Source organism: Onychomys torridus, chromosome 2 (genome assembly GCF_903995425.1).
Source record: "Onychomys torridus chromosome 2, mOncTor1.1, whole genome shotgun sequence".
Classification (NCBI taxonomy): domain Eukaryota; kingdom Metazoa; phylum Chordata; class Mammalia; order Rodentia; family Cricetidae; genus Onychomys; species Onychomys torridus.
The window spans coordinates 116398563-116528817 of NC_050444.1; the positions used below are offsets into that span (position 1 = coordinate 116398563).

Sequence of the window (130255 nt, forward strand, 5' to 3'; positions counted from 1 at the left end):
AGTGTTGGAATCTGTGTTATAAAGATGTGACAATCTATGACTATCCCTCCCCTTTATCCTTACAGTGCAAACAGACTGTAATGCAAACGCCACAGAATCACACATCTAAGCTAATACTTCAAGTAATCTGGAAGGGGTCACGTTCTGCCCGATAGTAAAGGTCTTTGCTTTAAATTCATTGGAGTCTGAATTTAGTCAAAACCAACTGAATATTTAAATATCTGTCCTGGATTCATTACAGTGTTTTCTAAATTCATGAAATCTTAAAATGTTCACAATAATTTTCTCTTGAGCAGAGACAATGGTCCTCAGAGTGGAACGGCACACACCGGAGACACCAGTTCCACCATATACTACCAAATTTCCAGTGAACACAAAGTAACCTATAAATTAAAAACTGGCTGGGACTGTCCATGGGAAAGCTGGTTACTGGTTTGCCTGGCGTATTGTGAGTTTCAGTAAAGTATGTTACTCTACAAAGGTAGAGTCATAACTCTATCCACAAGTGTTAAACATGGGCAGGAACATAGTTGACGCACAGCAGAAGTCAGGACTCTCCTGTACTGCAAGGCTTAAAAGGTCAAGAAGAAATGTATTATTTACATTGAGATTATCCAGTGGTGTGTGTAGAAAGTTTAAATTAGCTGCAAGAAATTTTATCTAGACTTGCACCTGCCTAGTGCTACAAGTTGGTATTTACTGGGCAGATTAATTACACACATTTCTTCTGTGCCTTTAAATATGATCAGGCAGATGCAGACACTGTTCACAGTGAGTGAATTTCTTCCAAGTGCCTTTGGGGTATAGAAGATGGTTATTACATCATCATGAATTAGTTTCCAAATTAACATATATCTTTCTCATGCATCACTTAAGAAATTATTTAAATGCTATTTGCCATGTATTTGGTACCTACTTTAGATACTGATAAGATCCCATTTGCTTATTTTTGAGTCTTCTGAGTAAGATTCACCCTCACAAATTAGTTAGCCATTCTGACAGCACTCTTTATTTTTGTGTAAAGAAATATGAGAAATACTTTTGAGAGACTTTTGATACTCCAACAGACCCACTGAAAACACAATTTAGATGCCTTTGTCTGCAGGGCTTAAGGGACTCCAGCAGGTGCTTTTCTTCAACAGCTGCCTGTGTGGTGTCGGGACAGATTCCTACCCAGTGTGTCCCACTGGGGACTCCTAGTGGTGACGGAGGATCTCACTTAGACTTAAGAGCACTGCATCAGGGAAGATACTGGCAACTGATGAAACAATCCTTCCTGTAGGCACGACGTGGCTCTTCCCCTCCTCGTGTTCACCAGCAGTTAGAAGTCATGAACGATGGTGGGCTTGGGGGACAGCTCAGTGAGAGAACCTGCATTTGGATCACTAGAACCCAGATAAACCAGAGGCAGCAGCATGTATCTGTACTCCCATCACGCACTGGGTGCTCACAGGCCAGCTAACTGGTGTATACACTGGTGAACAAGAGACCCCGTCTTAAGGTGGAAGATGGGCTGACATGTGAGGACCTGTACCATGGTAAATATACATCTGCCCGCCCCCCAACATACACACACAGGCATACACACAGATTTCTGCATAAAAAGGCAGTGCACAGTGGACTCGTTTATTATCCCTATTTAGAAAAATCCACAAGTACTCCATTTCCTGTCTTAGAAGAAGGGTTGTAAACAACAGTCTCCGTTCACTGACTCTTCATTTCGGTCTGGTCTGCATTCTTACGGGTGACTAGTACCCATGTAGATCGACACAGTTGTCAGATGTGAAGGTGACACTAGAATGGAGAGAAAAGCTCTTATTAAAATGTTACCATAGAGGAGACGCTAGTTAGGCTAATTGACTCTCACCAAGGAGGATCACAAGCGCCATTTACAGTTCAGGCTGAGGGGAACCTAGGACACGAATAGGGTTGTAGGTAGGTAGTAGAGTTGGCATTAAACATCTTTGGATTTTAAAACATCATTTTTTTGTAAATATCAGACACTGCAAAAAAAAAAAAATTTCATCAGCTGACCCTGATTGTTGGGAGAACTACTGAAAAAGATTTTGAAGTCAAATCCAGGACCAAGCAGAATACTTACTAAGAGTTACGTTATGGTATAACAGATAGTGGCAGTGTTCCTCCTTCATGGCAACCCTATTTTCTAAGGCACACTTCAGATACTTGCTGCTGGGCCATCTCTGACTGTGTGAGGCTGGTGACCGTCGGTGTTGCCCTGAGCCTTTCCTTAGTCTCACTTTCTGATATTTTGTGCTTACACAGGCATGTTTACAGAACCCATCAAACTCACCCAGGTGTATTTAGTACATGTCTGTCATTCCAGCTCTTAGGAAGATGAAGGAGGAGGAGTATAGTCAGGCCTGGCTAGATGAATGGAATCCTGACTTAAAGGAGAAACAGACAGCAGGTTTTCTCAGTTCTTCTAGCTATTAAAGTACAGGGCACCTATTAATAGGATGTAATGGCTCCTGGACAGAGATAATGTAGAGCAAAATTAGGATGGTACCTCCCACCTAAGACACGCTTGCTGGGAAGCCCAGATGTACTACAGCTCATCCTCTCACGAGCTGGGATCACGGCTGTGTGCACCACGCTGCTAGAGCTGCTGTAAGGGCCCCAGTCTCTAACTAATTCCTTGTCACGCCTTCCTGAGCCGATCTATGTCTGTCGTGAACTTTCCAACACTGCTGTTTCTTCACTGGCACTCACAGCAGAAAGCAATGTTTATATCTGTTATCAACTATTTCTTGCTCTACACCTCATGAAAGGCAGAATCCAGAACACTGACTGGCCTACATTTTACTGATATTATAGGTCATTAATTTTACACACCATTCTTTCTCATGTGTGGTTTCACTATCACTGCCTATCTCAAGTTCACGGGCCTTTGTGCTTCCTAGCTGCACGTGGTCAGGAGAATACCTTGTCCTCACATGGCCAGTTGCAATTATGAACACAAGACAGGTCTGTGGTCTTCACAGACTTACCAACCAAGCTTTTCCCTCAGGTTTGGGGCTGTGTACCGAGTTCAAGTTTAGTTTGGTATGAATTATAAGGGATTACACTTCTGCTTTAAGGCCTGGTCTATGTTAATTACTAACTTTTTTGTTCCAGAGGGCTTGCCCTATGGGACATCTATTTCTCCAAGCTGATACTTTGATCCTCATTAGAGTCACACTTTTTGTACAATGGGCCAGAACCCTAGAACGAGAGTCTGAACGTGTATTACTTAGTATAGCTCAAAATTCCATCTCCACATCTAAAATACTGCTACATCATATCACTTCTGAATTGCTTTAAGTTTTTAAGCTGGGCTGAGTGCTATAAACTCTAGAAAGGTAGAAGAATAATTTTGATGGAGAAGTGATGAAATAAATATACTTGAGATGGCGTAGCAGCTGAGGCTGGTTCACTCTTGGGATGGAAGCCCTCTTCACTAGGGTGAGGACCAGTCAGAGGTGTGGATGAAATGAAGAAAATGTCCAAAGCAAGCAAGGCATATTCCATCTAGTGAACTACTTAACATATCACATCATGACATACTGATCGTTTATATGTTACAGTTAGCGACTAGAAAAAGATTCTCTTTACAAAATAGTAGTAATGGCTCTAGAAGAACATGAACAAAACAGTGAAATTGAACAAGGTTAGCCGAATTAGAAAAGCAAGATATTACCTCAGTTCAAAATGGCTTTAAAGAATTCAAAGCTGTCAAGATGATGTTCTACATGAAAAAGAGATGAAAAGAGCTCAGAATAACTTGCCACACTATATGATACAAAGTAAATACTGAATCAAGTGAAATTAAAATAAACGAAAGTTGGGGGCTGGGAGCTGGCTCAGCAGTTAAGAGCGCTCACTGCTCCTGCAGAAGACCCAGTGTCAGAGGGCATTCACACAGCAGCTTACAACCATCTGCAACTCCAGTTCTTTGGGATCTGATGCCTCTTCAGTACCCTCTGTGGCTACTGCATGCATATATATGGTGCATTTACGTACATGCAGGAAAACATCTATACACAAAATAAAAATAGATAAATCTTAAAAAAAACCCTCAACTTTTATTTTACATAATAAACAAGTTTAGGCTTTATAATTTTTATTTCAACATCTCAGAGGTTACTCTGGTTCTACTTCAGCTTATATATTTTAAATTTATAATAGCCAAGATATTTGCTGTATGCCTTATACATTATTACAAAGAGTATCAACATGTAATGCTATTGCTATTATACTTTCATGCTTCATTATGGTTACTTGCTCTTTTGCTGGACTCTACTTCTGAGGGCAGGACAATGTCTTGTTTTGTTGGTATCTCTAAGGTCAGAAGACTAGTTCATAACAGGCATTTTGTAAACATTTAATTAATGAAGTACATGAACAGAGCAATCATAAGTATTTGAACCTTTAATCCCAATACTTGGGAGGCAGAAGCAGGTGGATCTCTGGATTTGAGGCCAGCCCGATCTACATGGCAAGTTCTGGGCTGCCTAGGACTACACAATGAGACCCGTCCAAAATAAATCAACCAACTAACTCAATACAGCCAAAAAAAACCATTAAGTATTTGAAAATGCTTAGCTAATTCTTGGAGTCAGACAACAATATTGTTGAGTGTATCTGATAATATTTTAAAATTCTTAGGCTAGACATTTACCCATCCACTGGCCTACATAAAGGCCCTTTGATCTGGGCTCTGTGTAGGTACTCTGCTGTAGCTACACGCAGCCCTCTCTTCAGATTCTGACCTAGGCTCTGCGGCCGCAATACAGAATAGTCCACAGAAAGGCCAGCAATCTGAGAGTGATGACCAGTTACACAGACACACTGACCAGTAACACAGACACACTGACCAGTAACTGACAAATGCTGACAACTACCATGGGAGCCTACAACATGTAGCAACTGTGCTTCACCTGGGAGAATGGGAGCATCCCCAAGGACGGCGGGCCATCATGACCCACTGAGCAGTTGGATAAGCAGGAGAGGAGACCGCAATCTGCTGGAAGGAAAGGGGCAGAGGGCCCAGACATTCCAGTGGGCTGAAACTAAGTGTGAATACAAATGACCTCCCTTCTCCTTGGAGTCTGGGATGGACAGGAAACCACCTAACCTACTTAGCTATAGAACAATGTAAATATACTTTGTTATATACGTGTCTGAAATATGTATGCCACTTAGCAATTTGATGTGAGTCTTGGGGGTGGGGTGAGTTTTTCTGCTTTTCAGGGTTAAAATGGAAACTGTTCACCTGTCAGGTGACAAAAAACCAATTTCTATAAATGTGCCAGGATAATTCTTCTCCTCCTCAAGAACAGCCGGTCCTCAGTCTATTCATTACTGTCTTTTTATAGTATTTTTATTTAATAAAACCTATTAAGGCTACCATACAAATCTCTTCACTTATGCTTTTATCTTTTAACTGATCAATTTTTATATTGCTGACATCCCTTCTTCACCATTTGTTCATTTAAAAATTCATAGTATGTGAGCAATGTCTCCAGGGAAGTGTCCATAAAATTTGTTACAGCTGGCAAATGTGTATGAGTCAGTGATAGCACATGACTAAATGCTTCACAGAAAATAAAATTTGTTTCTGTAGTAAGCAGAACTGTTTAAATGTTATTTATTTTTATGTTTCAAAGAAAATATATTGTGAAGTGCTGCATTGATTTAAAAGGCAACAATGTCTGTGTACACGCTGGAGAAGGGAAATTTATGAAACCTTTGTACAACTCCTTTAATTGAATTTTCCAAATCTCTCACCACACACAAATAATCAATAGCTTCTGCAGAGCAAACCAGTCAGAATTATTACAGTCTTTCTTTTCAATTTTGTTGTCATCAGCACATAAGAACACCTGGATATTTGTCCTGTCTGCTTGCAAGTTATTTACACCTTTTAAACACGTAATTGCTAGTAAGTGAGTCCAAATGTATAATTTTCACATGTGCTACAGATTTTCTTCAAAAGAAAATTATTCTTTAAGTAAAGCATAAAAATTTAAATCATGGAAGAAAATTATGTAAAAGACTTTGAAAAGTAATAAACCTGTTTGGTTTTCCTTAGATCCAGGGCGGATCTTAAGCAAGCATTCCCAGCAGCTGGTAGTCCCCCGGCAGTGATGACCGCAGAAGAGAAGCACATTACTATCATTCACAGTAGAGGCCTGACCCACGCCGCATGCACAACAGCAAGTCCATAGTAAGGGCTGAGGGCTACAATGTACATTAATGTGAATTTGGGGTACCAAATTAACAGCTATCTCCAAATAAATCTAGGAAAGCACATGGGGGAATGTTTAAGAGAATCTTCAAACTCAAAGGATTGCTTTTAAAAGTGAAGTATCTGACCAAAAAAAGAGATATTTATAAGAAGAAAAGCCAAAAGGATGGTAGTCCTCAGGAAGTAAAATGATTTAGCCAATTTGATGAATACTTTTTCAGGACTGAGTTGAGAGAAGCAAAACATATTTTTGTTAAAAATACCTCAGTGGTGTCCAGAACGAAAAGGCAGTGCCACATCAAACTATTTTATAGTGTCAGTACAAAAGGGCCTTCAACTTGTCATAGAGCCTAAAGACTTTGACAACTTCAGAGTCCTAGAACCAAGATGAATTTTACAATAGAAGTTAACTAAAGAAAACAGTCTGTGCTTCTTTCAAAAGACCAGAGCTAGAAGTTCTGAAATAGTTTCTGTTACAAATAGCTGAAACAATCAACTTTTTTGAACACTGTAAAGTTCAGATGGTTATACTGCATTTGAAATATGCATTCTGCAACCTACACAGTTATTCTCAAAACATAAAATATGTTTTGGACTGAAACTAAGTGTCTTGATTTCTTATCTTGGCAACTGCTCTACAATTTGCTTACATTCTTTTCAAAAACATTTTGTTTACTGGAATTCCTAGACATAGACAAACAATGAGGGCATTTTTTAATATCTCTAGAAAAAAATGAAAATGCCAAGTGCTACAGAATGCCATCTATTGACTAAGGGATATCTGTGCGAGGTTGTTTTTAGTAGAGGTTGATTGTGTAAAGCAAATACATTTCATGCCTTACCATGTGATAACAGTGTGACATTCCATCCGTCTCAGCCCACTGAATAGTCAGATGTCTTAAATCTTATGCGTAACAAATTTAAAATAATTATGAAAATCCACATCCAAATCTAACAGAAAAAAACCCTTTCACTTCATCATTTTCCTAATAGTCATAAAGCCAATATTATTAAGGAAAGTGAAGTTAGTCTTATATCCTAAGTAAGCAAAAGAAGCCGTCTTTGTTCAAGACCCTGGTTTTAGCAGAGGAGTGCCTGCTACTCAGACAGTCTAAGAAGGCATTCTGATTCATAAGGTCGAGTTCTTCTGAAAAGTTCAGTGACCTCTTCAAGTTACCAGGGATGTTTTACATTTCTTAGTTACCTGAAGCCTTCACAGTATGTGTGTGTCAGGTGCCTGTTCACTTAATCCTGGAGTGTATTCTTGCTGCAGCAGCAGCTGCTAGTGGTGCTGAGGGAAGGGAGCTGGCGCCAGGGTGAAAGACCAATCCGAATGGGCAACGGCAGCGGGAATGCTGCAACTCTCCTGCAATTGCTTATTCTAATTATTCTAGGAAAACTTCAGAAGAATCTGAAGGATAAGAAGAATTACCATCATCATCCTAAATGGCCACCGTAGGGCTGTGCCATTGACCGTGAAACAAGTGACTGACTAGTCCCACTTTTATGACTACAGACATGGCACAAATTCAATTTATAGTATAAGGGCTAATTAAAAAAAAAACTACTTCTGATGTCATGAACATTCACAAGATGTTTTAAAATTTAAACAAATCTGGATAATAATAGAAAAAAGTAAAGTAGAAAACATTATTAAGAATCAAAGCCCAATCTCCAAGGGAGCACACAAAGCAGACTAGTCTCAGATGTTACAAAAATTAGCAAGTGCTTCTTAAAATCAATGTGGTAAGAAGAGATGAGAGTTGTTAATTTAGCAAAGAAAAATCTGTGTGTGCAACAACAAAAAACCCAAATTGAAAATACGCAGTAGAGAGAGCATCCAGGGAAATGCAGAAGCTCAACTTCAAATTACACAGAAAGCAAGGTTTCTTAAGTTGAAAAGTGAAGAACTTTCAGTATCCTAGAAGATAGAAAGAGCTAATATAGCTTGTGCCATATAGAAATGTCTGATTATCAACACAAACACATGATCCAGACAGTACACAAGAACAGCACACGGATTATCAACACAAACACATGATCCAGACAGTACATAAGAACAGCACACGGATTATCAACACAAACACATGATCCAGACAGTACATAAGAACAGCACATACTGGTAAATAACATGAAAACAGGTTTTTAAATTAAGTTTTATGTATTCTACAACAAGTAACTAGTGCCTATTGGAAATTTCAAAACATGATTTAGTGATACAATTTCTTCTATGAATGAAAGAAACCTAGCCTGGTAAGAGCCTGGTAATGGACAAGTCAGTCTGCACATCTACAGATAACAGAATAGCTCCAAGGCTGGTCTTGCATAAATGAACAAAGAATTGAGGTACAGAGGATAATGGAGAGGAATGGCATGTTATCCAAAAGCCCTTAAAAGATTTTAGTGACATATTAATATGTGTGGAAAATGTTCTTTAGAATTATCTGAGGACTAGTAAGATGGCTCAGTGGGGGAAGATGCTTGCTGCCAAAGCCTGATAACCTGAGTTTGATCCCTAAGAGTCACATGATAGAGGGAGAAAATGGATTCCTGTAATTTACCAGCTGACCCCTACAAGTGTCCATGTCATCCCCCAATAAAAGAATTAAATGTAATAATTTTGTTAACTAATTACCTGAGAATTTTTCCTGCATTTCCCCAAATCTGGTAAATTATTAACCATTCTAGGAAAGTATGGATTTAAAAATTATACCATCAACATAGAAGATATAGCAGATTTCTTCCAATTGGGAAATAAACATATAAATGTCACATAATCTAAATCTTGTTAGGTTAGGAAGTGAAAGTGACACACTGCAGTCAAGCTCTGGAGAGCTAAAGTAGGAGAGGAGACCCCAATCTCCTCCTAGGTCACAGTACAAGTGAGTGGTGCAGGAGTCTACTCTGCCCTCTCTACAACAGCTTTGGAGGCATCTTGCCATGGCTGTTACCTTGGGTAATGCAGCCGGCCTCTGTATCTGACTGGAATCTAGTATCACCACTGGAGGTTACTGTTCAAGTCCTAAGCCCAGTCAGACATATTAGACTGGTTGACCCTGTGTCAGTTATATTAATGTATAATCTAAAAGATGGGGTGCCCAGATGACTTCACTTGTTTTGGGAAGAACCATGAAATCATGGAAAGAAAGGCCAGACTTTCTGAGTCATGCTGACCTTTAGCTGGTGTCCCTGCTCTGTAACTTAAGTGGCAGTGTCTGGTGAAATTTCTTAGTGAATTTTGTGTATTTGTTTATTGTCCATGATGACAATGAAAATAACTATCTTGTAATATTGCTGTACAGATCTGCTGAGCCTGGTACTGGAAACACAGTACTTAATAAGTAGTAGTTGCTTGTCCTTAAGGATTGTAGACTAACAATCAACTATCCAACGCCCAACTCCACTTGCAGAGATTGCTGAGTGGCATTCATGTCAGAATATTGAAATTCTCATTCTTCTACACACAACAAAGTATTATTCAGTCATAAAGAACAAGGAGGTTTCTGCTGGGCATCTGAACAGAGCAGCACTCAACAGGAGCAGCCCAAGATTGGCATTTTAAAAAAGACCCCTGCCGGGCTAGGGGCTTGGCAATGCCAGGCCTTCCATCAGCCACGCACAGAGAACTCACAGCAAGTATCCTGGGACGACATAGAAACCTCACCAGCAATACACTGCAAAACATGAGGGTTGAGGGTCTAACTGCTAAGCTAGACATGGAGTCTAGCAGAGAACAGCACCAGAACCTTACTACAACCCAGTCACTTTCCTATTGCAATTACTTCAAATGAAAGGACAGGGGTGATTTAGAAGGAAAATAATCAAAGATTTACCAGATGTGCAAAACTGTGTGGGGAGGAACTGAATGTGAGCCATTCAATGTTGGGCAAGGTGGAAGTCGGGTTAGGGCCAGAGGCTGAAGAGTAACAGACACAAGTCTCCAGTAAACTTTGTGTTCCTGGTGAGTACTGCCCGACTGCTATGTTCTAAGCCTCCTGCAGCTCATCCTTTGGGGTCCCCATTCCACCATGTGAGGTGCTAGAGATTAGGAGCCTGGAGAACACTAGAAGAGAACTTAGATTCTGGAATTGGTTTGCTGTCACTGATACTTCCGGTGTGGGTTCAACAAGTTCACCAGAGAGAACAATACTGCCCTTGCCCCCAATTTCTCAGGAGATGGTGGTGACTCTTTCACGGACATCTATATCATCCTTGAGGTCACAGTATCCCCCCAAATAGAGAGTATTGCTAACTGGAGGTCCAGCCTCCAATCAGCACCAGGGTATTAAAAAAAAAAATGCATGAATGTGGCAAGGGCTAGACTTCTATCTGCGGGGTAAACAAGGAAACACACATACTTTCTGATGACAACTTTCTCTTTTACTTCAACCTAAAAAATCTTCTCTCTGACAATCTGGTTCCACACAGCTATATTCTTTACATACTGCTATATCTATCTCTTTACATATCTCTCTCCTACACAGCCTTATATTTCTGTATACAGTTACATTCCTTTTCACAGGGACATCTTTCTTCTCTCTACCCTGTTACAGTCCTTCACACTCTACTACATCATCCACTCACTCTTTACTCATTCACTCTCCTGTACATACACATCTCTGTCTCCACACAGTTACAAATCTTCATACATTCTCCACACATTCTCTCTACACACTCAGCTACATCTCCCTTTCAGCATACACACAATTCAACAGCCAAACTCTGCACAATTGTCTGATACATTTTCAGGGTCTGACCCATTCTCATAACACATGATAAGTCACACAGTTTCTCTCAGGCTAGGGAGGTGGTGCTGACTGGCCAGTGAGTAAGGCTTGCCTGTGCACATAGCTCTAAGTGGTCAGGGTTCCCAGACAGAAAGTGGCATTGAAATTCAGGACTTAAATGATAAACAGTTGGCTGAACCTTGAAGTAGGGAGTACATGCAGAAAGCCAACTGCCAAGAGGACCTGTACAGGAAGTCATGTCTCAGTGTATCAGCCTGACTTTGGTTCAACAGACACTTGGGAATTTGTCCTTGGGAAAATCGTCTCCATGGGCAACTCAGTCTATTTTAAATTTGCTCTGAGGTCTTAGCAAAATGAGTAAAAGGCTGTCTTGTAGCTCAGAACATTGCCATCTTCCTATGTCAGTATGAGTAATGAAAATACCCTAGTATTACTCCTATTCATTAGAGTGATACAGCTTAAGCAGAAATCATCTTCCTGGCCATCCACAGCTATAAGCATGCCCAACAGATGAAATACATACATGAGATAAACATACAAGCAGTGGGAAAACACCCATGGCAGTTCTTAGGGAAGAAATATAGTGGCAAATGAGAGAAATTACAGACAGGAGCAACAGGTCATTTACAGTCAGTGACCCCATGGTCCTTGCCAGGTGGGGCTCCCCATCAGAGAGTTATTCGCCTGGTGGTTCAACCTGTTGAATACTAGTTGTCACCTGGTGTGTACTCCCACAGTCTCTGGTAAAAACCATTGCTACCAGCAGTTCTCAGCAAGAGAGGACTCTGAGATTACGCCTAGACCCCAGATCCAAGATTGAGGTGGCACCCCGGGTTAGGAAAGGCACAGAAGGCTAGCCATAATGGTGACAGAGCTGCAGGCGCAGAGGACCCAGTGCTCTCCTATGCTCACCGGGGCTGGACTGGGCACCCCAGGTCTAGTGCTCAGGCTTTGGCACACTGAGGCCCTCGGGCTAGGGCTTCTTTCTTCCCTTTTAGGAAAAACAATAGTATCTTCTGCTGTCTCCTTTTTTTTCCAACTCTAGACTTTCTTTTCCTGTCTTTGTGGACAGGCTTTCCCCAAGAACACAATAACTTGGTTTGTATGTGCAGTTTTGTTACTGCTGCCTCCTACAGGATGGGGCTGTGCTTGACTGCCTTTTGGATTTCTTTACCTCTCCTCACTGGTCCCTCTATTACTCCCCCCCTCTCCCCTGTCCTCCATCAAGCCAGTACTTACCACTAGTCTCACCCTGCGTCCCCCCACTTACACACAATAACTAACCTCTCAGTGCCCACAGCACCATCCTTTCCTTTCCTTCCTAAAATGACCAGCATTTGGCTGTGATTGTTTTTATTTGACCATTACTGTATTTTCACAGTGGGCTGGCCTATCTTTGATAAGCAAACAGAGTTCTACCTTCAGGGGTGTATTAGGGATTAATCCTGGTGCCTGAACATATGGGTTGAGGGTCTAACTACAAAGCTAGACGTGGAGTCTAGCAGAAAACAACATCATAACCTTACTACAACCTGGTCACTTTCCTACATTGCAATCACTTCAAATGAAAGAACAGGGGTTATTTAGAACAACAACAACAACCAAAACCAAAGATTTACCAGATCTGTAAGTCTCAATGTGAAAACACAAGAAACATGAAATTTCAGGGCAAAAAAATCATTTACCCCACAGGAATGTCCTTTAATGAGAGTAAGCTGTATGAAATCCCAAATAATTAATTCAAAAGAATGGTAAGTTATTAAGAAATATCAAAGAGGACATAAATTCCTGGGGGAGTTCTGTGAGAACAAAAATAGCTAAAAGAAATAAAGGAGTCTGGGGTTAGGTAGATGACTCAGTCAGTCTAACTCTCAGCAACCACATAAAACCCAGGCATGGTGGTGTATGTCTGTGTCCCCTGTACTGGAAGGGCAGAGACAGGTGGATCCTGAGAGCTGGCTGGCCAGCCAGTCTGGGCAATCCATGCAATTCCAGGTTCAGTAAAAACCTTATCTCAAAAAATACGATGGAGGGGCTGGAGAGATGGCACAGCAGTTAAGAGTTCTTGTTGCTCTTGTAGAGGACTGTGTTCAATTTCTAGCACCTAGACAGAGGCTCAAAACCACCTGTAACTCCAGTTCCAGGAGATCCAATCCCTTCTTCTGGCTTCCACAGTCATGGCATGCATGTGGTGCACAGACATACATGTAGGCCAAATACCCACACACATAAAATAACAAGAAACAAGTCAACACAGGGTAGGAAAGTGGAATAAGAAAAACAAAAAACAAGTGAAATACACAAAATTCCAAATTCACTACATCAAATAGGAAGCTCTATAGAATAAGTAGAATGCAGCTGGGGGGAACAGAATAGTGGGGTGGAAACAAGATAGATGGATGGAGTATGAAGACAATGACAAAGATGAATTAATAAGAAAGGGTAAACATAATGTATGGGACTCTATGAAAGACCAAATCTACAAATCATGAGCATGGAGAAGGAGAAGAATTTCATGTGAAAGGCACAGAAAACATTTTCAACTAAATGTATGCAGAATATTTCTCATATCTAAGAAAAGAGATGTGCAGTCAGGCACAGGAGGAAGTTAGAAAAAAAGAGAGAGACAAGAATAAAACTTTCCTATATCATATTGTGAATAAAACATTAAAGATACGGAACAAAGTATGTTGTAAATTATAAGAAACATAAAGTCACATAAAAGGCAGGCCCATCAGAATAATAACAAATTCCTCAAGAGAATCTTTAAAAGATAGGAAGGATCACTAACCCAGAATCCTATACACAGAAAAACTATTTGACATAATTAAAGAAAAAACACTTTCCATGATACAAACAGGATATAGGGATTTGTGACACACAGCTGGGCACCCTTCCAGCCCATGGGGTTTGACGGTGTGAGACGGAACTTTTGTACTCCCAGCTTATTGGCATTAGGCCAGACATGAGGGCCAGTGCTTGACACTAAATACTTGAAGGAATCCTTCAGAATAAAGAAAAAGACAAACTCATCCATGTTATAGGAAATAATAAACCACAATAGAATAATAGTTTAGCAAGTAAAGACTATGATAATCACACACACCAACAAAATGACAGAAATACAAGTTTTTAATAGTACCCACATAAATGCCAGGAGCGTATGGTGGCTCACCTGTAATACCTGTAGGGTGAAAAGGACCAAGGGCCTTGACCCTAAAGACCAGGGCTTGAAATCTCACCAATCCCTGAGCTTGCCCCAGAGTCAGGCTGCAGAATCCCACCAATCTCTGAGCACAGAATTCCCCCAATCTCTGAGGTCCCCGAGCACAGAATCCTACTAATCCCTAAGCTTGACCACAAAAATCCACTAATTCCAAGCCATCCTGGAAAGTTCTGCTCCCCATCTCCTAAGAAATGCTATATAAGTTCTGTACCCTGTTCAATTTGCTGCTCCTCACCCTAGAGGCAGCCACCCTCCTAGATTCTTCCTTCCCAATAAATCTCAAGTGAGTTTTGTTGTGTGGTGACACTTCCACTGGAGTGAGCCCAGCTGTAACAACTATCAACAGAGTCGAAGCATGGCAGAGCAATGCTGTGGAATAATCCTTTTGTACATGGTGTAAATTACACTGTGACTGGTCTAATAAAGAAGCTGCCTGGCCAATAGCTGGACAGGAAAACCAGATGAAGGACCCTGGGAAGAAGAAGGGTGGAGTCAGGGGAGTCACCAGCCAGACAGAGAGAGGAAACAGAGGGTACAAGATGAAAGAGAGGTAATGCCACATGGCAGAATGTAGATGAATAGAAATGGGTTAATTTAAATTATAAGAGCTAGTTAGTAATAAGCATGAGCTATGGCTAAGCATTTTTACTTACTATTGAGTCTCCATGTCAGTCATTTGGGAACTGGCAGATGGGCAAGAAAAGTCTGCCTACAGCAGAGCATGAGCCAAAGCAGAGCAGAGCAGAGCAGAGCAGAACTGTAAAATTTTCACTGGGGAAACTTGCCCCTAGCTGAGCATACCTATAACACTTCTCTGGAGCAGAGAAGAGCAGAGTAGAACTGTAACTATTTTGCAGGGGGGTTGAAACCCTCCATTGTGGGAGCAGAGCTACTACACTTGCATTGGGGAAATCTTACCCTGCAGCAGGGCTGTAAGCTTTATGCTTACAGTGACTTTGTAGTATTCTTTGACTCCTGACTGCCAGGATACTTTTCCATCTGAGCTCAACTGCCAGAATACCTTTCCTTCTGAACTGCAATGCTTACAATACCTTTCAGTAATAATTCTGAATATTAATGGTTTCAACATCCTAGTCAAAAGACAGACTAGCAGGTTGAATTACAAAACAAGATCCATCTGTTTGTTGCCTCTAAAAACATACTTCACTACCAAATATTTGGGCTTAACAGGTAAAGCACTTGCTGTGCAAACACAAGGACCAGAGTTTGGATCCCCAGTACTCATGTAAATTCCAGGAGGGGTATGGCGGCTCACCTGTAATGCCTGTACACAGACGACAGAAATAAGAGATCTCGAGGCAAATTTGCCAGCTAGGTTAGGCAAATGGGCAAGCTCTGGGTTCAAGTGAGACCCCGCCTCAATATAGTAGGTGGAAAGCAATCAAGAAGACACCCAACATCAAACTTGTGTGTGCACGTGTTTGTGTGAACATGAACACACATATGTACGAGCACCACACATGAACAAAACAAAACAAGACAAAAACGAAAGAAAAGGGCCAGATGCTACCTTGGGATGAAGGAATGGAAAAACTTATTCTAAGAAAATGAAACTAGGAACAAGCAGGTACCATTGTTCTAACACCTGACAGATGACTTTAAACCAAAATTAGAAGAGATAAAGATTACATTATACTGATTAAAGCAACTCCATGAGGAGGACACTGCCATTTTAAACACATACGCACTGAACATGGGTGGACCTAAGTTCACAAATCAAATACTACTACATGTAGAAACTAAGATGAATCCCACAACATTAATTAATAATAAGCAATAATAATATTAATAATAGTAACATCTTAATCAATGTTCTGTTTTTGCAAAGAGACACTATGACTATGGCAACTCTTATAAAGGAAAACATTTAATTTGGGCTGGCTTACAGTTTCAAAGGTTTAATCTGTTATCATCATGGTAGGAGGCATGGTGGCATGTAGGCAGACATGGTGCTGGAGAGGTAGCTGAGAGTTCTCTATTAGGATTGGCAGGCAGCAAGAAGAGAGAGAGCCATTGGGCCTGGCTTGGGCTTCTGAAACCTCAAAGCCCATCCCCCACCCCCACAAATGACACACTTCCTGCACAAGGCCATGCCTACTCCAACAAGGCCACTCCCTGTCAGGCAGTGATGTAGTGGGTAGCCATCCCAGCCTTGGCCTGGAAGTTCCAACCCCCAGTGAGACTTCGGTAATGGTCACGCCCACAAGACGGGGCTGAGGGAGGACTCTGAAGACCCAGTATATCAAGAGGAGAGGTCTTGCTTGGTTCCGAGACCCTGGACGCTGGAGGTAGACCAAGCAGAGTTCTCCAGAGAACACTGCCGGACTGCGCCATACCTTTCCCAGACCCTGCAACCTATCCCTTCATTTGTAAGTTACCCCACAAAATAAACCTCCCTTTTAACTACGTGGAGTGGCCTCAGTCATTTCACCAATATCAGTGCCACTCCCTAAGGACCATGCATTCAAATATATGAGCCTATGGGGGCCATTTCTATTCAAACTGCCACAGCAGGTAACATGAAGAGCCCACTTTGATCAACATACAAGTCACCCTGACAAAAAATAAACAAGAAAACATCTGATTTTACTGACATCCTAGATCAGATGGATCTAACAGATGGACCTTACAGATGTCCAACCATACACTGAGTAATACACATTCTAAACAGCACAACATAGAACTTTCTCTAAAGTAGATTATTTAATACAATACAAAGCAAATTATAACAGCAACAAGAAAGCTGAAATAATTTCTTATATGTTATCTGATCAAAATGGGATAAAACAAAAATCAACAATGTGAAAACTATAGAACCTATACAAATGTATACAGATTGAGCAACACACTACTGAATGATGAATGGCTCACTATAGACTCCAGAAGGAAATTTAAAAATTCCTAGAACTGGATGAAAGTAAAAATACAACATACCTAAAAAACCTATGAAAATAGTACTATTAAGAAACTACTCTAAAAAACTAGATTTCTAACATGATGATGTGCATTAGGGCCTTGAGAAAACAAGAACATGGCAACCCAAAAGCAGGTAAAGAAATAATTAAGGTCAGGGCAGAAATTAATGAAGTGAAAATGAAAAATAAAAACACAAACAACAACAATGCAAAGACTTAATAAAACAAAGAGTTGATTCTTTGAAAAGATAAAGCCTTGACAAATCCTTAGTGAAACTAACCAAAAACAAAAACAACAAAAAAAGACAACACTCAAATTAATGAAATGAGAGATGAAAAGGGAACCATTACAATAAATACCGATAGAATTCAGAATGTCAAAAGGACATATCTTAAATACTTGTATTTCACTAAATTGAAAAAATCTAAAGTTGGATAAGCTCTGGACATGTATGACCTACCAAAATTAAACTGAGAAAAGAGAAATTTAAATCATTTAAATAGATTATAGCAAACAATGATATTAAAATAGTAAAAATACCCCAACTAAAAAAAGTCCAGACACAGATGGATTCCCTGATGAATTCTAACAGACCATTGAAGAAAAACTAACACTAGGACTTCTCTAACTATTCCATCAGCTCAAAAGAGAAAAGATGCAACCAAACTTTATACAAAGTTGGTATCAGGCTAATGCCAAAGCCAGAAAAGGACATGCACAAAAAATGAAATTCTAGACCAATCTCCCTGATAAGATAAAAAAGTTCTCAAGAAAATATCTGCAAACAATTCAAGAACACATCAAAACAAGCATTCACCATGTTAGGAACATAGCTTTAACACCATTTTGTGTCATTCAGAAACCATTTGATATGATTTGAAATAACATGATACCTGAACTCACCACCAGATAGCTCTGATAAGAGCTAGGCCTCAGAAACAAGCCCCTGGGCAGTTCAGAGACAGGACCTAAGGTAGGATTGTGCTAGTGAACCGGCACCAAGCTGTGAGCCCTGAGAGTGCAAAACTACTGTTGGAGACCTCTCCAGCTCCCCCCCGCCCCCCGCAAGCCCTGTTAGTCCAATAACCCACTTATAAAATAAACACACAGACATTTATATTATTTAAACTGCTTGGCCATTAGCTCAGGCCTACTACTGTCTAGCTCTTACTTTTATATTTAGCCCATTTCTATTAATCTATACTTTGTCACATGGCTTGTAGCTTACCAGTACCTTACATCTTTCTTGTCATGGCAGCGGCTGGCGGTGTCTCTCCACCCAGCCTTCCACTTCCCACAGTTCTCCTCCTCCTTGTCCCACTGGCTACTGGCCAATCAGCACTTTATTTATTTTAACCAATCAGAGCAACACATTTGACATACAAACATCCCATAGCACTAGATTAATAGAAATGGGCTAAATATAAAAGTAAGAGCTGGACAATGGTAGGCCTGAGCTAATGGCCAAGCAGTTTAAATAATATAAATGTCTGTGTGTTTATTTTATAAGTGGGTTATTGGACTAACAGGGCTTGGTGGGGGCTGGAGAGAAGGTCTCCAACTACAACTTCCCAATGAAATGATACAATTGAAACTTTGGGAATGGTCTCTAGGATCACACCTGTGCTTCCTAGCCAAGGCTTCTCTAGCCTCTGTGTTGATACCCATCAACAAGAGGACTTGACACTTCGTGTGGCCCTGACCTCAGTGAGTGTTGGAACTTCCAGCACTGTGGCTGGGGCCACACAGCCCCACCTGTTGGCACTAGTCATTGACCTATATGCTCAAGGACATCCTGGACCTCCACCTGTCATTCTCCTGCCTGCTACAATTGAAGGACTTTCACATCTGCAAGTTTGCAAAGCATCCCACCAGAGAAGGTTTCCCAGTGGAACGCTGCGGCAGCATTCCTGCCCAACCACCATTCCTCACTTGGAGAGATGTCTGCTGAATTTTCCTATTAGTATGATATTATAAGGAATGTTTGTGTGAATAAACTGACCATATTCGAAAAGCAAATCTCATGTGGGCATCCCAAGTACTGAAGGCCTTATAGGCTCTCTGCACACCATGACCAAGTTGGCTTGGTCCAGCGATGCATGAAAGGTTCTGCATATGGAAATCAATAAATACATCATATAAATAGACTCAAGGTCAGAAATCACCTGATCATCTCAACAGATGTGGAAAAAAAGGGAGATTTTAACAAAAGTCCATGATAAAATCCCAGAAGAAATTAGCAATAGAGGGAATATATCACAATATAATAGGATTGCACATTACAAACCTGTTGCCAACATTAAAATAAATGGAGAAAAACTCAAAAGCATTTCCACTAGTATGAGGAACAAGACAATTTCTCCATTCGTCTTCAATATACTACTTAAAGACTTAGCTGAAGCAATAAGGCAAGAAAAGGAAGTACAAGAATGCAGATACAAAAGGAAGGAGATCAAGAAGCCCCATTTCCAAATGGTGATTTTGTACATGAGATGCTATAGACAACCAGGAAACTCTTAGATCTGTTAAGGGAAGTGGCAGGATTCAGAATTAACATACGAAACCCAGCAGCCTTCCAATATTCCAATAACAAATAAACCAAAGGGAAAAAAAATCAAGAACAATCCTATTCATAATTGTCTAAAAAAAAAAAAAAAAAAGAAAAGTACCTTGGCATAAACCTAATCAAGGAAAGTAAAAGATTTCTACAATTAAAACTTTAAGCACCCAAGAAAGAAACTGACAACAATATAGAAGTGAGAAAGATCTCCCATATTAATGGATTAGAATAATTAATATTGTGGAAATGGCTACTTTACCAAAAGTAATCTACAAATTCAATGCAACCCTCCTGAAATTCTAATGGTATTCTTCACAGAAATAGAAAAAAAACCCACAATAAAACCCCCTTAAGATTCGTATGGAAGCACAAAAGACCCCAGAGAGCAAAGGCAATTCTGAGCAAAAACAGTAATGCTGGTATTACCACTCACTTCGTTTTAAGCCACTCTACTGAGCTGCAGCAACAAAAGAAGCACGAAAACAGATAAATAAATCAGTGGAATAAAACAGTAGACTCAGTTCGAGGCCAGCCTGGTCTATAGAGCGAGTTCCAGGACAGGCTCCAAAGCTACACAGGAAACCCTGTCTCAAAACCAAAAAACAAACAAACAACAAACCCAAAACAAAAACAAACAAACAAAAAACAGTAGACTCAGACATAAATCCACACAATTACAGCTATCTCAATTTTGACAAAGATGCCAGGCATGCACACTGGAGAAAAACAGCATCTTCAACAAATACAGTGAGAAAACTGATTTGTACAAGGACAAAAATTAGATCCCTATCTCCCACCCTCTACAAAGGCAACTTCCCCAACACCCCAAACAAACAAATCAACACCACATGCATCAAAGCTCTTAAGACCTGAAACTCTGAAACTGTCATGGAAAAATGAGAGAAAGCACTTTGATGATTTAGGCAGGCAATTACTTCTTGACTAAGGCAGCCAGGAAATAGTATCAACAATCAACAAATGGAAGGAACCTCATGAAACTAAAAAGCACAGCCAGACACGCAGTTAACAGAATGAAGAGACAGGATATAAAATGGGAGAAAAATCTTTGCTAGCTATACATCTGATATAGGACTAATATCTAGAATACAGAGAGAATTCAAAAAATGAAACAAAACATCATATAACCTAATCAAACAGTAGGCTGAAATGAAAAGAAAGTTCTCAAAAGATGAAATACAAATGGCCAATAAACATGTAAGAAAACCTTCAATGTTATTAGATATCAGATAAATGCAAATTAAGACTATAATATTCCATTTCACCCCAGTCACAACAGGAGTTATAAGAACCAAATAGAAGCAAATAATAGCAAGTACAGGTGAGTATGTGGAGCGACAGGAACCCTTATCAACTGCTAGACAGGCTGTACACTAGTCCAGTCACTTGGGAAGTCACTAAAGAGGTTTCTCAGAAAGCTAAAAGTGGACACACACACACACACACACACACACACACACACACACACACACGGACAGCAGAAAAATTTCAGCCATGAACAAGAATGCAGTTATGTTGTTTGCAGGAAGATGGAAGCAACTGGAGATGACTATCAATGCAGTCTTCGAATGCTAAACATTGCATGGTTTTGCTTAATTGTGTGTGAGTGCCAGGTTTTAGATAGACATATAACATTATGCACACATATGTGACATGAAGTAGAAATGAAAACATTTAGGAAAGATAATGGAAAGAACGGGAGAGAAAGGTATGATGGATGGTTAGCTCAACATATAATATAATATATACTTGAATCCAGATGTACTTTTAATCCAGGATCCTAAACAGACACAGTGAAAATCTAAAATAGAATGTGTATACACAATATATTGTGATTCAAACATATATATTTATGTGCACATATAAGCATGTATGGATCTATCTTAGTTAGGGTTTCTATTGCTACAATGAAACTTCATGACCAAAAAGCAAGTTTTGTAGGAAAGGGTGTATTTGGCTTACACTTCCATAGTTCATCACTGCAGGAAGTCAGAACAGGAACTCAAGCAGGGCTGGAACCTGGATGCAGGAGCTGATGCAGAGACCATGGAGGGGTGCCGCTTATTGGCTTGCTCCCCATGGCTTGTTCAGCCTGCTTCCTTATAGAACCCGGGACTACCAGCCCAGGGACAGCACCATGCACCATGGGCTGGGCTCTTCCCCACTGATCACTAATTGAGATCAATCTCATGGAGGCATTTCCTCAGCTGAGGCTCTTCCTCTCTGATGACTCTAGCTGGTGTCAAGTTGACATAAAACCAGCCAGTACAGGACCATACACATTCTTTATAGTTTGGGTACATAAGTGAAATCATATTGCATATGGCCATTAAAATCTTCTAAAGGAAGACTTTGAATGGCTGTAGCAAATTGTTTTCTATGAATACATCATAATTTACTTAGCTTAATGCTGCACTTGAAGATGTTGCATAAAATTTCCTTCATTAGAATTTCATAAGAGTGCTTATATCTACAATAAGAAATGTGTAGGAATCTCAGAGCACTCTAATAGTTTGCAGGGGAGGAAAAAAAGAACAAAATCAGGTTATCTGCAAGAAAGTGGATGAAACTAGAGATCTCTTGTTAAGTGGAATAAATCTGACCTAGAAAGATAACTATCACCATGTGTTCTCTCATATGCAGAATCTGAGGAAAAAATAATGAGGGTGACAAAGCAGAAGGGAAGCTTCTAGGGACATCCAGTGTCCTCTTCTGCAGCCAGCAGGGGACACAGGCACACACCTGCACATACACAGACAGAGGAAGGGGTTTGGGAGTAAGAGAGGGTAACATACGTGGTGAGTAAAATAAGATGTTTTATATATGAATGGAATTGTCAAAATGAAACCCAGCATTTTGTACAATTTATAAATGCTAAAAAATTTAAAAGTAAAAAGGCAATCCTCCCCGCCCCCTTAAAATGCTGATGTTCAAATTGGTCTAAAAAGGTTGTAGTGCTTACTTATGTATAGTGTGTAGCATCTGTGGAAACAGAAAACCTGCTTAGTTTTCCACAGTATTAAACGATCAAAAATATAAGTCCTTTGTAGATCAACTGTCAAAGGATCACTAATGATTTGAAAGTTTCCAGGATACTAATTACCTTTAATGCTTTAAAAAATATTCTCCCACTAAAAATTAAAGATTATTAACATTCTGAAAAGAAATTACAATAAAAAGGCAAAACTATTTCAAAAGGCATTTTAAAATTCAGTCATCAGGAAAGTAGATTTCACCAGACGTGTTCTTGTTAATCCATTAATCCATTACAAACAGTTTTAAAAGAAACGAATGGATTTAAAAAATAATATGAGCCCTCTTCTGGCCTCTGTGTGTGTGTGTGTGTGTGTGTGTGTGTGTGTGTGTGTGTGTGTGTATACACACTTAGGTCTTTGTTTATAAAATGATATGAAGACATTTCTCTTTTTAAAAAAAGATTTATTTTATCTTATGAGTGTGAGTGTTTTGCCTACATGTAATCTGAGCACCGTATGTGTGCCTGTGCCCACAGAGGTCAGAGGAAGGCACTGGAGCCCTAGGAACTGGAGTTATGGAAGGTTGTGCACCACCACACGGGCTGTCAGGAACCAAAACCAGGTCCTCTGCAGGAGTGATCAGTGCTTTGCACTGACGAGCCACCTCCCCAGCCCCGTCTCTTTATGGGATGAACTAAAAGACATCCTACCTCTGGGAGGGATTCGTGAGCTCTTCTTCTCAAACAGTTTTTGCTTTGTGACTTTTGTCACTGTAAGAGAAAAAACAAAACAAAACCACCCTCACATTAGGAAGGAACAGAAGGGCTGCAGAGATGGCTTGATGGTGAAGACAGCTTGCTGAGCAATTATAAGAATTAGAATTTGGGTCTCTGCACCCATCCAACAGGCTGGGAATCTTGTGCATGACTATAATCCCAGCCAAGTAGGGTGGGACAGGAAGATGCCTAAGAGTTGCTGGCTTCCAGCCTAGAGAAACCCTGATTCACAGGAATGGACAGTGATAGGACATTCCATGCTTGCACACAGCTGTGCACAGCACCTGCACGCATACTTAAATATACACTCTTTAATACAAACACAAAAGCACACACAATCTTTTTTTTTTTTTTTAAAGAACTGACATAAAATATTTGGATGTGGTTAGCACACACCTATAATCCCAGCATTCAAGAGGCTGGAAAAAAAAAAAAAAAAGGATTACTGTGACTTCAAGAACAGCCTGGGCTACATAGTGAATCCAAGGACAGCCTAGGCTATGAACAAACAAACATGGAATATGAACGAATCATTGTTTGGAAGAAGCAACTCTTTAGGAAAAAATAATTCAAAGTGATACACACTATAGGTATCAAGCACAACACAGTGCCCTCTTACTATCTTCCTCTGAAAACGAGCTCAGTATAAAGGAAGCCTGCTAAGCAGTCTCCAATGAGCAATCTTTTCTTCCACATTCAAGAGGAAGGCATAAAACAACAAATCCTGACAAAGCACACATGCCTCCTTTTCTAATAAGGTAACAGTACTTCTGTCTGGATAGCTCTGAATATGTGTCATCTATCAGATTGAAACTTGAGAAGCATTAGGAGGTTTATCGCTAAAATTACTAACATTAAAAATACAGGGGCTGGAGAGATGGCCCAGTGGTTAAGAAGAGCACTGGCTGCTCTTCCAGAGGTCCTGAGGTCATTTCCCAGCAACCACATGGTGGCTCCCAACCACCTGTAATGGAATCCAATGCCCTCTTCAGGTGTGCAGACAGACATGCAGACAGAACACCCATTTACATGAAATACATAAATCTTAAAAATCTTTAAAATATATTAATCTTTCTTACTTAGTTCTCTGGTTTTCTCCACTTCTCTTTTTAAGTAACATGGTACTAGGGAAATGCCAATGAGATCTTCAAGTTGTCTGTTGTGCTCCAAAGCCTAAAAGAAAACTATCTTTAGTGAGTTAAGCAAGTTGTCTATGACTAAGAGATTATTTACAAAGGGAATACAATACATTGTATTCTTCATTAAAAAAAAAACAAAACTTAAATTAGGAAATTTGAGTTTTCCTGGTAAATCAAGTATAACAAGCCCTATCATGACTCAATACTAATTATTTTTTTGGGGGTGGTGGTAGAACTTTAAGACAGGATTTCTCTATGTAGTCTTGGCTGTCCTGGAACTCAATATGTAGACCAGGCTGGCCTCAAACTCAGGAGAGAAATCTGCCAGCCTCTGCCTCCTGAGAGTGGGGATTAAGGGAGTACATCACCATGCTCAGTTAAGAGCAGTTTTTAAAAATTATTATTTTTAAAAGACTTAAACATCCTGGTGTGGTGGTACATGCCTTTAATTCTAGCACTTTTGAGGCAGAAATAGGTGGATCTTTGAGGCCAGCCTGGTCTACACAGTTGAGTTCTAGGAGCCAGAGCTACATAGTGAGACCCTATCTCAAACAAACAAAACAAAAACAACAAAAAACCCTTAAACATAATCTAAAAAATTATTTTTAAAAGAGAAAAAAATCAGCTATTACTAAAATATTACAGATAACTATTATGTATCATAACCAAGGAGAGTCCTGTGGGAAGTGAATTAAATATATACTCTGCAAACTCTTGACTAGACTGGATTTTCAAATACAAGGCTTCTTTTTTTATCTTTTTCAAAACAGATAGTGCAGGTCTGAAAATTATATGAGAAAAGTGCAAACCTGTATACTACTTAATTTTTTCATGATCTCCATGGTTTTTTCTGATGATCTCTCAATTTTAGATAGCAACACCATGAATCTAGGAATGAACAGACAAGCATAGTTACTAAGAATAAGCACATAAATGTGTCAGGTCACAGGGCTGTAATTCTATTCCAAGAGACAGATTCTGGTCTCTAGCCCTTTCTTTACATGTCAAAGAGGTAATATATGTAAATGTTCCCCCTTCATTTTGACATTCCTTTATAAGCACAACACACATTATTAACATCTTCTCAGAGGCTACTCACTCCTGCTTCCGTCCCACCCATCACTGAGAGGGGAGACAAAGCTGCCTCTCTCCTTTCCGGACATCCTTCTTGAGGTAACATCACACTGTTCACTTACTATGGTCTGAGACTGCAGGGCCATGCTTCCAAGGAACTTAGTTCAGTGAGAAAAAGATAAAAAAGCAATCTATTAAATTTGAAATAAAGGGGGGAAAAACTACTTACAATCTACCTTGTGATCTCATTACTACTCAGTAGGTTGAAAATTTTTTCCTTAGGATTTAAACTTTATTTTTTTTAAGTGTAAATCAGTGGTTCTCAACCTGTGGGTTGTGATCCCTTTGGGAGTCTCAGATCAGATATCTTTCATATCAGATATTTACATTACCATTCTTAACAGTAGCAAAATTACAGTCATGAAGTAGCAACAATGTAATTTTATGGTTGGGGGTCACCACAACATGAGGAACTGTATTAAAGGGTCACAGCACTAGGAAGGTTGAGAACCACGGGTTTTAAATCATGTTTTCTTTACTTAATATAAACTTTTTGGGGAGAGGGGAGTGTTTTTTTTTTTTTTTAATTTGTTTTGTTTTGTTTTGTTTTGCTTTTGTGAAAGGGTGCTAAAATGTAACTCTGGTTGGCTTGGAGAGGGCTACGTAACCCAGGCTGGCCTCAAATATGTAGCAATTCTCTTGCTTCTGCTTCTAGAGTACTGGAATCATGGCATGGACCACTACACCTGTTTAACTTTTGAGGGAGTGCATACACCATAAATGTACAAAATTTTAAGGGCTGAATATATACTACTGAATAAACAAGCCAAAGATGACTTAATCATTTCCTCATTGTTGCAATTTCAGGTTAATTTTGAGATCTCCTCACCATCTAATAATACATATCAAGTATAACAGCAATGTAAGGTAGGTCACAACTATACTCTTCTAGTAGCTTTATTAAAAGGAATAAAGAGAAATAGTTAAAATTTAATAACATTATTTAGCTCAAAATATTCAAAGTATTATTACTTAAACATGTAATTAATATAAAATTTTCTGAGATATATTTGTATTTTTCAAGTCTGGTGTGTATTTACACTGAACCATCTCATTCAGACTAGCCACATTTCAAATGCATTTTAGCTCCATGACTGTTTCGGACAGCACAAATCTATAGCACTGACTTTATAAGGACCCAGAGAATTTACTTCAAAGCTTTTCAAGATTAAGCCAGTGTTGACACATTAAAATTTCTGCTATTAAAGACGAATCATAGGTTAGTGTCCATACACAGCACACAGGAGTCTAGAGTAAGTAGGACACATGTTATAATAGCAGGAAGGTCTGTGGACACGACAGCATGCTCCAAAAGATGAAGATTATTAGAGGACAGAGGAGCTAGGGATGATCTTTTCTTTAAAATTTTTATTGTGTTAATATGAATTTCAATTAGAACTCATCTATCTTGTGGCCTATTTGCTTAATACTGAAACCTCAGTTTGAGATGGTAGCCGAAATACAGAAATGGGAACTTTCAGGTGTGTGTGGACATGTAGCCAAAGTCTGAGTATGGCCAATACAAAATCATAAACTGACATCAAACATGCGTTGTCTTTTTGACTTTTTCTGCAATTTTTATTGTATAATAATTGTACAGTTCTCAAATGTGAACTTTGTAGACACAATGTTATGTCATAATACCAAAAGGATAAACATGTCTAAGTGCCCCTAGAATGCAAAGTACAGACAGGTACACTACTTTAGTAAAGGGACATTTGTGGTCTTATTTCTTGTTGCTTTTTTCATGGGAAAATACTGCCCTGCCACACCTCAAAGAAGTGATGCTCCTTCTTGTTGACCTTCAGGGAGTGGTGTGGGTAGGGTTGAGCCCTGAGGTCTGCCATCTTAAAAACTATAAGGGTCTCCTCACAAGAGTCAGATGTGCATGAGGCTTCCAGGAACTACACAATGTAATATCCCCAAAAGGACCTAGTACCTTTCCCAAATTAAGCTAGCAACTGAGATCTGGGTTCAATGAGCAAGGCTACTCTGCCCCTACCCCAATATCTATATAGTGGAGAGCAACCAAGAAAGATGCCCAATGCCAATCTTTGGCCTCTGCATGCATGCAAGTATAAACATGTATGCATGCAAGCATACTTGTACATACAACATACATATAAAAATTGAAGTTGCTGACAGCTTAGAAATAATATCTGTAAACGGCTTATCAGTGGGAACTCTTGTTTGTAGCTGTAACCCCCACCCCCCACCCCTGCCCCATGAACTTGCGATGGTTGTTCTTGCTTGTCAACTTGACTACATCTGGAATTAATTAAAACTCAAATGGCTGGGCACATTCTTTTCTTAATTAAGTAATATGAAGTGGAAAGACCCACTTCTAATCCAGATCTTTGAGGTGGGAGGAGGTACTTTTGGTCTGTGCCACACCTTCTGCCTATGTATGGACTGGAAAAAGGAAGCTGGCTCTCTTTTCCGGCTTCTTCTAGTCCTCCCTGGCAAGCCCATTCCTTCACTGACATTAAAGCCTACTTGTTTAGGATCCAGTGTGTACTGAGGACCACCTGAGACATCCAGCCTTGTAGACTGTGTAACTACAAATTCTTGGACCTTATGTTGGTAGACAGCTGGACCACAACCTAAGCCATTCTAACAACCCATAGACAGACAGATATATACATATACAGACAGTATGTATATAACTCCAGAGAATGGAGTTATATAAGAATATGGCAGTTCTTCAATAAAGGAATGATTATGAAATTATTAAAAAGATCCTTTTACAAAATGAAGTTTCAGGTCAATGAGATGGCTCAGCAGTTAAAGGTGCTTGCTGCCCAGCTTAATAACCTGAATTTGATCCTTAAACCCTCATGTCAGAAGGAGAGATGGACCTTTGCAAGTTGTCCTGTGACCTCAGTGTGGATGGCCACACACACACACACACACACACACACACACACACACACACACACACCACATCACACAGTATAATACAAATATTAAGCTGGAGAGATGGCTCAGAGGTTAAGAGCACTGACTGCTCTTCCAGAGGTCCTGAGTTCGATTCCCAGCAACCACATGGTGGCTCCCAACCATCTGTAATGAGATCTGGTGCCCTCTTCTGTATACATAATAGATAAATAAAATCTTTTAAAAAAATATTAAGACAAAAAAGCTTCAAAATAGTCTGGCTTATCATCCATCTTTTCAGTTGGTACTTTGACATCTCAAGGTCATAAAAGTTGTTCTTTTTTTTTTTTTTTTTTTTTAAAGATTTACTTATTTATTATGTATAAGGGTTCTGTCTGCATGTTTGCCTGCACGCCAGAAGAGGGCATCATCTCATTAGAGATGGCTGTGAGCCACCCCGCTCAGGACCTCTGGAAGAGCAGTCAATGCTCTTAATTTCAAGGCCATCTCTCCAGCCCAAGATATTTACTCTCTTAGCTTCCACACTCAGGCCTTGAATCCATTTGGAGTTGATTTTGTCTTTAGTGTGAGGTAAGGTTCAGATCCAATTTCCCCATGTTACCAGCCCTGTCTTTGTAGAGAAATATCAGTCATTTAGACAGAATACCTCTACTGTGAAGAAAAACAGCCAACTCAGCTCAACACAAACATTCCATAAAACATCTTTATCCTTTAATTCTAATGCTTAGATTACTGAACATCTTTTTTTAAACACATTCTTTCTATCTGAGCAGATTAACTTTGAGGTATTCTAGGAAATTACTGATTAAAATTCTCATAATAAAATGGCATTCTGGGCTTCTTAGATGGCTCAGTAGGCAAAGATGCCTGCTACCAAGCCCGGCAACTTGAGTTCAGTCCTCAGGAGCCACATGGTAGGACACAATGGATTCCATCAAATTGTCTTCTGACCTGCCCATATACTTACTCCCTTCCCCTCACGAATAAATGAAATGTAATCAAATTTAAAAGAAAATGGCATTCTTATTCTATATCAGTTACTCTTGAAATTGACTGCCACCTTTGACTTACCATCACATAGTGTAGCTAGAGTTTTTCTGGTCCCGACTAACCCACGGTCAGGACAAATCTCTCTCACCTGCCAGTCCTGCAGCTGCTCAGACCCAACTTATATTGCTTGCAAACTGTATGGCCACGGCAGGCTTCTTGTTATCTAGTTCTTCTATCTTAAATTAACCCATATCTATTAGTCTATAAGCTGCCACGTGGCTCGTGGCTTACTCGTACCTTATATCTCACTTTTCATGGCTGGCAGCGTCTCTCTGACTGACAGCCTTCCACTTCCCAGAATTCTTCTCCTTGTCCTGCCTATACTTCCTGCCTGGCTACTGGCCAATCAGTGTTTTATTTAAACAGAGCAATATCCACAGCAACATAGTGAATTTTAATACACAATTTTAATACAATAGTGCTGGAGAGATGGCTTAGGAGTTAAGAGCACTTGCTGCTCTTACAGAGGACCTGGGTTCAGTTCCCAGCACTCACATGGTGGCTCACAACTGCATGTGACTCCAGTTCTAGGGAATGTGACACCCTCTCCTGACCTCCTCGGGCACATGTGGTACATATATATACATGCAGGCAAAACACTCATACACATAAAATAAAATAAAAAAAAATCTTTAAAAAAATCTTAAAATGTGTATAGTATAGGTTTAACAGTGAATCTACAATGATTCCAAAGTACCAAAGCCCTGTCTTGAAAAACCAAAACAAAAAAAACAAACAAAAAACAAAACAAAACAAAAAACCCAATAGTGGTTTTCCAAAACAGGAAGAGAAATCTTAAAAAAAAAATTAAAAATGGGTCTCAGATAAGAATAAAAAATTTTAAAGTGGAAAAAAAATTTTAAAATGAATTATTTTTATGTATTTCAAAGTATATCCACTTAAATTCAATAATTTTAACACTAAATTGTGTGGTTTGCAGAAACAAATGTTGACAGAAATTAATGAAATGAATTAATGAAATTCTGGCTTCCACTCTCACAGTGAACTTCCACACCTAAAGACAAAACATTTATCATACACATAAACTAAAAATCGATTAATCTTTAAAAAATACTGACAAAAAAGTAAAGAGCAAAACACTTTGCTGGGTTGGTGACATGGCTCAGGGGATAAAGGGGTCTGCTGACAAGCCTAATGGCTTAAGTTCAATCCCCATGGACACATGATGGAAGGAGAACACTGAGTCCTGGAGGCTATCCCATGACTTTGACAGCACACTGTGGCAATGCTTTCCCTTAACACACACACACACACACACACACACACACACACACACACACACACACACAAAATAAATAAATAAATAAATAAATAAATAAATAAATAAATAAATGTAATGAATTTTAAAGAGCAACGCTTTATAAATACAGTATTTGTGGGGTAGGGAAGCAAAGAACATGAAGACATTTAATGGCAGGGAAAATGTGGCCAGGGAAGAGAACCCATAAAGCAAGTAAATAGGTGCTGTCGGAGATGCCAAGCAAGGCTTCCCAGAGGACTTCTTCATCACTACAGTGCTTTAAACAGCACTCAGTAACCAGTACTGGTCACTTATGAAACAAATGACATCTGATCTGATGTAAAGTGAAGTTTGGACCCACTTAGAGCTCATGGTCTTATGTTGTAAGTTAATATATCCTCCTCAACTTAGAAATGAGTCATGTTGAAAACTGCAGATTCTAACACTATTAGAATGGAAAATGTGAGTTCTATTGTAGGATATTTTGATTGCACCATGACATTCCCAAGACTGCCAATAAAGTTCACCTTGACTCAGAGAGCAGTACTAGCTACTGGCTGACCACATTAGCCATAGAGGTTTGAGGACCCAGGACATATAGAGAGGCACAGGAAATAAATAGTAGGAAGGAGCTTAGAGAGATATTTGGCCCTTTTGGATGGAGGAAGGAGAGAAAAGGAGGTCAATGGTCACTTCTCCACCACTTCCCTGATCAATTAGGTTCTTACCCAGATATCTGACTCCTGAATTTTTATTAATAAAGAACAATTAGATAAATGATTTAGAGTTCCATATAAATGATAGACAACATTTCAACATAACTCATTTCTAAGTTGAGGAGGATATATTAACTTACAACATAACACCATGAGCTCTAAGTGGGTCGAAACTTTACCTTATACCCTATGGTATAGTGGACAGAAATCACTTCATAAATGAGATGAACATATATAAGCCACTTTGAAAATTCAACTCCCCTGACTAAGTCAATCATTCCAGGGTGGCATATATAAATATTATTTCTAGGATACACAGGATTTCTGCAAAATATACTTTCATCAAAGGCACTGGCGGCAGGCCAATGTGAATATGGTTGGGAGTTGGCTTGTAACCTGGGCTGCTTAGAGGCCTCCTTACAACCCTCCACCATGCTTGCTGTATTCTGCTCCCTTTCTAGCCATGTGACTGTTAAATGGAGGTGCTGTGGGATGTCTTTCTGTATGCAGTGAATATGTGTTGCTCCCACCGGCTAATAAATGAGGCTGCATTCATTGGCCTATGGCAGGGCAGGATGGAGCCTGGCGGGAAAATCCCAGAGAGACAGTGAAAGGAGAAAGGAGAGGAAGGGGAGATGCTAAACCGCTGTCTAAGGAGCAACATGTAATGGGACACAAGAAAAGCCATGGAACATGTGGTGATACATAGATTAATAGTTACGGGTTGAGTTAAGATATAAGAGCTAGCTAGTAAGAAGCCTGAGCCATAGGCCCATAATTTGCAACTAGTATTAAGCCTCTGAGTGATTATTTTGTAAGTGGCTGCAGGACCGCAGGGTGGGGCGGGAGCAGAGAAACATGGGACAGCAAGGTTGGGTGGGGCCAGAGAAACTTATGGCTACATGGAGGTATTCTTAGTTTGACCCCAAATTGGTCTACAGCTCAGACCTAGGCTCGATTAATATTAAAATTAAAGCATTATACACTCTCACAATATAAGCACTGTAAGACACCACAAATACTTTCCTTAACAATGAAGAGTTAAAAACAGAAAATCATATAAAATAAATAAATGTATAGATAGAATAATCCAGCCCAGTTATAAACTACTAATTTACAAAAATAAATGATTTTTCTTAAATTGTCACTTTAAAGAAAGTCAAGCTTTTCCTGAATAATATTCAGTGACTGTAACTTCAACACCAAACTTACTCATCACTGTCTTTTGCTGTGGACTCCTTGCTTGTAGGTGAGCTGAGGTTATTCAGTTTTTCCTTTCCTATAAGAGTGTAACAAAGAAAAGGACACAACGTTAAAGAGACAATTGGCCCAGTTTTAACTGACTGAATTGCCAAATTTTAGCCACCTGTAATTCAGCACTTGAAAGACAGAACTGGGAGGACACAAGCTAGGCTGGCATGCATCGCCTGATACAGCTTCAAAAGGAAGCACAGGGGCAGGTGAGGGATGGGGGCATTTAGCCCTGGGTTCTGTCCTCAGCTCTGGAAAAAAAAAGCATACAACAAAGATGAATTTAGATTGCTGATGTTAGATAGGAAGTAGAGGGAAAAGACAAAGACAAAAGGGAAGTAAGAAAGAAAGCATCCTGTTTTGTTTTTTCATTTTCTTTCTTTAAAAAAAAAATTCTTGCCAGGCGGTGGTGGCGCACACCTTTAATCCCAGCACTTGGGAGGCAGAGGCAGGCGGATCCTTGTGAGTTCGAGGCCAGCCTGGTCTATAGAGCGAGATTCAGGAAAGGAGCAAAGCTACACAGAGAAACCCTGTCTCGAAAAACAAACAAAACAAAACAAAAATCTTGACCAAAAGTTAGTTTCCTGAATTTTGTACTACGCAGCATATACTCAGTAAAGCTCCAAAATAAAATATTAAAATTGCTTCCTTAACTTGTAATTCATTTTCACATTTTAGCCATAGAAGCCAGTGGCAGCCTAGATTTTTTTTTTTAATTTTTTTTTTTAATTTTTTTTTTTGGCCTGAGCTGAGGACCAAATCCAGGGCCTTGTGCTTGCTAGGCAAGCACTCTACCACTGAGCTAAATCCCTGACCCCTACAGCCTAGATTATTTTACTAGAATTTTTAGCAGATGTCCAATGCCTTTCTAAATATTTTAATTACTGCATAATAATTAACCATATATTAGCCAACATGTGGATCAACAAAAATATTGGTTTTCTTGGATCTTTAGATACTTTTCAATTGCTAAATAGGACTTTAAATATCTCTCAAAGTAACTTTTTTCAGTTGACAGTTCTCTCTTCATTTCATTCTACTTAAAAAGTAAACACAATATATGTCTGGCTTGGTGGTCCATACCTTTAATCCCAGAACTTGGGAGGCAGAGGCAAGTGGATGGATAAATTCAAGGCTAGCCTGGGCTACAGAGCGAGTTCCAGGCAACCAGGGATATACAGAGAAACCCTGTCTAGAAAAATCTAAAAAACAAAAACAAAAACAAAAACAAAAAAACTAACCAAAAAGGAACACAGTATATATTAAAGGAATATGGGATCATACTGGCATTTTTCTTTCTAGGTTACACACACATTTTAACAATTGTGTTCTTGACTTTTTGTAAGGACAGCTTTACAAAACACTGATTATAAGTGTATTATCACCGAATCTGTACTACATTCAGAACCATATTTGAAGTTTCTGGTGGATCCAGGAACTAATAAAACTAGCTTCCAGTGGATAAGACTTGAAAGCACAGTAATGGTGATGATGACAATGGTTAACATAGGGTACTTATCAGGGCCAGCCACTGTTTTAAACAAGGTACACAAAATAATTAACCCAAGCTGGGCATGGTGGTGCATGCCTGTAAGCCCAGTATTTCTGAGGTGGAGGCAGGAGGACCAAAAACTTCAAAGTCAGCAAGGGCTCAGCATGAGTAAGACAAGAGCTGCTAAAACATGGGAAGAAAAATGGCTAGGTACTTGATGGATGAATGGGCTTTTAAAATCCCAATAAGGGTTTCCAGGGTCAGGAAGAGGGTTCAGTGGGCAAAAGTGCTTGTCACACAACCCTGATGATCTGAGTTCAATCCCAGGAGTCCACGCAAAAAGTAGGTGTGGTGGTGCACATCTGTAACCCCAGTACCTCCATAGGAGACAGGAGGCAGAGAGAGGAGACTCACTCTGAAGCTCACATGCCAGCTAGCTCGGAGAACACAGCCTAGCAGCAGAAACCAGTGCAACAAGCTGAAAGGCGAGAATTTATGCTCAAAAGTTGCCCTCTGACCTCCACATTTCAACTGTGAGACTTGAACACGAAAAATCTAAGTATAAGGGTTTGGGGTTTATTATCCAGTATAATGAGAAGCAAGTAGAAATAAAATGTTATTTAAATTTCTCATTAGAGTTTGAACAATATTTTAAAAAGGGGAAATAGTAAAGGAGGTCATGACTTCACCTGAATTTTAAATTACTTTATAAGTTATATTTTCTAACTTGGAACTTATGATATCTGATAATGATTAGGCTTTCTTATTTATAAAGCATGCAGCAGATTTATTAGGATTGGGAGTATATTACAAATGATGTGATCTAATTCAGGACTTGAAAGTTTTATATGTGATATGTGTGTATAAATATATGTATATACATATATTCATAGATGTGTGTATATATGTATATACATATACTCATATACACATATCTACCAGAGTAAATTAAACATACATGTCCATTTTAATTAATAACTAGTGTCAATCAGTAATTACCACATAAGTCAAAAATTAGAATATTGCCAGCACCTCAGAGACCCCTGTAGTTTGACTTTTTAAAAAAGAGCATACTTAGTACCTATAATGTGATAATTACCCATATAAATGTCAAGTGAGATCATGTGACCAATCTTTTTATGAGCAAAAGGAATGTTCCCTTAAGTCCATATTTAATTTCAATATGGAAATTGAGTATGTATCAATTTAAAATCTACTGAGATTTTCATACAGAGGTATGCAATCTCTAAGCTATTATTTTTAATTAAGAAAATATATCAGATATATAAAACTTAGAACTTGAGAAAAGTATATAGATTTTCATAAATTTTCTGAAAACAAACATAATAATAGCTTTAGGATAAAAGCATTTGATTAAACTAAAATCAAAGACATTTAAAAGCTTAATATCTTAGGTGTTTATTTAAATAAAGTAGGTAAATGAGACCATTTCTTCATAGATTCTAGCACATGCCTAATATCCAATAAATGTTAAACAATAAAATATGAATTTGGCTAGTCATAGCATATCTAAAATACACTTTATTAAATTTGAGCCTATTTAAAATTTTATATTACAAAAAGTGACATGTCACTGATTCATGACCTTTTATAATATAAAAAATTAAGCATATGAAGTTGAGACTTGTGCCTTTAAATGTAGAACTTAGCAGTAAACTGCTAGAGAACAACAAATATGTATGGTCAGAATTAAATGAAGAATATTTCAAAATAATGATTTTATATAAAAATTAGGTTATTCTATATGGAAAAGTTTTATAGCTGAAATACAATAGATGTAAACTACATAAACATATACTTAATGTGGGTAAAGCTAAATGAACACTATGGATAAAAATAACATTTAGAAGTGCCCATCTTAAACTGCAGCATGGCAATCCCTGAGTTCTGTGCCCTTTAATTTCTGCACATGATGGATAGCTTGTTAAGGGCATATCTACCCATTATAATTGACAGTAGCTGAAGGCAGTCAGGCCATAATTTCTATTTAATGGATGGCATAGGAAGGGAACAGCAGTAGCATTTTAAAATAAGTGCCTACAAAGTTTACATTTATGTCCAAAGTAACATTTCCATTCTAGCCTTTTCTATGTTGAATTCCTTGAGAAGACAGAAAAACCAGCTGCAACAAGAGCTATATATTACTAAATCAAAATCTTGATTTCACCAATAACTAGAAGAATCTTACCGTAAGTGGAAAAGAATGTTCAACTAACCATTTGATGGTCCTTTGCCGCGCTCATGTTCTTTGGGGGTTGAGGGAGAAGAAAATGGGCTCATTTGATAAGTTCCAGTTGTTGGAGAATAAGCTGTAATACTTTTCTTCCTTCTGGTTTTTGAAGGACTAAATGACTAGAAATAAATAATAATTTGGAAGAGAAGTACTTACATTTAGTTACAGATCTTTGAAAATACCTTAAGTAACTTAGGAAAATGCAAATTAATACCACTTTTCTTGCTCTTTCTTTCAGATTTTGAATGTATTTATCACTTTCAAAGTGAACATTAGTCCTCTCAAATGAGGTAGATATTTCAGAGCTCTACAATAATTAAGGCATCTCAATTTGATATTTATGAAAATTCAACATGAAACCTTACTAACTGCTGATATGTGTCCCAACAGTTTTAGACATGACAGACCAGGAAATCTCAGGGGGGCTTGTTACTAAGGCCTACAGGAAGTTCTAGGAAAGCTCAGCGTTCTCCTCAGCCTACCCACACCTTTTTGTCAGTGTTCTGTGTAGATGAATTTCTAAACAGTCTTATTAAATAAGAAACACAGAGCCAAACACAGGTGTGCAAGCTATAGAGATCAGAGCAATAGCTGCCAACTAACCTTAGCTCACCACCATGCCATAGCTTCCCAAGAGCTTCCTGTCTAACCTGCACCTTTATTGCCTTCTCATTGGCTCTAAGCCCATCCACATCACTTCCTCATCAATGCCTGTCTATATAGACCTCTAGGTCTCTATGGTTGGTACTGGGATTAAAGGACATGCTTGGCTGTGTCCTTGGATACACAGACTCTGGCTGGCATGTGATCAGATTAAGGGTGTGTGCTACCACAGCCTGACTTCTGTTTATGGCTGACTATGACCTCTGATCTCCAAGCAAACTTTATTTATTAACATACAAATAAAATATCACATTTTAGCACAAATAAAATATCACCACAGTTCTGCCTTAAGGATAATCAAATCAGTGTCCAAACAACCAAGTCTGCCACTCATGCCCTCTGAAGCATTTGGCTGCACACAGCTCCCTGCAGCTTTCTCCTTTGTCTTTTTCTAAGCATGATGTATTTTGGTAGTATTTTACATTTTTGCCTAACCCATCAGAATTTGTTCCTGAAAATATGATTTATCTTTGTAAGCTAGAGAACAAAAACATGGACAAGAAATGAATGACTTAAAAAGAAAGTAGGCCATCCTACTCTACTCAATATACTAATGTGTTCACCAGTTCATTTATGAATACCTACAATTTCCATTAGGAGATTCTGCATACGTGGGTCTCAAATCAGTCTATGATCTTAGCTTGGAATGTTGTCACTTATCGTCACCAAGGCTATTCTTGCTTTAGTCTAGGTTTCCAACTCATCATCTATCTAAATACCACTATCACGCTGCTGTTGTTCCTCTAAGCCTTGTTCTCCATGATGCTTACTGATCACTTAACTAATGTGTTTAAGGAAACATAATGAGGTGCTAGGAAGATAAATCAGCACAAGACTTGAGTTTAGAGCTCTGGAATCTATATAAAGCCAGATGAAATAAAACCCATCTGTAATCTCAGTACTCTATGGCAAGATGGTAGATCGTGACAAGAGATTCCCACAAGCATGAGGACCTACGTTCAGATTCCCATAGCCCACATAAAGCCAGACCTGATAGCTGAAATCTGCAATTCTAGTTCTTCTACAGCAAGATAGGAGAATCTCTGTGGGTCACCTAGCCTGGCAAACAGTCACCAACAAGGGAATCAGTCTCAAACAAGGTAGAATGTTGTGGAATATTACCTTAATTATGTAAATGTGTGTGGCATTTATTTATGCTGCATTTGTTTAACTATGTAAAGATGTGTTGCATTTGTTTTACTGTGCCTGCCTAAGTAAAACACCTGATAGGTCTAATAAAAAAGCTACACAATACAGGGACAGGTGGGGCTGGTGGGCAGACAGAATAAGTAGGAAGAAGAATCCAGGCTTGAGAGAAGAGAGGACAATGGAGAAAGAAAGGGAGATGCCAGGGGCCAGCTAGGCAGGCAGCTACCAGCCAGCCAAGACATGGAGTAGGACACACAGTATTAAAAAAAGGTAAAAAGCCCTGAGACAAAATGTAGATGAAGAGAAACAGGGTAATTTAAGTTATAAGAGCTGGTGGGACAAACATAAGCTAAGGCCGAACAATCATAACTAATATTAAGTCCCTGTGTCATGATTTGGGAGCTGGTTGGTGGCCCAAAAGAAAGCCTGCTGCAATAGAAGGTGAAAACCAATACCCAAAATTGTCCTCTGATTTCTACACTTGTATCGTGGCATGTATGCATGCAGAGAGAGAGAGAGACAGAGAGACAAAGAGAGAGAGAGAGAGAGAAGGAGAGGACTTTAAAAAAAGATAAATTGTTATGGCCTCAAAGAGTGTCTGCTAGAAGTTAAACAAGGCAGAGATGAGGTTTTAAGTTAGTATATGTGTTAGAGAGATGAAAGGCACCGTCAAAGTGGACTACAGCAATTGTTCCAGAAAGATGCTTGTGAGCAGGGAAGATGGGGCTGAAATAAGAGAAAAGGCATGAAAGGGAGTTGGGAATGTAGCTCAGTTGGCAGAAAGCTTGCCTACCAGACACAAAGCCCTGGTTCTAGTCCCTAGCAATGAATAAACTGGGCATGATGGTGAACGCCTACAAATCTCAGCAATTGGGAGGTGGAGGCAAAGGATCAAATGTTCAAGGACACCCTTGGTTACACCGTGCATATGAGGCCATCTTGAGAATCACAAAACCCTATCTCAAACGGGAAATAAAAAAGCACAAGAATCTGAAATCAAGAGTATTGAGTACACAGGATGAACTCCGAGAATGAAGGAAAGGTCCTAAGGCTCAGATACGGTCAACACTGTGGAACAACTTCAGCTTGGGAGCTGTCTTCAAATAGTTACATAAATCTCTATGATCAACTGTCCTTTAATACACCCGGGCTGTATCACCCTTAAAAGTAACCTTGGTATTTGTTTTAGAAACTATGGGACCAAAAATTTTTATAGTTAACATTTTAAATGATATATATTTGTTTGGGTGGAACAAAAGACATTTCTTTCCTATATCCTCAATAGCCAAAATTGTAAGCAGTATCTTTTGAAAAAATATCTAACACTTGTACTGTTATAGTAATATATCTAATATAATCCTTCCTGTAGATGAAAGGGTTCTAAGTCTCTTTATCAGGTAGTTACCATTACCTCTTCATATTGAGTTTTCACCTGTTTATATGTATTCAGTCATAAGCTATGACATTTACCCAAGCCCTATTCAACTTCTCCAAGAATTTACTGCCTAGAATGATTTCACTGTGTGTGTACAAGGAATGAAAATTACTACCCTATTGTACGTTTATGTCCATCTGTTTTCCTATTTTCACCAAAAATTGTTTTATCCAATTGCTAAATTCTAAACATTGTAACTATAAATAATATATTTCCTCTTCAAAACAATTCTATAGCTTTCAAGAAAACTCTGAGTGTGTGTGTGTGTGTGTGTGTGTGTGAGTGAGTGTGTGTGTTTCATACCAAGAATTTCCTCCTCTCCTCTTCCCTCTTCTCGGTCACTTTATCCCTCAAAGGAAAACCGTTTCTAACCAGCACACAGAGAGAAAACCACACCAACGTCTGCCTACTCTCTCACTAAAACTCCCTTCAGCAATCACACATCTTATATACAGCATACTGTGTGCACAAACTTCCCTAAATGCTCCTTTTCCTCAGTTTACCATGGTCCTCTGACTTTTAAACTGTCGAGATTCAGAAAAAGCAAGCCTAGGATCCTAAGAACTCCATTCTGCCACCTCCAAGCTCTGAAGGACTTACACATTACCTCTGCTAACGGGGAAGTGATTAGAGTTACTAATTACGAGGTCAGCAAGGAAGAGTGCCATTTATTGATCCTCTTAGGGGGAAAAAACCCAAAAGGTGAGAGGATTACAGTCAGCTGGAAAAGGCAAAGGATTTAGGATGCAAACTAAATGCAGTAGATGCTACACCCACTTCTATAGTAATTTACAACTGCTTCGGATATTTCCAGACACCTTAGAAATATTTACCACTACCATTAAACAAAGAAAGACTGTGTTCTAAGATTTAGTCTATTATCAGCCCTATTGCTACTACTGTACTTTTTGTTAAGAGGTCAAACCTTTTCTCTTAGCAAAACTAAAATTTGAGCATAGATCTTTCTGCTAAAAAAAAAAATCAATGCTCTCTCTCTAATTTCCAATAGATAAGGCATTTGCCTTTGATAATCATGAATTGTAGCCTGCTTTGTCTCCTTGTTTAAAGCATGGTCAACCAAAAAGGTGCCTGCATTCTATTGATTTTGTACCTCTTATAAACAGTCTAGAAAGCACTAACTAAGGGTTCTTTCACAGTGAAATATGGGATATAAAATTATTATGAACTATTAGCTGCTATCACCAGGCTACGTAAAACAGGTATTCTAGGTATCCAGATAACCAGAAAAGAGCAGCTGAAGGAAAGTCTGTCTTTAGTCTCTTTTTCCTTTTAAAACAGGGTCTTGCTAACTCAGGTTGGTCTTGAACTTATGATCACTCCTCAGCCTCATCAGTGCTGGGATTACAAGTGTGTCACCATGCCTGGGTGGATAATTATTAATAAGTTTACTCTGGTTGATAAGGTTATTGGAACATCCCACCTATGATACAATTATGGCATACTACCAGGACTAGTTTGGAATCTACATTAGGAAACTCTGAAACGAACTGTGTTAGGCGATTTTTATTTTGGATCTACTATGTATGAGCTGCCACAATTATCACTCTTATTGGTACTAGAGACGCTGAGGTTTTGTTGTTGCTTTTATAGTAGCTACAGGGAACAAAAGGACTTGGCAATTATCTAGTAATCTTAGAGGGACATGAGGGAAAGACTATGAACACACATGCACACAAAGGGAGGGGGTGGTCATGGTGGCACACCCCTTTAATCCACACACTTGGGAGGCAGAGATAAGTAGATTTCTAAGAATTTGAGGCCAGCCTGTTCTACATAGTAAGTTTCAGGACAACCAAGTGAGACCCTGTCTCAATATGTCTCTGTCTCTCTCGGTCTGTCTGTCTGTCTGTCTGTCTGTCTGTCTGTCTGTCTCTCTCTCTCTCTCTCTCTCTCTCTCTCTCTCTCTCTCTCTCTCTCTCTGTGTGTGTGTGTGTGTGTGTGTGTGTGTGTGTGTGTGACCAATATATTAGGTTTATGGTAACAGAAACATTCTATCACTTGATAATGTGTTTGATACATAGGATATATACACTGCTAAAAAACAAATAAACAAACAAACCACTAAATATGTACCCAAGACCCACAAATTTAATTATAAATAAACTTAGCATTAAAAATTCTTAAAAAAACAACAACAACAAAGCTTTGGCTGAAGAAGCTGGTACATTATATTTATTTATTCTTTTTTTTTTTTTTTTTTTTTTTTTGGCTTTTCAAGATAGGGTTTCTCTGTGTAGCTTTGCGCCTTTCCTGGAACTCGCTTTGGAAACCAACCAGGCTGGACTTGAACTCACAGAGATCCACCTGCCTCTGCCTCCTGAGTGCTGGGATTAAAGGTGTGCACCACTACTGCCCAGTCAAATATTTATTCATTTTTTTAAAATTTATTTTATTTGTGACACAGGATCTCACTTTGTAGCACAGGCCAGACTGGAACTCACTACACAGCTCAGGCCATTTCCAACTCACAGAAATCCTCTTTGCTTCAGCCTCCCAAGTGCTGGGATAAGTAACAGGTACTACCATGCCTAGCTAGATACATTTCTTTTACATTTGCATTAATTAGTCTTCTGCAACTTATTTTTTTTAACATTTATTTATTTAGTTTGTGTGTATAACTTTCAGAATCATATTTTTCCTTCCACCATGTAGATTCTAGACAGGGAGCATAATTTATAAGCCTTAGCTACAAGTACCCTTATCTGCTGAGCCATCTTGCTGGCCCATCTTCTACAATTTTAAAGAAACTAGACTACCATCTTTAATTTAAAGGCATTCCCAGCACCAAAAAGAATATATATTACTGCACTATTACTATCTCACACTATAATTCTCAGAAAGTTTTGGTTTTTTTTTGTTTTTGTTTTTTTTCCCCCAGAGCTGAGGACCGAACCCAGGGCCTTGAGCTTGCTAGGCAAGCGCTCTACCACTGAGCTAAATCCCCAACCCCCAGAAAAGTTTTTTAAATGACATATGTTCATGGTTATTTCTAATCATACTTTCATAGATATTTTTATTTTTTCAGAATGTCATTTATTCCATTCAATACACTGTTTATTGACTGAAGTACGATCGACATGAACTGCACAGATGTCAGCTGACTTGCTGAGCTCCGACAGTGTGCACTGATATGCCTGCACCTGAGCTACACAGCTCGTCACACGCTTCTCTGCCCCTTCCTTTCAGTTTAACTCCCAGCCCAAAGGCAGCCACCTCCAGCTCCAAAACCACACACACCTGCTGCCTCTTGAACTTCAATTGTATGAAGCATACAATGCTGTGGTTTGTCTTTCTGTACGCTGTGAATATGTCTTGCTTAGATTGGTTGATAAATGAAGTGGCACTGGCCTATGGCAGGGCAGGATAAGGTAAGGCGGCACATTCCAACTGGAGCGAGAGAAGGAAGGAGAGTGGGGCCGATGCTCCCAGCGGCCACCAGAAGCATGATGTGAAAGTCCCAGTAAGCCACAAAGCCATGTGGCAGTGCACAGATTAATAGAAACGGGCTGAGTTAAGTTGTAAGAGCTAGCCAGCGAGAAGCCTGAGCCATTAGGCCATACCGTTTGTAATTAATACAAGCCTCTGAGTGATTATTTTATAAGCGGCTGCAGGACCATAGGTCTAAGAGATTCAACCAGACCCAGCTGGGCAGGACCAGAGAAACTTCTGGCTACAATACTACCTGTTTATTTGACTTCTTTTGCTTAACATGTTTTTGAGACCATCTATGTTGCTGTATATGTTAGTAGTGTGTTCTGTTTCATTGTTGGGGAATATTCCTTTGTTTAATCAGGCTGTAATTTGCTTTTTCCATTTTCTTTTTTATGGACGTGTGAATTGTTTCCAGTTTGAGAATATTAGGAATTAAGTTGCTAAGGATACTTTTCTACATGGCATTTTGTGTATCTGTGATTTTTACTTCTTTGGGGGCATCTAAGGATGGATTGCTAGGTTACAGGATAGATATGGGCTTAGCTTTATGTATATGAAATTAGAGTTTGACAGCTTCCCAACATGTGTGCATCACTTTCACTTTCATCAATATTTTAGGTCCAACTCTCCCCATTTTCACCAGCCTCTGTTTGTTTACCTGCTTCCCTTGCCATACCAGTGACTGTTAGAGAAACAGCATGCTGTTTGGTTGTCCTTCGCTATCGATTCTAGTTGAGGGAATAGTCATATACACCCTTTCTCTGATAATCAATGTCTGTGAACTTTTCATATGCTAATTATCTATTTAAACACGTTTTTTGTTAAGTGTTTTGATGAACCAGCCTGACTCCATTTTAAGATTAAAAGCCACCTAGTTACAAGGTCAAAATAATCTATTCTTGTTTTTGTAAAACTTAGGTTTGGCCAGGTCTTGACCTGTTTTCTTGAATTTGACATGTTCCAAACCCTATACCCTGACTTCCACTCTAATAAGATGCTCTGCCAAACAAATTTTGAGATGTTTTTCTAAGTTCCTATGAAGCTAAAATGCCTCTGGAAATCTGCAGCCCTTGAAAACCCCCTAGCCTTGCAATTTTGGGGGCTATATAAACCCTACCTTCTCCTGTAATCAATGCTATTTTCTCAAACCCTGCTTTAGGAAGATAGTCATGTCTGACAGAAAATAAAATTAGCATAATCTGGCCAAAAGAATTTGGGTAATAGTCTTTATTCTTGTTCAATGGGCTTAAAAGTTTGTTCAAGTTTTCACATTTTTTCTATTTATTTATTCTTATTTATATATTTTGCACTTAAGTCTTGTCAGATACATGCATGACAAATATTTTCTTCTCAATTTATAGCTTGCCTATTAATTTTCTTTCATTTCTTCATTATGAAAATTTTTTATTTTAAGCTTTATAAGACAAAAATATACTTCAAATTAAAAAAAATCACTGGCATCTTATCCGTTTTTAATGTGATCTTCTAAACAGAAGAAAAAATCAATTTTAATGAAGTCTAATTTATTAACTTTTCTTTTATAAATATGATTTTTTTTTTATGCCTTGAAAAATTTTTAGCTCCTGTAAATTCACAATATGGTTTCTCTTATTTTCTCCCAAAGGCCTTACACTTTTGGCTAACTTAAGACTCTGATGCTGGGCATGGTGGCACCTACCTTCCCAGCAGTCAGGAGGCAGAGGCAGGTGAATCTCTGAGTTTGAGGCCAGCCTGGTCTACATAGTGTGTTATAGGACAGCCAGGACTACACAGAGAAATCCTCTCTTAGGGGAAAAGAAAAAAAGGAAAAAAGATTAGTTATTCCTGGTTGAAATTTTACATACTATATCAGATAGCAAGTCAGCAAATGAATATTTTTAATAAGTTTACTGGCTGGAGAGATGGCTCAGTGGTTAAGAGCACATATTGCTCTTACAGAGGACCTGAATTTAGTTCCCTTAACCCACAATGGGCAGCACACAATGAGTTATACCTCCAGCTCTCAGAGGAAACCGTGGCTTCTGCCCTCCAAGGGCACTTGTGTTCACGTGTACATACCCTCACACACATACATATAACTAAAAAGAAAGTACATCTTTTTTGGGGGGGAGGGGAAGTTTCAAGGCAGGGTTTCTCTGTGTAGCTTTGGTGCCTGTCCTGAATCTTGCTCTGTAGACCAGGCTGATCTCAAACTCACGGAGATCCGCCTGGCTCAGCCTCCCGAGTGCTGGGATTAAAGGTGTGTGCCACCACCACCAGGCTCAAGTAAATCTTTTTAAAAAATTTTTTTCCATAGGGAATTAAAGATTTTTTACATTGAACGAACACAATATTTTGAAATGTTTAATAAATTTAGACAACTATTAAAGATAACATAAACCAAAATTTTCAAGAGAATAGAGTCAAGCAATATTTAAGCCAAGATACCAAAGGGGAAATAGCCACAGTACATGGAAAGAGTACTTCAAGGCAAGGTACTGGGCATTCACAACGGTTCTGCCACACTTCCACTATTGTGCTCACGTTGTTTGTCTGACTTGAGTTTCTCCCCTTATCTAGCATGTGAATAAAGTGGGAATGGTAGAGAGGGAGGAGGCAGCTGGCAATGCCATGTGCCTCAGCTAGGATACATGGCATCACTCTCTCTTCTAGCTCGGTGAGAAGAGCTGAAGGCAAAGGAATCCAACTGTGTCACTCAAACACAAGAGATGGTCTGTGGAAAGTCTCCCCAGAACCTGCACACTTTGGCTGAGGTTCCACTCCCATAATCTTTAGCTCTGTGTGTGTCTGTCTGTCTTGGGTTGTGAAGTTATTTTCCCTTTTAGGAATATACTTTCTATGCCACAACAGAAAGGGTAAGCATAATAGCAGGCTAATGGACGTAATCCTCAAGTCACTCCATCATTCAGGAGGGAATCTCTTAGGTAGATTGGGGGCAAGGATAGAGTGGGGAACTGTCCTGAGCACTGAGTGTGACAGGCAATAAGGGAGCTATAGATGTATAACTCCTGAGTTTACTGTCTCTACCCTGGGCCACAGTGACATTAGTTTTTCTTTGGATAACATCTTGGTTTTGACTTTCTTTAGGAAGTCAAGTGAACCTGATATGTGAAAATGATGTAACTTGCATATTTAAACATTTTTAAATATAAATATTTAAAATTTGCATATGTTAATGAAAGGGCTTCATTCCTGTACTGTGTACTCAGATACACAAGCAATCATAGACAATCTGGCCGCAGTGTGAGGTCTGCCAGCAGGCATACTTTTTCTTCTTGTCTTATTACCAGAGAAGAGGGACTTGAGACACACAATCTACTTAACTGCCACACCTTCTCCAATAAGAGGTGGCTTTTCTACCAGTGTCTTTGTGAAACTCTTCTTGTTTGAGAATGTTTCATGGGAGCCTTTGTTTTCATCTTTTATTATGTGTGTGTACCTGTGTGTGTGTGGGGGGGGGCATATATGTAAGGGTCAGAGGACAACTTTGAATTCCACAGATTGAACTTGTTTAGCTAGCACCTTTGTATGTGGAACCATCTCACCAGCCCAAGACTTGGTTTTAGTAGGCACGCAAAATTACATGCTCTCCTTCTACTGGGAGACTGGAAATGAGTATAAATGGGAATGTGCTGAAGATACGGTATAGCCTAGGCCAGGGCCAGGAGAATGACCTAGCAAGGGAGGCAGGATTACATGTAACATAGGATCCCTACTGCAAGACTCTAATTCTAGGAACACATCTTGCATCACATGCCAGAGTGATTCCTGTGAATCAGTTACAGCTGCCATGTACAATGATTGTGTGTATATAAACAAAGCAAAAAACAAAAAGCAAAAAGCAACCTCCGAGTTGGTAAACACAGGTTTTTAGAATGCTAGCTAGCTGAACACAAAGGAAATACCTGGTATAGCAAATCAACCATTGAATAAGCACATCTAGTGACAGTCCCCCAAGCACCCATCTGTGCTGTTATCCAAATGAACGCGTGAAAATGCTTAACCTTTCAAAATTCTGGGCTTTTGGCTTCCAGAACGACCCATTAGTGAGGATTTCACAATATCTGCAGCCAGTGATCTGCCCTGCTGCAGAGATAAATGTGACAGACAGCACAGGAGTTAAAGAGACAGCCAGGTTCATTTACATACTGTAGCACTGCTGGGAACCTGCATCAGTGAGTGGAAACAGGACAGATGCAGGGGACACACTGAGGGATGTGCACATGACACCGGACTGAAGACCAAGAAAGGGAGGAAGGAAATAGCCATGAAAACTACTCAGGAACTTTCACATAGACACACACAAAATCATCCTAAGAAGGTCACAAGATTGGCCAAAAGGCAGAGGAAAGTATAACTTCATGTTTATTGCTAGAAATTCTAAAAGTAAGAGCATTTCAGATTTTCTGACTAGTGCTGCTCAATCCACCGACTTTGGAGAAACAGAACAGGTCTTAAGGAAATATGAATGGATGACCCTATGTTAACAGATAAATAGTTTGGATAAAATGGACATGTTCCTTAAGACATACAACTCACCCAGATTAAATCATGAAGAACAAGAAATATGAACAAATCAACAGCAAGTAAAAAAAAAAACTGATTTAATATTCAAGATAGCTGGTTTAAAAGTACAGACCCAGGCCAAATATAACAACATGTTCTTCCAACACAGGATATTTCTTGTGACACTGACCTAGACACATCCTCATATGAAGAAAAACAGAGATGGAAAGTCTGCCTTGCTGACAGTTGTGCCCATGAAGAGAATGGGTTCAAAATGGTCATTTTTCCCCCATTCAGATGCTGCTTCTAACCCCAAAGAACAGCTCTGGGGCAGGAGGAACAGGATTCATTTCAAGCTGGACTACTCATCTACCAAAATGCCATTCTGACCAAAGAAACAGATGCAGAATTACAGTCACAGCTGCATTCTGCATACAACAAGTTGGATAATGGTACTCTAAATTGCTAATTACACTTTTAATGATGTTTTTAGTGCCACTGCAGTATTTTGCCACCTTTGTATAATTTTTTTTTTTAAAAGCAACGAGGAAGGCTTTTAAATGATGATATTCTGTTTGTTAAAGCCAATGAGTCTTCCAAAAAGAACCCCACCCACCCACCCACCCAACCAAGACAGGGTTCTTCTTTGTAGCCCTGGCTGTCCTGGAACACCCTCTGTAGAACAGATTGGTCTCAAATTCAAGAGATCCACCTGCCCCTGCTGTCTGAATGCTGGGATTAAAAGTGTGTGCCACCATTTCTTGAAGTGGCAGTCTCATGGGATTTTGTAAGAACCCATTTATTAACTAGCAATTTGCTTTAATTTACTTCCTTACCAATTATTTACATTTAACATTAGAGAAATCGTAAGTATGTCAGTCAGTGTTTGTATCTAAATGCATAGTTGGTATAGAAAGATTATTAGCTAACATGTGCTACCACGTTGGTACTGGGAATATTCTATGACTAGATTTAGAAAATTAGATTTTAGAAAAACCAACAATACAATTTTATTTTTTTGTGATTACCATGGTAAATTTTATTATATTGCCAATACTCTATCATTTACTCTATGCCAGCATAGCTGAGGCAAATTATTACTTTTTGATATGACAGTGCCATTACATTTTGATATTACTTTAACAGATTACAATATAGATTAAAATACTGCTATTATGATACTGTTTCTTAAACATTGATCTGTATAAATAAAATGTTGATTGGCCAGTAGCCAGGCAGGAAGTATAGGCGGGACAAGGAGAGAGGAGAATTCTGAGAAGTGGAAGGTGAAGGCAGAGAGATATGGCCAGCCGCTGCCATAACAAGATGTAAGGTACCGATAAGCCACAAGCCATATGACCAAATATAGACTAACAGAAATGGGTTAATTTGAGATAAAAAATAGATAACAAAAAGCCTGCCACGGCCATACAATTTATAAGCAATATAAGTTTCTGTATGTTTACTTGGTTGGTTCTGAGTGTCTATGGGCCTGGCAGATGAGAGAGATTTGTCCTGACTGTGGGCCAGTCAGGAAACCTCTAACTACAAATACTTACATTTTCTTCAAGCTGATCATCCAGTTTCAGTGATCTTTTAACTCTGCAAATAAAATATTTAAAGAAATTTCAGATCTGACAAGCTTTATTTTAGGCTGATATTTTAGGATAAAATAATAATTGAGTCCAAATTATTTTTACCAACTAATTTTTATATTGCTTGTTAAAGCTAAATGCCACATGAAAAATCGTGATGATAAATTTGGATTTCTTAATGTTTTTATTTGATGTCTATTTCTAGTAGCATATTTTAATATAATATCCTAACTAAACTTTAAATGGATTACTTCTTCATATATTCAGTTTATATACAAGTACTATCAAAAATTTAAATATTAGTTTTATTCATTTTTGGTGGTGGTACTGGTACTAAAATGAAGCCCTGTGCTTGCTAGGTAAGAGCCCTACCACTGAGCTATATCCCCAGACTAGCTTTTTTCTTTGGGAGCTGAGGATCGAACCCAGGGCCTTGTGCTTGCTAGGCAACCGCTCTACCACTGAGCTAAATCCCCAACCCCCAGACTAGCTTTTATTATAGAAAATTTTCAGTAAAAAAATTAGTTATCTGCATAAAATATTATGAGGAAAAATTATACATATCAGCAAAATAATCTAAATATCTTTGATAGAGACACTAAAAAATCTACCATTTGCAGGAACAGAGTGTTAAGTGGTGCAGGTATTTGTAAGGCACATTATCCTAGCATTGGACATGATTCAGAGCAAGCAGACTATGACTTAACCAGGGAACAGATGCTCCATGTCTTTATAAGTCCCCAATCCATAAGAAACTATTTTTTGCTTCCTTCACTACACTGATTCAGGAACGTGCCAGGCTCTGTGTGTGTAAAATCTGTTCTGCTAAATAGGATGCCCAGCTGTTGGTGACAATGCTTAGAAAGGAAAGTTGAATATTTATAATACTTTATTCCGTACAGCTGCTTCTAAAGAGCAGTCATCAACATTTTATTGATTGCAAATTGAATACGCAAAGGAGAGAAAGGTTAATATAAATTAAAACTGGTTTTCCAAATGCAGTATTAAAAGTACTTCTTGACCTCTGAGGCAGAAGTTACCTCAAGTATTAGAAAATTAGAGCATTCTGTAAGAGTGTATTATATTCTGTTTTATACAACCTCCCCTAAAAATATAGATCCTAGAAAATTACTAGAGCATTTTTCTTTGTTTTTAAATGCTGTGACATTAGCTTTTATAAGAACACAAAGCTCGCCCTGATACTGCTCAAAATATTACTGCTGTATTATCATTGACTAATTCTTAGAAAAAGTAATTCTGTGTTCAGATTAGATAAAAAGTAGATCTATGAAGCCAAGGAAATGTAAAGCTTTCAAGAAAGTGAGTTGAGTTAAAATAGGCTATAATCTATTTTATGTTTGTTTAGAATCTAAAGATGAGGTTTACTGAAGGTAATAGAGTAGTAGGCAAACTGGTAATAAGTATCCTAAGATTAAATAGGCAACAGGAGAAGACATCTGAGAAATGACTTAGTTCAGCCTATAGAGAATTTGTGCCACTTGCTCAATGTCACATGTTTTCAGAGGGGGGATCTCAGATCTATGGTAATGCATTATGAAAAAAAACATCTCTCCCATGCTAAGAGACTGGAATCTTTTCTGGACCTCACAGTCAGAGCATCTTGAGGACTGCTATTCTATTGTGTGTTCAGTCTGTTTGTTTAGCTTGCCAATGCCTTGGATTTCCCATGTAATCAACTTTTACAACAAAGCTAATGCATAATTGCAATCTTAAATTATGTAATCTCCCATTCCCTTAACCCAGAGTAATGCATGTGTTTTCTGAGAATCATTTGCTGGAAACAACATATAGGCTGAAAGCAGTCTTATGGATGATATCCACCATAAATGTTGTAAAACTTGGGTACTGCTTGATAAATAATGGTGCTTGTAATACTGCTGGTTATCTGGGTGAGTTGAAGCCAGTGACTTAAATCCCTTGTGAAACCGTTAAAAGATTTCTATAAAATATCCCTCATTCCTTCCCAATGTGATAGTTTTTGTGCTGCTCAATACATACAAGAGAAAGGCCTCTGTTAGGGACAGACACAGACTCACAAGACAGCCTTCAGGCAGGCACAGATTCAGATTCAGACAAACAAGAAGGACAGAAGACACTGGGAGGGGGAAGTGGCAAGTTCAAATCCAAGTTTGTTGTTGGTTAGATGACATGAAGGAGAAGTGCTCTGATTTCTTTCCTTAAGGTGACACTGAGGCATTACTGGTTTCTTAATAATGCATTCAAACTAATCACACAGGTCTTGAGAGAGAAAAAAATTATACATCACTTAAAGAACAAACTTAGTAGAGGAATTTATGACAATTTATCCTTACCTTTCAATCAGAACTGGATAGTTATCAATTATTAAGTATCTACTGCTTACACAGATATTCCTTTATCCATGAACAACTGATGTAAGAGGATGAAATGATACTAAATGGATTACTCTTGAGTCAACAGGAACAGAGCAGATGAAACACATAAGGAAGGACAGGTAAAACTTGACCAGACACAAGGATCTTTCTGGAAGTTCTAAAGTTATAACTGGCTCTTAAGACTACTATCTTGTTTAAAAAGTAAATAAACAACAACAACAACAAAAACCATGCAAGCAAATAGGATGATGGATGCCTGTAACTGCAACACTCAGGAGGCTGTGGCAGGAGAGGCGGAGCTTGAGGCTGGGCTGGGGACACAGCAAGAAATGTTGCAAAAGCAAGGAGGGTTATAAAAAATGGGCAACAATACTACTGAGATGGTATTATAAGAAAAATACACAATAAGCAGTGTGGCAAGGATGCAGAGAAATAAAAAGCCCTGCACAGTGCTGATGAGAATGTAAACCAATAGAGCCCTATTTAAACAATGCGGTTTCTCAAAATATTAAAAACAGAACTACCATGATTCAGGGATTAAAACTCCAAAATGAAGTGAAAGCCAAAACATGAATGGGCATGTATAAAAACAATGCTTAGGACAGCATTGTTAAAATGGCAAAATGGTAGAAGAAGTCTAAGTGGCTGGTGGGAGATGAATTAATACACAAAACGTGGTAGGTACATATGTGGCTATTAGTCAGCTTTAAAAATGAAATTTGATCTCAGGCCTGACTACTTTGTATTGGATAACCAATTAGGGAGCGCATCTCTGGGAGAGGCTAATTCTCACTTAGTGGTCATCAGCTGCCTGTAGTAAACCACACTAGACAGACTCAGCAGTTGTATTTCTGTGTACGTGTGTGTACCAATAATGACCAAAGAGAAACGGGCCACCAATTAGAAAGGGAGTGAATGGGGACATAGGACGGGATGGGGGAAGTGGTATAATTATATCTTAATTAAAATATTAATAAGTAAAAACAAAAAAGAAATCTGACACTTATTACAATATTGAGGAACCCTGAAGACATTACCCTGAGTAAAAATAAGCCAGTTACAAAAGGATAAACTGTGTAGATTTTATTCATATGATAGTCAAATTCAGACATGATAGTAAAATGGTGACTTCTGTGGGCTAGAGGCAGGAAGAAATGGGAATTATTGTTTAATTTAAAGTACAGTTTTAGTCCCACATGATGAAAATAGTCTAGGGATAGAGCATGGTAATAGTTACACAATAGTGTGGTTGTATTCCTACTTCAGAGTGATCTTATAATTGCAGGTGACTTCGCATTTTCCATTCTCTCAAATTTCTACCCACTCCCATAACTTGACTATTACATCCCATTTTTAATTGTACTAAGTTTAGATTCGTTGTGTGGCATAATGCCAGCTTGACTGGACTGAGAAGTGTCTAGGTGACCAGTAAAGCGTACCCTTGGGTTTCAATGAACGCATTCTTAGAACCCACCTTGAACATGGGAGGCACCACTCTTAGTGGAGGCCCAGATGGGACGAAAAGGACACAGGAAAGCTGTGTACACAAGGTGTTTGGCTGCCATAATGTAAGTTGCTACTCCACTATGCCTAAGTGCCATGATGGACTGATATGTTTAAAACTGTGAGTTCTGCTAACTCAACTGGGATCAAAATCACAGTTGCTACTAGAATTAATGCTGTCACAATTTTATAAAGACATATTTGGTGTGCAAGTTTTCAGCAGGTAAAATTATATAATATTCTTTAAGAATGGTCCACTGTTTTATTTAGCTTAACACATGACAGTACCCTTAAATAGGATTCTCTGCTTCATCACAACAAAATGAGTAGCTAAGTTTTTTTTTAAATTTTACTTAAGCAGTCTTTTTTAAAAAAGATTTATTTATTTATTATGTACACAGTGTTCTGCCTACACACATGCTTGCAGGCCGGAAGAGGGCACCAGATCTCATTAAGGATGGTTGTGAGCCACCATGTGGTTGCTGGGAATTGAACTCAGGACCTCTCGAAGGGCAGCCAGTGCTCTTAACTGCTGAGCCATGTCTCCAGCCCAGAGTAGCTAAGTTTTAAGGGGGAAAGCTATCACTGATTCTTAGCCAAGAAGGAATGACACCATGGAAGCTCACAAAACTATATGATGAGATTCTTTTTTATATAACTTTTAAAATGTTAAACATGACTTTGAATGGTAGGGTCGAGTGCAGCGGTTGGGGGTGAAGAGCAAACTTAGGGAAGTGGATAAGACTGGGGGATCTCTCATGCTATGCCAAATACTTCCCCAAGGTTGGTCAACTCCCATAATTGCAATAAGCTTCATAAACTTGGTAATACTGGCCTGTAAAGTGGTAAGAGTTTCTGAGTGGAAGACAAAAATACCAGTATTTCAGTTCTTCCTTTACTCCTCAGTATAACGGCCATGTTAAGGCTGCCAGCCACCAACTTTACAAGTGTTTAGGGGCCTTGTGACTGTGCTCCTGAGCTGCTTAGAAATCCTTTGATAAAAGGCAATGGGTAAGTTCATAACTCGTGACACGTTAAATGTAACTTGAGGTATATGAAATGATTTACTTTCTATTTTGCATGAGAATGAGAACAGAAGGGAGAAGGATCTTCTATGTGTCTTTTGTATTTTCCTTTTCATTCAAGTATACAAAACTTCCCACAACCACACACAAAGTCTCATCAGTGAGTGGAAATTCCACCCATCACACAAAGCATCTGAATGGGCATAATGGGAAAGTATCTAAAGGGATTGTTTGCTATGATACTTTGTGACACAACCAGCCACAAACTTTGGCCACTTACTAGGTAATGTATTTTTATATCAAAATCTTCCTTATCAAAAGATTAATAATGACCCAAAGAAATTTTTTCTTTACAGAAGTTAATGGGCATATTTGGGAAGTGAGATGTTCTAGGGTTTAATAAAAAGAGAAATCAGGTTAAGATCATTTCACTCTTAAATGATATTCTCAATACAAACACATATTAGTATATGTATCTGACAACAATAAGTCCTTTAAAAGAGTCCTATGAATTCAAAGGACTTACACAGGTCTATATAATTTAAATGGCAGGTAGGTGAGGTGGTGTTTTATGCACTTTTCTTTATGAATTATATTTCACAACACACATACACACATACACCAAAACAAAACATCCAACTGCTACTGATGTCTGCGACACTTCTAAGACTGAGAATGAGCTCCATGGAGTTGCCATAGCTACTGTTCAGTTTTCAATAAGTATCCTTCTCTTCTCAACAGCGTTGGTACTTGACCTTCTGGGTGTTCTATGTATGTATGTTTCCTTCCCTATATTATTAAATCACAAGGTCTTGTCTGTTATTTAATTAGCATTAAGTTCTGAAGATGTTTATTGAACTCTCTTCCATGAAAACTCAAACCACTAGACAGTACATATTTTGATTCTCAGACCCTGAGAGTAGTTGGCATATTGTTGTTACATAAATTATTGAGTTTTTAAAATCAACTGTGATTTTTTTCATTAAAATCATGTCTCAATTATTTCAATTTCCTATGATGTCCCACTTTTGCATATGTAAGACACCTAGTTTGGTTTCAAACTCCTAGATATGTCTTTAAAATACATATTTGTCATGACATATAGTGTTAAGATGTATGTCACATATAAATATATGTTATACATAAACATATACATAAACTAGGAGTTGAATCAAAGGTTTCATACATGCTTGGCAAGCATTCTACCAATAAAATAACACTGCCTAACTTTCCTCTTAAAAAATATTTTGACCAACTATATTCAGGGTACTTTAAATATCAGTCTTCAAAGATGTCATATTAATACAATTATGTCTAAGACAGACTTCTTTGTTGATGTATGTTCATCAATTCTAGAAGAGCTACCGTCTTCTCAAATATTATTTCTCCTCCATGCTACCTTTCTAGCCCTGAAGTTACTGAAAATTAATTTTGTATTCTCTCAATGTCTTCCCAGTTCTAAACTCATTTTTCATTACTGTCCTCTCTGCAGGGTTTTCACATTTATGTTCCAACTTTTGAATTCTTTTTTCAGTTGTGTCTAACTCATTATTTTATTCACTAGTTTAATAAAAAACAAATCAGTGAATTTCAATACAACTTTATTTTTTTAAATTCCAAAGGACAGGGGCAGAAACACATGTCTATAGTTCTCATCATTTGAGAGATTAAAGCAGGACAATTGTAAGTTCAGGGTCAGCCTGAGCTTCAGTCTGAGACCCTGTCTCAAAAAAAAAAAAAAAATCCAAAAATAAGAATAAGAATTATTCAGACTTTATCCAAATATACCACTTGTCTGAATTTTGTCTCATTTGCTTAATCATTCTTTAATGTAAATATGTAGGTTTTCCTGACCCAGTATGTACATGTTCTCACCTTCCCACCCTTCTCTCTTTCTTAACAGGGTCACATGTAGCACAGGCTAGCCTCAAACTCAGCAGATAGCTGACAATGACTTTGAACTGCAGATCCTCCCATGTCTATCTCCCAGGTTGTGGGACTACTGGCATATGCCACCACACAAGCCTCCTTGTGTTTTACCCAAATACAAACTGTTTTCTTACATAAACCCAATAATCAAAATCTCAACAAGTCATTAATATAATGGCAATAGACCATATTGCAATTTTATCCTTTGTTTGGGGAGGTGTATGTGATGCAGCTTTGCTGGAGGAAGTACATTTCTGCAGGCAGTCTTGGACCACTTCCAGTTTGTTCTCTGCTTTGTGACTGTGGTTCAAGATGTGAGCTATCAACTTCCTGCTCCTCCAACCATGCCTGCTGCCTGCTGCCATTCTTTCCCACCATCACACTAATGCCTCTAGCCCGTAAGCCAAAATAAACCCTTTCTTCTATGTGATGTTTTTAGTCGTGGTTTATTACAGCACAAGTAACTAATAGAGAAGTTGGTACTGAGAGTAAGCTGTTGCTTTGAAAAATATGAATATTGCTATTATTATTATTTGGGCCAATGTGGAAGACTTTAGAACTTTGGACTAGAAAAAAATGGTTGACTTCTGTAAGCAGAGTTTAGCAAACTGTTCTAGTAGGATCCTGGAAGACAGCAGTACTGAGAGTTACGTGGATGGCAAAGGCCCAACTCAAGAGGTTTCAGAGGCAGGCAACAATAGCAACTGTGCTATAGGGCATTCTTGTGATAGTTTGGCAAAGAATCGGGCTGTCTTCTGCCACTGATCTGAGAACCAGTTGGAGGCTAAGTTAAAAAGCAACGGGCTGTCTTAGTTAGGGTTCCTATTGCTGTGAAAAGACACCATGACCATAGCAACTCTTATAAAGGACAATATTTAATTGTGGTGGCTCGCTTACAGTTTAGAAGTTCAGTTCATTATCATTATCCAGTGACATGGGGGTGTGCAGGCAGGAAATGTAGCTGAGTGTCCACCATCTTGGCTTAAAGGCAACAGGAAATGATCTGAGTCACTCGGTGGTATCTTGAGCATATATGAGACCTTAAAGCCCACCTCCATAGTGACACACTTCCTCGAACAAGGCCATACCCATTCCAACAAAGCCACACCTCCTAATAGTGCCACTCACTATTTTCTTTCAAACCACCACATAGAGCAACTGCTTTGATCGAGAAAATAGTGCCACTCAGCCATTTTCTTTCAAACAACCACATAGACCAACTGCTTTGATCGAGAAAATTTCAAGGTAACATAATACTGAATCTGTGACATGGTTGTTATTAATGACTCTTACATAAGTCTGCAGTAAAAAAGATCAAGTGGAGCAGAAAGAAATAAAATGTGCACAGTTTAAACAAAAGGAGCACCAGAAAACATAATGTTGTAGCCAAGACTTGTGCTGTGCAGCAGTTATTGAGATTAGTGCCATTAAGGAGAGTAGTGTTCTGCATTGGGACAAAGAAGGGTGACCTCAGGACAAGACCCCATTCAGCTAAGCTTCCAATGTGAAAGGTAGCCTAAGCGGTTTTCTGCTCTTAGGAAGCAAACGAACGAAAAAGGCTGCTACTAATCAGGTCAACTGTGGGTGCAAGGGTGTGTCCAACCAGAGCTGGAACCAACCTTGGCAGTGCCATCCAGTGTGGTATGGACTGTAGAGGCATGAAGGATATCAGACTGAAAGGAGTGTGGATTCTTCTTCTGCAGTTCCAGAGGGCTGCTGATGCCACGCAGCACATGGCAGGGGAAGGCCCTGAGACAAAAATGTGATTCAGGTAGGACCTAGTTTTGGAATGTTAGGGATATTCAAAGATTTTCATTCATATATTAGGAGAGTGCCTCACATCATTACAAAAGGCCACATATTATACTTTCCTCTATTATAACTTGCTCAATTTTATAAACAAGAAAAATTTATTTAAAATTCATATTTTTAACTATTGTAGCAAGTACTAACAATTTATTAACCTTAAAAAGGCAAGAAATTATGTAACTCTGAATATCTCCTGTGGGCCAAACAATATTTATTAAATGGTTAACTATTACTTAGTCTGGTACATCATTTTAATTATTTAAGATCAGCTGAAAGAAAGTATTGATTTATAATCAATCCACACAATAAAAATAAATGCATTTGGCATTAGTACCAATCTGACTAAAAGCCCAAATAAGTGTACTAATAATGTAGGGCCCTGGCCCATTTTTGGGTAGCTGTTGCCTTGTTTGCTGACCTTGACCCTAATGTCCTCCCTATGCTAATCCTCTGCCGGTTTCCTTCCTCCTGAATGCTTACAGGAAGTTCCTTGTTTATGTATCCTGCATATTGGGTGTTAACAGCTTAGACGCAAGAATGTAAAACATCAGTAGCGAACTTCTGCCCTCTGGGATTCTCCACTGTGCTGTCAGCCTGTATTTAAGGCCTCCTCCCTCCTTCAACAAACGGCATTCGGCATTCTGCTGAGGCTAAGGACACACTGTCTCTTGTCTGTTTTTTGACCCACAGCCCCTCCCTTGGACATGGTGAATGGGTGGTGGTAGTGCGCTACATACTAAAATAGCTAGGCTTTCAAGTCAGGCATCATGGTGCATGCCTGTAACACCAGCACCTGGGAGATGGATATGGAGGCAGGAGGACTAGGAGTTTAGGCCAGCCTCAGCCATTTTATCAAAGCAAATCAAATCAAATCGTTCATTTTCATTTCTTTTCACAACACTCTGACTTTGTAAGAGTATCAGCACTAAGAACACTGTCACAGTTAGAAACACTAATGCTATTCTAATTTTCTAACTTTGGAACAGAATTAAGTTAATTCTCTAGAAACTGGTTGAATGTCTGTGGCTGAAGCAGCAGGATAATAATACACGTTAATTAGGAAAATGAAACAAATGCAACTAGGAGATTAACAAGTGAAAAGATGGAAGATGTGGGGGTGGGAGAGAAGCAATGGAAACGTAACAGTAAGAGCTATTACATTGCCATTAGCAATATGTAAGCACAGATGTGGTGTGAAATTCCTCCGTGCAGTCTAAAGCAGATGCTGCGGTCCCCTCCCCACTTTTAAGTCCGAGCCTGATGTTGGCCTTAACTCCTGATCTTGGTCTTCCTACTTCTAGCTCCCAAACCCTGTGGTTACAGGTACCACCACATCTGCCTTAGGATAACTTCTTTTTAAACAGCAACTTTACCATTCACTTAATATTTATTGATCAACTATTTTACTCAGGAGGATTCAAATCCTGTTGTGTTTGAGTCCAAGTGATTTTTCCACTTCAAGTCTAAGAGTCAAGGCTGTAACCTAGATAAATTATATTGCCTCTGTCTTTAGAACACACAGAGAAAAACAAGAGTACACTTGGCTGGGAGAGTAGCTTAAAGAAGTTAGGAGCAGCAATCAGTTGATTCACCTGTTTCTCAAAAGACCTAATGGATGGTAGAAAATTATACTTAACAAGAACTTAATATAGGTAAACTCTAAATCTTAAAAAAACAACAAACAAGCAGGGCGGTGGTGGTGCACGCCTTTAATCCCAGCACTAGGGAGGTAGAGGCAGGCGGATCTCTGTGAGTTGGAGGCCAGCCTGGGCTACAGAGTGAGATCCAGGAAAGGCACAAAGCTACTCAGAGAAATCCTGTCTCGAAAAACCAAAAAAACCAAACAAAACAAAAAACAAAACAAAAAAAAAACCCAAAACGCTATTTAAAATTGGTTATGATGCATTCTAAAAAACAAATGTTCAAATTATAAAAACAAGCTACCAAAGATTCATCACCCAATTAAGCAACAATATCACCAACATGACTGGATACACATGACTCCTTTGCTAGCCCACCGTCTTTCCCCATGAGACAACCATTAAAATGAAATTCATGCTATGCCTTTCCCATTATAATCTTAGCACACAGAATTGTTTATTTTTGCTAGCCCTGAAACTTCAAAGGCTGTATGCAGCTTTCCACAAATTGGTTTCTTCATTCACTATAATTTTAAGATCCTACCTATTCCATTGTCATTGGTTATTTGCTCTTTTCCACTTATTTTAGATTCATTCAGGCCATTCCCCCAATTACTCTTTTAGGAAAGAAAAAAGTTTTTTCTTTGTTTTATTCTCAGTATGTTAACCTATCTAAGTTATTTCCAGTTAGACATTGCTCAAATTTAGCCCACAGCTTATAAAATATTGGGAGGTTTTGGTAAAGTAGGGCTGAAGAGTAGAAGCGGGTTGAGAGAACCAAGCATCCTGGCTGGCACGTTTATAGAAACAGGAAAGACAAAGTGACTATGGGGCTACAGAGTATACTCCTTTTGCTCACAGAGGGCCCCTCAAAACAGCAACATCCCGGGAAGAGATACCTACGGCATTTCGGGACTCTGGGAAGGGCCACCGTTCCTAGGTAGAAGTAACTGAGAAACCGCAAACGCGGAAGCATAAAAAGCCCGCGCAGTGGGGACTGGATGCGGCGTCACGCGTACCGCGGTCCGCCGGAAACAGCCTCCGCACGATAAACAGCCCTAGTGTATGTGAGGACAGGGGTGTTGCGAGAGACTAGGGCCAGAGCCCCACCTAGCCCCCGCCGACCCTCTCTCACTATTCTGGACAAAGCAGCCTCGCAACAGACGAGCAACAGGGCAGTGACTGTACTTTCTGTGTCAGCGGTCCAGAGATCTCTAGTCGGACTGTTTGGGAGGTGCTCTGTCTCTTACTTCCGGTGGCGGAGAAGAGCAGTTGCTATGGTAATCTGGAAAAGGCGGAGGTCTGTTCGGCTGCGCTGGGAGATTCACGGAACTACTAAAGAGAATTGGCTGCTCTTCTTGGTTTGTGAGCTGAAATTAGGTAGCAACCGGCACTCTCTCTCGCTCTCTCGCTCGCTCTGCCCTCGCTATGTGGCTGCCGCTCCCTCCTGCTACGTTTCCTTTTGTGTCCTCCTAATAGCCCACGCAAGCCCCCGAAACACACAGGAATGCAGCGTTGTGGCCAGAGGAATACAAAACGGAGAGAGATGTCTCCGATCAGCTATGACTGTTACATAGTGCAGAGACGGTGACTGGATGGCTCTCTGTTTTCACTCGGCCCTTTAGACGCCTTAGGCGCTTGTTAACTGTTTATTTTTTTCCTGCTTATTGTATGTCTGGTTATTTATGGAGCCGTTTGCTACATTGTACTCTCCAGGCCCCTGTCTCAGTCTTGGGCTAGAGTTTTAAATAAAAAGGGGGTTTCAGAGCCCTAGGGGTCCAATTATACATTTATTTAAGCTTCAGTTTAGGCTCTCTTCAAAGGAAGGGAAAGAATAGAATTCTGGAACATTTCTGCCCTGGGATTTCTATGTGAGAATAACCCTATTTGGAAAGAGCATTTGAAGAAGATCCTTAAAAATATGTTTTTAAATTGCTTGCTGTAAAGTGAGTGCCCGTTCTTCCTTACTGGAACAGTTTTCTTGCACATTTGTGAGATGGCATGCACGCATATGTGTTTAAAACTGATGTTTAATTATGGTGATACCAATTTGCAGTAACCAGACTGTGACACCACATCCCTATGGGGTCCTTCTAAATCTGGTGTAATATGAAAGTGTCAGGCAGGCGGTCTGTGTATTATAAATAGGGTACTTCATCCATGATAAGCGATTATTATCTTTCTTTCCCAAGTGTAAAAGACCTACATAATTCAAGAAGGTGCCAGTGATTTAGGCCTCCTGAGTAAGAATCCAATGAGTCCTGAAGGGGACTCTACCTGTGTCATCTTATTGTTCAACTTGAACTATTCAATTTATTAGATTGGAATGTATTTTCAGAAGTCAACGCAGGATAAAGTAATGTTGGAAGCCATTGGACCACCAGCACAATTTAGCACCTCATAGTAGCCTTTGTTCAATAAACCTTCATCCATGTTAACAGAAGAAACTACTGAAATTTCAAAACTTACTGCTAACTGGGTGACATCTCTGTCCCTCAATTTCATCATCTGTAAAATGGACAAAAAGTACCTGGTCAGTGTAGTAGAGGATGAAATAAGATGTATGATTGTGTATTAATGTTTTATGAGCAGAGGTTATGTATATACCCCAAATATTACTACTAATAAACTCAGTAAAGCCTGATGGTAATAAATGAGACTTCAAATATTCAGTGATTTGGCATGTGCTGGATTGTAGAAATGTCAATGAAATGATTTAGTTAATCCTGCTATGAAAGGTGGGTGTCAACTGCAGTTGATTTACATAAAATATCTCATTGTTAGGAAATTTCACTCCATCTACAGTTTGTTTAGCATTTATATGCTCTGTAGTATTCTGTATGCTTTATATTTGTGAACTGATGTAATCTTAACAACCTTTTGAAGTTTCACATGACCTCTTTTTTTTGAGATGACAAGTGTATGCATTTTCTTTGTTCTGATTCTTTTGTATTATGCTATATCTTTGTTCTTTGGGATATTATATATTTGAGGAATTACATACATGTGTATGTATATAATTAGAAATCAATTGTTAAGAATTTATTCTATTTAACATGTATGATAAGTTCATATGGATGCTATAACACTTACCTTTTTTTTAATTTTATGGTGGTACATTTGCTTTTTAGGTGATTTACATGGACCAAAGTAAAATGTTACATTATTTTTCTAATAGAATGGCCAGCAATCCTGGAAGTGATGCAGCTTTGGGTACTCACAAATCAATGCTTTCAGGGAGTCCCCGAACAAAGAAATTTCTACTAACTGAACAGGAGGTATTTTATATGAATTGTAGAGCCGCCTACTTAACTATCTTCAAAAGCAGCCTGGAAAACATTATTTCTAAGGATCAACTTTACCTAGGTAAATTTTTAAAAGTTGAATATTTTGCTTTATGTTTTGAAAGTTAATAGACTGATAGGTCTGAATTAGAATTACATTGTTGAGTCACTCCAGTTTCACACTGAAAGAAACAACATGACTGTGAGAAACAGTAGCTGTTTATATAGTTACATGTTCTAGGGACTTCCAAACTAGACACATATCAACAGATAGCTATGGGGAGAGAGAGAGAGAGAGAGAGAGAGAGAGAGAGAGAGAGAGAGAGAGAGAGAGAGAAGACTGTGTAGTCAAAGCTTCCACCAGTTACTACTTGCTTAAGAGTTGTTACTGTTGCTGGTTTTTAGTTGTCTGGTGGTGCTTTAGATTTATAATAATAGAATCAAAACCCTTTTGTCATCTGACTCACTAGTCTGAATTTTGACCTACATTAAGGAAAAGATAAAGAATTTGCAAAACTGAGGTCGAATGACTTAAAAGAAAAATATAGATAAATGAAATTTTGGAAGAGAATTAGGAGTTGAGAAGTTTTGTTTCTTATTCTACCCGTTATCATATTTTAAAATCCCTCCACATCACTGAATGTGACCCTTGCCAGGGGATGAAAGAACAGGGAGGTCTTGATTCTGGTTGTCTTTAGTCGCTGGAGATGGGTAAATGACAACAGCAGGTGATGCCATCACTCAGGTCATCAAGCCGAATCTTATTAGCAGAGAACTGAGTTTCTTTGCCATCTTTAGAAGTAATTTGCTTAAACAAAATTCTGCTAGGTTTCTGCAGAAATGTCTTGGGTTTTTATACATATGATCTCTTTCTAAGAAAATTCCTTTGGAGGAATGATGAAAATTGACAAGATTAAAATATATTGTTATCTAAGTAGAAGACATTATTAAATAGTTTAAGAACAAATGCATATGATAGTAGCAATTTCAAAAATTATGTGTAACTTTGACTTACATAATTTTAAAATTTGTGAACTTTCATCTTGAATTTTAAATGCTTTTGTTTAATTGGCATATATTAAATAGTATAGAAAGAAACCGGATTAATTAAAACTCCACTTTGCTGCTGTTCATGAAATATCTGAGTTTTTCTTTTCTCTTGAAAATAGAAACAGTGGTTGGGTATGGTGGTGGATGTCTTTGATCCTAGCACACAGGAGGCAGTAGCATATGGATCTCTGAGTTCAAGGCCAGCCTGATATACAAATTGAGTTCCAGGACAGCCAGGACTGTTACACACAGAGAAACCCAGTCTTGAAAAACAAAAACAAAACAAAAAAAGAAAGAATATAGAAAAGTGAATTTGTTAACTTGAAAAGTTTAACATACCTTCCTATGGTATAGTTCTTGAACTATTAATCAATTAATATGTATTAAGACACTGTCAGTCCTGTGAAATTATCTGGGTAGAAAACAAACCTGTTTTTGCATCTCCAGTGTTACACATGGTTTTGGTATCTGGGTAGAAAACAAACCTGTTTTTGCATCTCCGGTGTTACACATGGTTTTGGTTTAAGGTGGAATATATTCTTTGTAGCACTGTTGGGCTAAAGATGGTTTTTACAAAGGAATATGTACATCAGTGACACCTGTTTCTTACTACTCTTTTTCATATATGCTTCTGCCCTTAGCACATAACATATGGTCTGACATTTCCACACAGAGTCAGACAGCAGTACCACGGGTATCACAGATACATGGCAAAGCTTAAGTACACCGTAAGCAAAAGATCACTATATAGATGTCAACCTTTAAACATCTGCAGCTAGTAAAGACTTCTCAGATGTAGAGATGTTTACTTCTACGTACATATTTTGGCATAATTAATTTTATTTTGAGACAGTTGTCCTTTTTAAATCAATAGTTTTAAAGGAGCTAGTGATAGAACTTAAGGCTAGAGCCCTTGCACAGGCCTGGAGTTCAATCCTAGGCGCTTAAAACAAAAAGAAGATACACCCAGAAGATTCTTAGGTGGTGAATATAGTAGTCAGGCATGAAGGCACAGGCTTATAATTCAAGCACTCAGGAAGCGGAGGCAGGAGGATTATCTTAAGTTTGAGCCAGCCTGGACCATAGTAGAGACTATATAAAATGGGGGAAAAAAACTAAAATTTTCTTTGTTATTGAAGATAGTGGCAAGTGTTTGCTAAGCTGCTCTTCCTAAGAGTTGGTAAGATGGTTTTTCTAAATATTTACCAAAAGAATTTCCTTCCGCCAATACATTTTTAACCTTCAAATTACAATTTTATTAAGTTCTGCATTATTCTCCCATTCTAGTCAGGGCATTGACTAGGGATAGATTCCTAAACACATATACCATCTCTCTAATTCTGTTGGTAGATGAATTATTGAGTTGTTTGTTTACGTAGTAGGCAAATACTTACTCTTTATTCCTAGGGAAGCATGGTAACCAAGGATTTTTCTGTATCCAAAATGTGAAAAAAAATGTATGTTCAGTGCTACACATTTCCACAAAGGTCTTCTAAGCAGATAGAAGATGGCAGTTACAGCCGTGAAAAGTACTGTCAGCAGAACCTTGAGTTGGTTCACTGGTTGAGGGCATCTGCTGCCAAACATGGCAACTGGAGTTGCATCCCTAGGGCCCACACTGGGGAAGAAGAAAAAATTAAATTGGCTTCTGACCTCCATGAGGATTGTGTGCATACACACACACACACACACACACACACACACGCACACACACAATGTTAAAAAATAAATTCTGTTGGCTGTGTAGATCATCTCCAAGCTTGTCTTCTTGTTTCCCTTCCTGTGTTATTTCAGTTATCTAAGTAAAGTTTATTGGCGTAAGCTGAAGGATAGGGAAATGTCTCCTAGTCTTTCAAATGTAAGTCATGACCACAGGTAGAAATATTACACTTAACATGCAGACTTTACATAGGTCAACGATATGGCTCAATAGGTAGAAGAGCTTGCCACCAAGCTTGAGGACCTGAGTTCAGTCCCCAGAACCCTCATGGTGGAAGGATAGAACCAAGTATAACAAATTGTCATCTGATCTCCACATTTGCACCATGGCATGCATGTGCAGGCACACACACAAATGATGATGATGATGATGATGCACACACACAAATAATAATAAATACATAAGATGTAAATATTTTTAAGATTTATTTATTTATTATATATACAGTGTCCTGCCTGCATATATGCCTGCAGGCCAGAAGAGGGCACCAGATCTCATTACAGATGGTTGTGAGCCACCATATGGTTGCTGGGAATTGAACTCAGGACCTCTGGAAGAGCAGTCAGTGCTCTTAACCTCTGAGCCATCTCTCTAGCCCATAAGATGTAAATATTTTTTAAATAACGTAGAATTTACACTTATACCACAGAATAACTTTGGACCAAAAAAAACTTTTGTCTCCAAAGAACAAAGTCACCCTTCATATGATTTTGTGCAACTAGTGCCCAATAATTGATTCAATTATTTATATTTACTATGTTCATCTAGTTTCCCTTTCTTCATGGGTATTTCTCTAGACTGTTTTGTATTTACTAATCTTCATTATATTAAATTGTAGAAAATTCAGATAATCATTTTAGTGTTGATTTATGATGCACATATAGTATACATTTCCACCCCCAATAGTTGGAAATTTCCAATATAATACTTTATAATAAAATTTGGTAGCACAATTCAAGACAGATACAGCTTTAGAATTTTTTTTTTTTTTTTTTTTTTTTGTGTGTGTGTGTGTGTGTGTGATTTTTCGAGACAGTTTCTCTATGTAGCTTTGTGCCTTTCCTGGAACTCACTTGGTAGCCCAGGCTGGCCTCGAACTCATAGAGATCCGCCTGCCTCTTCTGGGATTAAAGGTGTGCGCCACCAACGCCTGGCAATAGTTTAATGATTTCTTCTCTGGTGGTTCAGAAACTTATTAGTTCATTATGGACAGTTATAAAGTAATATGTAGAAGTTCATTTGCAAATTACTACATCACTTGTAGTGAACTGAAGGTGTCTGTAATTGTTTAAAGGTATTGTATTTAGTGTTGTGTGACATATACAAATATACAGCCTTTCTGAGATTATAAGTCCTTTACCGATATACAGATAAAAATGATTTTAAGTATCTCTCTGTGTGTGTGTGTGTGTGTGTGTGTGTGTGTGTGTGTGTGTGTGTGCACATGGCAAAGCATTTCGAGGTGAGAGAACAACTTGGTTCTTGGCACTGTGTGGATCCTGGGCATAGAACTGAAGTTCTCAGGTTTGATGGCAAATGCCTTCACCTGCTGAGCCATTCCATTAGCCCTGCAAATGGATGCTTCTGTGCACATATTTGACATTAGGTGCATGCTTGACATTCTGGAGCCCCTACTACCTAGCTCTGGTGAACATTATAGATACTACACCTTGTTGACATTAAAGTTCTTGAACAAATGAGTTCTTTCAGTCACTGAAATGTCTGTCAACCCTGAAAAAAATAATCATTTATACTTTTTGTGGTTACCCTTGTGGTCTCAAAAAAAAAAAAAAATTCAGTCAACCTTGTTTTCTCTAGAAGTTCTGGTGGCTCATCCTTGTAATCCCAGCACTTTGGAGGCAGGAAGATCGCATCAAGTTCAAGGCCAAATCAGATCTACAAAATGAGTTCCAGGCTGGCCTGGGCTACAGAGTGAGAACCTGCCTCAAAAAATAAAGCTCTTAAGTAAAGCAGATAACGACAGTTAAGTAGGTTGAAAACGAAACAGATAGAAGAAGGAATGAATCCATTCTGCCCCTACTGTATAAGTCTCTTTAGCTGGTAGGCTTGTATGGTTTTTGCTTTCAATAATGAAGCATACGTGGATGTAACTATCTAGAGAAAGATACATTGATGTAGCTATGTAGTCAATACCAGTGGTGATTTGATGAGAGATACTGGATTTGCTTACTAATGTATAGGGATTGAAGAAAAAGAATATTCAAATATCAATTCCAAATGTTATAGTAATATGTAATACTTTTTTTTTTTTTTTTTTAAATTGGGCAGCTCTTCAGCATGCAGGAAGAAATCCATCCCAAAAGACCATTAATAAGTATTGGACTCCTCAAACTGCCAAACTGAATTTTGATGATTTTTGTATCATTTTAAGCAAGGAAAAACCTACTTCAAAAGCAGAATTGCTAAAATCATTTAAACAGTTAGATGCAAATGACGATGGTTCTATTCTACACTCTGACCTTCATAAATATCTAACGAAGGTAAGACCTGTGGCGAGTTTTATCCTGTGCGTGTCTGTAAAGCACCTGGAGTCCAGCTTTGGCTACCAAAACCCACATTAAAGTAAGCATTCTCTCACAAGGGAAGATGAATGGCGTACAGTATTTATAAAGTATTTCAGTCCTTCTCCATAAAAAGTGCTTTATAAATAAGAGAGAAAGTATAAAGTTGAGCCCATGATCCCTTCCCCCTGTGTAATTCTTTTCTGCTCAGAACTCTGAAAATTTGTGATTTTCATGTGTTCAGTAAAAGGAAAATAAGTATAAATGTGATTTGATATCATTTTGGTTTTTTTTTTCTTTTTTTTTTTTTTTCTAGACCAGGTTTCTCTGTGTAGCCCTGGCTGTCCTTGAACTCACTTTGTAGACCAGGCTGGCCTTGAACTCGGATCCACCTGCCTTTGACTCCTAAGTGCTGGGATTATAGGTATGCACCACCATGCTCAGCTCATTTTATTTTTTGAACACTTTTAGAAGATATTATTACTCTGTCTTCAATATCCATTATCACAGACTCTATAACATAAATTGTTAAAATCTTGAAACTGAAATGAAACATTTTCACAAAATTTAATAATTTTATGAAATTTTATTTAACATAGTTTCATTATTGCTTAATACTCTCATTCTGACTCATAATGAAACTACATATTCAACTTATTTGTAGTAGAGGTTAAAAATATGTTTCCAACTGGGCACTGTAGCTCACTCGCACCTTTAATCCCAGCACTTGGGAGGCAGAGGTAGGCAGCTCTCTCTGAGTTCCAGGCCAGCCTGGTCTACAGATTAAATTCCAGGTCAGCCAGGTCTATATAGTGAAACTGACTCAGAAAAATAAAAAACGAAAAATGCATTTCTACCATCACTGTCAGTAATAAAGCATTAATTACGTTGTTTTAAAATATGTCTTGTTTTCTTGTTAGAGAGGTGAGAAGATGACTCAGGAAGAATTAAATGCTGTAATAAATTTGGCTGATGTAAATGCTGATGGAAAGTTTGACTACATTAAGGTAGATAACCCCTTATTGAAAGAAACATGCATGCTGTGTAGGGAATTTTCCCCAGTGTTGCTATGATGTAACTGACAAAATGATATATATTGATAGTGTATGCAAAGATGCTTTTGATATATGCATGCATTGTGAAATGATTAGACCATATCAGAGAAGTGTGTTGGAACCCAGAGCCCCATACATGTGACACACTGTACTGTGAAGCAACTCCAGCCTCTGTACAGATGTTTTTAAATATTGGCAAGGGCATAGTTATGTACTGCATACCATTGTACTTTATCCTCTCAGTGTCACAATTATGATCTGATGATTGTATTACAAACAGTGTAGGGCAAGCAAGCACCCCCTAGTCTGAACATTCAAAATATGAAATGTTCCACATTCTGAAGCTAAGTTCATATAGGAGCTCATGTGAAGGCCTGCTAAAAGTATAACTTAAAAAACTTCCTTTGGGCTATTTGTATAAGCAGCACATGAAACATAAGTGGATTTTTCAATTAGACTCAGTTACCAAAGATATCCTTTTATGTATCTGCACATGCTCCAAAATCTGAAGTCATCCAAAATACTTTTGGTCAAAACATTTTGAATAAGAGCCACTCAGCCTTTATAACCAAGTTAAAATACATATACGTGCACATACAGGTATACAAGCAAGCCATAGAGACTCCCTTCAGAAATGAACATTTTCTAAGGTGGAACAGTCAGAAAAATTATTTAGAACAAATGCAAGTCTATGTGTCTTGTTAAAAAAATAAATAAATCACCTCTCCTGGTGTACCATTCATTTTCACTTGGAGTGTGACCTCACTGATTGATGGCTACATTTCACTAGGTCACTTGGGGCTGGCCGGGCAGTCTGGTTCACGGAAAATAACATGAACAACAAGTAAAGGAAGAAACGCGTTTCATTGACCAGCCTCCTCCTTGCCTACTAATGTGTGTTTACCTCCCTTGCCTCCCAAATGTAGGACTGAACATTTCCCTCCCCAGCTGACAATTTTCTATTTCCTTTAGTTCTGTAAATTATATATGACAACCAGCGAGCAATGTCTCAAGACTACACTAGAAAGAGTGGAGGCTGATAGTAAACTCAGGTGGCAGCAGTTTGGAAGCCACCTCGAAGGGTGCCCTGAAAGAGACGCATCTCCAGCGCCAAAACCATCACCTAGAATCATAAGAAAAAATGACCAGGAAACATTCTCAAGTAAAGGTATTTACTTTCAATACTAAAAATTTCTTGATCAGAAATGGTGGATCATAATTCAAACAAAAATTTCCTTTCATCTCCAGTTATCAATAATAAGGTAAAAGAGAATCTATTAGCTACCATTTCTAGACTTTCTTAGCAGTAAAAATCTACTGAAGTAAAATTTTATTATGAAACCCCATTTGGCTATGCTCATTACATTTTATTAAAACTAAAATTTAAGATAAGGATCTTATCTTAGTAGCACATAAATTAAAATGTTAAGGCCTGATCAATATAAAACCTTTGACTGCATTTCAATAGGAAGAACAGAGTGAAATTAATGCAATGGACTGTATGACACTGTGTTTAGAAATTAACTGCTGCTGACAACTTTTCATGAATAAGACCAAATAACTGTTACTTTTTACAGGTGACCCAAGCCATTCCTTACTGTCAACAACTAGAAAGTTCAAAACATCTGTTTCCTTCACAATTACCATGAGTGCTAATAGTAACCGAGAGTCAAAGTTAACAGAACCAAATTTAAAGGTATAGTACTTTAAGTGAACTTAAGATTACTAATAATTATTGAATGTTTACAGGAAACCAATGGAGATTGTGAATTAATTTGAGTTTTCCTATAGAATGCAGTATTTCTATTTGTAATATTTTAAACTAGACATTATTTATTTATGTGGCTTGCCATGGTGCACATGTGGAGGTCAGAGGACCACTTGTGAGAGTTGGCTCTGTCCTTCCACCATATGGGGTCCAGGACGGAACTTGAGTTGTGTGTTTTGGCCGTAGATAACTTTGTCTGCTGAGCTATCTTGCTGGCCTTGGTTATGATATTTTAAAGTAAAAAAATGAGTAAGAATATTATTATGTATAGGGTCTTTAGTTTGAAAATAGTGACTCTTCAATTTTTAAACTTGATGAATAGATTAATTATCTATATATCTTGACAAGTAAAATTTTTGTTTGACAAATACCTTCCCTAGGTGTCGCGTAAGTAAATCATGCATTCAATATCAATTCCTACGAGAGAAAGACCACAAAGTCACTTTGCTAAGTCAATATTTGTTGAGTGTTAATATTGATCTTCTTCCTTTGTTTTCCCCTTTTAGACTCAACTTTTACTAGTTTTCTTTCAGCAGAAAATAATAGCTGCAGAAATATAAAACATTAACTGGAAACTGCTAGGATACATTAAAAATGTGCACCTGGAGACCTCTGTAAAAGGGGGAAATGGTTATGACCACACACTCTAACTGCTGCTAGAGAACGGAACTGATTGTTCTCCAGAGCTGCATTCTTGTTTCAAATAACAACTCTGTATTTGTTATTGAACTCCGAAGTCCCTTATATCTTTACATTGCTAGACTGTGACATTTGTTCTTTATTAAAATTTTAAAACATCATCCCTAAGGAATTTTGCTCTGACTGTTTAAGGAATATATACACCTTAAGCAATTTGGTGTGCATGTCCAGTTTGTTCACACATATTTCATGTTCCAACAATATTATTTTTCACCAATAGAACCTTTTTGTATTTTGTAATTAAGTTAAATATTAAAATATTAGCCTGGTTAATTATGATTTACCTAACTCTAAAGTGTTTAATTTTAGTCATCATATAGAGATATAAATGTTAATAGATTATATTAAATCATAAGACTTTTCTTCTGTGCCATTAATACAGTTCCTTTAGTTCAGTCCAACAAGTAATTTCTAATTAAGTAATGTGTGTCAATTATTTTGCTTAGTGTAAACTATGGGCCTTGAATTGAAGAAATTTCCATTTGGTTATTCACTGTCATATGTCAAGGTGGTATAGCATAGTATTTCATTGTTATAGTGAGTATTTATTGATTGGATACCCTGTGAAAAGAGACTTTGGAATTGATAAAGAGCTCAGAATAACACACCTACCTGCGAGTGAATTCTAGCTACTCCCTAATGATTGCGTAAATGTGGGCAAGTTAACAACCTCTCTTTTGAATCTGATTTTCATTTACTATGAATTGGGAATAATTTTATTTAATGTATTTTGAAAGATCTGAATGTTTTTTTATTTGTTTGTTTGTTTTTCTTTTGTTTTCTGTTTTTCGAGACAGGGTTACTCTGTGTAGCCTTGGCTGTCCTGGAGCTAACTCTGTAGACTAGGCTGGCCATGAACTCAAAGAAATCTGCTTTCCTCTGTCTCCTGAGTGCTAGGATTAAAAGCATGCACCAACCATTGCCTGACCTAAATCCTTTTCAAAGAATTTAGCACAGTACTAAGGACATAGTCACTTAAAAAAAAAAAAAAAAGGATTACAGAACTAAGACGTGACTGCATTTCTTTATATGGAAATGGAATGATGAAAGTCTGGTCCAAGAACAGTTATTCTAGTATTGGATTACAAATGGAGATGGGAGAGGGATTTCCCTGAGAAGCTGATAGAGTTATGCATTTGTAGTGATGCTAGTTGGCCTGTAGCAGTTCTTGAGAATGCTAGGAGTAGGAGGGTCTAATGGACAATCCCAGGATTAGCCTGAAGGCCATAGTGGTTATTAAAAAAAAGAGTCCATTTATATTTTTCATCTAGACGTCAAGAGGGAATGTTGGTGGTGATTGAAAATTAGATTTTAAAAATACTAAGAATTTAATTATTAATAGGAATTATTAAAAGGCATACTGTCAACTTTAGAAAATGTGTTTACATTTATTTATTATGTGGCCGTGCACATGCACCAAGGTGCATGTGGAGGTCACAGGACAGCTTGTGGGATTGGTTCTCTCCTTCCTCTGTGTGGATTCTGGGATTGAAGTGAGGTCATTGGCATAGCGGAAAACACCTCTACGTCCTGAGCTGTCTGGAGAGCCCATCACTGTCAGCTTTTTAATCCTACAACTTCAGTATCAATATTCATTTCTTTTGGAAATGTTTGCCTTGTGGTTCTCAACCTTCTTTGTTTGCTATCTGGTATTTCTCAAAATTACTGTTACTTTGGCTTTTGAGACAGCCTATCTGAGGCTGGGTGCAGATTATACAGTGTAATCCAAGGATGATCTTGAACTCGTGAGCCTCCTGCTTTTCTCCCCACCCTGCCAGCTGAATACATCGCTGCTGAGATGGTGGTTTAGTTCGAGGCTCTCTGTTATTCGGCAGGTATCAGTTCTTTGTGTTGGTGTTTCCCTTTGAAGCAGTTTTCTTTTTGTAGATGTTATATACATTGGTGAAGTTTCAGAGCCATTCTAGTTTTTAGTTACGAAAATACCAAATAAATTACTAACAAGACAGCTAATTAATCTTCTTCAAGTACTTTAAGACAATTGGTTTCTCAGTTTATGTGGGACAGAGAAGAGTGGGATTGCACAGAAAGTGAGCAGCTTCAGGAATGGGAAATTGTTGCCATGGGGCAAGCATAAACCAGAGTCTCTCCCCTGTCCTGTCTGCCCCCTGCCGGCCCGCTCTCCCTTCCTCCCTTTCTTGCTCTTGTTCACTTTTTGTTTGTTTGTTTGTTTGTGTGTTTGTTTTTCACGACAGGGTTTCTCTGTGTAGTTTTGGTGCCTGTCCTGGCTCTTGCTCTGTAGCCCAGGCTGGCCTTGAACTCACAGAGATCCTCCTGGCTCTGCCTCCTGAGTAAAGGGATTAAAGGCATGTGCCACCACTGCCTAGCTCTTGTTCACTTTTTAAAAAGATGTTGTCTTGCTGGGTTTGTCCATGATGGACTCTTTCTAGTAGGCTTACGCGGTCATTTTCTTTTAACCTCCTAGACTAGCTGACTGAACTACAGGCACCCTGCTCAGCAGCCAAGATTTGAAATCATATAGCCACACATTTATAAAAGATTTGAATTGCAGAAGGAAAATAAGAATGTTACAGTAACTGTACATATATATGACTTTCTACTGGTCACACTTTGACACTGTATTACTATTCTCTTTTTAATCTTGGATCCTATCTAGTTAGGTTCTATAATATTCAAGAAATGTCTAGAATTGTCCCTTGAGAGAAGAATAGCTTTAACTTCTTTGCTATAAAGCGTCACTACTGAAATTAGAGTATGCCACAGTCATCAGTGGGAAGCTCCAGAGATGTAACCTACCTGTAGTCATTCTTCTAACTGGGACTTGCCTAGATATATGTCTACTAAAATGTTTTACATGGTATGTAGGACACATACCATGCAGCACATACATAGTATACACACATATGTCATACAATATCAAGCTATATGTATTTACAACATGTTTTGTGTGCATAAGCCATGTATGTGTGAAGCATACCAAATATTATACACAAGTTTCTCTGTAAAATAGTACAGATGTGTAATACAATATATATATGTATATAAATATATAATACAAATTGAAAATGGTTCATTCTTAATTATTGCTAAAGCAACGGTCATGTTTCTTTTTCAAAATGTTAATCAATTTAACTTGTCAATTAAAAGACAATCTATCCATTTTCCTTCATAAAGTACAGTACCTTTTATTTTTAAGTATTAAGTATTATTTTCAAGTATTTTATGTTTAACCTTTTATTTTTAAGTATTCTTTAGTAACATAAAAGTAATAATTCGTTTTACCTACTTCTTCAAACAGTGAAAGCAAATTGCTTCCTGCAAGAATGTGACGTAGACTCCCTTGGTAGAGAGTGACAAGGATGACAAGCTCCCATGCTGCCATCTGTGGCAGGGCTGCTTGTTAACTCATGCTCACTTAGATTGCTAGTAACACAGAGTTCTATGTCAGGACAAGTGTTAACCAGATCGACCCAGGAAAGATGGCACCTCACTGATAGATTTGTTTTGACCATTGTTTTCTACTTTAAAGTCTGTAGTTTGTGTCTTAGTATTTCCTTAGGAAGAAGTAAGGTCTGTGCATCACCAGTGAAGTAACAGTTGTTTGCATTTCTGGGAATGTACTTGACTTGGTAGAATCTAGCACCACCTCATGCCTGCTCTAAGAATTACAAGCTGTTTTATTTGTCAAAAAATATATATTACACATGGAATTTCCTCCTCTATTATTCTAAAATCATTTTAAAATTTACTGTACTTCCATTTTCTCATAAACTTAAACTGTCAACCTGGTCTGTATTTCATTCAACTTCATTTTTTTTTAACAATTCAGACAACTTCTCAGTATTTTTTACTTTTAATTCGTAGCATGTTAGTTTAGATTCTTTCTTTCATAGCTTATTAATCTGGATCCATGACCTACCCCCCCCCAAAAAAAAAAATCACAACAAAACCCAAAAACCTTTGTGATTGAAAATCTTGTTTTAAGTAAAATTTCAAGTTGCATAAGCATTATGTATTTAATAAGTTTGGTGAACCTTAAGAAACCAATTGTTTCCTTTTAAACATTATTGCTCCAAGGTTTCCTAGCAATATTATTTACTGTTCAGAACACTTCAGTGATGTTCATTTGGTGTCAGTCATGTGGCACGTGCCTTCTCTTGTGTAGCTATTCCTTGCCATTTCCAGTCCTGTTAACCTCAGTGTATTATTACAGTATGGAGTTTGGCAGTCTTCCATAGAAACTTACAAATTCTTTTTCTATTATAGCATGGAACATGGGAAAGATCTCTAATAAAAATGTTAACCTTCTCAACTAGATTTTTAAAACCATTTCCTATCAGCCCTTGGCACTGCCCCCAGAAGAACTGTCTGCCATGGACAACTTCTCTTTAGTTTCCCAAATGTCACAAGTCACATTAACTACTAATATTCTAAACAAAGTGCATTTAAGGAAAATAAGTCCTTTAGGGTGATGAGAAGGCTCAGTGGGTAGAAGCTTGACGACGTGAGTTTAATTCCCAGATCCCAGTGGAGGAGGGGACCAACTTCAAAAATATGGAGAGCTGCTACATTTAAGCTAAACATTTAATTTTGTTCTAACCCTCAAGTGTGTAAGTGATTCAGAATGATAATGTTCCATCATTGTATCATTTGCTATATATGTTTTATGTTATATATTATTGATTTATAATATAAACATGAAATTTCGTTTAAAGCTCATTTTAGAAAATCATGGTAGTCTTGTTGGTGTGTTTTATTTTTGAAAAAGGGTCTCACTGTGTAGCCCTGGCTGGCCTGGAACTCTGTGTATTCCAAAGTGGCCTCAAACTTGCTGCCATCTTCCTGTTTTTGCCTCCCATGCGCTGGGATTATAAGCAAAGCCACCATGCCAAGCAGCCTTGGCAAAGTAGAGCAGAATTCAGAATACAACTGGTAGACTGTAAAGAAAGGCTTCTGAAGTCATTGAGAACTGTGGTATCATGTTTACCATGTTTTTTTTCAGACTTTTCTTATCTACCAAAATGGATGTCCTTGATTACCTTTAGACCCTCTCTATCTTTGAAATGAACTGACATCTTTGATGTAAAAATCCAAAATCTAAAATTCTCCCCAATCCCCCAAATTGTAATCAGTAACATGATACCACAAGTACAGACCTCCACAGCTGCCCTTCATTTGATGGCTGCACTCCAACATTAGGCATGTGCTGCATACTTAGGCTATGTGCACATCATGCTTAAGAAATGGGTTAGACCTGGGGCTTATCCCAAAGATGCCATGTTATGTATAAGATGCCATGTTCCAAAACCTGAAGAAAAAAGCAAAATCTAAAACACTTCTGGTTCCCAAGATTTAGCTAAAGACACCCAATGTGTACTTGTAATTTTGAATTGTCCTTTACCATTTCAGATGGGTAAATTTAAAATATATGTTCCTAAGAAGCATCTGATAAATTGAATCTGCTAATACTGTAATTCAAAATGATTGAGAGGAAAAAATTTTATGTCAGATTCATGACTCAAACTTTCTCAAAGGATAACTTAATCTAAATACTATATGTTTATATTCCCTCTCTTGCCCTTACAAGCTGTTGCCATCTCAAATCATGCTTGCTATGTTAAGGACAATTTGCTCTGAGCACTGCATCTGTTGTGAGCCCATATGTGTTCTATCTAAGAGATTTACAAGGAAGCTAAATGATAGTCTGGGTGTATGCTTTTCATTAATAGTTGAACTTTTGGCTTAAGCCCAAGTTTGAACTTCATGATACTAAAGCTAAGAAAAGTTATTGAAATATAACATGCAATAACTTGTTTCTGTCTTTGATGATATACTTATTAAGTCCAATAATTTAAGGTCACATATTAATTTCTTAAGATAAAAGTACTAGTATCTTCCATGCCCTATGGGTGTGACTGTACATGTAATTAATGACTGATTGAAAGCGTGAATGGTAGTTCAGTAGTGATAAGATCTTGAAAATCAGTTTAAAAAGGCATCATAAAAAATACTAGACAGGTATGGTGGTCTATGCCTCTAATATCAGCACTTAAGAGACTGAGGCAGGAGGATTGCTGCAAGTTTAAGGTTAGTGTTGGCTAAAAAGTGAGGTGCTGACTTAAAAAGGGGGATTTACATCAATTAAGAAATAATAAATGAGGGGTTGGGGATTTAGCTCAGTGATAGAGCACTTGAGGCCCTGGGTTCAGTCCTCAACTCTGGAGAAGGAGGAGGAGGAGGAGGAGGGAAAGGAGGAGAAGGAAGAAGAAGGAGAAGGAGGAGGGGAAGGAGGAGAAATAATCACAAATGTAAAATAAAAACCACATGCATCAGTGCTTACAAAGGGTATTAGTATCTAAAATAACTTATTAAAATATTATAAGAAACTGCCTCATCTGCAATATAAGTATGAAACTAGAAGATAAATAGGCGGTTCACAAGAAAGAAACAAAAATTAATCAATACATAGCAAAGTGTTAATCAGCAAAATGTTAATCTCTGAAGGTATAAGCAGAAATTCTAATTAATGCAAAAGTTATTAAAATCCCATTTGTTGCTGTCATTACATCTGGTGCATGAAATAAACATATTATACAGTGTTTTATGTACCCATGCCTTAATTAGGAAATCATTCCTCACAACCCCCATTTTTTTCATGATAACATAGTTTGACCAAGTTTTATTATAAAGTTATTACATTTTATACCATTGTAGTCATATAAAAATAGTGTCACTGACTTGTAATATGGGAATGCATATTAGTAGGTCTAAAACTCTTGTTTTTCTCTAAGGTTGTTTTTAGGGAAATCATTTTTTAGGAGAAACTTTTAGACAAAATGGTATTCATGTTAAGATTATCTATGCTGGTGAGAAATTAGAAGTGAACTAAATGTCTAACACCTTGTTCTTTTTCAATAGTAGAATATTTTTTATATAAGATTAAATTTTAGAAACCTAAAGAAAATGGTGTTTATTAGAATATAAAACTTGATTTTTATAAAGGTTTGTGTTAGAAAGGATTATATTACAATCATAATATGATAGTATAATTACAGGGATTTTCAATAAAAGAGAATTATAGGGATTTTCTTATTTTAAAATTTTATGTTAAATGTATAAATGTATTTAAAATGATTATGTTATATAATAAAAATGTTATGTAAGTATGTACTAGGACAATTTTGCCTTTTAAGAGAAGTAAGAAGCTGGGTGAGGTGGTGCATGCCTTTTGCCTTAGTCTCAGCACTTGTGAGTTCGAGGCCAGCCTATTCTACACAGTGGTTTTTAGGTTAACTAAAGCTAAAAAGAAAAAATGAGAGTGGGAAATTATTCTTTATATATATATTTTAGTCTTGCTTCTTCATAAGTATATAGTACATAATGTGATGTTATTGTTATAGGACTATTGCATGTCTTTTGAGTAACTATCAATATTATTAAGTCCTTGAAGTTAGTGTCTAAATACCCTTACAGATAAGTCGTAGAATTTCCTAATAAAGTCATTCAGTGCTCATTAGTACTCTATTTTTGGAGATGTCTTCTGTTATGGTAGGCAAGTTCACTAATGATAAAGTGAAAAGCATTTTCTACACATCTATGGTAATGATAATTTCAGGAAACAGTCTTTTACTACCTGCCCAACATGCTGTTTTCAAGTTTTACTTCCTTCTGTGATGTGATGGGATTTGATTAGCTAACAGTCTTTACCAGCCCCCCTCTCCTTCTATTTTAACATTTTTTTCTAAAAGACAAGCCTTTGCTATGTAGCCCAGACAGGTCTCAGCCTTCCTTCTGTCCTAGCCCAAGTGGCGGTATTACAAGGAAGTACTACCAGGCCCACTTTCTTGGTGTATTTTTAGTAGCTGTGAAGGTCTTATTTATAATCTTTTATTTTTGCTTACTAAAACTTGAAATGATTATTTGGGTTGTTCTGTAATTAATCTTTTTTTTTTTTTTTTAAACCTTTCTAGAGCTTTATTGGGAGAGAGAGGGAGAGGGAGAGAGAAAGAGACTGCTCGGAGGGAAGAGAGCTGTAATTAATCTTTAAGTAGAGAATCTTGCTACTTTTACTTTTGTATTTTAGCTTTAGTAATCCTTACTTCTTCATTCTTATTATGCTCTCAACACTAATGTCACCTGGATTGTGACAGTTGTATATGGTTTATTTTCTATCAGTACTTTATGAACTTAAGTAAATTATTTTTGTAGTGGATTTTCCTAACTTTTCATTCTCTAAATAATGTTGACCAGGGCTGGAGAGATGGCTCAGCAGTTCAGAGCATATACTGCTCTTGCAGAAATCCCAAGTTTAGTTCCCAGCACTCCTATCAGGCCACTTAAAGCTGCCAGCGACTCCAGCTCCAGGGCATCTGACACCCTCTTCCTACCTTCACAGGCACTGGACTAGTTTGAATTGACCCCCCCCCCCCCCACACACACACACGTTTTTTTAAGAAATAAACATGAATCTTTTACAAATTAGAAAATGAAAAAAGTGGTGATTGTTTATTGTCACCCACTCAGTTTATATCAGTACCTTCCATCAATCACACATAAATATATATTGAGCAACTACAGTATTCTAGGCACTACTTTTGGAACTGGGATTACAGTGACTTCATACATAGAATTCTCTTTTTAACCTAACCACCTCTCTCTGTCTCTCTGTCTCTGTCTCTGTCTCTGTCTCTCTCTCTCTCTCTCTCTCTCTCACACACACACACACACACACACACACACACACACACACACCCCTGACAACTGGGATTGATCTGTTTGATGTCAGCACTTTATCTCCTGTGATTGCACACTCCCAGAGAGCAAAAGGTATATTTGACATTTCTTTAGGGTTATCTCTCAGTTTCTCCTCACTACTGTGCATGCTGAAACATTTAACAAATATTGTTTGGATATGTTTCCCTTCATTTCAGGACTGGCAGTATGCACAATCAAAAGGCTGTTTCTTTTTAGAAGAAGATGGTGAAGTCGTTAGTCATCAGTACAAGATGCACATAGCTCAAAGATCTGTGCTTTATCTAACAATTAAGCCATTAAATCTGAGTCAAACTGAAGGCAAGTTTAAAATTTCTGTTTATTTATTTATTCATTTATTCATCTATGTCACAGGGTCTCACTGTGTAGCTCTGGCTCTGTGTGTGTGTGTGTGTGTGTGTGTGTGTGTGTGTGTGTGTGTGTGTGTGTGAGAGAGAGAGAGAGAGAGAGAGAGAGAGAGAGAGAGAGAGAGAGAGATGTGGTTAGGTTAAAAAGAGAATTATATGTGTGAAATCACTATAGAGACCAGGCTGGCCTTGAATGGACAGAGATCCGCCGATCCGCCTGGGAGTAAAGACTACTTTACTCAGTTATGTTTATTTTTAAAATACCAATTTGTATTCTTTCTGAAAATACTTTGTTATTTCCTAGCCTTAGTTAAGAAAATAATCTGCCAAAGAATATATGGTTTTATTTAGTTTAAAAATTTTCCATTGTGTTCATTTTCATATATGATGTTTAGTTACCTAAGTACATTTTGATGCAAATATACTGTACATTGAATAAATCTGCCCAAATCAATATACTTTTTATCTCAGCAGAGGATTTTAAATTGGTCCAGTGTGTGACCTGACCCATCTAAGCATGTAGATAACCTGACCGTCTAAGAGTATAGATAGTTTCTCCTTCCTGTGACCTCCGAGGAGAGTGTCAGTGCTGGATCTCATCTCTTCCTGAAAGGCTCTGCTCTCGCTTAGATTGTGACTTGGTTGTCCTGCACCTCAACTGTTGTTTTTCATTGTTCTTTGTTTGATTTTGGTTAGAATGAGCAAACTGGGGATCAAACTCAGGGCCTCATGTGTGCTAGGCAAGAGCATGAGTACATGTCCAGCCAGTGGAACATGGCTTTTTGATGATTTCAAGAGACTTTAGGCTTTTTGCAGGCTGAGTATGGAGAGACTCTTTCACAAAATAAATAGAGTAGTGGCATATTATAGATATTAAGATATTTGCATATAAAAATGGAGTATATATTTCTTTTTAAAAATCTACTGGGTAAAGAACTTAAGAGTGCAGTGATGGATTGATCTGAGGTGGGCTTTGTTGATGATGTTGTTGTGTGTTTCTAGGAAAACGTTCCCCTTGGTTATCGGTTGATACGGCCTTATATATTCTTAAAGAAAATGAGGATCAAGCAGAGCCACAGCTCATGTGTTTTACCGAACTACAAAATAGAGAAGTATACATATTTTTTTTAATGTTTAAGAATGTAATATGAAGCCAAATTGAAGAAAATAATAGCTTTTCACTAGTAGTTTAAACTCGAATGTTCTCTATTCTAGTGACGGTATAGGCAGTTCCTAATCATTATGCCATTATATATGTTTTATCAACTGTAAAAGACTTTTTCTTATATTCTGAGACTTTGTTAGGGGTTGGTGAGTGACAGCCTTGGCTCCATAACTAAGTGCTCTGGTCTAGCTCATGGAAATACTTTTTGTTGTTGCACTCAATAAAGAGAGTGATGTCATTAGATTCCTCCTACCCTCCAAATACATGACCCCAGCTACAGGAAAGTTTGCTTCTGATGTCTGTCTTATTTGTACTATGACTGCAAAACAGGAACTCTCCCAAATTACTATCCTCAGGCTTGACTCATTTTGTAGGGTTCAGAAATAGTCTGATGGAAAGAAATGCTTTTAAATGTTTTTATATGTTGCCTTTAAAGTTGTTCTGGTCTTTTCTAATTATGTATTTACTCAGAGGCCAAATATGTGAGCAGATACACACATGGGGCTATTTATTTTATGAGAACTACAAATACAATCTACTACACAGCAACAGGAATAATAGTATTCAAGGACTTACTGCAGAATCATATTTAATCTTTATATTAGCTCAATGACAGACAAATCTTTCTCTATGGGATGTTATATAGAAGTCTTTATTGGCGGCTTCCTAAGAGACAAGAGTAGTTCCTGGCCAGAACCACATAAAATGGCAGAAGTTAACCTTTTTACTAAGCTCTTCTTCAGAGCTGACTATGAGGTGAAGTTAGAGATAAAGCAATGTCGGAAACAATAGCTTTTCCCATTTGGTTCGGGACAAAATGACTTTCTTATGAGACTGCATGTGTAAAAGCAGTCAGTCACAGCAAGGCTATGTTCAAACTGAGTTTCTGTGTTACCTCCTTACAGGCTTCTGTTTATCTGTTATATGTCATATTTTCAAAGAATTTTTACTAGTATTTTTAGCTTCACAATTATTTTCCTTAAGAAGAGTTTGGCACCCATGAAAAACTTCCAAGTTGCCATCTATAGGGGCACTTCACAGTTATATGTGGGGAATAAAGGAAGTGCATGGGATGACATCTACTAAGAAGTAGCAAGATATTCGTAACTCCTGTATGTCAGCCTATATATGGTCAATCTAAACAATTATCATTTCCAAAGCATGGATTTGGTAGTTTAACCTTCACAATGATCCCCAGTTAAGGCTTGATGATAATTTCAGGGTGATTATGGTCTTTGGATAATCAGACAAAAAAGAATCTAGAACTCCAATGACCAACTTATTTTGTTTATGAACCTCCAGGATGACTGAAAATGGGTTTTGAAAAGACTATTTGAGCACAATACCAGATGGAATTTGAGGGCTAGTCTATACTGTAGCACAAGTAACTGTACTCAGCTATCATACACAATGATTGAATATGCACAGTTAGGATAGTCAAAAGGTGGTCCTTGGTTTTTATAAGAAATGTTTAGGCTCCAGAAAGCTCCTAGGAGGTATGTAGAGGGATACCATTTGCTTTCACTATAGAACAGGCAAATAAAATATTTTCCTATACAAATGTCTTGATATCCAACATTTATTAGGAAACAGTTTCAGATAAGCACGTCTGTTTAGGACTCTACATCTTGTTTTATAGTCCACGTCACCTAGTGATCTTCACAATCCACCTAAAAGTATTTTGCCAAAAAATATTTAAGGAAAATCCATAAAGATCAGTACCTTTCACACACACACACACACACACACACACAGAGAGAGAGAGAGAGAGAGAGAGAGAGAGAGAGAGAGAGAGAGAGAGACTTAAAGAGTCAAACCTACAGAAGCAAAGATGTATTGCATTGTATGATTTCTGTGAGCTACCAACACTGGGAGTCAGAGGCAGGAGGTCTACAAATTCAAGGCCAGCCTGGGCTTCATAACATGTTCAAGGCCAACATGAACTAGGCATTTGGAGACTGAGTATGGAGAGACTCTTTCATAAAATTAAATAGATTAGTGGCATATGAAAAAATATTAAAAAAAAAAACCAAACACATGAGTTCCTGGCTCAAAAAACAAAAATAAACAACAGCAGAAAAGAGAGTAACATTGTAGTCCATATAATTCAGCTTTCAGAAGTATGTTTAACTCATGTGGTGAACTTAAAGATATATTGAACTTTCTCTAATGTCATTGAAATGTTATTTACAAATCATATAGTCTTATTTCAATCATAGTAGTAGGAAATCTTTACTTTTCTTTAAGGAGCTTAGTGTTTGTATTTTTAAAAAATTCTAAAATTACTCTCTACTCCATACTGAAGGCATTTGTGTGGTACTCTGGAAGATCTTTGGGGATGACTTAGATGATATATAGCTTCTTCTCTTTTTTTTTGTTTTTAGGTAGTTTTGAAAATGTAAAGGACCATAGTCTGTGGCCTTGTAGTAGGGCTACCCCTAAGGAAAATAACTTAAAACAAGTAAAAGGTTAATAAGCTATAACTAAATATTTAAAACAAACGATGTCTCAAGTTTCTCCTTCAGAAGAAAATTTGAAGTCATTAAAACTTTTGGTTGTTCATTTTATTTAATTCTTCTTCTGATAAAAAGGTGTTTGGATGGACTGGTGAACTAGGACCAGGAATTTATTGGTTAATTCCTTCCACAACTGGCTGTAGGCTAAAAAAGGAAATCAAACCAGTAACAGAAGAAGCCCAACTTGTATATAGAGATGAAACAGGGGAATTATTTCTCACAAGTGAATTTAGGTAAGTTTTGTTTATCAGTCACCTGTCTCTTTCCATTTCCTGTGGCCAGCTCCCACCCCATCTTTCTGTGGCCAGCTCCCACCCCATCTTTCTGTGGCCAGCTCCCACCCCGTCTTTCTGTGGCCAGCTCCCACCCCATCTTTCTGTGGCCAGCTCCCACCCCATCTTTCTGTGGCCAGCTCCCACCCCGTCTTTCTGCTTACTGTAACATGATGGGCAGTGTGCTTAAAAACATCACAAAGAGGCACAAAAAAATCAGTACCTCATGATTTCACTCATATGTGGTGTCTAAAAAGTGAAGTTTATAGAAGCAGGGAGCAGAATGGTGATTACCAGGGATTGGTGATGTGAGGAAATTGGGGGAAATATTGTTTAAAAGATAGAAAATTTGAGTTAGACAGGAAGAATAAACTCAGTATGCGTTGTATAATATGGTGATTAGACTATAGCTAATATCAATTTATTATATTTAGATATAAGTAAATCTGTTAGGAGTAGATCTTAAGTGTTCTCACCATAGAAATTAATATGTGAGATAATAGATGCGTTATTTAGTTTGATTTACTCATTCTACAGTGTATACATACACCAAAAGCATGCTATGTATAACATAGCATGTTATATTATATATATATATTATATTACCTTTTAGAGCTTTATTGAGAGAGAGAGGGAGGGGGGAACAAATATATATTTTTTAATTAAGTAACCAAGAGTGACTTGGTGTCTACAAGTCTAGGATTGTCATTAATTTGTAGGTTCTATGCACTTTGCCATACTTCATGTACATCTCTACCAGTGTCTTCTCTACTAGACATTGCCTTTGCCGGCAGATCCTGTTAGTTGCACTCTTGATAACTGTCAAAATCTGAAGTCTAAACCTAAGGTTGGTCTCCTATGTCCTGTATATTCACAATGAGATTTGACCACAGACAGATAAAAATGTATTTGGATATAATATAACTCAGAAAAAAATCTTAAATGCCATTAATATATTTCCTTTGAAACTTGTCCTTAAAAAACTGTTTTTACAAGCTAGAGAGATTGCTCAGTGTCTAAGAACACTGGGTGCCCTTCTACCTGGGTTAAATTCCTACCACCTATGTGGTGGTTCATACCTATCTGTAACTTCAGTCCCAGGGGATCCAGCACCCTCTTCTGGCCTCTGTAGATACCAGGCATGCACATGGTGCATAGACATACATGCAGGCAAAACACACACATTAAAAAAAAAATTCTTCTTCAGACTTTTTGTTTTAAAAATAATGAATATTTTCTATTTTTATCATTTTAGGTCAACTTTATCAGAGATATTTGAAATAATTGATTTAGATGGAAATGGTCTTATTAGCCTCGAAGAGTACAATTTTTTTGAATTGAGAACAAGTGGTGAGAAGTGTGACGAGGATGCTTGGGCTGTCTGCAGAGGTAAGTGATTTTCTTTTTCTTATTGGATGCTTAGAAAAATATATGGCTGCTGTGGAATGCCATTCTGTATGCTGTGGATATGTGTTGCTCTGATTGGTTGATAAATAAAATGCTGATTGGCCAGTAGACAGGCAGGAAGTATAGGTGCAGCAAGCAGACGAGGAGAATTCTGGGAAGAGGAAGGCTAAGTCAGGAGTCACCAGCCAGACACAGAGGAAGCAAGATGTCAAGGCAGAACCAAGAAAAGGTACCAAGCCACATGTCTAAACATAGATAAGAATTATGGGTTAATTTAAGTGTAAGAGCTAGTCAGTAATAAGCTTGAGCTAATGACTAAGCAGTTATAATTAATATAAGCTTCTGAGTGATTATTTTATAAGCAGGCCACAGGACTGCCTTCTAACTACATATGGCATCCCTTTATTCTTAGAAATAATAAGCCAGACTTCTCCAAGGAATATTATTTTAACATTTAGGATAGTGGGGAAAAAAGTCTAAACATGGGGTTGGAGAGGTGGCGGAGTGGTTAAAAGAACTTACTGCTCTTGCCAAGGACCAGCTTGCTTAGGTCCCAGAACCCACATCAGGCAGCTCCCAATTACCTATCACTCCAGTTCCAAGGCATTCTATACCCTTTGCCAGCCTTCACAGGCATCTTACTCACATGGTGCACATAAGCTGATATAGGCATACACATACACATAATTTTTTTAAAAAGTAAATCTCTTTTTTAACAGAAGCATTTCTTTCCCTTATTGTGATAATTGGTATACTTGCTAAAAGATATAAATTACTTAATGATTATTTGGGGGTTTGAAATATATTTTTATAAACTCTTTTAAAAAAAATCATTTATTTGCCAATTTCATGCATGAATACAATGTTTCTCCCAGTGTGTCTCCTCCCACCCTCATATCCTATCTTCCTATACCTCCTCCTCTCTCTCTTCTGCTTCTCCCTTCCTCCTCTTCCTCTTCTCACACACTGTGTCCAGTTACTACTGCCTGCTGGAATAGTAACTGATGGTATTGGGCTGATCTTGTGAAGGTGCACATGTGCAGTGAGTTCACGAGAGTGAGCCGTGTGTCCAGAAGACAGCATTCATCCCCATCCTCCTGCCCTTACCTTCTTCCTGTCCCTTCTTCCACCTGGGCTCTGGGCCTCGGGTGGGGATGTTCCCTGAGCACGCCACAGTCGCTCCTGTGCTGGAAGGTCCCTTTAAGCACTCTACTCACTTAGGAGTCTCTATATTAACTACTGTCTACTAAAGAAAAAGCTTCTCTGCCAGGGTGAAGAACAACACTTATCTATGGATATAAATACAGATATTCTGGAGGCAGTTTTGACAACATGTCCATTTCCTAAAACAACAGTAGCAGATTCCTTGATAGAGACTATGGCTTTACCTTCCAAGCCATGGATTTTGACAAGTTTATAGTAATGGGTAAATTAACTCCTGTGGAGCAGGCTGCAGGTCCAGTCGCAAAGTGGTTGGTTACTCCTATAACATTCATGCCACTTTGGCACCTGTGGCACATCTTGCCTGGCAGGTTGGTGTTACAGCATTCAGTGGTACTGCTGGGTAAGGCATTGGTAATTTTTTTCTCCTAATAGCCTGTATAGTACATTCTGGCACTGTGCAGGCTAGCCAGAAGGAAATAATTTTCCAAGTCTGCTCCAAATTGATGTCTTTATATCCTACAATCAAAATACATTGTGTCTTTAGAAATAGAGTCTTACCATCTAGTTATGTAGACAACAAATAGCAATGGTGTCTTAGTTACTTTACTATTGCTGTGATAAGATACCATGACCAAGGCAACTTACAAAAGCATTTAATCGGTGGCTCATGGTTCCAGAAGGTTAGAGTCCATGACCATCATGGCAGGGAGCATGGCAGCAGGCAGGCAGGCATGGTGATGGAGCAGTAGCTGAGAGCTTATATCTCAATCCACAGCATGGGGTAGGGGGCAAGGGACAGGGGACAGGGGGCTGGGGATTGTGAGGGCTTTTGAAACCTCAAAACCCACCCTCAGTGACGTATCTCCTCCAACAAAGCCACACTTCCCAATTCTTTCTGAACAGTTCCACCAATTGGGGACCAAATATGCAAACATGAGCCTCTGGGGGCCGTTCTCATTCAGACACCATAAATGTCAATAGCCCATGTGATTTTAGGGCCTTTAGAGCGTCCCTGACCAATAACCAAGGAGGCATCTCACCTAGCACGGAGATTTCCATTTAATAACCCATGTCTTCTGGGAAGAACATTGTCCACCCATGCAGAGTTTCTATATTCAAACTCCCTTCAAAGAAAGGAGACTACTTTTCCAGCACTAGTTATCACTGAGCCTCACACTGGTTCTGAAAAAGACAACAAAGAGTTAATAAGTTAGTTTCACTAAAAAAATTAAGAGGTTTCCAGAAAGTTATTTATACATGTTAAGAATTTTTAGCTGGGCATGGTGGCGTACACCCATGCACTCAGGAGGCAGAAGTAGGAGGATCTCTGTGAGTTCCAAGCCAGCTTGGGCTACATAGTGAGTTCCAGGACAGAAAGGCTACATAGAGAGACCTTATAAAATAACAACAACAAGAAAAAACAATAACAAAAAAGAATTCTTTAATTTTTAAAAATCTGTTCTCAATTAGGGAAGCCAAGAACACCACAACAGAGCGTCATTGCTTATGAGGTAGAGCCAATTGTCACTTTGAGGCTTCTGAGCTTAGAGTAGGGTTTTTAGGCCAAGGCTGAAGGTCAAAGGGAAAGTCTTAAAAGTCATAGCCGACTGTATCCCACAGAACAGGAAATGTGTCAGGAGAGAGAGGAACTACCCACCACTGCAGGAGTAATGCATGTTTCCTAGGATGGTGTAAGTTTGTAAAGGAAGTAAGAGAGGCAAGAATCTGATTAATCTGTTTCTCCAAACAGCAAGGAGGGTAAAAATAGGATACTACTATAAAGATTTTTATTTCTTTTTATAAATATGTTATTGTTTGATAATTTACACAGTACAGCTTTATCTATCACATATAATTGTATTGCAACTTTAATGATAAAACTTTTCAGTTTATTGTCACTAGTCCATTTCATGGAAGTGAATCCTAATTAAGATTTTGCTTTATATTCCGTCTTTATGAGTATGCTTGTATGGTGTGTGCAGATCCATGCCTATGCATGCACATGGAAAGGTCAGAGGGGGCTGTTGGGTATCCTTTCTTATCACTGTTCATTTTACTGCTTTGGAACAGGTCTCTCGATGAGCTCGGAGGTAGACTGGAAATGATAAAGCCAGAAGTCCTCCTGGGGGCTGTCGTCCCTAGCACTGGGCTTATAGGCATGCACATAGGCACACTCAGATTTTTTTATGTGGGTGCTGGGATCCAAATTCACCATCTTCATGCAAACATTCTTGCCTATTAAACCATCTTCCTAGCTCCTAATTAAGATTTTCTTATGGCAAAAATTATCAGTTAGTAAAGTTTTATTTAATTAAATTAGCAGGGTTGAGAGCTCATCATCTACCAGATGCTAATGTAAGCACACCTGTGTATCAGCTTTGTAAGGTAGCCCTGGAACTGCTCTCATTTTAACGTGAGGACGTAGAGTCAAAGAGATTAAGTAGCTTGACCAGGGTCAGTAAAGCAAGACAGTTGTATAAGTAAAGCAAGACAGCTCCAGACCCAGACAGGCAGGTTTCAGAGTCCCAACTTCATGCTATCAAATGTTTTGGAAAATGATTGCACTGAAAATGATTTGGGGGCCATATCTGCTTCAGTGGCAGCCACAATACAGCAGCATATATGTAATTTTTAGGTTCTGAAATGTCTACCTTTCTCATCATAGTCAATATTTACTCATACCTATTGATGATAAAAAAAATACATTGTTTAGCTATAAGATCATCTCAAACATGCTTTTTTTGGACTTAAAATACTTTTGTGCTTTTTAAAAGTGGTTTTAGATCTATAGAAAAACTGAGTAGAAGATCTGGTGGCTCCTGGGATCCATCTTTTCTAGTCCATGCCCACCGAGTTCTGCAAATTATTAACAATGTCAGTTAGCATAATACGTTCATTATAATTTGTGAGTTGATCTTACTACATTATTTACTATTGTTAAAGTTTACTTATGTTGTATAGTTACATGGGTTTTGACAGCTGTTCAGTCTCACAAATATAGTTATCACAGTATTGTAAAGAATGATTTCAATGCCCTAAAACTCCCCTGCACTCCATCTGTTCACCTGTGTGTTCGTCTCCCCATACCCTGGGCAATAACTGACCTTTTTGCTGTGTGGTTTTGCCTCTTAAAGAATGTTGTGTAACTGAATTGCATATGTTTTCTTCTTGTCGTTTCCTGGTTTGATAGTCCATTCCTCTTTACTGCTGTATTGAAATATATTTCATTGTATGCACATGTCACAGTTCACATTTTCTCTTTCCCTATTGAAGAGTATCTTATGACTTCCAGTTTGGGACATTTGTGAATACAACTGCTGTATGCACTTGTGTGCAGGGTTATATACAAACAAATTTTCAACTCGTTTACATTTCAGTTCAGTAACTACTGGACTGTATGCTGAGACAGTGTTTGGCTTTGAAAGAAGAGCTGTTTTCCAAGTGCCTGACAGTTTTGATTCCCACCAGCCATTATTAGCATTCCTATTGTACCACGTGTCACCAGCATTTGCTTTCCTCAGATTTGGGGGTTTTAGGCATTCAAATAAGTACAGGGGCCACTCTCCCAAGTGCTGCAGCTGGTGAGGGTTGGAGACAGCTCTCCTGCTCTTAAGAACTCATGGCCAGCTCCACCACCTGTCTCAAGTGTTGATGGGGAGTGGGGGCGGGTGGGGGGAGGGCATTTCTCCTCTGCCCATGCTGCCATATGTCAGATGAGCAATGGGGACAGCTCTCCTTTGCTCAGAACCTCAGGGCTGGGTCACCCTTCCCTCCAGCTACTGAACCAGCTCTGCTGTGCTGTGTAGGCCAGGAGCAGGGCCCGCTTTTCTGAGTGCTGTATCTGGCAAGAAAGAGGGAGGGTCAGCTCTCCTGTCTGTAGCAGGTGGTAAGGAGTAAGGGGGCCTCTCTCCCCCACCCACATCCCTGCATGATAGGTGGGTCGTGGGGGCTGCTCCTCCCACACTTACAGCTTTGGAGCTGGCTCACCTACACCTTCACCAACACGGTTGGCTCTATTGTCTTACCCCCATGAGATGCAGGGCCTGCTCTCCCAAGTGTTGTGAATGTGTTGTGAATTTGTATCTTATCAGATAGATGTTTTGCAAGTATTTCCTCCCAGTTAGTGGCTTATATTTTGATTCTTCTAGCAATATCATTCACAAAGTATAACTTGTTGAGAGATTGTCTTCTTCCTTAGGACATGTTCTGCATGCTGTGCTAGCTCTTCCTGGTTGCCAACTCGACTCACCCAGGAGGAGGGACCTCAGTTGAGGAACTGCTTCTATCATACTGGCCTATGGGCACGCCTGCGGGGCATTTTCTTGGTTGCTAATTGATGGAGGAGGGCCCAACACACTAGGTGGTGTTACCTCTGGGAAGGTGGTCCTGGGTTCTATAAGGAAGCTAGATAAGCAGAAGCAGGAAGAAAGGCAATAAACAGCAGTTCCTGCCTCTAGGTTCCTGCCTTGAACTCCTGTCCTGGCTTCCCTTTATGATGGATTGTAACCTGTAACCTGAAATAAGCCCTTTCCTTCCCAACTTGCTTTTGGTCATGGTGTTTATAACAGTGACAGAAAATAAGCTAGGGCATGTTTTTATTGCTGTTGTTATCATCTTTTGAGGCATGGTTTCCTGTAGCCCAGGGTGGCCTTGAACTCCTAATTCTTCTGCCTGTATCTTCCAAATTTGAGGATTATAGGCATGCTTCACCACACTGGCTTGGTGTGTATGCTTTTAAAAATGTATCTAAAAACTTCGTCATCAAACACAAGTCTACTTAGATTTTCTCCTGTTATCTTGTAGTAATTTTTCATTTTGTGTCATGCAGTTTCATCTGTGGATCATTTGCAGTTACTCTTGGTGAAAGGTTTAAGGTCTAGGCCTAGATTTACTTATTCTTGGGTGTAGCTATCCAGGTGTTCCGGAACAGTGCTGAAGGCTTCTTTAGTCATTGTGGTGCTTCCCCCTTTGTTACTTATCAGTAGTCTGGATATATTCCGCTACATTAACCTATTTTCCAGTTCTCTCACTAAAACCACTCTTGATGATCATAGCTTTACGTAAGTCTTTGAATCAAAGGTTAATAGTATAATCCACTTTCTTTTGGTAGTGCTAAGGTTTAAATCCAGGGCTGTGTCTGCTAGAGAACTGCTTTGCCAATAAGCTTTATACCTAGCCCTTTAATAAATTTTAAAAATTAATAAGGATTAAGAATTTTAAGTTTTAAAGGTCATTAAGTTATTGCTGGTCCACATAGTATAGTATTAGAGACATTTTCTTTAATACTTTCTTTATATTACATATTAAGTATTAATTTTATCTTACTTTACTAAATAGTAGTACATTGCTATCATTATTCTCTCTGACTTAATTTGCATATTTTCCTTGAAAAAAACCTGTGGATCTGTTTCACTTATAAAACATTTTAAAATATTAGTCAATCAGGTGTGTGTTTTGTTTTTCTCATAATAATGCATAGGAAAAAGGTGCTGTCTCATTTCCCTTGAGTATAATACAGATGGGAGTTGGGCAGTAAAATCTTTCTTGTTGTAGGAAATTGTCAAAATATAATCCATTAATGGTATTTTTTATCTATAGATTCATTTCAGGGCAATCATAATATAGGTGTATAGATAGCTACTAGACACACACAAACACACACACATACACACACACACACACACACACACACACACACACACACACACATATTGTGGTAGTTTTTACTCACAAATGACGCTGAAGAGCATATTTAGACTTCCCTTGGGACATGCAGGTTTCCATTGTCTAACAGCTTCTTAAAGACCTACCAACAGTTTGTAAGAGAAACTATACGTGTAGTAGTCTCCTTAAACCTAACCCCGTCAGTTCTCCCCTACTAAAACTCCAGTAGTCTGGGGTATATTACACCAAGTTCGTTCAGGTTCTGGTGGGCCTAAGGGGCATTATGAAGCATGTTAATCTGTCTTAAATATCAATATAAACTCTTAATTAGTGGTCAGGTTGGAATTTACCCAGAAAAATTACAGTTTCCTCTAACTGGAATATGCTTGCACTAAGTAGTTACAACTTGCCAATATCTGGGAAGAATCACATCCTGTGATGGCACCTGTGTTGAACTGTGGGAAATTAGAAAAGGAAGCCGGTTTGGGGGACTCTTATTCCCCATGTTATTGCAGACAACTGAACATTTATGATTAATAGTATAGACATTTTATTAAACACATGGATTTTTAGATAATGTATGGAAAAATCCCTGTTTTTACAGAAAACTTTGACACAAAGAAGAATGAATTAACAAGACAGGGATTTATGGACTTGCATCTGATGGAAGCCAATGATCGAGAAGGAGACCCCCTTGATCTCTGGGTGACTCTACACTCGATGGGCTACAACAAGGCTCTGGAGCTGACAGAGGTAGAGCATTCTGACGTTGACAGTGTCTTCACAAATACCATTTCATAGTATTTGACCTTGAACACTCTCCTGAAACATGGCTTTTCAGTGCAGGCACTCAAATCCTGGAATTTCAGTAGTGTTAGATGAATCCTGGGCACATGTGTGTGTTTCTAGTATTTTACTGAAGTTTGTGTTCTTTGCTGAAATAATAGCTACTGTCAGCTATGACTAATCAGAGCAGAAAAGTTTGAACTTTGTGATGTGCAGAGGGAAATTAGTAATTAGGATGTATATATTTTGTTGGAAAAGGTCCAAGAATGGAGTCCTGTGAGGAGAATTCTGAGTGCTTGTGAGAAAACTCCAAGAAAACGAGAGTCTTGTGACCTCAGTTTCTTCAAAAACAGGGACTTGTTCTTGGAATGTGTTTTTGTGCCCTCCGAGGTGTCTCGGATAGGCGTGAGCTTACTTCAGATTATTCATTATAGCTGGCTGTTATTTCTTTATGTGCCTCTATGGAAAAACGTGTTCTGCCACATTCATCTTGTCCTTGTGATCCAACACCTTACTCAAGTGATTTTTCTTAACCCTCAGAGTATAAATTTCCTGATGCTCTAAAGTTGGCTATTGTATGGGACCTTATAAGGTCCACTTCATTTGTAGGCCCCACTTTCCCAGGTTCACGCAGCCAACTTATTTTGAATGGGGATGTCTGTTTGAATTGCCAAACTCTTATTGATAAATAGGAAAACTTCATCCTAAGAGAAAGAGAGTTCTCTGAAAATAAGAAGGATGTGTCTGTAGAGAGTTTGGAATGCTTGTCTTTTTATAGATGGTACTTCTTGGGTTAATGTTTATAAGACACTGGAGACAGTGACTGGCTGATCCAAAGCTCTCTGTATGTGATGTATTGGTCACCGTTGTAATGCCTGCTAACACAATAGGTACAAAGTTAAAGAATACTCTAAGTCCAGAGAAGAAGGAAAGCAAGGCCTTTAAATTCTGTGTCAAGCCACATATGAAGTAGTAAGACATTTGGTTATAATCCTAAAGTATTAGTCATTTTCTCAGACATCAGTTAACTTCTTTTAAAATTAGTTTATGTGTTCACGTGTTTTGATTGCATGTATGTTTGTGTACTGTGTGCCTGCCTTGTATCCACAGAGGTCAGAAGAAGGTGTTAGATCCCTTGGCACTGAAGTTACAGATGGTTGTGAGCTACCATGTGGGTGCTGGGAAATGAATCCAGGTCCTTTGGGAGAACACCCCATGCTCTTACTGCTGAGCCACCTCTTGAGCCCCACTTCAGTCAGCTAAGAAGGGCAATACTGCTCATGACAGGTCTACGTTCAAGTACTTTGAGACTTGGACTCAATTTCTAGTCTTGATGCAATTTGGTATTCCTCAGAAGTGTGCTTTCCGAGTTTCTTTATTTCTCTCTTTCTCTCGCTTTTTCTTTCTTCCTTTTTTTTTTTTGCCATTTTTAGTAATTGAATATGAAGAGTTACTATAATTTTTAAATACCCCTCTTTAACTAATATTTTGAAAATTTTATATTTTAAACCATGGTTGTAACAGCTACTTTTAGTCTATAAATAATACTGATTCTGCTGTACATTTTTGTGTAATAGAAATTATTTAAAAACAGTAAAGCAACTTGAAAACATTTAAAACCATTTATTAATATTACTTACCTTTGAAAGCATAGGTAAGAAAGACTTATGAGGTTAATTTTTATGACTTAAATTTTATTTATAGTATTGAATAGATAATATTTCCCATTATTTGAAATTTTAACAGGAAGGGGGCTGAGGATGGCACTTAGTTGATAAGAGTGCCTTCCTAGAACACACAAAGCCCAAAGTACAATTCCCAACATCACATAAACTGGGCATGGGAATATATGTCAGTTCAAGGTCATTTTCAACTACATATCAAATTTGAGGCTAGTCTGAGCTACATGAGCATAAAAACAAAAAACAAAACAAAAATAAACAAAAAATAAAATTTAACAGGAAAAAATACATACAGCAGAAAGTGTCAGAGGATGGTGTCCTCCTTTGCTTTCTACTAGCTGGGACAAAAAACATGACCAAAAGTGACTTGGGAGGAATTGAAGCAGAGGCCATGGAGGAGTGCTGCCTACTAGCTTGCTCCCCATGGCTTGCTCAGCCTGCTGCCTACTAGCTTGCTCCCCCTGGCTTGCTCAGCCTGCTTCCCTACAGAACCCAGGAACACCTGCTCAAGGGTAGCACCACCCACAACTGACAGGACCCTCCTCCATCAATCATTAATCAAGAAAATGCCCCACAGACTTGCCCACAGGCCAATCTGATGCATGCATTTTCTCATTTGACTTTTCCTCTTCTGTGATAAACCTAGAGCTTAAGTCAAATTGACAAAAATCTCACCAGCACAGACAAAAGTACCTGTGTAACTAAAATAAGAAAGATAAATTGTGGTTTGTTGTTCACAAGAGAAAGGGACAATTGTTCTACATAGATCATCATGTTTATATGTACTTATATTATGTTTGGGGGGGCATGATGCTAAGGAGTTATTTAAATATCAATATTGAGAAATTCTTAATTGTGTTGATTGGTTGGCACTCAGCGGTGCTCCTGTTTGTGACCTTGAAAGATGAGCAGGTGACACTGGTTGCTCTACAAAATTGAGTTGTAATGGGGATGGTTCTCTTTCTTTCTTTCTTTTCTTTCTTTCTTTCTTTTCTTTCTTTCTTTCTTTCTTTCTTTCTTTCTTTCTTTCTTTCTTTCTTTCTCTCTCCCTTCCTCTCTCTCTTCCTCTCTTTCTTTCTTTCCTTCCTTTCCTTTCCCTTCTTCTCCTTCTCCTCCTCCTCCTCCTCCTCCTCCTCCTCCTCCTCCTCCTCCTCCTTCTTCTTCTTCTTCTTTCTTCCCTCCCTCCCTCCCTCCCTCACTCCCTGTAAATGCTGGGGTTGAACACAGGATCTTAGTTGTTAGTCAACTGCTCTACCACTGGGTTAAATCCCCAGCCCATTTTCTTTTTCAGATGAATTGAAAAAGTTTAGTATCAGTAATGACACATGCCATTAACCTTCTGATAACAACTGATAATAGTCAGTTTTTCTAAAGTTTATGAGAACTTTTTAAATTGTTTCCTCTTTGACAGTTGAAGTTTTACCCAATTAATGGAGACTCTTTAAAGATGTTTGTATCTGTGGACATTTGATTTCAGCTCATGTATTGATTATGATTTTATCCTGCTTTTATCTGCAAATACTATTAAATCATCTGTTGGAAAAGTGATCACATAGAATCATTTCTAGAACTCTGGATGACAGGTTTTAAAAGCCTCCAAAGACTGCATGGTATGGTTGTGTATGTCTGAAATCTTAGTACCTGGAAAGCTGATGCAGGAGGTGTTGAGTTTGAGGCCAACCTTGGCTGTATAGCAAACAGACCATCCTGGAATACATAGCAAGACCTTGTTTCCAAAAACAAAAGGGAAAACAGCAACCACACTAACAGCTTCTAAAAAACAAGAGACTGGTTTATAAGAAGCGACTCAAAGACCCTCTGAAGTCATATCGCTCAAGTTTTCAGGTGTGGCCAAGAAAACAAGTACCAGTGGTGCTCTGACTTTACATCATGCAACCTTTTAGTATGTCTTTTTAATTATACAAATATGGTTATCTGTAATGTTCATCCAGGTTCATCCAAGTGTGAGCATTGGTGCAGACCCCGCCTAGGTTTGTCAAAAGACAACCCAAGGCTTGTTTAATTCACTTGTTTGAATTAAAGACTCTAAATTGGTTTGCTGTGCCCTCAGCTCTTAGGCTATTTTAGTTACTATGTCAACCATCACGAGAGAACATTTTTTAAAAGTTTTTATTTTTATTTGTGTTTGTCTGTGTGCAAGTATGTCCATGTACATGCAGGGCCCACAGAGGCCAAAAGGCATTGGATTCTATACATCTGGAGTTACAAGTGGTTGCGAGCTGCCCAACATGGTTGCTTGGAGTCATGGTCTTCTGGAAGAACAAGTGCTCTCAATCACCGAGCTATTTCTGCAGGCCCAAGCAAACAAGTTTTTGATTAACAGTTGGAGTGGTGTAACTCCTAAAACTGGGGTCACTGTCTTCACAAGACTTTTGTTCAAAAGAGATGGTTTATATGGTTTCAGTTACTAGTAACCTATGGTAGTCTCAAGTAGTAAATGAGGGAATCCAGAAATTAAAACATAAATTGTACGTTCTTAGGTTCCATTCTGGGTAGCATGATGAAATCTCACAAGTTCCTGCTGCCCTGCCTAGGACAGCGTTATCCCTTTGTCTAGCTTGTATCTCAGTGTCGGGCATGCACTTCTACCCACTGAGCCATCTTCCTGGCCAGATGAATCCTAAACGACACCATGAGCATTTGTAGTAAGTTTATTTATTTAAAATTCTACCAGAAGGCTAAACCAAGATTTTGTTTGCTTCCCCATCCAGGCATGCCCATTTGTCATCAATATCCATGCAGAAAGATGCAAGCCAAGAATTAAAGCTATCCATATGGAGACATGCAGCGGGCAACTTGAGAGGGCCATTTGCAAGTCCGTTCTTGATAGAAGTGATGCTAAAGTCATGGATGGCTATGAAAATATAATCGTACATACTTGCAATTATGACACCTGGATAACATCAATCATTGAAAATAAGGTATCGATCATGAGGTAGTTTTCCTTATTATGGTATAAAGTTTTCTAATAATGTTATCTTCTTTTTACATTGCAGCCAAATATCCTACTATACTTATAATATTTATAATGGATGGTTGTTCTTTTTAGTATTTGTAAATCAAACTTGGCATGACACTTTTTATATTATTTATGATGACCCAAGACTGTTGTTTTTATTTTAAAATAGGAAAATTAAAATTTGGAGATCAGTGAAGAGTATAATCTGCATACAAAATAAAGCTATCATTTTTGTTTATATAAAGTATGATATTTTCAAAATCCTTGTTTAGTTTATTATATGACAAGACCACCAGAAAGTATGAAACATGCTCTCTGTTGTAGTTTTTTTTGTTTTTTGTTTTTGTACTCTTTAAGGGCCCACCACCCAGCTCCCAAATAAGCTTGGCTTATTTCTAACCAGTTTTTCTAACTTAAATTATCCCATTTCTTTTTAACTACATTTTGCCTCTGGGCTTTTTACTTTTCTTTATTCTGTATATCTTTCTTTCCTTCTTACTCCGTGGCTGGCTATATGGCTAGGTGGCTGGCACCTTCTCCTTCTCCTTTTCTTGTTCCTCCTTTTTGCTCAAGCCTAGATTTCTCCTCCTGTTTATTCTCTCTGCCTGGCAGCCCCACCTATTTCTCTCTTCTGCCTAGCTATTGGCTGTTCAGCTCTTTATTAGACCAATCAGGTGTTTTAGACAGGCAAAGTAACATAGCTTTACAGACTTAAAACAAATGCAACATAAAAGGATACAACACATCTTTGCATCTTTAAACAACTATTCCATAGCATAAACAAATGTAACACACCTTAAACTGATATTCCATAACACTCTCAAGTTTCTGAGCTACTTAGAAAGACAAAATTAATTCTCTGAGAGAACAGAGGATAAGTAAACACTAAGTCAGGTAGTCTGTTTGCATACACAGTAACTTCATTCTACTTGTGTTTTTTGTAATGGTTTAGACCCTAGAACTTGGGGACAATGTGTGATGAGGGGAAAGGGTGTAGTGTAGGATTTTAGCTTTATCTAAGGTTTGGGTACACTGAGAGACAACCTTCAGAAGCCAGGCAAACAGAAGAAACAAAGGGAAGGGACAGTTTGAAGGATTACTAGAAAGGTCAGAACAGTGATAGAGTGGATCCAGATCATATGTGCTATCTTGAACACTCTTTCTAGGATCTAAAACATGCTTGACAAGCAGTTGATATTAAATAAATACATGAGCCAGGCAGTGGTGGTGCACATCTTTAATCCCAGCACTCAGGAGGCAGAGCCAAGTGGATCTCTGTGAGTTTGAGGCCAGCCTGGGCTACAGAGTGAGATCCAGGACAGACACAAAGCTACACAGAGAAACCCTGTCAGGAAAAACAAAACAAAACAAAACAAAGTTTAAATAAACACATGTTTATTGAGTCAGTGAATAAAAGAGAACTCAATTAAATGGATGTTTTAGGCATATTAGTTGAAAGGTAGGCTCTAAGTGAATGGGTGATAGGAAAATAGAGATGCAAGAAAAGAAAGACATTATTTCCGTGGTAAGCCAAGGATGAGCTAATTTGCTGTTACACTCCACAGTGGTCTGGGAAGGAAGATGAAAGGGAAATCCAAAACTCCTTTGAAGGAAAACCTTGTGTCACTGGTGTCATTTAGAAAGGAATGAAGGAGGAAACACTTAGCAGGAAGCAGGAAGAAGCAGCTGGCTCTTATTCATTTGCAGTGGACTGGGTCTGTTAACAGATTTCCAGGTCTTTTCTGGTGTTTATATCTGTATTTAGTTTTCAACACTAAAGACTTACAATTTTCTCCAGTCAGATGACAAAGTGATTATTCACATCAACAATGAACTGAGTAAAAACTGTGTCAACAACAGAGGACTTAGCATCTTTGCAGTAGAAGTGGCCCCAAGATCTACAATGGTGAGCGTTACTCTAAACCCTTTATCGACTCTCTGTGACAAGAAATGTTTACGACTAATGCCATGAGTAAGCATGCGGCATGAAATGAAGTCAAGTTATTTAAATGTGACATTCATAGTACTAAATACCCTGTTTCTTCTACAGGAGAGTTAGTGGGATTTTTGTTCATTTGTCTGTTTTGGATTATTTTTTCATGGAATCCAGGCTGGCCTCAAACTTTATGCAGCCAAGGCTGAGTTTTAAACTCCTGATCTTCAGTCCTGTCTCCCAAGGGCTAGGATTACAAACTACCATGTTGGGCGGGGCTTTGCTTTTAATTCAGTCCTCTCACTGTTCGGTTGAGGGACTGGGGGATTTCATTTAACATCTTTGTTCTAGCTTCTTTTAAAAATTGTTTACACTGTGTGAATGTGTGTGCACATGTGCATGCATACATGCACATTCATGCCACAAAATGCATGTCAAAGTCAGAGACACTTGTAGGAGTTGATTATCTGCTTCTACCACTTGGGGTCCAGGATCCTGTGGGCTGGGGCACTTTTATCAGCGGAGCCATCTTGTCAGCTGTGCTCCTGTTTAAAGGTAAAATTAAAATAATATCACTAGATTAGTTTGGTCCTTCACAGGATTGATACAAAGATAAAATTAAATAATATATGTGAAAGCCCTTCTGAATATCTTATGGAGAAATGCCACATAATATGACTAATAATTGTTACTTTAAAAATCCCAAATATCCTTGTCCACACTATTAAGATTGTCCAAGATTACCTGAGAGAAAAAAAAAAAAATCTCTTAAGTTTTAGATAAGCAACTAAGTCAAGAGCCAGAAATAGCTGTATAATTTTGGTTTTAGCAGACTCTGGGTTTCTGATGAGGTCACAAATTGAAAGGCAAGAATGATCAGCAGACTCCCAGGGTCTGGGAAAGGAACAGAGAAAAAAGCTTACTTGTAGTTGGAGACCTTCTCTCCAGCCCCCCCCACCCCACACTCCCCCCACACCCAGTAAAATAAACACACAGACATTTATATTATTTAAACTGCTTGGCCATTAGCTCAGGTCTACCATTGTCTAGCTCTTACTCTTATATTTAGCCCATTTCTTTTAATCTATACTTTGCCACGTGGCTTGTGGCTTATCTATGTCTTTACATGTTGCTTCTCATGGCAGCAGCTGGCAGTCTCTTCCTGCCCCAGCCTTCACTTTCCAGAGTTCTCCTCCTCCTTGTCCCGCCTACCCTATCCTTCCTGCCTGGCTACTGGATAATCAGCACTTTATTTATTTTAACCAATCAGATCAACACATTTGACATACAGAACATCCCACAGAACTTACTAATGTATTTTTTACCCCCACCCCGCGCTTTCTGTGAAATTCCACAGCCGTCTCGAGTGATTTAAAGGTAAAGGTAAGTGGACTGCAGAGAGTAACGTACTGGCTGTGCACACTCAGAGCCCTTGTAAAAGCCGGGCATGGTGGGTACAGCGTGTAACACCAGTTCTCCGGAGAGAAATAAGCCAGAACATGGGCCAGATAGACAGACTAGCAGTGGTCCTCAACCTGTGGGTCTCATTGTGTAGCCCAGGCTAGCCTCAAACTTTGGGTCCTCCAGCCTTAGCCTCCTCCTGAGGTTATGCCAATAGGCAGTGTACTGTCACACCTGTCTTTTTTAACTGTGGCAACCACCCTTTATTGACTGTGCACTTCATGCTGTCCAGACCTTTTACGCTCAAGTGACCCTCCTGCTTAAGCCTCCCAAGCTCTCGCATTCATGCACATTCATGCACATTCATGCACATCCATGCACATTCATGCACATCCATGACACATGGGACGTGCCCTGTCCCTGGTTTCACAGGGACTTTTTTTCCCTCTTTTTGAGACAGAATCTCTTTGGGGAGCCCTGGCTGGCCTTGAACTTGCTGTGCAGACCAGATTGTCTTGGAACTCACAGAGATCTGCCTGTCTCTGCCTCTTGAATGGTTGGATTAAAGGTTTCTCCACCATACCTAGCTTCACGGATACTTTTTTTATTATTATTATTCTAGGCCTATAAATGATGAAAATTAGCAAATAACAATAATTTATCAAATAAAAATAAAAGCTTTCTATTTTTATATGCAGGTTTGTCAGCATGTAATGCCCCTGAATGAACGACAAGAATGGATATATTATTGTGTGTATTCCCTTATATCTTAAATAATTCCACGTGGAACTATCAAACTAAGAAATATTTTAGATCGAATCTGTTATTTATTAACTAAATGCTCTTCCATGTAATTGGTATGCTTAATAATCTGTTTCATTTCTATGCATTTATATTTTATGTCCATGTTATATATTTTATTATTAAAATACAAATAGTCTTCTAAAAATGTGTGACTGTCTTGTTAATTTAGTAGGAAATATAAATACTTTTCGTTTTTTTAGAAAATGAAAAGAAAATTATAGATAGGATTTTTTAAAGTAGTATTCAATGATTTCCAAACTCTACACTTCCGGTTTGTCTTATAAAAATACTAAAAGATGATATAAACACAAAGATAGCCATTGAAGGATCTAACTATTAAAAAGCTAAAGTGGAATGGAAGAAACCTGTTTCTGTATTAGGAAGCTAAAGCCTGTTGGCAATTGCACAACATTTTTCTCACTAGTGTGTCTGCAGCTTTCTTTCCACAGAGAATTCTTGGAACAGTTGAAAGTAACCCTGTGGAGCAGTTAAGGAGATAGTATGTGGCATAAAAAAAATGGCATCAAGCAATTAAAAACTGTATATCAGTCCCAGTAACAGAGTACTTGGCCAGTGTCAGCTTTTGGAATATGAATACTATCTGGCAGAAGCTTTTTTTTGCCTACTATATTCATGCACATAGTTTAAATGTATTTGGAGTGTGGACCATTCATTTAGATCTGTAAAATAGGTTGCCATTACCTCACTGTTTGAACTCTTCAGATGGATGTCTCATTAAAGGTAGTGAAATATACAATTGCTTTGTTCATTGTCAAGTGATTTATAAGTTCAACAACTATGGCCATATATCTTATTTCACCTCATAATGAGTTACAGAAATTTTTTTTTGTTTTTGTTTTTGGGTTTTGGTTTTTCAAGACAGGGTTTCTCTGTGTAGCTTTGCGCCTTTCCTGGAACTTGCCTTGTAGACCAGGCTGGCCTTGAACTCACAAAGATGCATCTGCCTCTGCCTCCTGAGTGCTGGGATTACAGGCGTGTGCCACCACCGCCCAGCTGAAAATTTTATGTGGTGCTAAAAACATATAACAAAGTTTTTATATTTGCCCACAGTAGTTTAGGGGTTTTATAATCAGATGATGGGTTTCATGAAGTATTATCTTAGGAACATGGAGACTCAAGGAAAAAAGCACGGAGCCCTGGAGATGCACTCACCAGCCAGCGTGGGCATGACTTGGATACACAAAACCCTCTGTCCGCTACTGGAGCTTTGGCAGCTGGGGCAGGGCTCACTATATAGAAGTCCCATCTCAGTGGAAGGCAAATTATTGTAAGTTAAACTTTCTCCTTCTAATTCTAACCTTCTTCAGTTCTGATATTTTAAAACTAATGTTAGGTTTCAGATACTAGCATAAGAACTTCTTAAATTACTATATTTAATCACCACACTGATTTTCTATTGGATCTTGACATAAACAAGACTTTTTTTTTAAAGGTGATGGCCTTCTCATATCTATTTTTGTGTAGGTTAAATATGCAGCAGGAACTTAATCATGGGTATAAACCAGGAAAATAGAACTGTATTTCTGATTTTGGCCGCTAGGGGGAGTGCCTATTAGATGGGGGTGGGAGTTTTCAGAACCCTTAAGCTCTTTAGGACTAAAAAGGATGCTTTGGTGAACTATGTTGGACTTTAAGGCTGTCTGCATACCCATGCATATGTGCTCTTTCTCAATGGAAAATTGTATAAAAACTATTCCTGCTTTATAAAATGAATACCAAGTCTTCTCCTCCTAAAAAGTACTGACTTGCAGTTCTTTCTGACTATAATTATTAGGGTGTGTATATGGCTCTGCTAGTTTTATATACTGTAAATTTTCTATCATTGTTGTACAGCTTGCTTAATTTCTAAGGGAAAGAAGGAGATACATCATGACTTGAGGAAAATAAAGTAAACGATAGAACTCATTTAAAGGAAATAGGTAAGATTCATGTGAAGAGGGCCAAGAAGTAGCAATAGTTGGTCAGTCTAGGGGAACAAGCTTTGGCCTGCTCTGACACATTTTTATTTGCTAACTGTAGGTCTTCCATCTAAAGAAACCAAGAACAGGTAGCCTTCATTCTTACAAGCTGCCTTTATTTGTAACCAAAGTCATTGTGTACATTGTGTACTACTCTGGGATGGGCTGCAGCTTAGGGCTCGCTCAGTGTGGATGGGCTGGCTTTGACCTCCAGAACCAGGAGGTGACAGGGAAGGACTGCAGCCTAGTGCTCCATTAGTGTGCATGGGCCTGGCTTTGACCTCCAGAACCAGGAGGCAACAGGGAAAGGAGGATTTCTTCTTTACATATTTCTCAAAATAACAGTATTAAAGATAACATCATAAAGGACCTAGAGTATCATTCCATTCTTCAAAAATTAATATTTCCCATTTCTTTTAGCTATAATTCACAGATATCTAATATTTTATAAATCCTATTTCCCTTTATAATCAAGGACAAGATCCACCAAATTAAATTGAAGGCCAGGTAAAATGTAATCTTCTAATTGAAACTTAATAAGGTAAATTCAATAGTGCTCCACTCACTTCCCTGCTTTCTGTTGCATCTTTCTGCAAATGTTATCATTCTAAATTAGCCCTTCTCAACTATTCTTCCAGACTGTGACCGTGATTCTAAAGACCCTTAGTGGGTGTTAGGAATGGGGATTTGGCTTCAGAATGGATGGTGGAAATAGACATAAGCAAGGTACCTTTTATTAGTACATGAATTCTATTGGTATTGAATTCTCCATTTTCATCTCATATCCAGGAAAATCTAGGTTTATCAAAGATAAATACAGAAGGATTTCTTAACTTTTAAATTTTTGCTTTCAGGTTTTCTTCATTTAGGTTAAATGGTTTGGATGTAGACAAGTCTGTAGGGCATTTTCTTGATTAATGATTGGTGTGAGAGGGTCCAGATCACTTGGGAATGATGGTCCTGGGTGGTATAAGAATGCAGGCTGAGCAAGCCAAGGAAAGAAAGTCAGTAAGTAACACTCCTCCGTCATCTCTGTTCTAGTTCCTGTTTCCAGGTTCCTGCCTTGAGTTCTTGTCTTCGCTTGCTCTTAGTGATGGAGTATTACCTGGAAATGTAAGATGAAGTAAACCATTCTGACCCAGGCTGCTTTGGTCATTGTGTTTTATCACAGTAATAGAAACCCTACCTAGGACAGGACTCTCCTCTGAGATCCTGACATTCCCTTCACTTGATATAATACATAGAGGGTGGAAGGTTAGTTAAGCAGAGTACTTCATCTATGTAGCTATGGTGAAGTTATCATTCACGTTGAGATGATACTTTTTGGTAGAGGCTATTTGAGGGGGTCCCCTATGTTCTTGTAAGTAGCTCCTTACCCAGGCTCTGCAAGTAAGCTCCAAAACTCATTGGCTTCTTTTTTTTATTACATGTTGGTGTGCCACAGGCACCCTATCTGGGGTAAGTAGGGCCTTGTTTAAGTCTCCCCAAGAAAAGTTCATGCAACACACCTGAAAAGTCAGGAGGACAAGCTGTAACTTTAAATGACCTTGAAGGAATAGGGAAGCTTTATAAAGAGCAGGCAAAAGAAGTCTAAGGTTCTTCTTTCTCATTTTTCATTTTCCCTAGAGTTCTGTTATTGTATCTCTGACTATTGATATAATATGCAATAAGTCAATTAATCTTGTACTTATTGGGTATCTAGTATGTTCAGAGCACTGCTTTAGATACTGCTCATGCAGAGGTGAGCAAGTCAGATATTATCTCTGCCCTTCTTTCACATAGCCTATCAGAGAAGATAGATCGAGAACAAGTATTACAGGCGGTACCTCTCACATACATTTTTAAATGCCTCATTTTTCACGAAACTTCAGCCCTTTTCTCGGCCTAGGAGAATGTGTTCCCTATCTTGAGCTTCTATTTTAATAACTTTCTTTTCCTGTGGGGGTTTTTATTTCAGATTTTTAAATATTACATTTTATTTAGTTGGGAGAGAGAGAGCCCACATGTTGAGATCATGGGACTACTTTTGGGGGTCATTTCTCTCCTAGCACGTGGGTCTTAGTAATGACACTTGGGTCATCGGGCTTGGCAGCAAATTCCTTTGTATCTCATTGGCCCTATTTCAGATTGCTAAAAATTGTTCTACCATTACTTTCAAACTGAAGGACTAAAGTTTCATGAAAATGAAGCAGATAGATAGATAGATAGATAGATAGATAGATAGATAGATAGATAGAAATTGATTGTTTAATGATATTTTATTATCTAGTTGTACCACAAATTGTTACTCAGTTAACTGCTATTTTTTTCCATTTTTTTAAACCATCAGTGGAGGTGCTGTAAGCATGCCTGTGAGGTTTTTACGTAAACACACGTCTTCATTTCTCAGATACCTAAAGAAGAGGTTGCTGGGTCACACGGTGAATGTACTGCTTTCACACCCTGTGGTTGTATTGCTGTGGCTAATATTTCAAGCACTATATTGAACAGGTATGGAGAGAGAATATTTTTGCCTTGTTTAGCAGAAATGCTGTGAGTTTTTCTCTGTTTATCAGGATGCTGGCTGTGGCCTTGTTGTGTATTGACTTTGTAATATTTAGGTAGATTCCCTCCATCCCTCCATCTCTAGTCTCTCCAAGAGTATATTATGCAGGGGTGTTAGATTTTGTCAAAGGCCTTTTCTGCATCCAGTGAGGTTACTAAGTGCTTTCTGTCCTTGAGTCTATTCATGGTTTTACAGACGCTTAACTATCCCTGCACTTTGGGATGAAGCTGACTTGAATGTTGTGGGTGATATTTTTTTTATGTATTCTTGAATTTAGTTTCCAAGTATTTTATTGAGATTTTCTGCCTCTATGTTCACAGGTAGATTATTTTCTTTGTGTGTGTGTATGATCTGATTTAGATCAGTGTGTCACTGAACTCCTAAAAAGAATTTGAAAGCATTCTTCCTTTTCTATCTGGTGAAATAGTTTGAGAAGCATCTATATGAACTCTTCTTTAAAGTCATGGTAAAATTCCATGGGGAGGCCAGCAGGTCCTAGGCCTCTGTGTAGCTGGGGGACTTCTTATTGCTGTTTCAGTCTTGTTGCTGAGATTGACATGTTTTTAAAAAGTAATCTCTTTTTTTGCTTAACTTTGGTAAGTCATGTGCATTAAGAAATTCATCCATGGTCTCATCAGTTACGATGACTCATCTGGTAAGAGTACTATTTCTCTTGCAGAGGACCTAGGTTGAGTTCCCAGCACCCACATGGCAGCTGAAAAGTATCTGTAACTCCAGGTTGAGGGGCTCCAGCACCCTCTCCTGGCCTCCCTCCTCAGCACTAGTGCACACATGGTATATATATATATATATGCAGGCAAAACACTCATACACATAAAATAAAAATACTTTTTAAAAAAGAATGAAGTTTATCCATTTCTTTTAGGTTTTCTAATATTTTAGAAAAGTTTTCCCATACAGTCCTCTTGATTTCACTGATATCTGTTGTAATGTCTCTCTTTTATCTCCAATTTTATAGACTTTGGTTTTCTTGCTAGCTCTTTGTGTTAGTTTGGTAAAAGTTTGTCAGCTGTATTAATCTTTTCAAAGAACTAACATCATGCCATTGACTCTTCTATTTTTTTAGAATATCTATTTCATAGTTTTCTGATCTGATCTTGATTCTGTCTACTTTTGAGTACTGTTCGAAAGTTCTTGTTTTTCCAAGGTCTTAAGACATATTTATTTGAGTTCTGTCAGATCCTTTGGTGTGGGAACTTAAGAGCTATAAACTCTCCTCTTAGGGCTGCTGCCTTCGTTGAATCCCATAGACTTTGGCATGGTTGTGCTTTAATCTTCATTCGGTTCTACAAATTTGTAAGTTTTCCTTTTTCTTTTTTACTTCTTCAGTGATCCACTCACCTTTCAGTACTGTATTAGTCAATCTCCACAAACAACATCATGTGTATTTTCTATGGTTTGTATTGCTGTTGATAATCTGGCTTTATTCCATCACGGCCAAATAAAATACAAGGAGTTCTTTCATTTTTCCTGTATTTATTGAGACATGTTTTGTGTCTCAGTATTGGTTTATTTTAATTAAAGGTGTATGGGCTTTTGAGAAGAATGTGCGCTCTCTGACGTTTAAGTATAGTTTTCTGTAGTCATGTTCGGCCCATTGATTCAGGATGTCATCTCGCTTTACCATTTCTGCTTACTTTTCATCTGTACAGTGTGTCTGTTGGTGAAAGTGGGATGTTGATGTCACCTATTATTGTGTTGGTGCTGAGCTGTTGCTTTGTGTCTAGTAGCATTGGCTTCATGAATTTGGGTGTATGTATTTGGCACATACATGTTTAGGATTGTAATGTCCTCTTGGTGGATTGTTCCCTTGATCAGTATGAATCAAAGTGACCTTTTTGTCTCTTCTGATTTGGTTTGAAGCCTACTTTGTTGGATGTTAGGACAGCCAAGCCCCTCCTGCTTGTTTCCTGGTTCCATTCAATGAGAACATCTTTACCCTTCAGTTCACTCTAAGGACATTTCTGTCTTTTGTGGTGGTTTCTTGGTGGCAGCAAAATGATAAATCGTGATTTTTTTAAATGCAGTCTGCTAATCTGTGTCCTTTGACTGGGGAAGTGAGATCATTGATGTTCAAAGTTATTGTTAAATATGTGTACTGGTTCCTGTCATTTGCTGATTTTATGTTTATTTTTTTAGCCCTTTTTTGTTTATTTGCTGACCTAACATTGTTTCTTTCCTCTTTTACTGTCACCTTTTGGGAATGTTTATCCTTCTCTTCAGTCTGAAGTATCCTTTCCAGAATCCTCTGGAGGGCTGGCTTGATGGGCACAAATCCTTTACCCTGTTTTTATTGTAGAAAGTTTTTGTTTTCCTTGGATTATTACTGATCATCTTTCTGGGTGTAATAGTCTAGGCTAGGCTATTGAGAACATGTAGTATGTTGGTCCAAGACACTTTGGTTTTTAACATCTCGATTGTAAAATCAACTGTTATTCTAATAGGTCTGCATTTATACGTTACTTATCCTTTCTTTGTTCTGTTCGTTCAGTGCTTTGACTGTTACATGATGTGGGGAATTTCTTCTCTGGGCCTGTTCATTTGGTGTTACATGCTTCTTGAACCTGGATAGGCAACCTTTTCCCTTGATTCAGGAATTTTCTTCTATGATTGTGTTGAAAACATTTTCTGTGTTTTTATGTGAGTTTCTTCTCTCTCTCTCTCTCTCTCTCTCTCTCTCTCTCTCTCTCTCTCTCTCTCTCTCTGGTTTGTGATTCTTGGCTTTGGTCCTTTTATAGCATCCCCAAATTCCATTCCATTTGTAATAAAGTTATCATTTTCTTTGAGTGATTGACCCAGTTTCTTTACCTTTTCTTTATATCTTGATAATCTTCCTTTCGTTGAGAAGGCTTTCCAACAAGCTTTTTATTTGATTTCCTGAACCTTTAAAGTTTTATGTTGGTTTGAATTTTCTTCAAAGTTTCTCTTTATTGAAGTCTATTTTCATATCCTGAATTGTCTTTTTTTGTTCAACTGTGTGCTTGTGTTTGGGGGGCATCCTTCTGGTATTTATTCATATCTCATTTGAGTTCCTTGAACATATTTATAATTTCTGTTTTGAGTTTGTTGTCTTGTGTGCCATCTAACTTGCTTTCCCCAGGGAAGATTACCTGGGAATACAGATTCTTGGAGGAGGTACTGTCTTGGTTATTCATGTAGTTTTTATTTTTGCAGTGGGACCTGGGTATCTGGAGGCAGGCCACTGGTGTTCAGCATCTCAGAGTAGTATGCAGAACTCTCCCAGTACACTGTAGCCAGTTCTTCCTAGCGAATAAATAGAAAACTGCTTCATAGAAATTTCAAGGGAAAAGTAATCTTTTGACCTTATTTACATATTTTAAGCAAAAGAATCATTTAGAAATAACTACCTCTGGTTTTCTTTATTCTTTTTCTTTTTTGTTTGTGTGCTACGTGTGATGCTTGATTTACATTTCCTTGCTATTCATTGCTAAAGCCTTAGCATGGGTTTGTTGTTGGTGGTGGTAGTCATGGGTGGTATTCAGTTACTTTTGACTACCTAAAGTCATAATTCTTTATGCCACTGAGAATTAGGACATAAGTTTCTCGGCTTATATACCTCCATACAACTGAATCATTCTTGCTAGTTTCTTATGGTTGCTGTAACCGTTACCAGAAATTCTGTCCTTTAAAAACAAATTGACTTTCCCACAGTTCTGGAGGCTAGAAGTCAAAATCAGTTACACTAGGAAGATTTCAAAGTACAGTAGGGCCATTTTCCTCTGGGAAGTCCTGGAGGATGCTGTGTTCTTGCCTATTTCAGCATTTGGTGGGTATATTCCTTGGTCAGTGACTACATCACTCTAATATGTCTTCATGGTCATGTTGTCTTCTCTTATATAATTGTTATGGTTTAAATCTAAAATATTCCCCCTAAACTCATGTTCTTATACAGTAAGGTCCCTGTTTGGTGACACTGTTTGGAGAGGTAGAGGAGCCTTTGGAATGTGGGACCTAGCTAGTACTTCACTAAGAGTGGGCCATTGAAGGCTATATCCACTGCTAGTTCTGGCCACTTCTTTGCTTCCTATCTGCTCTCCTGGTGTGAGGTCCAGTCACACACTCCCCGCTACCATGAACTCAGCCATGCCTTTTCACCATGATGGGCTCAGCCATGCCTTCCTCACCATGATGGGCTAGAGCTTCTGAAACCACAAACCAATAAAACCTTTCCTCCCTAAATTTGTTTTGTCAGCCACATGGTTCCAGCAAGGCCAGTGTGTCAGCCACGTGGGCCCAGCAAGGCCAGTGTGTCAGCCTCGTGGGCCCAGCAAGGCCAGTGTGTCAGCCTCGTGGGCCCAGCAAGGCCAGTGTGTCAGCCACGTGGGCCCAGCAAGGCCAGTGTGTCAGCCACGTGGGCCCAGCAAGGCCAGTGTGTCAGCCACGTGGGCCCAGCAAGGCCAACGTAGCTAATATGTAGCCAAATTACCACTCGGGCTTCTCTCTTCAAAGGACCAAGTGCACCAAGTCTGCCTAGGTCATTCAGGATAGTCTCCCCACCCTTAAGTCCTTCATCTAATTCTGTCTAGTCATTTAGCCATATAAGGTGATACTCATTGGTTCTGGGGATTAGGAGGTGACTCGCTCCAGGAGAAGGGTATTATTAACCTGCCCCATGATCTAACAAGGAATTGAGAACACTCATGAGATGGCATGCCAAACACATTCATTATATCTTGAAAAATGTCCTTTACAATCTGTATTTTTAAAAATCTTATCTTTTGCCATTTAAAATATTAATATTTGCACATCAAATATTTATATAAATTAATTCAGACTGATATTCTTTATAGAAAGTTCCAAAAATGAATTCAAAGGAACAAATCCAATTTATCATCTCTCAGTTCTTTTCACATACAGCCTTATGAATAATCACTTGAATTGAAACACAAGTTTAAAACTTTAACTGTTTGGGCACAGGAAGAAGCTTTCATTTAGAGTCTTGGCTTCTAAATATAACTAACCTTTCTAAAAATTTCAAATACCTTAATAACTTATAGATACAACCTGTAACTCATATACAGAATATATACATAAACTTCTGCATTGACTGTCTGCAGGTCCTTATGAAGTCATCGTTTTAGAAAAATTCAGAACTAAGCCTGAATTCAGGAATAACAAACGCTATAGTTAACAAATGAAGTAGAATGACTGACATTTGCAACAATTCAGCATTAACTTGGATTTATCTAAAATCATCAATTGGATATCTGCCATAAATTCTTGAAAATTCTTCCAGGAAATGGTAACCAACTCCTGTCACTTTTGTTGTTTGTTTGATGGAGAGAATGCCTTGCAGGCCTATCAGAGCTACTGAGGAGGAGAAGGCTGAGGGACCATCACTCCCGTCCTCGGTGTGGGCTAACCTGCTGCCACTTGGTGTCATTGGATAGCAACAATGTCCACAATATGGAGCTGAGCTTTGCTTTTGACAATAATGTGTGGCTTCTACATACCTTCTAAGGCTTGTCGGCATGGTAATGAATTACTTCTTCAGGATTTCTTATCTTGATAATTAGTTTCAGTATATTAACCATGTATTAAATAAATGTTGAGGGGCTAATAACCTCACTTCATTATAATTCTGTATACATCTTTTTCATTATAAATTTCATATACATACTAGTTACTGCTTGTTTCAGTTCCAAAGGTTGATAAGTATAACAATTTTTGTTTTGTTTTTTGAGACAGGGTTTCTCTGTGTAATAGCCCTGGCTGTCCTGGAACTCACTCTGTAGACCAGGCTGGCCTCAAACTCACAGAGATCCACCTGCCTCTGCCTCTTGAGTGGTGGGATTGAAGGCAAGTGCCATCACACCTGACTGCAAATAAATTTCTTTAAATCATAAGAATAAGAATGCAAATTATTTGTGAAGAATTAAAAACTTTCTTTAATGAATATTATATGAGGAACTGAGTTTGAACCAAAGCATCATTTTTTTTATCTATCCAACATTTAACCTGCTTTCTATGTGTATACATTTTATGTGTAGGCAGAGAAATTCAGATTGCTTATGTCTTCACTGACAAAACCTAACTAAATCTGGAAATTCAGCTATATGCATGCTCCTAAATGACATATTAGTAGTTTCCTCAAAAACTAGAGCTCAGAATTGGAGAGGTGATTCAGTAGTTAAAAGCATGTACTCCTCTTGTAGAGGACTCAGCTTCTGTTCCCGGCGCTCATATCAGGCAGCTTGAAACCAACTCTAACTATAGTTCTAGGAGATCTGGTGCCCTCTTCTGGCCTCTGTGGGTACTTGCACAAACATGGTATACATCTATACACTCACATAACACATAAATACAATCTTTTTTTAAAAAAAGAATGAGATCTCCCTTGCCTTTGAATATAACCCAACATTGAAAGATTATATTTTATGCTAAATAGTATATTAAGAAACATGTTTGATTCTTCTTGATGTTGATTTAGTGGTTCTGAATAAATTGTCTTTCAGGGCTTGGGGAGATGGCCAAGTGTGAAGACCTGAGTTCTGATCTCAGAGCCAATGTAGACACCTGATGAGGTGGCATGTGCTTGCAGTCCCAGCAATGGTGAGACAGGTGGGAGAGAGAGGTGGACCCCTGGAAGCTCACTGGCCAGGTAGCCTAGCTTACCGGTAATTTCTAGGCCAAAGAAACACCTTAGTCAAAAAGGTAGAAAGCACTTGAGAGGACCCTCATCCAAAGTTGTCCTCTGACTTCCACACATGCTCTGTGCTTGTGTACTCATATACACAACAACACACACAACACACATACAATAAATAAATTCTCTCTCAAAAGCAGAAAAGCTAAGTTTCTGAGACTTTTAAGTACTGTAGTTTCTTTGAGCTTGTTTGAGATTGGTGTTGGAGTTTCCAACCCCCATACTTCACAATGCATTCTCTCCTGTCAGAGATCCTCATCCATTCCCATGTTCTCAAGTGTAATTTATATGATGTGTGCAGATGCCCTAGGAATGTATAGCACTTAGCAAAGTCTCTTCCCTGAGTTCTGACCTGTATATCTTGTACCATATTGTATATCTCTCCTTGGGTACATGACTGACAGTTCAAATTGTATATGTCCAAAAGTTAATTCAGGTTCATATTATATATAACCCACAATTCTATATTTTTAATATTTCTAATCCTGAATTTCTGGGAGATGCATTCATTTTCACTTGCCCACTCACTACATATCATCACAACTTGTTGACTCTTCCTGAAAATATCTCCCTCCTCCCTCCTGTGGGGGCCCACACAGGTTTCCTAGTAAGATCTGAGCTTGTTTTACCCAACAGGACTGCATTAAAGGAGGGTTGAACATGTGCACAGTTATCAGGTGTTTGGAAGGGTCTGCACTTGGCTGTGCTAGGGGGAGGTCTTTTGCCCCACCCTTTGGCATTATTATAAAAAGTCCCTTTGAAGAGACAGAAGGGGCCAGTGAATATTGATCCAGGCCCTCCCAAAACTATCCTATGTTTCTCTCTGTCTCTTCCCCACACCATCTTTCTAAGTATTTCTTATCCCTCTCTCCTCAAGAGTACCCTGGGAAAAAGAGGGAACTGGCCTTCCACACCCCCCTCCTTCCCTCCCTCCCTCCTTTCCCTCTCTCTCTCTCTCTCTCTCTTCCCTTCTCCTTCCTTCCTTCCTTCCTTCCTTCCTTCCTTCCTTCCTTCCTTTTACATCCTGGCTACAGTTTCCCCTCCTCCACCCCCTCTGTTCCCATCTCCAAATCTACTCCTCTTCCATTTCTGTTTAGGAAGGGGCAGGTCTCCCATGGATATCAAAAAAACACGGCATATTAAGTTGCAGTAAGACTAAGCACCTCCCCACAAGTTATTCAGGCCGGGCAAGGCGACCCGGTATGAAGAGTAGGGTTTCAATAAAAGAGTCAGATAGCCCCTGTTCCTACTTTTAGGAGTCTCATAAGAAGACCAAGCTACACAACTATAACATATATGCAAAGTGCCCAGGTCAGTCCCATGCAGGCTCCATGGTTGTCGGTTCAGTCTCTGTGAGCCCCCACAAGCCCAGATTAGTTGATTCTGTGGGTTTTCTTGTGGTGTCCTTGACCCCTCTGGCTCCTACAATCCTTTTTCCTCTCTTCTGCAGGATTCCCCAAACTCTGCCTAATGTTTGGCTGTGGGTCTCTATCTGTTTCCATTAGTTGCTGGATGAAGCCTCTCTGATGGGAATTGGGCTAGGCACCAGTCTATGAGTAGAGCAGAATAGTGTTAGGCATCATTACATTGACATTATTTCCTCCTCTCATGTTTGGTTCTATCCTAACCTAGGTCTTCGAGTCATCCAGCAATATCAGGGGTCGGTTTACTCTCCTGACATGGGTTTTAAGCTAGACCAGTCATTGGGTGGCCACACCCTCAATCTCTAGGCTGCCCTTACCCCAGTACATCCCATAGGCAGGACACACTGTAGATCAAAGGTTATGTAGCTGGATTGGTTTCCTACTCCCTCCACTTGAAATCTTGCCTAGTCACAGGAGATGGCACATTTATACTTTATTTACCCTCTATTGCTAGGACTCTTAGCTAGGGTCATGCTTGTAGATTCCTGGGAGGTTCCCTTGCACCAGGTTTTAACCTGACCCTGAAAGGTACCCCCTTTCCAGTAGTCTCTTTCAGTACTCTTCCCCCCCTCCATTTCCCCCACAACCTGATTGCTCATGTTAGCACCCCCACCCAACTGTAGTCCACTCACAAAATCTCTTCTATTTCTTCTTCCCAGGGAGGTCTTGGTGCCCCCTCCTTGAACCCCCTTCGATACCTTGTCTCTCTGGGTCTGTGGATTGTAGCATGGTCATCCTTTATTTTATAGCTAATATCCACTTATGAGTGAGTACATACCATATTTGTCTTTCTGGGTCTTGATTACCTCACTCAAGATGATTTTTTTTCTAGTTCCATCCATTTGCCTTCAAATTTCATGAAGCCATTGTTTTAACAGCTGAGTAATACTCCATTGTGTATATATACCACATTTTCTTTATACATTCCTTGGTTGAGGAGCATATACGTTGTTTCTAGATTCTAGCTATTACAAATAAAGTTGCTATAAACATAGTTGAGCAAGTGTCTTTGTGGTATGATTGTATGTCCTTTGGGTATATACCTAAGAGTGGTATTGGGTCCTGTGGTAGATTGATTCCTAGTTTTCTGATTTCCAAAGTGGCTGTTCAAGTTTGCACTCCCACCAGCAATGTAGGAGTGTTCCCCTTTCTACACATCCTCTCCAGCATGAGCTGTCACTTGTGTTTTTGATCATAGACAAGGTTGCCTACTCTCTCCATACCTATTCAATATAGTAGTTGAAGTTCTAGCTAGAGCAATAAGACAACGAAAGAAAATCAAGGGAATATAAATTGGACAGGAAAAACTCACAGTATCATTATTTACAGGTGATATGATAGTATACATAAGGACATCAAAAATTCTGCCAGAGAACTTTTACATTGGATAAACACCTTTAGTTAAATTGTAGGGAAAAAAGGGCTGGCTAGAGAAACCCACCCTGACCCTGGAGCCCAGAATTAGGGAAGGATGGCTCAGATAAAGCCAGTAAGAGAAGCACAGTTTAGTTCAGATCAGAGCCATCTCTGCCACAGTCCAACAGACTTGTGAAATCAACCAATCACGGAGCAGGACAGCAGAATCCTGGCCCTAGGGCCCAGGACCAGGGGAAGAAACACAGCCTGTGTTTGGGACCTGGGCCAGAGAAATGGACCAAGGAAATATACCCTGACTCTGAAACCAGTACCAAAGAAACACTCTTGGCCCCTAGAATCAGAGTCAGTGAATGAAATGTGCCCTGGCCTTAGAGGTAGTATCAGAAAGCTAAGGCCAGTGAGAGAAACACAGTTTAGCTCAGATCAGAGCCATCTCTGCCCCTGTCCAACTGACTTGTGAAATCAACCAATCACAGAACAGGACAGTAGAATCCTGGCCCTAGGGCCAGGACTAGGGAAAGAAACACAGCCTGTGTTTGGGACCTGAGCCAGAGAAATGAACACTTTATCCCCAACCCCAGAACCCAGGAAATATGCCCTGACTCTGAAACTAGTACCAAAATAACACTCTTGGCCTCTAGAATCAGAGTCAGTGAAAGAAATGTGCCCTGGCCTTAGAGGTAGTGTCAAAAAGCTAAGAAAGTCCAGTGAAAGAAACACAGTTTGGCCCTGAAATCAGGGCCATCTCTGCCCCTTGTTCACAAAACTGGCCAATCCCTGGGCAGAAAAACTAACCAATCACAGTTGACTCCGCCCCCTAGACATCCTATATAAACTGCCTTGCCCAGTCAGTTGTAGCTGTGCTCTCCACCATGGTAGAGGCAGCTACTCTCCTGGACTCCTCCTTCCCAAATAAACCTCTTTCTCAAAAGAGTATTGGGTGAAGACTTTCATTGACTGGTAAGCAGAAGAACCTTGCTGGGACGTCCCTTAGTAGACTGAGCAAGGGGGAGCTGAGTAGAACCTTGCTGTGATGTTCCATAGTGGACTGAGCAAGGGGGAGCTGAACAGAAGAGCCTTGCTGGGACGTCCCATAGTGGACTGAGCGAGAAAGAGCTGGTAACACTGAGCCAGAGCCTGTGGCTCTCCAGGAGAGGAGCAAGATTGCTGTGTCCTGCAGGGAGACCATCCCCCATCACACCAGATATAACCTGACTTTCCCAAAGAGTCAGGAAACCCTTCCTTGCTGAAGCAGTTCCAGGCCTGACTCTCCTGAGAAATCAGAAAGCCTTCCTTTCCAAGGTTGGGCTGTTTCTTTGCAGTCCCAGCCATCACAGCTGGGCTAAACAGCTTCAGGTGCCTGGGACACTTTCAGGGCATAGCTCTTGTTCTAAGTAGCTTGAGGTGTCCGGGATATCTCGCCCTCTAGGGCTGAACTCTCTCCTTGCAGTTTCAGCCATCAATTTACTAACATTTTGGTGCCGAAACCCGGGACACCAAACCCAGAATTTTTGCAGTTTACGTACATTTGGTGCCGAAACCCGGGACACCAAACCCAGAGTTTTTGCAGTTTACTTACATAAATGGTAGGATACAAGATTAACAACAACAACAACAACAACAACAACAACAAAAATCAGTAGCTCTCCTATATACAATTGATAAATGGGCTGAGAAAGAAAGCAAGGAAGCAACATCCTTTACAATAGCCTCAAATAATAGAAAACGTCTTGACCTCTACTCTCTTCAACCATTTCTGCTGTCTTCAATGTAGTAGTCTCCACCAGTGTTCTACCTGCCTTGCTGGTTTCACTTAACCTATTTTCTTCTTCATCCAGATGGCTCTAAAATAAATGCTAGTATGATCACAATATTCATCTGTTTAAAAACCTTCTTGCATATTACAACAAAATTGAACCTTGAAGGCATTATGCTAACTGAAATAAGCCAGAAACAAGAAGACAGATAATGTATGATTTCAGTAATGTGAGAGTTGAATGATCAAACTCATAGAGAAGAAAGAATGGTTTCCAGGAGCAGCTGGGGGGGGGGCAGAGAAGAATGGGGAATCATTAAGGGCTACATAGGTTCAGTTTGCAGTGGTGAAAACATTTAGGTGTGTCTTAGTGCTAGAGTACGTGCTTAGCATGTGGGAATCCTTGGTTTCAAGTTTCAGCAACCACCCGAACTCTAGAGATGGCTGTGGTGATTACTACATAAAACACGAGGCTACTGAAGTCCACTTCCAATGGCTAAAAATAGTATGTGTTTATGTATATGGGTGTTTTGCCTGTATGTATGTCCGTGCATCACATGTGTGCTTAGTGCTCATGGAAGCCAGGAAAAGGCATTGGGTACCTTGGGAATGGAATTACAGATGGTTGTAGAATGTCATATGGGTGCTGGGACTTGAACCTGGGCCTTTTTAACCACAGAACCATCTCTCCAGCCCTGAAGATGATAACTTTTATATACCTTTTGCCAAATAAAAGTCCTTTTTTGTTGTTCACTGCTTTTTTTTTTTTTTCCCGAGACAGGGTTTCTCTGTATAGCTTTGCACCTTTCCTGGAACTCACTTGGTAGCCCAGGCTGGCCTCAAACTCACAGAGATCCGCCTGCCTCTGTCTCCCAAGTGCTGGGATTAAAGGCATGCACCATCACTGCCCGGCCTGTTCACTGCTATTATGTAGAGACTATAGTAACTGATGCTATCTAGGAGGCCAGTGTGATCAGGCCCCTCTTCTATTTCTAGGCTGCTTCCAGTGGCCATCTTGTATGTTCTTGATGACACGAACTTACACACCTTTCTGCAGACCCTCCCCCATGAAGTTCTTGCTCTGGACTAAAATCTTATTCTTCGCCTTTCACTCTGTCACCTACCCATCCTTCTAGCCCTTGGTTTCTATGTCAGTTTCCCTGGGCCCTTGTCATTAACTCACCTACAATCTACCAGTACCTCTACCTCATTGTAGCACTTGTCACAGTTATGATTGATACTATCTGTCATACTCAGTATCTGTAAGCTCTGTGAGACCAGGGACCAGCTGGCACTTAGTAGAAATTCAAAACATGTTTGTACGGAATAAATCCATACATGAATAAGACTGCCTAAATCAGCAGTCCTCAACCTTCCTAATGCTGCGACCCTTTAATACAGTCCCTTGTGTTGTGATTCCCAACCACAAAATTATCTCATTGCTACTTCATAACTATAATTTTGTTACTTTTATGAGTCATAATGTAAATATCTGATAAACAGGATATCTTATATGCAACCCTGGTTGGGTCATGACCCACAGGTTGAGAACCACTGGCCTAGATGATTTTTGTTTTGTTTTGTCTTTTTGTTTTTTGGTTTTTCGAGACAGGGTTTCTCTGTGTAGCTTTGCGCCTTTCCTGGAACTCACTTGGTAGCCCAGGCTGGCCTCGAACTCAAAGAGATCCGCCTGGCTCTGCCTCCTGAGTGTTGGGATTAAAGGCATGTACCACCACCACCCGGCTTTTTTCTTTCTTTCTTTCTTTTTTCTTCCTTTCTTTCTTTCTTTCTTTCTTTCTTTCTTTCTTTCTTTCTTTCTTTCTTTCTTTCTTTTCTTTCTTTTTTGTTGGAGCTGAGGATCGAACCCAGGGCCTTGTGCTTGCTAAGCAAGCACTCTACCACTGAGCTAAATCCCCAACCCCTAGATGATTGATTAAAAAAAAACAAACACTAATAGCATGAAGATTATCTAGGAGATAATTTTTTCCAAAGGAAAAATAGTGTTTTATGATAATACAAATTCTCATAGAAAATCTTGAAATGCGGGTAATTTGCCAGGATAACAAAAGGACAGAATCACATGCCTGAGAGGTAGTTATTGCTACATATCTTGGCTTATTTCCTTCTAGCACTTGTGTGTGTGTGTGTGTGTGTGTGTGTGTGTGTGTGTGTGTGTATTGATAAAGAATAATTAGATAAATGCATCATCTAGAGTCCAACTTGGGGCACAAAATCATGCGATAGCCACTCCCCCCTGGCTTTGCAGCCACTGGGTGCCAGCTGGCTGCTTTTCCTCCCTCACACCAGGCCCTCTGAACGAGTCTGGGAGTTTCCTGTCACAGCCTCTCCACCACAGCCTCCAGCTGCCACCCATTCCCACCTCAACTCCACAGTGCCTGAGCTCCAAACACCAGTGATAGCCACCCACCTCTGGCTGGCTTGGCCTGCAGGTGGCCCTGTGTCCTCACATTTTGCCATACGCACTTCTTCTGCATGTTCCCATGTCCTTTTTTCAGGCGGCTAGCTCCCTTTCCCCATGGATTGCAGGATTCCCCTGGACCCCCTCCTCTGGGCCACTGCCACACCAGGTCAGCTGCTATGAACAAGAAGCTGCAGCTGCTCTCAGCCAGGCTGTGCACTGTCTGCGTTCTATGCACGGCCATGCTATGCAGCAACAGTCAGCCTCACACTTCATTGTCATCGTCAGCAGACCTGGTGAGACAACTGACAATTCTTAAGGGGCAGAATTAGAATTAGGGTGGGTTTTTTTTTTTTTAAGTTTTTCCCCATGTTAAAGAGGGGAAATGTTACAGTGCACGGAGTTAGGTCCCTGTATAGTTCTACAATTGAAAATGAAACAATTAAATGCAGGGATAATCAACTTTGCTGGGACTGGTATAATGTCAATTATTATAATTTTGGTAATTAAAACAGTTGTTTGATATCAGTGTCAAATACAAAAGTTGACTGATAAAATACAATGGATAGGGAAGTTTAGAGCAGAAACTATTGCATCATTGCATTATGAAACTGAAGAAGAGCGACTCAAGGCTATTAAAAAAAAAGAAAAAAACAACTTTAGTTATCCAGTTACCATACAAGAATGACCACCAGTTAAGATTGGCAATGCCCCAGCATATGTCTCTAGTAATGAAACAGTTTTTTTGTATATTACAAAATAAAGCATATTACAGGTATACCACACAATCCTACAGGACAAGCAGTTACAAAAAAGGTCTAATTGTACTTTAAAAGATATACTTAATAAGCAGAAAGGGGTAATAAAGACCCCCAGAGACTGGTAGCACAATGCTTTATTAACTTAAAATTTTTAAATGCGAATGAGAAAGACAGCTGGAGAGAGACATTGGATAGTGTGTGTGTGTGTGTATATATATATATATATATATATATATATATATATATATATGCTGAATTAAATCTGCCTGTATACTTTAAAGAGGTATTCATATCAGAACGGAAACCAGGATATGTGTTATGTTGAGGAAGAGGTTTTGCTTTTGTTTCTACAGGAGAAAAAAAGCTATGGATACCATCAAGATTGATAAAGATTAGATTCGAACAAGAGGAGAGGCGATAGTTCATCAAACCGCATGGCCATTCAATCTAAACTAATAAGACTAACAAATGCTTTTAAATTAATATATATATCTTATGAATTTTGAGATAATATTTATACCTTAAAACTTAAAAGAACCCTAATTCCAATTCTGCCCCTTAAGAATTGCCAGTTGTCTCACCAGATCTGCTGACGATGACAATGAAGTGTGAGGCTGACTGTTGCTGCATAGCATGGCTGGGCATAGAAGACAGGCATTGCACAGCCTGGCTGAGAGCAGCTGCAGCTTCATTGGATCAGATACAACCTGCCAAGAAGGGAACTCCCCAAAATTATAGTTGGGGCAGGGTTTTGTTTTTGTCTTTCTAGGAGAATAAAAGCATCCAACTAATAAATCTGAAGATCACTGGACAAATGAGATAATTGAAGAAGGATGGATCATCCAGAGAAAATGTCCCAAGAAAAAGAGCAAATTGGCCTAATGGTATAGCACACTTCCAACAGGATAAAATTTCATAAATCTTCCAAAATGTTTGTTTCTGCTATTCTCTACAGACATATAAGGCAAATGGTCTTTTTGTAGTCCCAATTCAATTAAAAATTAAAGCTAGCTTTGGAACTGGAATATGGCACACTCCTTCTCTAAACCCAAGTATGCTTGTTTTAAAATAAAAATCCAAACTCTTCTCATGTCAGAAGAGTTACCTGGTATGGGACAGAAGGAAAACCAAAATTAAGGGACTATTTTATTGCCATTAATCTCATAATCCTTTGGTTTTATTTTGATTCTTTAAAACTTTTCTTAAGGTATAAATATTATCTCAAAATTTATAAGATATATATACTTTCTATTGTGATATTAATGGTCATATAGAGTACTAATTCTAGGAAAAAAGGCTTAATATAGCATCCTATACATGATTTTGGGATTGAGTCTGAATCAGGTAACTAGGAATTAAGTTTGTGTACTCGGGATGTACTTAACAATTTGTGGTCCTTTAACCTTTCCAAGACTGCATATGGCATTTAAAATGTTTAAGTTTTCTGCAGTGAACTGTGATCATTCTAACAGCAATTTTTGAAATCTCCAAAAGGTTGATGAGGTCCCACAATGACGATTCTACCTGGATGGTGGTAATACCACTAAGCTGACAAAAACACCACACAAAGATCAGCTTTGGACTACAAACTGCTCAGTACAATTTCAAGGTGGCTAGCTGAGATGGTCCAGCCTCATGCATTACTTCAGCCAGGACTTCAGATAAGGCCTACACTTTACCACTACACAGAGACTGTCAACAAATGGTACAGCTAGCTCTCCCAGGACTTTACCATTATCTCCATTTTCTCAGTGTCCCCTAAAGATGACATCACTCCCCCTACATTCCAACCACAGGAAGCAATCTAGAGAACAAAACATCCACATTCTTAAGAGGTGGGTGGGTGGTTTTTGGTTATTCAGTGGGTTATGAATATTTGTCATTATTTAGTGGGGTTGGTTACAAGTTATTAGTAATGGTCAAGAAAAAAAAAAGCTGAACGAACAAAGGAGATTAGATTCAGGGATCTCATTCCAAAAAGAAAAAATGGGGATAGAGAAATTATAGCATAAAGGGTAAATTACTGAATTTACTTTTAAACTAAAAAAGAAACTACTAGTCTTAAATCTTTTATATTGTTATGGATTTTTGTATACTGACACAAGTTTAAGATTTTTTTATACTATATATATATATATATATATATATATATATATATATATATATATATATAGTTTCTACTTTTAAGGTATTTTTATATATTGATAAAAATTTAAGGTTATTTTTTATTATAACATGCTGTGTATACATTCCTACTCTTTTTTAAGGTATTGTACCTATGCAGCTCATTTAACAATGTAATGTTTATTTCTCATCCTTGAAAGTTATTATTACTAACTAGGATAATTAAGAAATACAGATTAATAGTCATCTAACAATCAAATTTGTGGCCACATCAGGTATATTTTTTAGGTCAAACAGAGATATATTTTAGATAGATGGACTTCAAATACTTTAGAGGTCAGAAGAATATGACATTTAAGGTTTTTTTAACATAAAGGCTTTCCTTGACAATGAGACTTATCTGCTCTTGGCAGCACCAATCTACATGAGATGACACAATGGGCATCGAAGAACCTTCATATGGAGTTTGCTTTCTTTGTGGCAAGGTTAGCCACTGGGCATGAAACTGCCCTTCCCTCGACTGCTGACAGTATGCTGTCCAAATCAGACAAGCAGTGCACAAAAGGAAGCCAAGACAAAGTGGGACAGTTCTTCAAAATTCATGCTTCACAGAAAAGTCTGTCAGATATTCTAGACATTACAGAGGAACCTTGGATGACTGCCCAGGCAGCCAACTGTTTCTGTCATTCCTATAGTTTTGGAAGTTGTTTGCTCTGCTCTGCACTTCCTGTTTATTCAAGTAATATTTTATCCTTCTTGGGTCTGTGATGGAGTTTGAAGAATAGATATAGTTTTCCTTTTATCAAGTTCAGAAAAGAACTCACAAAAGATTGTAAAGTATAAGGTTAGGAGATATAAAAGCCTAAATTGTTTAAGAAAATGTTTGAAGTCTAAAAAAAAAACAGTTTTAGATGGTAATACAAATTAGGATGGAAAGTGAATTAGGTATAAAACTTTGGACTCACCAAAATAGGATAGATAATGGAGTATTTTCTCTGAATTTGCCAAATGTAAATGGACTGAACACTGTGAATGCAATTCTTACCTGATAATTGTTCTTATTGTATATAGTTTTTCTCTGTCAGAGTTAAAAAACCTTCCCATTTTATTTAGACAAAAAGGGGGGAAATGTTGTGTGATATTTTGATTGCTTCTGATGCTCCCAACTGACGATAAAATTTGTTTTGAATCAGGGGCAGAGCTAGCTGCTAGCTGACCAAAATTAGCCATAGAGGTTTTAGAGGACTAAGGACAGATAGATAGGAATTAGTAGGGTGGGGCTGAGAGAAGGTCTCAGCCCCTTTTGGATGAATAAATGACAAAGATAAGTTACTGGTCACTTCTCCATTGCTTTTCTGGTCATTCAGGTTCTTACTTCCATATCTGACTCCTGAGTTTTTATTGGTAAAGAATCATTAGATAAATGCATCATAAGTATAGCACTCAGCCCTCATCCAAGAAACTTCTCTTTGAAGCAAATAGAAGCCTTTACAAAACAGCAACAAAACCCCCCACAACTGGTGAAAACTGTAGAGACAACTCATCATGGGGTGCCCAGACACAACAGGTGCATCTACAACAGGGCTTCTGCACATAAGGCTCAAGGGACATGGAAGAAGAGAAGGCAGAAAGAAAACCAGAGGACCAGGAAGTCTTCTGTGAGATTGTCTCCTAGCACTGACAAGGAAGCTACACCCATGACATCCAACAATATGGCTGTCTGAACAATGACACCACCAATAGACACTCTAACACGGGAGGGAGAATCTCATTGGGTCCCACCCTAGACAAAGAATTGCAGGCAGATGACTGATAAGAGAGGGAAAGTTAGTGGTTTCCAGGGGTGAGCCCTGTAAGCCCCTCAAGCCACAGGAGTGGCCAGGCTCCTCCCCCAAGGACTTCCAACTGCCAGGTTCCATCCACAGAACACTTTAACTGCACTAACTGCTGGACCCAGCTGCCCTCACCCCCTACAGAGCAAAAAGCCCAATCTCTGGCCATGAAATCCCACCAATTTCCACCCTGGAAAGTTTCACACTGGAAAGACCCACCCCTTCCCTCAGGAAACTATATAAGCTCTGCCTCCAGTTCTCTGCTATTTCTTATCTGAGCACAGGCAGCCAGCCTCCTGTTTTTTCCCCTCCCAATAAATCTCTTGTGTGAGGTTCCTTGTGCTGTGTGACTTTGTGGTATTCCTTGGCTCCTGGCTGCCAGGATACTTTTCTGTCTGAACTGTAATGCTTACAAGTCCCCCAGTTGGTTTTCCAATTACAGGTGGTTAGCCCTGAAATCATACACATACATCATCACTAAATGGCTCAGCAAGTATACATATATGTAACAATAACAGAGGCCATAAATTTCAGACAGATTTGGAGAGAGTACATGAATGGGTTTGGAGGGAAGGAAGGGGGGATGATGTAATTATATTTAAAACTTTTAAAAGTATATATAAATTTTAAAAAGTTCTCAGATCTTATCTTAAAAAATACTCAAGTAAACTAATTTATATACAATTTTATTTTTAAACTATGTTATTTTATTTAGGTCCAAACTATAAGTAATTCTGAGTTAGATGATTTTGTCACTTGTAGCTGAAGTTTTCTCCAGTCCTGCCTGGCCCACGGTCAGGACAAATCTCTCACCCACCAGTCCCACAGCTTCTCAGACCCAACCAAGTAAATACACAGAGACTTATATTACTTACAAACTGTATGGCCGTAGCAGGCTTCTTGCTAACTGTTCTTATATCTTAAATCAACCCATTTCTGTTAATCTATAAGTTGCCAGGTGGCTCATGGTTTACCGGTATCTTATCATCTTCTCATGGCGGCAGCTGGCAGCATCTCTCCCTCAGCCTTTCTGTTCCCAGAATTCTCTTCTCTGCTCGTCTCGCCTATACTTCCTGCCTGGCTACTGGCCAATCAGCATTCTATTTATACAAAGTGATATCCACAGCAGTCACTTACATCTTAGATTTTATTGGAATAAAAAATATCAAATGACAAAATATGAATCAGGAAATGGATGAACGTAGTATACTGCTAATCACAACATATACAGAAAGACATCTTTTTCTATAATGTTTAATGTTTACAAACTCCATTATGTTTGAGTAGCAGAGATTCAGATTTCTATGAGTGATACAAATATCTCAGAAAATGGAATTTTTTCCCCAGGTTTTAAATATTTTGGTAGGGTCTCTATGTAGCCTAGGCTGGCCTCAGACTCACTCTATAACTCATGCAAGCCCCAAACAGTTATCCTCCTGCCTCAGCCTCTTACGTGCTTTGGTTATAGGCCTGCACCACCATGCTTATCTTCAGAGTTTACCTTTATACCTGTTTTTGTTCACTGTGTTTCCTTGAGCTATATGATTCAGTACTATTAGCTTGGATGCCAAAGCATGGAGTAAGAATACCTAGGTTTGGTTGGCTAGTGTCCGTGTAAGCACATAATCAGCCCGCTTGCTTCTTGGTCCACACTGCCAAGGATCGTCTCCTTTCTGTCTGCGTGGCCCTTCCCATGCCAGGGCTTCTTTCCTTCCTCCAGGCCAGTTAGTCTTGTCTACATGTACATGGGTGCTGGGCTGACCACGTGGGTGTTGGCAACCTATCAGAGCTATCCTAGAAGAAAACTGACCCTCTTGTCAGCAGCTGTCAACAGACCATAGCACCTCCACTAGGGGGGTGACCTTGAGCCCAGGGATTGGTGGGATTTCACACTCAGGCATTGGTGGATTGGGGTCAGTTCTCAAACCCCGAAGTGGGCTTGAATCTTTTACCCAACAATAAAGCACGTGCCCCTCTCCAAGGTGTTGTTCTACCTTAACATTCCTTTTACATCCAGCAGAGCTCTGTACGCTGCCTGGAGTTGGTAGGTTTTGTTGGCTCACACTGACAAGGCTATTCTGTACTGCTTATGACTGGAGCTAGTATTAAGGGTAAGCAGAGTGAGTGCAGTCTGGGCTACATGGCTACAGGTCATTGGACTTAGAGGTATCCAAACGGTGGTCTCTACTTTTATTTACCTTTAACACTTTGCCTCCAGATAAGAGCTGGCCTGATTTTAATCTTTTTACATATGCTGAATGTGGAACACAGCCAGATCTGTCAGACTTCAGACCTATAGAATTTTGAGAAAATAAATGGGTGTTTTCAATCACCATGCATGTGGTACTTTGTTATACAGCATTAGAAAATAATACAAAGGGATTACATAAATAATTACCAGTTACAACATGAGTGAGAAATGGAGGTTAAGCCAGTAAGTCTTAGACCAATTTGTTATGCAGTTGAAGCTAACTGTTGCATCATCTTGTAAGAGAACTACTGAGCCATCCTTTTTGGAAAAATATATTTATTTTATATCCCAGCTGCAGGTTCCCCTCCCTCCTCTCCTCTCAGTCCCTCCCCCACTCCCAATCTGGTCCCACCCCCCAACCCACTCTTCCTCTGTAGACGAATTTCTAAAATGGTCTTATTAAATAAAAAACACGGAGCCAAATATGGGGGTGAAAGCCTTAGATCAGGGAAACAGGGAAAGCCACCAGCCAACCTTACCTTACCAACTCTGTAGCTTCCAAATGCGAGTTATTTCCTGTCTACCCACGCCTTTATTGCCTTGCTGTTCTGCCCTCTCATTGGCTATCTTAGCCCAGCTACCTCACTTCCTCTTCCTATACGGCTCTATCACCATCTGTCTGTCTGCACAGACCGCCAGGTCTCTGTGGTTGGTACTGGGATTAAAGGCATGTGTCACCACAATTGGCTCTCTTTCCTAGTGTGGCCTTGAGCACACAGAGATTCTGCCTGCTCAGGGATTAAGAGCGTGTGCTGACTTCTTGTTTACTTAAAATGGCTGGCCTTTTCCCCCTGATCTCCAGGCAAGCTTTATTTATTAACATACAAATAAAATATCACCACACTCCTCTGTTTCTATTTAGGAAAGGGCAGGTCTCCCATGAGTATCAACAAAACATGGCATTATCAAGTTGCAGTAAGACTAAGACCTCCTAATGTATTAAGGCTGGGCAAGGCGACCCAGTATGAAGAGTAGGGTCCTAAAAGCCAGTAAGAGAGTCAGAGACAGCCCCTGTTCCCACTGTTAGGAGTCCCACAAGAGGACCAAGCTATACAACTGTAACATATATGTGGAGGGCCTTGGTCAGTCCCATGCAGCCTCCCTGGTTGTTAGTTCAGTCTCTGTGAGCCCCTATGAGCCCAGGTTAGTTGATTCTGTGAGTTTTCTTGTGGCATTCTTGACCCCTGTGGCTCCTACAATCCTACCTCCACCTCTTCTGCAGGATTCCTCAAGCTCTGCCTAATGTTTGGCTGTGAGTCTGCACCTGTTTCCATTGGTTGGTGGATGAAGCCTCTCTGATGACAGCAGGCTGTAGGCTGAAGGTTATGTGGCTGGGTTGCTTCCCCACTCCCTCCACTTGAAGACTTGCCTGGTCACAGGAGATGGCCAGTTCATGCTATATGTATCTGCTATTGCTATATTGATAGGAATCTTAGCTGTGGTGGTTATCCTTGTAGATTCTAGGAAGGTTCCCTTGCTTGCCAGGTATCCAGGTTTCTACCTGACCCTGACCCTGACCCCCGCCCCCCACAAAACCCCCTCTCCTGCCTTCCAGCAGTCTCTTTCAGTACACACTCTCCCCACCCAACCTGATTGGGTACAGAGCCATTCTTAAGTGAAAGGCTCCATCATTACTTCCACAGAAAGTGAAGAATGCATGAAGGGCATGGGATCTGAGTTTGAGCACACCACTTTACACTACTACACCACTTGTTGAGTGCTTTATATTAGTACCATGGCAAAAGCACTAATGCAAACTATGCGACTCTAAAGTAGACTTTTCTAAGACTGGGTGGATTCTATGCCCTATCTTCATCTTTGAGTCAGGTAATCTCAATCACATTCACTATTCTACCCTCATTTTTTCATCTATTTAATGAGTTTGTTCACACAATTCATAAAATCATGTGACTATAAACTGTGAATTCTTAGGAAAGTATTAGAAATTATGATCAGCAGTCTAGGATTTAGTTTCCACATATTTACCATAGAAACTCATTGACAGTAATTATATCAAGTTACGCTATATGTACATATACTTTATATCCATATACATACATATATGTATATATACATGTATGTCATATATCAACATTTGTCTGGGGCAGAACTCACATGGGTCAGCCAACCTCCCTGCTCGATCAAGACACACCTATTACCCACTATGAAAGTATGAATATGATAACTTATGGGTTAACAGTATGCTCTAGTCCTGGAACTGAGAAAGGAGAGCTGATAATTTTAGGTCTAATATGTTTTAGGTACAGTCCGATGACTCTATCAATGGATTATAAGGGAATGGACTGTAATGAGCTGGGGCTGGGATCATTTCAAAGGTCTGTATAGGTCTGTGCATCCATAGTGT

The 130255-nt window shown here is 38.8% G+C and overlaps 2 protein-coding genes and 1 non-coding gene across 11 annotated transcripts; 1 reads left to right on the forward strand and 2 right to left on the reverse strand.

Moving 5' to 3' along the window:
* Nucleotides 1-1612: 1612 nt before the first annotated feature.
* LOC118578358 (integrin subunit beta 3 binding protein) lies at nt 1613-60766 on the reverse strand. Of its 3 annotated transcripts, XM_036179246.1 has the most exons (9): nt 60664-60766; nt 49448-49490; nt 36666-36801; nt 32898-32964; nt 25436-25514; nt 24567-24660; nt 23422-23481; nt 3698-3745; nt 1733-1794 (listed from the first exon to the last, which is right to left on the reverse strand). In XM_036179246.1, the coding sequence occupies exons 1-8, from the start codon at nt 60738-60740 to the stop codon at nt 3699-3701; spliced, it is 603 nt and encodes a 200-aa protein (XP_036035139.1). In that variant the 5' UTR covers nt 60741-60766; the 3' UTR covers nt 1733-1794; nt 3698. The 3 variants fall into 3 exon arrangements, with proteins under 3 accessions (XP_036035138.1, XP_036035140.1, XP_036035139.1); XM_036179245.1 differs by lacking the exon at nt 3698-3745 and having other exon boundaries at nt 1613-1794; XM_036179247.1 differs by lacking the exon at nt 3698-3745 and having other exon boundaries at nt 1613-1794; nt 60668-60724.
* A 67-nt stretch (nt 60767-60833) lies between these two features.
* On the forward strand, nt 60834-103413 carry Efcab7 (EF-hand calcium binding domain 7). 7 transcript variants are annotated; one of them, XM_036180001.1, is made up of 14 exons: nt 60834-62502; nt 62943-63130; nt 68108-68319; nt 69261-69347; nt 70368-70563; nt 70973-71091; nt 80772-80913; nt 81963-82072; nt 84717-84874; nt 86169-86302; nt 93753-93901; nt 98349-98558; nt 100395-100502; nt 102629-103413. In XM_036180001.1, the coding sequence occupies exons 2-14, from the start codon at nt 62944-62946 to the stop codon at nt 102701-102703; spliced, it is 1887 nt and encodes a 628-aa protein (XP_036035894.1). In that variant the 5' UTR covers nt 60834-62502; nt 62943; the 3' UTR covers nt 102704-103413. The 7 variants fall into 7 exon arrangements, with proteins under 7 accessions (XP_036035894.1, XP_036035895.1, XP_036035896.1 ...); XM_036180002.1 differs by having other exon boundaries at nt 60834-62297; XM_036180003.1 differs by having other exon boundaries at nt 60834-61710.
* Nucleotides 103414-120347: 16934 nt separating this feature from the next.
* On the reverse strand, nt 120348-120422 carry Trnaa-agc. Its single transcript has one exon. It is a non-coding gene; the product is annotated as a tRNA-Ala (tRNA).
* Between the last annotated feature and the right edge of the window lie 9833 nt (nt 120423-130255).

Coding starts and splice junctions, on each gene's coding strand:
- LOC118578358 (XM_036179245.1), bottom strand. CDS start 60,740: ATGCTTCCGCGTTTGCGGTTTCTCAGTTACTTCTACCTAGGAACGGTG. Junction 36,802..49,447: donor ATGATCAGCTTGAAGAAAAT/GTAAGTATTTGT, acceptor ATTTATTTCTAG/TCATTTAGTCCTTCAAAAAC. Junction 1,795..23,421: donor CTCACGAATCCCTCCCAGAG/GTAGGATGTCTT, acceptor TCTCCATTCTAG/TGTCACCTTCACATCTGACA.
- Efcab7 (XM_036180001.1), top strand. CDS start 62,944: ATGGCCAGCAATCCTGGAAGTGATGCAGCTTTGGGTACTCACAAATCA. Junction 63,131..68,107: donor TAAGGATCAACTTTACCTAG/GTAAATTTTTAA, acceptor TAAATTGGGCAG/CTCTTCAGCATGCAGGAAGA. Junction 68,320..69,260: donor TTCATAAATATCTAACGAAG/GTAAGACCTGTG, acceptor TTTTCTTGTTAG/AGAGGTGAGAAGATGACTCA.